Below are 123,327 nucleotides of genomic sequence, written 5' to 3' on the forward strand. Positions count from 1 at the left end.
AATCTGTCCTGACAGTGAGTGGGATAAAGGATCAGTTGACCCAGTTCCCGAAGAATATGTCCTGTCTCTTGCCTCAATTTACCTTGCCTCCTGAGGTAAATTTGAACTGGTTACAGATATACAAGAGTCTGTGCACTGACCTTATGATGGCGGGCAGGTCATTAATGAAGCTGTTGAAGATGGTTCACCCTAAGACACTACCCTGAGGAACTCCTGCAGAGATGTTCTGGAGCTGAGATGACTGACCACCAACAACCACAGTCATCTTCCTTCTTGCCAGCTGTGACTCTAACCAGCAGAGTTTACAATCTGGTTCCCACTAAGTCTAATTTTTCTAGGGTTCCTTGAAGTCACACTTGGTCAAATTCAGCCTTAATATCAAAAATAGTCACTGTCATCTCATCCTCAGGAGTTCACTTCCTTTGTTCATGTTTGAACCAAAGCTGAAGTGACATCTGGAGCAGAGTGACCCCGTTGAAACACAAACTGAATGCTAGAGAGCAGTTCAGTGCTAAGCAAGTGCTGCTGGACAGCATAATTTTTTTACCCTTCTGTTACTTCACTGTTGATTGAGAGTAACCTGGTGGGACACTCGGCAGAATTGGTGTGGTGGCAATATCAATAGATGAGTAATATAGAACCATGGGTTAATATTCTGGAGATGTCGGTCTGAATCCCATCATGACCGATGGTGAAATTTAATAATCAATAATTGAATTCAATACAAGTTTGGAATTAAAAGATAATAAAGAACTTTTTGTAGCTATATAAAAAAAAACCATCTGGTTCTTTAGTCCTTTTGGGAAGGAGATCTGCCACCTGGTCTGGCCTACATGGGACTCCAGAGAAAACAGCAAAGTGGTTGACTCTCAACGATTGACAGCAAAAAAATGCTGATCTAGCCAGAGCTGCCCACATTCCATGACGAATAAAAAGCCCCAGAATAGCAGCTGTATAAAAGTGTAAAACTTCTGAGGAAAGCTTATCATCAATAATCATGATGTTAACCTCATTGGCGAAATAAAGCACTTCCAAGCCTGCATCAAGGGAAATTATTCAGATAAGGGATATTTATAACAAGAATACCTGTATCAAGTCATCATCTAAGACAAGATTCAACTGGTTTTTCCTAATGTAGCAGGAGTACTGTTGCTTCCTTCAGCACTAAGTACTACCTTCCTAGAAAATGATAGTGCATTATTTGAGGACATCATCAAGAATGAAGTAACTTTGCTGTTTTAAATTTTATGCAAGTTGTATTGCTGCTTCCATTTAATGAGTGCTGATTTACCTTATCATTTTTGTGTTGCCATAGATTAAAGGTTTTCATATAATGTCATAACTCAAGAAACCCAACTGGAAAGGAATAACATTTATTGCTGAACACCAAAACAGAGCCATGACTCCCAACATATATAGGTTAGTCCCACCATGGGGCAGGCAGTACTGCATACCCATCCCTGAGTCTGCTTTACTAAGCAGCCAATTCAGCGATGCTTTTGCACCTCTGGAGCAGGTGGGAATTGAGCACAGGCCTCCTCAGCCCAGAGGCACAGACACTGCCACTGTACCACAAGGATCCTCTGGGTCTGCTTTATAAATATTTTCTAATCAACCCGCTCAAAGCTGTCTGTCATCACACCCCTTATGGGACAGGTGAGACTTGAACTTGGACCTCCTGACTCAGGAGTAAGGACACTACCACTGCACCACAAGTGCCCTTTGGGTTTATTCTTTCTTTCTTTTTTCTTTTCTTTTATACCCAGAAATGCTGTCACACACAACGTAGAGACTTTCCCACCACCAAAGTCATCATGACTCTTTTTATTGCCTTTTTACATTGTTACCCACCATCAAAAACACACCCGTGTAGCCGATTAAATTTTACAAGCAAGCTTATTATGGGCAATGCAAACCATTAAAGGTGAGGGGGAGAGAACAAATCAAAATGGAGTACAAAGGGGAAAGAAAGCACCCCATGGGGCTCTCTAAAGGCATCAAGAACATTAATGGACACCGTATACTCCTCTCTAAGGACACCCAGGCATGAACAGAACTGCAGAAGATGGGAGAGTCCATATTATTTGATTTTTATGTTCAGAAGTGCTATTACACACAACATAGAGACTTTCCTATCACCAAAATCACCACACCTTATTTTTGTTTCATTTTAAGCTACTAATCACCACTTGTAGTCATCCGTGTACCCAATTAAAAATTACAAACAAAGTCCATTATAGACAATGTGCTGGATCTGCTTTATAAAGGGCTGAATTGATGAGTTCCAACTGGGCAGGCAATTGCCTGTTACCAAGGGAACTCATACTCAACAAGCGTCACAAGGAAATTAATTAGTGATTCCCCATGGGTCTTGTAGTGGTTTTCACATATTTGCTAATTCAGAAATTATATAGTATTTACATTTTAAAGTATTTCATCATGCAAGTACATTTATTGTATGATGTATATTTTAGTTACATTAGTGAGTTTTGAGAAGATTTGTAGCTCAGGTTGAGGTTCTGGATGTAGGTTTGATTGCTGAGCTGAAAGGTTCCTTTTCAGACATTTCACCACCTTATTAGGTAACATCTTCAGTGAGCCTCCAGTTGAAGCACTGCTGGTATTTCCTGTTTTCTATTTATATGTTTGGGTTTCCTTGGGGATGGTGATGTAATTTTCTGTGGGGATGTCATTTCCTGTGGTGATGCCATTTCCTATTCTGTTTCTCAGAGGGTGGTAAATGGGATCCAATTCAATGTGTTTGTTGAGAGGGTGCTGGTTGGAATGCCATGCTTCTAGGAATTCTCGTGCATGTCTCTGTTTGACTTGTCCTAGGATGGATGTGATGTCCCAGTCGAAGTGGTGTCCTTCCTCATCTGTATGTAAGGATACTAGTGAGGGTGGGTCATGTCGTTTTGATGTTAATGTATCCTGGTGACTAGTTTTCTGCCTGTCTGTCCAACATAGTGTTTGTTATCGCTTTTGCATGGTATTTTGTAAATGACATTAGTTTTGCTTGTTGTTTGCATAGGGTCTTTCAAGTTCTTTAGCTGCTTTTTTAGTGTGTTGGTGGGTTTGTGGGCTATCATGATGCCAAGTGGTCTGAATAATCTGGCAGTCATTTCTGAAATGTCTTTGATGTAGGGGAGAGTGGCTAATGTTTCTGGACGTGTTTTGTCTGCTTGTTTGGGTTTATTGCTGTGTTCATTGGGTATCCATTCTTTTTGAATACCACTCTGCATAGTTCCTATGTGCTGCAGTATGTGTTGGCTCATTGAAATAATGCTCTGATGCAGCTTCGTTTGCAGATGTTGGCGTGATTGCTTCTGTAGTTCAATATTTGGTCCATGTGTGTAGTTTACCTGTAGACGTGGGTTTGAAGCTCCCCATTGGCTGTTCACTCTACTGTGACATCTAGGAATGGCAGTTCATTGTTGTCTTCCTCCTCTTTCATGAATTTTATGCTAGTAAGGGTATCATTGATTATCTTGAAGATTTTCTCTAATTTGTTTCTTTTAGTGACGACAAAGGTGTCATCCACGTAGCAGACCTAAAGCTTGGGTTGGATGGTTGGCAGAGCTGTTTGTTCTAGTCACTGCATTACTGTTCTCTGATAAGAACCCTGATATCGGAGATCCCATGGGTGTTCTGTTGGTTATATTATTGATTTTGCATTGCACCTTCTCCCATGTGTAAAAGCAAATATAAAGCTTCAATGCTTATATTTTCTTTGTCCTTTCTATCAGAATAATTCACTTTTTTTGGTAATGCTATGGGACCCCTTAATCTTGATGTACTTTAGGGCCTCAGCATGTCATAACTTTACTCTGGGTATTGCGGTGTGGAGCATTGTTTTCCAGCCTTCAGCCATAGGGAGGCCACAGCACTGGTCCTCGTGCATTTTGCACATTGCCAACCTGAAAATTCCCCATTTGTCCAAACTCACCTTGTGCATTAACCAATTCTCCATCCATGTCAACTCGATGACCCCTTCCATTGTGTAAGATCTTGGGATAGTGATAATGTCACTTGGTTAGTAATCCAGAGACCCAGGCCAGTACTTGGGGACATGTGTTCAGATCCTATGATGTCAGTTTGTGGAAACTAAATTCAATTAAGCAATCTGAAATGTGGTCTCAGTAATGGTGACCATCACAACTATCATTGATTGTTGTTAAACCCATCTTGTTCAGACGTTTCCTTCGGAAAGCACAGCTGCAGTCCTTCCCTGATTTGACTCCATGCCTTCTTGACTCTGAAATAGACTAGCAAGAGACTCATATCAAGGACAATTTGGATTGGGCAAGAAATGTTGTTCTTGTCAGTGGTGCCCATATCCCATGACAAAATGAAAAAAATCCATGGCACTTTATTACATGTGCTTTAGGAATTCATGTGTAGGCATCTACTGACTCCACTTTATGTACTCCACCAGTTAACTGGTATGATCCTAGCTGATGTTACTACGAGTCTAGTAAGATCCCAGAATGAAGGCTGGCTTGATAGATCATACTTGTTTTTTTACACTAAGTGGTATTCGTAAGCATGTTTAACAATAAAACAGAAATGTATTAACAAAATAAATGACAATAAATAAGAATCCAAGCTATTTAACATATAGCCTTAATTTTTAAGACTTCAATCCCATAGCAAAAATAAAATCCCAACTATTCCAAAACTATTCCCTCTACAGTACTCAAATGCTAGGGAAAGTTCCCTTCTCTATCATATCTATCAGTTTGACTTAACTACTTCTTTTAATTTGTGTTCTTAACAGTTTGATGGTGACATCCTGGATAATTCACATAACTGAGCTTAAACTTTCTTAGCTTCAAATAACACCTTCAAGTTTCTAAGTTAAGATTTCTGGTCTGGGATTGTGAAACTAAAGCCACTAAACTGAGGTAACTCATTTCCTAAGTCTTCTGAACAAACACTTCTCTCCAGGATAATCTGTTCAGACATACATCTTGCTGCAACCAAGTATTCAGCAAACTGCAAAAAAAGGTTTCAAGCTATGGGATTTCTTTAAGCAAGAATCAATTCTTGATTCTTCTAAACCAAAGCAAGCTAATGTCTTTCACTGTTTTCCTCTTCAATTATAAATCTCTTATAACCTAAATAGACTCATATTATCACTGCAAGAGGGCCCCAAACAGCTATGGTCTGGCACATATTGATTTGAAATCATAGTTCTCGAAATAAACATTTAACCATCCATTAATTTTACATGTAGCCACCACAGATATATGAATAATCTTAAAATTGTTGAATAATATAACACAGAGGAAGGCTATGTGGTCCTTGATGCTTGAACTAATCATTTACAAAAAATGACTCAAATAGTCTCTCTCGCTTTTTCCCAAAAGCCATGCGAATTTTGCTTCTTCCAATTTATCCAGTTCCTTTTCAAACATCATGATTAAATCTGATTCCATCACCCCTCCAGCAGTATATTTTAGATCAGAACAAGCCTGAAAGATTTTTTTCTCTTTTTCCTTGCTGCTTATGATGATATGGTTTGTTTTATTTCATGTAATTTATTGAATAGAGATAATGTGGCATTCAAATCTTCCATTATCCCCAAAAGAGGGTAAAAGAAGAAATAACAATGGAGTTCATTATAGTTGCTCATAACTAATTACTAAAGAGACAGAAAATGTAGCAAGAATTGAAAGATTGAACTAAAGGACAAGGCACAACCTTCTGAGAAGCATTTCCTCATAATTGCAAGTGATATATTTGGAACTATTGCACCAGATCTGTTCAGATTCCATGTATGATATCATTATTTAATCATTCTGACAGGCAGTTATCCTATAAAATATAAAAGGGACATAAAGCAATCATCTCATCACATCTGGCTCAGTGGTTAACTATGGCCATGTCATTATCCCTTTACTATTTGTAAAATGCATCCAGGCAATGACATTTAGAAAACCTACTCTTTGCCAGTTAATGCTGGGCTTAGTTATGTCTACATGTTTTCTGGTTGCATCATGCTGCACTCATGCAGTCACACAACCTCTCTCATAATATGGAAAAGCTGTGTGCTCGTAGTGTGTGCCCAGAACTTTCAAATGAAGCAGAAATTACAATCAAAATAGTAACTGCACAGATAGTTTTTGAGACAAATATTGGCCCAAGTCCAATGGAAGAGATACATTATTCACATGACGTTCAAATTTGTTGCTCTAACCTTGTTATCCAAAGGCTAGGAAGAAAGTGAAGCTCAGTATTACATTCACTGAATGAGGCAATAAGAAAGATATAACCTTCAGACAAGGCTAATTAAGACCTTCGAGGAGAAAGAAATGGAAGGAAATATTGATAAGGTGAGATGAAGTTGGTAGGAAGGTGCATCCTAAGAAGCACAAACAACAGACCATTTGAGCAAAAAGGATTACTTCTGTGCTATAACTTGCATATAATTGAAAACTGAAGTGAACATTTTTTACAGACTAAAGTATAAACGTATCATTGATGTTTAGCACTTTCTCTTGTAGTTGCATTGAATTGACCACCGAGATGAATGTTCAGCATTCTTTCCTTCTGCATGCACTCTTTAAGTTGAGGTGTTAATGTGTTTTTAATTGGTTTAAGAGGCTACATGGATGCTCTAAAAGACATCAGTGAAAGATAGCTGTGTGTGAAATATGTAGTTAATAACAATATAAACGGATTTGTTCAGAGTGTAACTTAGCCCAACAGATTCCCAGTAAATCCCAACTCTACGACATATTTCACAACAAGGACTTGTATTTATTTCACAACTACAAGACAGAAATCTTAAAGTGCTTTACAGCCAGTGAAGAGTCAGTCTCCAAATATGAGAGTGCAGTCTGTACACAGCAAACTCCTACAAACAACAAGGTGTTAATGAACAATTAAACTGCATCTATGAAGTTGATTGTAGATGAGCATTCTTCCTGGGTCTAGGGATTAATTGCTGGTATTGCTGAAATAATACTTTGGGATATTTTGCATCCACCTGATAGAACAGACGGAGGCTGGGTTTAACATCCTGTCAAAAGATTGCACGTGTGACAATGCAGGACTCCCTGAGTACTGCAGGAATATCAGCCTATGTGCAGGTCCTGGAATGGAACTTGAGCCCCACAACCTTCTGATTTATTATAAGCTCACAGATGGATAACATTTAATATATAAAAGCACGTTCTGCCATGTTCATCATGATTAGCGGGACAGCGAACTTTATAAAGTGAGATCTGGTCAAAACTACAGGACAGAACGCGAAACGATTCCAGGAAATGGGCAACAATGTTCATATTATGGCATTGGGGACTTGACTATCATTAATTGAGATAATTATAATCAATTGTTTTGCATATATTATACGGTATGAGCACTATAATATTTTGTATATATAGGGAATGTACTCTGTGATATTTTGCATATACTACAGGTGATGTATGCTTTAATATGTTGCATATCCCATAGGGTGTGTGTATATGTATATGTGTGTATGTAGGTCAGTGTAATGAGTGTTTCCCTCTGTCCCACCAATTATAAATTGGATTACTTTCTCATTCCTATTTCAGCTGAATGGAAGTTCCAGATGGATTGGGAGTGTTTGGAAGGATTATGCATTTCGTCTGCACCATTTCAAATGTATTTCCGCTCCTGATGAACTTGCAGCCAAGACGCCTGTGGTTTCGGGGTTCTCTCGGCACTCAGTGGATGTAAGGGGCTTGTACAGGAGAAGGCCGCGCTGGCAGTACTGGTGCAACATTTCATCATCTCACTGATATGTCCGCGTAAAATTACCATTGACTGGGCGGCAGAGATGGACAGCAACGGGGAGCTTTACGGATGGTGGTGAAACAGTCAGTGGTGGTCAGTGCGATGGCTTGTGTTTATGAACCTTTCTTGTACGGATTTGACGGCAAGTCGAGAAGATCAGTACAATGAAAGCCCCTCATCACATCAAGAGCTCTCTGCATGGAGCAGATCCAGGTGTAATCATCATTCAAGAATCAGTGAGAATTCCGGCAATCTCCAGGAATATTTGGTTTTCTCCAGAAGAAGGGAGTAATTTAACCACCCTGAGACCTGCGGAGCTTCTGTAGTGTGGATTCTAGGATTGTGGATTCTGTTTTGAGCCATAACACTGTTCGCCAACCCCAGAGCAGGTAGAGGCTTGGTCAGATGAACACCCGGATTCTTGGTGGATGACACAAGGAGAATCCAACAGGACTTGCTTCTTATTGGGAACTGGTCACTGGTTCGCCAGGAACCCTGAGCCTTGGGCAAGTTTAATTCAGGCGAGAGCACATTTCACTGTCAGTGCATTCCCGACCACTCCTGGTCTGACACGGAACATCCATCTGTTCGGTATGTTTACACTCTGGGAGAAACTCTGTCCATTTGAAAGGCGTTTGAAATGGATGTGAATTGGGAGCGGAACAACACTGGGGTGGTAATCGGAAATTCCCCCACCCCAGTGGGAAAGTGATGCCATTTAAACAGGCAGGGCGCCCGAGTTAACGCCCACTGTCAAAAACAAACCGAGACAAGTAGTTCCAGCAGCGATTAAATGCAATGATTTCAAAGCACTTTCAGCCCTTTCCAAAGATTGCATAACGTTTACAGAGCAGTTTGACAATATCTGCCACACGCAACTGAAACCCTCCCTTGGGCGCTGTGTAATCTGCACACTTCCCCCTAGGCACGTCCCCATTAACTCTGAGTTGAGGTGCGGCCCGAATACACTGCAAATGTCCCTCAAACCTGGCCGCTTCCTAAAACGGTTGAAATCAAAGTCGCTGTGGGGCTTATATTTTCATTTTTTTTAAAAAAAAGCTCTCCCGCGTGCACATGTTAACAATATCATTACTCAGTGTCTGGTTCCACTTAAAATTAACAGTAAGTGAAAGACCAAAAATTAGGCTGGGCTGAATTAATTACTAACAACATATGTCAAACTACAAAGAGCTTCTAACATGCATCTTCCCCCGGCTCCAAGCCTCCGCTCCTCGCTGACAGTCAGCTGGTTATAAACAAAACACGGTTTTGTATGTTTTTAAAATATATATATATATTTCAAGCAGTCACATAAATCGTGGATTAGCCAAGTACACAGGGTGGGTATTTTACTTGTGAAATAATGCCGGTTTTGTTGAGTTTACCATTTTCATTGCCTGCCCTCAAACTCCAGCTAAAAAAAGTTCTCAGTGGTTCTATGTTATCTCCAGAGTCAGCGTTACAAAGGAGCGCTCTGGTTTTATTGGGATTGTAATCGACAGATAACATTTACACCCCGTCACAAACATTTCCACTATCATTCGAGGTTCCCCTCCTATTTCCCATCAACTCTCCTAACGGTGCGTTTCAGGCACACAGGTATTCAGCGAGATGCAAGTCTCGCTCAGACATCTATGTGTTTATGTCGCACTTGAACTTTAAGGGTGATAAACAAAATCCAGGAAGAATTTGATGAGTTTTTTGCAGAGATTTACAGAGACCTAATTGTCACCGGTGGCTTTGTAAATTAAACTGGCGACTGACGACAATGAAAGTGCAAATTTGGAGGCCTGACCAAATGAATACTTCATTGGTCTCTCGGATAATTTTCTCTGACTAACCCTGTTACATATTTTCTTGCCTTATGTATTTATTTGGTGAGCACAATCTTTATTGTTTGAACTGAGTCAATTACTCTTTTTTTTATTTACACTTAAAATTGTCCACCAAATATTGATTCAGTGTAAAATGGGTGAAACTGACGCAGAAATTCGACAGCCCGTGGCTTGTCCTGTGTCCGAGGCCACAGGAACCGATTGAAATCCACCGAAGGACAATGATCGCGTGTGCTTTTGAAGTTTGATGACTTAATTAATTTAATGAGTTGCCAAATGAATTTCAAGACGGTAGCATTTAGAATCCTATTTGTATGTAATATGTTAGCGACTGGATGCGACGCAACTCGGAAAAGGTCTAAAATAAAACAATTGATTTAATCTAGTTTACACTGACGCTGTTAACTAGAAACAAAAACAGAGATTACTCCTGAAGAAGCGTTACTGGACCCAAAACGTTAATTCTGCTTTCTCTCTCCAGAAGCTACCGGACCTGCCGAGTTCCAGTAATAATTTCAGTTTTGCTTTCAGGTTTCTAATGTCTTGAGTTCCCGTGTTAACTTTATAAGTAATTAAAAGTTTATGGACAGACGTTAAAAAAGTGTTATCTATCTATCTATCTATCTATCTATCTATCTATCTGTCTATCTATCTATCTATCTCAAACCCAGACATCAAACCAATTGCACCTTCTTAAGTATACTGTTTAGTCAGATTACTGACAGACACTGGAAAGTTTCGGGTTGATCACTGGTAGAATTTTGTTTTTAAAAGTGGGGCTTTTGAGAAATCGAAGGAGAATTCGGATCCAGTAATTTCAACAAAATCGGTAGAGCGACTTACATATCTTGGCAATGGATGTCGGTTGCTCACTGAGCTGGAAGGGAGCAATCCCTCAACCTGAGCTCCAAATCTTCTCAAAACTCGCTAATACTTTGCAAACTATGAGGAATTCCATTCCGAAAAGTTTAAAATTCCCCGTTAGTAATATTACGAAGGGGCAACGCGTTTATAGTTTGGGCAGTTTTTCAGGACAATTTGCATTACCGTCCACCACCACCTCCCCCCACCCCAAACAAAGACGTGTGGGCTCAATAGCTATTCAGCAAGTTTAGTCCAACTAGAAACGAACGACGTTAGTGCAGAGAACATCAGAAATGTATTAAAAATTAGGAACATGAAATCTCACGAGAGTGTAATCCGGTTGAAGGTCGGCAGTAGCCAGCGGTGAACTACTAACGGAAAGCTCCAACATAATGAATGTAGATTAACGACCAATTACTTAAAATATCAACAGTTTATTATTTACTCCCTTTACAGGATATTCTGACCTTATGTCATTTACTCTTTTTTTGTGCGTATGTACTCCTCAAGGCGTGTGTTCCCCAAAGTTGACACATCTGCCTGCTACAATAAGACACACTTACTTGCGCCTCTGATCTAGCTGAGATCCTCCTACCTAAAGCAATCCGCTCTGTCAGCCACATCACTGAGCCCGGGCGGATAATAAGAATGCAGCAAAAATTAGCCCCCAGCGCTGTGTCCTGTACACACAAACCTTTCGTTTCTCTTCCAGGGAAGCGCGTTTATTTAGTTCGGTTAATGTTAAGTTTGTACGGGGGCGTTTGGCTCAATATTAACAGGGCTAGTGTATATAAATTCAAAACGAAATGAAGAGTTTTGCGTTTCGTTCGTTCATCACTCCAGTTGGGTAGAAATGTTATAATTGGGAATAAATCCTGCATCTGTAATTGTAAGAATAGCAACCTGGCATGAACGTGAAATACAAAATACTTTAAAACCACCAATGAGACACACCAGCAAGGGGGACTTTGCTAACAAACGCACTGTTGTTGAAATTAATACACATTTGGCCGTTTTTTTTTGGATAAGGCAGACCTTTCAGGAGCTGCCGGCTTCTCAATACTTGGGCCAGTGCATCTGTGACACCCTTCTCCCAGGCCCGCAGTTGGCCTTTCTGTTTTGCTCAGTCAAATATCTCTGTTTAACATAAGTCTGGGCAGAGTGTCCTTCCCAAACTTTCGCCGACGAGAGCCCGAAACAGGCAGAGGGAGACCGCGGTTTACCTCCAACATATGAGGCAAGTTGCTGCTGAAGGCCGTCATTTCACTGGAGAATATGAAGAGAAATACTTCTGGAAGTATTTTTTTTAATAACAATTGTTTCTTTAACCAGGTTCGGGCTGGTCGAAGTTGGGAAAATAAATTTCTTTGTGAGGTCGATGGATTTCTAGCGCGGAATGCTTTCTGCGGGAATTTATAATGTCCAACCTCCCCGCTACCAGTCAGAATCTTATCCCCTTCCCAGAAACAATGGTTTAAATTCTTCCTTTAAAAAAAAGAATCAGTTATTCCAGCGAGGCCAAAACGAACATTAAGAACATCTTCTTTAATGATAATTTTTTTTCTTTTACAGAGGTTATTAATGGCAAATCTCCGTTCAAAGCTGACCTCTTGTAATCTTTCCTATTATCAGCTCGTGAGAACTTAGATAAAAATACATTTGATGTATTAGAGAATCGGAATAGATTCTAACATTCCGCCTGTTGACTGCAGGTCGCTTCCCATCGCTGAATTTGTATCTTTCCCACTAGTAAAAACAAGAGGTAAATCCGTGTGAATGAGGGAAGTGAATTCGCTGCTGTTTGCACAGTAAACGGTTTCCAACGAACGGCTGTTGAGAATTCTCCGGTGAACGGGGACCGCAGGATCAGGGCCGCGCTAATTGATGGTGCATCGTCTGGGTTCGACTTTAATTAAGTCCAAACCGACCCCCCACTCCCACCCCCACCCCGCCGCTGTGTGACTTGTCAGTCACAATCACCTTTTAAAAAAATTAAATCTGCAGACTCAGCAGAAAAAAAAACTCGTCAAATTAAACACAGAAAGTTAGCAGAAAACCCGTTTAGCATTCTGAATATATTCAGTATAAATGCGATTGATGTCTACATGCTGATCTGTGTTTGTGTTTGTGTGTGTTACAGGAAGTTTTATAAAAACATTCTTAGTGTTGTGAGAATATTCTTAGCAAACATGAAAGTTTTGAGGACAATTGGTTAAGTTGGGTTAACGGGTTGCCTGTTCTCCCTGAGGTAGCTTCCCTTGTTTGATCTTGCCGATGCTGGCGCCTTCCATAACATAACTTGTCTGCCTATTAAATGCCTTGACTTATCTTGAAGAATTGCTCTTGCTTTTAGATGAAGCATGGTTTTTGCCTCAGAGGGAGGGGGTCGCTGGCGTTGCAGAGACCAGGGCAGATTGTCCTGATTGAAAGTATGCAGAAAATGTATCCTGCACCACTCGTATTCAAGAAACTTGGGAGATAAATACCAGGCGAACTGGTTGCTTTTTTTTTGTTTGTTTGTTCACTTCTCCGAAAGCATGGTTTCAATAAGTAACTCGTAATGAGAATGAGATCTTGCTAAAGGCTGCCCCACTGCTTAATTGCGTTGAAATTGCTCCCTGCGACCGTGTTCCAAGGAGCAAGTCGCCCCTGAGCTATCAATAAACGTGCCCAGCAAGAGATCTCTTGAGTAACTCCTCGTTTCTTTCAGAATGATCGCTGCCTTTTACAACCCAGGAACCAATCGGCTCCGCTTTCTGCTCGTCAGCTCCCTGAGCCCGCCATCCCATTGGAGGGCGGCGGCATGACAGCAAACTCCCTCAGAAGTTTAAAGCGGATCTAACTCGGCTCCAAGGGGTAGGCAAGTCAGACTTGAGGAGCTTGACTTTGGGAGCGTCTCTCTCTCTCTCTCTCTGGCCCTCCATGTCAAACGGAAAAGCTTTACTGAGGGCTTTACTGCACTGACTGACAAGTGGTTTCTCCCCAAGGTGTATGGCCCCTTCCTACCGGATGATGAGCACTGTCCAAGGCATTTACAACCAGGGGACTAAAGAGCACAGGGACACCGAGGCGGCCGCCAAGGGGCGAGACTGCAGCGACGCTTCCCCCATGGACTCCAGTGGATGTAACACTCAGATTTCCAGCCTCCCCTTCAGTGTGGAATCCCTAATCTCAAAGCGAAAACCCTTCAGGAGCCAGGGCTCCACCTCAGAGCCCCCAGTGCCTGCCGTCACCTCCTCCACTTCAAAGGAGGAGAGCTCCACCTCCTCCTCCAGGACTTACTACCCTGGAGAAGACTTGCAGCATTTACCCGAGAATTCCTCTTCGCACGAACCCGAAAATCTTAGCGACAAGGAACAGTCCACTTGGGTTCAAAACAGTTCTTCTTATTCACCGCCTCCAAGTAAGTGCTCATTGCCCTCACTCACCTCATTCCTCTCACTCATATCATTCCTCTCACTCATCTCATTCCCCTCACTCACCTCATTCCCCTCACTCATCTCATTCCCCTCACTCATCTCATTCCCCTCACTCACCTCATTCCCCTCACTCATCTCATTCCTCTCACTCATCTCATTGCCCTCACTCACCTCATTCCTCTCACTCATATCATTCCTCTCACTCATCTCATTCCCCTCACTCACCTCATTCCCCTCACTCATCTCATTCCCCTCACTCATCTCATTCCCCTCACTCACCTCATTCCCCTCACTCATCTCATTCCCCTCACTCACCTCATTCCCCTCACTCACCTCATTCCTCTCACTCACCTCATTTCCCTCACTCACCTCATTCCCCTCACTCACCTCATTCCTCTCACTCACCTCATTCTCCTCACTCACCTCATTCCTCTCACTCACCTCATTCCTCTCACTCACCTCATTCCCCTCACTCACCTCATTCCCCTCACTCACCTCATTCCCCTCACTCACCTCATTCTCCTCACTCATCTCATTCCCCTCACTCAATCGTTTCTCACTCATTCAGTCACTTATTCCTCTCACTCAGTCACTTATTCCTCTCACTCTCACTCATCTCTCATCCCTCATTTACTCCTTCACTCATCTCATTCGCAATCACCCATTCTCTCACTCACACTCCTTCCCTCACACTCCTTCCCTCACACTCCTTCCCTCACACTCCTTCCCTCACACTCATTCACTCCCTCCAACATCTCACTCACTCAGTCATTCCTCTCACTTTCATTCTCTCCTCACCTGTCCATCTCATTCCTTCACTCATTGCTCTAACTTGGCTATTTCTTCATTCATTTCACTGACTAGCTCTTCGCTCGCACTCACTCCCTCTTGCACTCACTCCCTCTTTCACTCTCTCATTCACTCTCCATCATTCCTCTCACCTACAGACTTACTTATTCCCCTCATTCACTCCTATTAGTCATTTATTCCTGTCTCCCATTCACTCCCCCGTGACCCTCCCTCCCGATCTCACTGGAGGGATGACAGAGCCGTCACACTGAACTGACAGAAACGGGATTTTGTGTCAATTTACTCTAGTTTGTATTCTGTGGAATTAATTTCTTTTTAAAGTTGCCACTCTAATCTTTGCCACCAGTTTAGAAAGTAAATGGTGGGGATTGGTGGAATTATAGTTAGGTTCCTCGGAAGTTCTTACACCGCAACTCCAGCAGTTTGATCATAAAAAGTAATAAAATGCACATTTTGGACGCTTCGAAAAAAATAATTCTGGATGAGCGGGAGTCGCGGGCAGGACCAGCAATTAATTTCCAATTCTCAGCTGCCTTCAGACTGAATGGCTTGCTCGACCATTTCAGAAGGCCATTAGGACTCACATGTAGAGCAAGGGTGCAAATCCCTTTCCCTGTAGGACAGTAGTGAATAAGGTGTGTCCAGTGCAAGTTCCACTATTATTACCAGCATTTTATTCCAGATTTGTGAATCGAATTTAAAATCAAAAGCTCCCCTCACAAACACACATTCCAATCTAGGCCTTTAGATTACTCGGCCTGTAACATGACCACTAACTACATCACTCTCCCCATTGTGGGGGTTTGGGATTTAGACCAGATCGTGGGTTATAAGGTGGACTGTGGGTTATATGCTGGACTGTGGCTTATAAACCAGATTGTATTTTATAGACTGGACTGTACACTGTAGATGTGAGTTATAGACTGAACATTGAATTATAAACAAGACTGTATTATGGACCAGATTGTGGGCTATAGCCACTACAGTAAGTTTTAGATTGGACTGTGATTTATAGGCCTGATTTTGGCGATAGACTAGGCTGCGAGTTATAAACTGGGCTATGGGTTATAACCTGGGTTGTAGATTATAGACTGGACGGTGGGTTGTAAACTAAACTGCAGGTTGTAAAATAAACTGTCGGTTGTAAACTGGGTTGTGGGTTATAGAGAGTACAGAGCGACACGTACTGGGCTGTGGTTTATAGAGAGTACAGAGGTTCACGGACTGGGCTGTGGGTTATAGAGAGTACAGAGGGACACGGACTGGGTTATATTTGTTAGACACAAGATTTTGGTACATACATAGACATACAGGTTTGTTCTTTCAGTTAAGATTTGTTTAGTAACAAGAAGTAACTAATAGCAAGATTTGTCAATTTTAAACAGCTGTTGAGGTGTATCCTTCCCACCGACCTCAGTAACCCGGAACCCTCTCTCTTAGATTGCATTTGATGCTAATTGCAATTCTACAAAATGCGCGTTGCACTCTTCTGAATGAAGGCGCTTGCTATTTAATAAATGGAAATCCAAATCAAACTTAGGGTTGAAGGGAGCAAAAAATGTATTCACTGGAAATGAGCTGGCACTCTGCTGACCCGGGAGTGTCAGTCCTGGTATCGGACCCAAAGCCTTCGTATGGCGGTGTGTAACTCAGGCAAAAACTATGCAATCTGCCAAGGCCATTGACAGACACTGAATCCTCATTGATACGTTTGTAAGTTGAGATAAAAGTTGTACTCCAGCTGTTAGGATGCTGCTCAACTTCATTCAAATCAAATCGAATAACTCGCCCATATTCCCAATATTCTGGATCAGTGGTGCTGGAAGAGCACAGCAGTTCAGGCAGCATCCATAGTGCAGCGAAATCGACGTTTCGGGCAAAAGCCCTTCGTCAGGAATAAAGGCAGAGAGCCTGAAGCGTGGAGAGATAAGCTAGAGGAGGGTAGGGGTGGGGAGAAAGGCCCATTCCCTAAGTATTCGGGAATAGCCGCAAACTTTTGAAGGGTTAGAAAGTGGCCCTCATTTACAGGGGACATGTTGGGATGGAAGGGGAATCTGATCTACTGACAGAGCGCTGCATGCCCCTGGAGACTGCAGGGAAACTCATTCCTCGCCCCTTTTCCCATTCAATACTGAGGGAATAGTCTTTTAGACACGGTCCTTTCATATTGCCTGTGAAAGACAGGATATAACGGAAAGTGCCCGGCATACGGGTCGCATTCTTCGTTGAATGCTCACCCCATCAAATATGGCAGGGGTTAAGCTTGATATGCACCCATACTGTACTGTAACAATGTTGCTGTCTGACTGTGCAGCAATATCCCAGTGTGACGGTGTAACAATATTCCAGTGTGACTGTATAGCAATATTCCTGGGTGACTGTGTAGCAATACTCCAGTGTGACTGTGTAACACTATTCCCGTGTGACTGTGCAGCAATATTCCAGTGTGACGGTGTAACAATATTCTAGTGTGACTGTATAGCAATATTCCAGTGTGATGCTGTAACAATATTCCAGTGTGACGGTGTAACATTATTCCAGTGTGACTGTGCAGTAATATTCCAGTGTGACGCTGTAACAATATTCCACTGTGAATGTATAGCAATATTCCAGTGTGACCATGTAACAATATTCCAGTGTGACTGTGTAACAATATTCTTATGTGACTGTGCAGCAATATTCCAGTGTGACTGTGTAACAATATTCCAGTGTGACTGTGTAACAATATTTCAGTGTAACTGTGTAACAATATTCCAGTGTGACAGTGTAACAATATTCCAGTGTGACTGTGTAACAATATTCTTATGTGACGGTGCAGCAATATTCCAGTGTGACCGTGTAACAATATTCCAGTGTGATGGTTTAACAATATTCTTATGTGGCTGTGTAGCAATATTCCAGTGTGACCGTGTAGCAATATTCCAGTGTGACCGTGTAGCAATATTCCAGTGTGACTGTGCAGCAATATTCCAGTGTGACGGTGTAACAATATTCCAGTGTGACTATGCAGCAATATTCCAGTGTGACTGTGTAACAATATTCCAGTGTGACTGTGCAGCAATATTCCAGTGTGACTGTTTAACAATATTCCAGTGTGACTGTGCAGCAATATTCCAGTGTGACTGTTTAACAATATTCCAGTGTGTCTGTGTAGCAATATTCCAGTGTGACTGTGCAGCAATATTCCAGTTCGGCTATTGCAACAATGTTGCTGTTTGACTGTGTAACAATGTTCCCGTTCTGTGAGCGAATGGTAGTTAAGAAATAAATTCCCCCACACAGAGGCGTGTTCTTGTCCTGGGGGCACCTTTGGGAAGTTTGTTTCTTGGAGATACCCTTGCTGTCCTTTTTTCCTTGGGGCTGGTGTAATCTCGAGTTAGTACTCCCAGAGCCGCTGAAATGCATTTCTTTTCTCTCTTTCTCTCTGCCTTTGGTTGCAGGACACCCGAGCCCGCCCCCGTGCACCCTGAGGAAACACAAAAACAACAGGAAGCCTCGAACCCCCTTCACGACGTCGCAACTTCTGTCGCTGGAGCGCAAGTTCCGCCAGAAACAGTATCTGTCGATCGCCGAGCGGGCCGAGTTCTCCAGCTCTCTCAACCTGACCGAGACCCAGGTGAAGATTTGGTTTCAGAACCGGCGGGCGAAGGCGAAGAGGCTGCAGGAGGCCGAACTGGAGAAACTGAAATTGGCCGCCAAGCCATTGTTACCTTCCTTCGGCCTGCCGTTTCCCCTGGCATCCCATCTCACCTCTCCCAACCTGTATGGACCATCTAACGCTTTCCAACGCCCTGCTCTTCCCGTGCCGGGATTGTTCACCGCCCCGGTCACATACGGAATGTATTATTTGTCGTAAATTGTAGGAGAGACTAGCCCCTTTCTGTCTCCTGAGACGTTGAAGTCACAGAGGCGACTGGGCAGAACCAGAGTGGGGGGAGAAAAGGGTCATTCAGAGAACTCTGGAATCACTACAACCCTCCTCACATTGACTTCGTAATACCGAAACTGCGTGGTGAACCCATTTAGTCATTCCTTTACTCTGTTAAAAGTGCAATCAAGGTTCATCAAATTATACAGAATAATTTATACAGAAATCTCAGATTCTGCCGCCTTTTAAAAGAAACAATCTGAATTCCATCAGAAGTCGGTGGTAAACCCGCCACATAATAAAGCTGCCATTTGATCTAAAGTACCATGGCTTTAGTGATTAATGCAGTGGACACTTGAAGCTAGCAGCCTGCATTTAGTACTGATGCTCGCTGTGAATTGGAGAGAAAAAAAAGGCGTCGGATTCCCCTACAGCAATCACATTGGAGGTTCGTCCTAGTCCCTGTAATTTACCCCTGCTGCAAATCTGCCACTGTACCATTTTGTAAGAGACGTGGGTTCAGGCCGCGACAGAGACAGAGACAGAGAGAGACGTTTGCTTCCCAAAAGCGGGAGCGCGATGACTTGGCACTGTTGTTTTCAAGATCAAACAAAACGTCAAACGCTAAAGCAACCCCTTTGGAGAGGGGAGGTTGCACTGTACCGCCAGCTTTCTGTTCGAGTGAGGAGCTGATCGTCTGTTTTCGATCTTCCTAATGCTATGTATAGATTGGTGTAAATACAGAAATGTATGGACGGGTCTGGGATCGGCTTGAGTTTAGTTTTGCAGCCGCGACATTTCTGAATCAGCCCAGACCAGCTTGAAGATTGTTTACCAATATTTAAATATATATTAAGTGCATTTAAAATACGTTTTTCTAAAAAAAACTGTTTACATTTTCTTAAATAGTGTACAGTTTATTCTATGTGCAGATGGGTCACGAGGATTTCACGTGTTTTTGTACATTGATGGTTAAATAAACTCTCTAATTGTTCCGTTTTCTAATTCTAAAGTTTTATTTCACGATTGTTTGATGGATATTCGTTAAACATGTTTTATCAGGGCGGGTTTTTTTAAATTAATAACTAAAGAGAGACAGAATTACAGACGGAGGAGACATTATATGTTGGGGTTACAGGCGGTTGTTGTAAATTCCCAAAGTCGCTACATTCCAACAGACTCCCCGAGGTGTTCGGTTAAAAAAAAATGAACATCAAACGAAAGCACTTTACCTCCAGAGGTGATTCCCACACCCAGTGCCAGCCCCCGCCGCCCCTTCCCGCTAGGTCACACTAGAAGTTTGCTCCGAATTTTTGGAAGAGATTTGGCCCTTAATAAAAGAAAGTTTTTATTTCAAGAAAACGTGGTTCTGTTGTGCAGTTTCCAGTCTCACTGCTCAAATAATTAATTTTCTGCCATTTAAACGAAAAGTAAACCATTCTCTTCGATTAGATGCACCAATTATAGTTGGTTAATTTACAATGTAAGTCTTCATCAGTAATATTGCAATTATGAACATTTTGAATTTGGCAGATTAAATTAATATTCAAAAAAACTTTAGTTTTAAACGTGGCTTGTTTTCCAGCAGGCCACTGATTGATAGTTAACAAGACTGTTGGTACTAGATGGTTGATAATCCTGTGGTTTTATTTTCCAATATGATGTGTTTGTTGGATGCAGCGTGTTTTCTCGTCAAATGTCGTGTCTTTTGTTTGATGCACATCACTCATATGTCAAACTCACTATTTCCATCATTCCCCCAGCCCAGAGATGGGGCGTTGGGGGAGGGAGCGGCCCTCTCTTCAGTGGACAGCAATTTACGACGATTTTTTTTCCAGAAACTAAGTGATCAAGTTATTGTGATTAATTTTAACTTGAAGGAGGAGGTATCTGATTCTCCCTGTCCCGGGCAATACAGAAGACGTGGTCAAATGATCGCCCGGCGCTGTGTCCTTTTATTGAGTGTTCGATGTTTTCATTATTTCAAGTTGAAAAGGACCTGAAAAAAATTGAAACATTAAATACGACTTCACACCAGGCATCATGATAGTTCGTGTGTCCGGGATCCTTTCAGATTTAAAAATTAGACGACTTTCTATCGATGTAATATGTTCAACGTTCTTCCAGTTTGCTATGGGCAGCATTTTAATCTGCTCTAACTCCTCACTGTCTGACCCGGAGCTCCTGTTTTGCAAGCATGATGCAACAGTCCCATCTAGCGGCCGCCCGGTGTTTCCAATTCAATCTGCCCCTTGGCTGTTCCAGTTATCAGCATTTTCAAACTTGACTGTATCCAAGCCTTTGCGCATGTCTCTTTAATCTTTCGAATCCCATATATTTGAAAAACGTTGTCGCTGTTTGCATTCATAGCTGCTACGCTTAGCTTAACCTCAGAAAAGACTTGCAATAATACTCATGTGCACAGATTCTCAGGCACGCATTTCATTTTTTTTGCAAATTTTGTGTTGTTTTGGCTCATACTAACTAGATCCCTCCCTCCCATCCATCACCCCATGAGAAAAACTGGGCAATCCCAAATGCGATTTGCACGAGTTCACACGAATTTGTATATATCTGTCACAGATCGTAACCACATTGGTCAATGCAAAGGGGGTTTGGTATTGCGGCATCATTGTAATTACACTAAGTGGTGTATTGCAAATTTCTACCACCATACCATTAGTCGAAGCTACATACAGAGTGACTTAAAAATAATCAGAGGGCGTTTCATCATGGATCAGTGGTATAAGAAAATGAATGTAAACATTGGGCTAGAGCTAAATAATAAAGAAACACTGATTGATACATGCATTGGGTTAGAATACTGCTTAATTTCTACAATATTCTAGCATTAACGGTAAATTTTAAAGGCGTCATTACTCCCAATTTGTTTTGAATGTTTATAATCCTGCGTTTAAAATATTTTTTTACAAATTCCTTTACAATATACTGTTAAGCAAATTACCCTCTCTCAATCCCATATGAAATGATTCTTTTCAAATATTCCTCTTGATAACACTGACTGATGTAGAGCGATTGGGAAAAGGGCCATTTTTCATGAGGTAAAACCGTCTGTGTCTAAAAGTAATTGGACTTTGTATCCCTGATTCCAAACATGACTACTCTTCCCATCAATGTGTGTGCAATTTCCTGAGAGTCTTTGATTGTCAGACAGGAGTGGGAGCCTTGGCTGACCTTTTTCAGTGTAGCTCAGAATTGCAAAGTCTTTGCCAAGAAATGCTGGCCGAACATTAGCTGGATTGAAAATATTTAAAGCTAAATCTCATAACAGGTATCTTTGGCCTAAGATTTAACAGTTTAAACTGCACAAGCTGGTGGGTAAAAATATCTTTTAAATATTTTCAAGCTATGAAGAAACACTGTGTAGTTATTATGTGCTATGGATTGTGATGGCAAACTCTGTATATTGTGGTGCCATAGATTCTGTGTGAAAATACGTTCTTTATTCATCTTTCTCTCCCAATTAAGAATTCATAATCGCAAATGGAAATCCTGGACCAGTGTTACCTTATCATTTAGATTAGCAGCATGCATCCTGGACACTGTAGTTCCAGAGAAGGATGAAAACTATAATTCCAATGTTGCTTCTCTCACATTCTGTTTGAAGCCTTGGAAAACCACCAAACACAATACTCAGGAAATTTTAAATATGGAGATTACTTAGAAGTATAGTTGGAACCTCAGGCCATAGAAAAGGACAGGTCAATGTGGGTGAAGCTCCTTTCCAGAATGTCTAACTTGGATAAATGTAATTATTTTGAGACAAATTATTTAATTCCATGTTTTAATGTTAGTGCCTCAATATTATTAAATTTATTTCTGACCTTTATACCCAAGGTGTTCATGACTGCATTCATAACAAGATTTATGTTAAAATAAAGGAATAACTTCAGACATATACAGCTCAATGTGCAGCTTTTGAATTTATTGTTGCTCCTGTGACACCTTTCCCCATTCTATATTTCATATGGTTAATTCAATTGTCATAAATAAAAACAAAGTGCTGGAGAAACCCACTAGGTCTGGTAGCATCTATAGCAAAAAAAATGGATTTAACATTTCAGGACCCATGAGACTTCTAAAGAATCATATTTGATTCAAAACGTTAACTCTATTCCTCTATCGATAGATGCAGCCAAACCTACTCAGTCCCCCCAGCACATTCTGTTTTTATTAAAGGTATCCAGAATCTGCAGCAATTTGCTTTAATTTAATATGACCATAGGAAATAGGAACAGAAGGAGGCCATTCAGCCCATCAATTCTGCTCCATTATTCAAAGAAATCATGGCTCATCTGATAAACTTCAACTCCACATTCCCGCCTTTTCATTTGAAATGATTATCTTCTTTATTTCAGTCTATAACTAAAAGTAGGACAAATTCTTTTATTTTTACAAATTTGGGCCAGCTGCATATTTTTGCACATAGTTAAAAATATTTTGCACAATATCCATCTATGTATAACAATATCATTATTGCAGTTAGCCCGTCACTCTGTTACATCTCTTCATCCTTGGATTTTACTGTGACAAGTACACATTGGACTAAAATCTCAAAATTAGAACTTACCTATTAAGTAAAGAATATCCAAATAATAAACAGAAATAAATCAAACGTATTTTGATTCATTTGGTAAAAACAAATGAGCAAAGCAGCAGAAACATGAGTTGTTGGCATATTCAATACTTTTCCGCTGTTAAGAACCACAAACTTATAATCAAATCACAAAAAAAAGTACCTTTTAGCTATCTGAAAATATAACCAGGAAATTAATATTTAGACTGCAAGATACCAATTAAAATAAAACTTGCACTGATACAGCATCGTTCAGGACCAACAGATAGCTCAAAGCACTTGAGAGCCAATGAATTAGAGCAAATCTTTTTAACAGGCACCTTATCAACCAGCACTCTTGATAAACTGGCAAAAATAATTACTTCAAATAACAACATGTCCAAACATTTATGCTGTAAACAAAGTATAACGGATGTGTTTCCCCCTCTCCTTATATTTCTATTACTTACTGTGGATTTTTACATTGATTTTAAGTGTGATGATGCTTTTATGTAGATTTTATTTGAGATGTTGATGTCTCAAAGATTCGCTTCAAGGTTTACTGCAGTTATGTGTACCTCTTGATTATCTGGAACATTTGATCAATTGGCACACTCCTCGTCCCATAGGTATCACTTAATAAAATGCTTGCTGTACTTTTATAGTGTAGTCACTTTTGTAATGTGATTTGCACAAAGTAAGATTCCACAAACAGCGATGTGATAATGACCTGATGGATGTTTTTCAGAACATTGTTGGAGGGATAAATATTGGTTTGGAGACCAGAGATAGCTCCACTTCTTTTCTCACCAAAGTATTGTGGGCTCTTTTTTTAATCCACATGGTGGGGGATACTGGGCCTTGGTTTAACATCTCATTTGAAATCACGTGTGGTATAATCTAATTTCAACTTTTTTATTTGAAATATCCCAATAATAGTGGAAATGGCTTAGAAATGATTAGTTTCTAATAAAAATGGATGGAAATGAAAAGCGCTTATTTAGGCAGTAATTAATAAATACATATGTTTTCTGAGAAGTGCAATTTCTTTAAAAGAAAACACCTGTGTCCCCAACAACTAATAATTGCATCAGATTGCTTCTTAGAGGCTGAGATTCTTCAAATCCACGAGGAGAAATGCGACAAAATGTTCTTCCAAGTTCATATTTAGAAGTGAAATCTTTGATGGTACAATAGTACAACGTTGAACTCTCCAGCGACGAGTTAATTCGAAATACAGATCACTTCTTTTTCCTTACATTCTTAAAGCCGCGCACTGATCCATGGCCAAAACAAATTGTTGTTGGTACCCTAAAAAGAAAAAAAATAGAAAAATGAGCCATTGAGATCAAGAATGATCAGGATTTTTCTCTGAGTCTTTACTAAGTTACCACATCTCAACCAAGGTAGCTGTGGTTGTGTAAACTGGCTTCAGGGCTTACGTTTATGGAGGTGGAATAAAATAAAAGCCCAGCCCATGTTCCCACTTCTATGTGTGACCTCAATCACACTTGCTGGAATGCAAATGTTTTGATGCCAGGCAAGGACATGGGCTCAGTTCTGACACCTCTCAAGGTAAATATCTTCTATTACTCACTAAGTACATATAAGGAACTGCTATTTGAACGAGGTACTGGAGGACTGATAGTACCTGTGCGACTGAATTTTAGCAGCTTTGAAACGGATTGGAGGAAACGTGCAGTAGGGTAGGTGAGAAACTGCACAATGGCTGCAAAAGTTCTATAACTTCTGGCATTTTATCCCCCCAACATGATTACAAACCAGAGGTAATATTTCAGGTTCAACTAACCTGAAATGTTAGTTCTGTTTCTTGCTGCTGATGTTGTCTGGCGTTTGGAGTTTAGCCAGCAATTATTTTGTTTTTATTTCAAATTTCCAATTATTGTTTTTTGTTCCAACCTATATATTTTATATGATGAATAGAAAAAAAAATCACACATTGGCTAACATTGAAATGACAATATAAGTTGACCGCAATTTACTCTATTTGTTTTAAATAGAGATAATATATACTTAATGCTTACAATCCCACTACTTTAGAAAGTAAAAGTTAAGATAATAGAGGAATAGTAACCTGTAAGAGAAGGAAGGCCTTTGCTGCACTTTGGGAATACTGGATTTCTCTTCTGACATTGATGGACTGTCAGCTTCCATTGTTTCTGCAGGTGCATAATCCATTGATTCAGTAGATGTTCTGCAGAAAGTATCATTTGCTTCTTTTTGACAACTGGATGTTTCCATTTCTATGCCATGTGAACTCTGATTCTTTTGATTGCTGTTGGCAGGGAAGAAAATAACATGTTTATTTTACTGAACTGTCATGTTGAAGAGCAGCATAACCAAAGAGGGTCTATGACTTCAAATTCATCTTTAGCACTTATTTTTTAAATTGGAATAGAAATACAGCCTGTCTGAGACTAAGGCATTTAGTGTCACGTGGCTAAGTTGAACTGGGCTGCTTAGAATATATAGGAACAGCAAAACACTACCCTGCTCTTTAAACCCCTCCCCATCATTTAGATCATGGCTAATTGCCTATCACAATACTAATTTCCTAAACTATCTCCATATTCCTATATGTTATTAGGATCTATAATCAGATTACATCTCATTCCTAGAATGCTCTGTGGCTGTTGCAAGGATTCAGTGCTTATCATATTCGCCATCAGACTAGGGGATTTAATTTTGTGCTGTAATTGAGCCAAAAAACTGAAGGTCAAATAAATATACTTGCATGAGGACCCTTCTGGTGTAGTGGCTAGGGTTAGGCTTACAGACTGTAAGATATAGGAGCAGTCACCTCACTCTACCTGTAATCCCTAGTCTCGTCCATATAGCTTGCAGGAACCTCAGCAGCTGGACACGTACAGCGGTTGAAGCTCCTCAATCACCACTCTCTGTGACCCCATACCTACCTCACCTGAAGTTACACCTTCCTGATCCTGATCACAGAACAAATTTGATTTTGAATGAACTGGTCTGAAGGCTCTGACTGCATCCTGGAGCCAAGTGTTCAGCTAATGTTGCCCTTCCCTGATGTGGCTCAATCTCTGCAGCTCCTTCATTTGGATCTAAAATTCCTTTAGCTGTAAACGCTTACCGTAGATGCAATCACTAAGGTGATCCAGGGCAAATACATCAACCACCATAATGAGGGACAACTTAAGGTGATACTCAGCCTCACAACCAACAGCAATGAAGGATTACTCTCACAATTCAATGTATATAATGCATGTTTCTGTCTGTGACTCAATTTCTCAAAATTGAGATGCTAATATATCATGCATGCATATATTCTGAATAATTATTAGAACTGCTTTTGTGAGATAGAAAATTCAGCCTATAATGGAATTTGGCTAAGGAAGGACTTTGGGTTAATCCAAAGCAAAATTAGTTAGTGCATAGCAAAGCATGAGTTTATAAACAGAAGCAAACATGGTGGTGTTTCAGACAAGTTGTGATTGACTAACTTGAATTGAGTTCTTTGATGAAGTTATGGACTGGGTTGATGAAGATAGTTATGCTTATAAACTTTTAAAAGGCATTTGTCAAGTGCAAAAATTAAAGCCCATTAAAGGGACAGTAGCAGCAGTGTTAAGGGGCAGAAAGTAGAGAAGAATGGTGATTGGCAGTCTTTCAGGATGAGGGAATTATTCAATGGTGTTACCAAAGGGCTGGTAATAGGACGACTAACGTTTTGATACAAGCACACTGGACTTGTATATAAAACAATATTTTAAACTTTGTAGCTGTAATTAATGGTAAGACAGATAGTATCAGAGTTCTGGAGAGAATATAGATTGATGAAATGGTAGATATGTGGCAAATTAAATTAAATTAAATTAGACGAGATTTAAAATATTTTAGGAGAAAGCATGCAGAGGAGCAATAGTAACTGGATCGCACAATTTTATTACATTACCAGGGAGATCTGAGGTTTATGCATACAAATCTTAGGCCATGGCAATAAATAGGGAGGGGGTGTTTTTTTTAAAAAAAGAATCCTGACTTTGCTATTTAATTGTTAATTGTACGATTAACCATACAGAGTAAAAAAAAGTGAAGTTATACTTTACTTAGACTGGTTAGGCCACAATTGGTGTATACTATTCAGTTCTGGGCACTGTACAAACTTTGGGATTTAAGCTAGGGCCTAATGCAGGATGCAGGACTGATTCTATTAGAGGGCACCAAAACTGAGAGACTTCAGTTCTGTGGAGAAACTGGCATTGGCCTTCTTAGAACAGGGAAGGTTAAGGAAAGGTTTGAGAGAGAGATGTGAATGGTTTTGATAGATCAAAGGAAGAGAAATTGTTTCCAGTGACAAGAAATTCACCAGCAATGAGAATGCAAAAATAACCAGACGTGACAATTTTTTTTAAACAAAATGGGCATTTGAGATCAGGAATACACATACTGGAAATGAGTGGCTGTAGATTCAATATTAACATTCAAAACGAGAATTGTATAAATATCTGAATAACAAAGTACAAGACTTGGCGGAAAGAGAATGTGATTAATTCAATAATGTTGCCAAAATGCCAGTGCAAGCAAGATGGATCAAATGGTCTCTTTTTGTGCTGTGTTATTTTATGATTTTATTGGATTTGTTTAAGCAGCATTAACTGAAATTTCTTTACTTCAAGTTTATCAAGAAATGTCCAGTAATAAAAAATGGCAAAGAAATATCAACTGATTGTTTAGCAGCTAGAATACATTCTAAGATAATAAACCATTGATGTTCAATTGAAAAGGAATATATTTGAGAACCATAGGTCTATTACTGAGATGCTACACTTATTTAGTTTATTAATTTAACCCCACAAGTGTAGTGCAAACCCCACAAGGAAAAATGTCCTTACCATTTAGGTTTCTTTGGTTTGTCAAATCTAAAGTCAGATGGATAACCATGAACTTTGATCATATGCTTTTTCCGGTCACTGGAAGCCTTGAATTTTTCTGTACAACTCTCTACCAAACACAGATACTGGAAAATCAAAGAAAGCACTTCACTTACAAATGTACTGATCTTTCTAGGGACACACTATGAGGAGGTAAGATGGCATGAATTTGGAGACAAATTTCATATTGCCCTGTGGACTGTGGCATATAAGTCCCAACTTGGGGACAATGAGGGGTCATGACTTTGAATCTTCCCACACTATCATAGGAAATCTGCTCAGCATGCCCTTGAAAATTCTCAAAAGGTTCTCCAGGAAAGGAAATCAATCTAACAGACGTCAGTGACCTTAGTGGACATTTCATTTGCATTCTTAAAGACAGAAGATAACAGCCAACTTGGCAACACTAATATATTAAACATTCTATCATCTAAATACAATCATGGTCATGAAGCACGCTGTCCATTTCTTTCCTGCTGCAACTGGGCACAGGGTCAGTGATTTAATCAATTAACACTTGTGCAGCATCTATCTTTTACCTGTGTCAATCCCTCACTTTAACTGACCAAGTAGTTTTATTTCCTTATTTATTACGTCTGATCACCATGAAAATACTGATTATATTAACTATAGATTTGGCACAAATGATCAGAAGGTCATATGTTTAATAGAGACTTGAGCATACAATCTAGATTGACACTTCAGTGCATCACAGAAGAACTGTTGGACTGTCAGAAATCGGCTGTGATACTATTTCAATAATTTGGGATGTGGGCATTGCAGGTTAAAGTAGTGGTCACTGCTCATCCTCAATTGCCCGGAGGACAGTTACAAGTCAAGCACATTGCTGTGGATCTGGAGTGAAACCTAGGCCAGACCAGGAAAAAATGGCAGAATTTGTTCCCTAAAAAGAACATTAGTGAAGCAAATCAGTTTTTACAATAACCAACAATAGTCTCATAAGTTGCTATAAGGACAGCTTCTTTTATTCTGGAGTTTTATGAATTCAAATCACATCATCCGCCATAGTGGAGTTTGAATTCATGTCCATAGAATATTAGCCTAGGGTTCTGGATTAGTGGTCCAGTGACATTACCACTGTATCATTGCCTCCCCTAAAGGGCAACAAAATCACAATTGAAAATCACCAAAAAGGCAATGCTAAAATACTGCAAAATAAGGGAAAATTCATCAGGCAATAGATGACAGCCACCATGGAAAACATTTGAATCAACTTACAGGACAAAAAAAGAAACAATAACAAGCTCATTAGTTAGAAAAAAAACAAGTGTCATGTGAGAAAAGGTTTTCTGTGCCATAGATTAGACAGTCCTTAAATCATGGTAATTAAGCAAAGTGCTCTCTCTTGTCAGTAAAGACTAGGGTTTGCTGATGTTGCTGACTGACTAAAGTTGTTTTCACAATGTTTTTTCAAGTTAAAAAGTACGTTTGCTTGCATCGCACAAAGTATGGATCAAAGGCTGGTATTCCAAGTTTGAAAAATCAAGAGTTGTGACTTAATTGAGTTCTCTTTCAGTAAATGGAAGGTAGATAGATAACTTGCTGCATGTCTTGTAGACCGAGACTTACAATCCACGTTCAGCAGTTTTTTGTAAGTTGGTCATAATTTGGGTTGTTGGCCTGAATACCAAGGTTTTAATAAATTATATTGAATTAGTTAAAACTACCACCACCACCGTAAGACCATTACTTTGCATAGTCGAGGTATGAAAAGCATTGAGTACTACCAAACCTTATTCCTCCTCCTCTTGAAGAATTTCAGTTTTGCTAAGTATCATATGGGTTTGTGACTCCAGCTGACTGTTGAATATCCAGAGATTTCACAAATATAAATCTCCCCAAATCCTCCTCAGTGGATCAAGGTAGTAGTTAGGGCTAGGGTTTCTTTGATAGAATGTGAACCAATAAGGATGTGAATAACACCGTGGGAACATTAATGTCCAACTTTCCTTCATTTAACCTCACATGAAACCTCACCTCTCATATTATTAACAACCTAGTTTCCTTATGGAAATGCTACAACCTTCGATTCTAGTAGCAATTACAAATGCAATCTCTGGTGTTAGGAAAGAATAGAAAGACTCCTAAATAGCCCTCACTTTGAATGCACGATTCTTACACAGTTCTTTTCCCATAATCTTATCTTGACTAATCTGTATTACGATATATCTTTTCAAAGTATTTGCTCTTGTTTTTTCTCTCAATGGTCACAATATACCCTGAGCTGGCAGTATCTAAATTGTACATCACCACTGTATCAATAGAAATTATTGAGATTCCCCCTGCCTGGATCATCCTGTGTCTGTTCACAGATAAGTGCACATGGAGCTGCATGGCATTCAGCCAATTCAATACATTGTACACAAATACTGACAGATCTAACAGACACCAGTGAACAACTCAGGATTTAGAGTTTCACGATCACTTACCATGTTCTGCTTTGCTGCCAGAATTTGGAAAAACGAGTCATGCCATTCCAGGATATGAATATCTAGCAGATGACTGGAAGGGAAAGAGCGCTTGCAGGAGGAACAGACATTGCGATGGAAAGTATTATAATGATGTTCGTAGTTTTCTAAGGCATCAAACAGTTGACTGCAACCAGCTATTTGGCAACAGAATTCAGAAACCCTAGATTTTTTAAAAACACATACACAAATATACATAAATTAATTATTTATGAAAGGAATAAGGGAAAATTAACATAGCTTTGGTACAATACAGTTAATAAAGCAGGAATCCTCAAAAGCAAACAGCTTTCCTTACTTGGGTCTTTCCACTTCTCCCACACTGGTTATAGAATTTTGCAGATATAAATGTCTATGGACATCGCCATCCTAAAACAAAATTAAAGGTTAAATTATTTTATGTAGATCATTGGTTTGAGGAGAGCTAATTTTAGCAGTTAAAAGTTAGTCAGTTACATACAAACTTCAATTCTTATTAGTATAAAGGTTGCTTACCTTCCACTACCTTCTTGTAGCAGAAGGTAAGCAACAATACATCTATTGGCTAATTTTATCAACACAGATCAAACACAGTAATGTGCTGGTATGCCAAGTCAGTGCAACTGTTGGATGAGACAGTGAACCCCAACTGGAGATAATGCAATAAGACGACACAAAGCTATCAACTGTGCTACCTTAATAGCATCCATTGAAACTTATCACAACATCTGACTAGCCAAGGACACACTCTCCATGTTTTGACTGCCAGCAAATCATCCAATAAGGCATCCCATAGTAACGTTTTGCCTTTTACTTTATGCTCATATTGTCAGAATATAATTTTTCTTTACAACTAAAAACAATAACAATGTAACTGAATGCAAAATTGGTAAAGCTGTCCATGAGATTTAATTTATCTTCAGCAAGGCAAATTTCAACTCCATTTATTCTGAAGGTAATTTAATTCCAAGGATAAGGAAACATATTTGTTGCAGTGTGATAATCCGTTCAGCCACTATCTAAGTGCCAGCTAGGCATCGATGCAAATTGGCTGCATTATATTGCTCATCATCCCAGGTTATACAGTTCACATTACTTTCTAGTAAATTTAATAAAAGTCCAAAATTTGACCTTTAACAGGATGGCTAACTTGGTTTATGCTGTTATGGACCAGGCCAGACCCTTCAAAACATTTCATGATAGCCCAGACCCTAACTTTGCTAGTTGTTTTAAGCAGGTGTAAAGTAGATATTCCAGGGGAAATGCTGCTGATCAAACCACTTTGTTTTAAACAAAAGATAATTTATTTACAAGATTACTGAATAAAACACAAACAACAGAAAACAGAATACTGTAACCTGTCCAACAACCCAACAGATCATCCCAGCTTAATGATGCTGTTCCAAATACTTGCAACAATCCCCATAAACATCCCTTGGCATAAAAGATAAAATCAAACATAGGGTCTTACAGGACAGAAGTCAGGGAGCGAGAGTACCAGCCTGGACCTGTTCCTTTGGGTCCAGCTGCATTTTTCCCTACACTATTGCTAAAAACCAAACCAAACCAAACCAGAGGAAAGCTAGGCTGGGAGAATTGACCACCCCATCTTACATTGTACAAGTGTTCTTTTTTAAAACCTGAAAGCCTTCTGCCAGAGACTGTATGTGTTAGCTATTATCAAATTGGCCCTAAACTCTTTAACCCAGACTTTTTGGAATCTGTGTCGTTTATGACACTCTGGAGAAAAAAGCCAAGGACAGCATAACCTTGTTAAAGAAGCAGCTTCATTACACCTTCCCCCCTTAAAAAAAATGTACCATCAATATCCAAAGGTAGCTTTATTTTAAAACCCCTTTAACCTAAATTGTTAGCACTCAAAAACACACATATACATTACATTGACTATAAATGTGCAAACATCCACAACTATGTTACTGACACCGATTGCTTCCGTTTCTCATTCAAATCTCGGCAATGCATCAGCAATTATGTTTTCTCAGCCTGCCACGTGCAAAAGTTTCAAATTGAGTGGTTGTAACAATAGCTCTGTCTAACCAGTCTGGTATTTTTGTCCTTAAATTTATCTATAAATTTCAACGGGTTATGATCAGTGCATATGATTGTTTCAGAAACTGGTAACATAAACACTGAAATGTAATAATGCCAAAACCAAGTCTCCTTCTCAAACATTGAATATTTCTGCTGATGAATGTTCGACTTCTTGGAGAAATATCTTTTCGTTGTCATCTTGCAAGAGCACAGCACTGACACCCACATCATTTGCACCTTGAATGGCTTTTGCGTAATTAGGTGTGCCCAATACTGGGGCAGTGGTTAATACAGCTTTCAGGCTGTCAAATGCTTTCTGACAGTTCGCTGTCCACTGAATTGCCGTTCCTTAGCAATTCAGTGAGTTGGAGCAGCCGCACTGCTAAAATTTGGTACGAATTTTCCAGAAAATCCACTCAATCCCAGAAATGTAGTACTGCTCTTTTTGTCAATGGTATGGGAAACGTTCCAATTACCTTTGTTTTTGCATCCTGTGGGACCATTTTTCCATGTCCGATAACCTGGCCCAGGAAGGTCTTGGGATTTGGCAAATTCACTTTTAGTCAGGTTTATCACTAAGTCTGCCTTCTGAAGTCAATCGAATAAGTCTGATAAATGTTGTAAATGTTCCTTCCATGAATGAAAAAAAAAGTCACCTGGTCATCGATATATGAGACACAGTTGAGTGATGCAGTAGTGACCTTATTGGTTAGTCTCTAAAATGTGGCTGATGCCTTTTTCATGCCAAATACAGTCCATTCAACATTGTGAAAACTAAAATTATGTTCGCTCTTTCTGACAAAGGTAACTCCCAGTATCATCTGAGCAAGTCCAACTTAGAAATACAAGTTGTTTGCCCCACCTTCTCAACACAGTCTTCCAAACATGGAATTGGATATGCATCAGTCTTTGTAACTGCACTGACTTTGCGATAGTCCACACATAACCATTGGGTACCGTCTGGTTTCAGCTTCAATACTATGGGTGAGCTCCAGTCACTGTAACTCACTCGGTTATGTTGTCTTAGAGCATGCTTTTAATCTCCTTTGAACCTGTGTCAACTTTAAAGGGTTATGCCGAAAAGGATGTTGCTTAATTGTAACAGTATCTCCTATATCTACATCATGTATATTTAGGTTAGTACTTCACGGCTTATTTCCACTTATCGGCCCACGTGATAGCGATAACTCTTTCAGGTCATTTTGATTTTCCTCTGGAAGGTAACTCAATAACTTATCCCAATTTTTGACAACTTCCTCATTATCCAATTCTGAATATTCTTGGTTCTTCCCCCTGTGTTGTAATCAACAACACATTCTCCTCTTGCTCTCCTTCCCTGTCAAAATACCTTTTGATCATATTCACATGACACACTTTGTGGGATTTCTTTGTCTGGAGTCCCTATCTAGTTCACCTCACTCAATTTCCTTTCGACCTGATAAGGTCCACTAAACCTTGCTTTTAAAGGTTCACGTATCACTGGAAGTAACACTAATACCTTATCCCCAAAAGCAAAATTATGAATTTTTTGATTTCTTGTCTGCTTCTTGTTTCATTGTATGCTGCGATTTTTAAATGCTGTCTATAACTCCCTTGTATAATTTTGATGTAAAGTTGACCCGTGATCTAATGGTATCTCTCTTGGTAGTCTATAACTAGTGAAAAATTTGAGTAATTCCTCTACAATCCTTTTAGCTGTAATATTGCATAATGGAACAGCTTCTGGAAATTTAGTCCTCACATCCATTTTTGTTAACAAACACTGATTCCCACTTTATTTGAAGTAGGGGAGCTACACATTCAATTTACAACAACCTCTTGTAAAAGGTTCCTAAAATTAAGGTTTTATTACTGCTTGTGGTTTTCCAATTACCTGTGATGACGTGTCTGGCAAAGTTCAACTACATCCTTGTGCAGCCCAGGCCAGTAAAAATGTTTTTATATTTTAGCTTGAGTTTTTCTCACTCCTAAATGACCTTTTTGAGGTAGCTTGTGCACCACTCGCAACACCTCCTTTCTATAACCACTGGCTATACAATTTGATGAAATTCTGCTACTTTTCAGCAAGGATACATTCAGATTCTTTTTCTATGCATGCCTTTTGATACAATCACTTTAACTTTTCATCTTTCTGCTGTAATTCATTCAATTTATCTGAGCTGAAGATGCCTTCTTTGTCATCTATCTGCTCCTGGCTTGTCTCAATCATCTGATCAAACAGGGTCACTGGATGTAGGTTTGCTCACTGAGCTGGAAGGTTCATTTTCAGAAGTTTCATCACCATACTAGGTAACATCATCAATGAGCTTCCGGATGAAGACCTGGTGGTTTGGCCAGTTTTCTATTTATGTGTCTAGGTTTCTTTGGGTTGGTGATGCCATGTCCTGTGGTGACATCATTTCCTGTTCTTTTCCTCAAGAGGTGATAAATGAGGTCCAACTCAATGTGTTTGTTGATAGAGTTCCAGTTGGAATGCCATGTTTCTGGAAATTTCCATGCATGTCTCTGTTTGACCTGTCCTGGAATGGATGTGTTTTCCCAGTTGAAGTGGTGTCCTTCCTCATCTGTATGTAAGAATACTAGTGAGAGTGGATCATGTTGTTTTGTGGTCAGTTGATGTTCCGTATCCTGGTGGCTAGTTTTCTGCCTGTTTGTCCAATGTAGTGTTTGTTACAGCTCTTGCAAGGTATTTTGTAAATAAAATTAGTTTTGCTTGTTGTCTGTATAGGGTACTTCAAGTTCATTAGCTGCTGTTTTGTTGTGTTGATGGGTTTGTGGGCTACCATGATGCCAAGAGGTCGGAGTAGTCTGGCAGTCATTTCCAAGATTTCTTTGATGTAGGGAAGAGTGGCTAGGGTTTCTGGACGTGTTTTGTCTACTTGTTGGGGCTTGTTGCTGAGAAATCGGCAGACTGTGCTCATTGGGTACACTTTTTTTTAAATACACTGTATAGGTGATTTTCCTCTGCTCTTCATAGTTCCTCTGTACTCCAGTGTGTGGTGGCTCATTGAAATAATGTTTTAATGCAGTTTTGTTTATGTGTGTTGGGATGATTGCTTCTATAGTTCAGTATTTGGTCAGTATGTGTTGTTTACTTGTAAACGCTGGTTTGAAGTTCCCCATTGGGTGTTCACTCTATTGCGACATCTAGGAATGGCAGTTTGTTGTTGTTTTCCTCCTCTTTAGTGAATTTTATGCCAGCAAGTGTATTAGTGATGGTCTTGAAGGTTTCCTCTAATTTGTTTCTTTTAGTGATGACAAAGGTGTCATCCACGTAGCGGACCCAAAGTTTGGACTGAATGGTTGTCAGAGCTGTTTATTCGAGTCTCTGCATTACCGCTTCTGCTATAAACCCTGATATCGGAGATCTCATGGGTATTCCATTAGTTTGTCTGTAGTTTTGTTATTGAAGGTGAAGCGAGTGGTATGGCATAGGTCCACGAGTTTGATGACATTGTCCTTGCTGATTAAGCTGGTGGTGTTTGGTATATGTGTCTTTGGTTCTTCTAATAAGGTAGACAGTTTTTCCTTGGCCAGGTTGATGTTGATGTTGATGGATGTTACATCAAAGGAGACCATTATTTCGTCCTCTTCTATCTTGGTGTCTTTGATGGTCTTCAGGAATTCTTGGGTGGCGTGGATGAAGTGGAGCGTGTCTTCCAATAAGTTTTTTGGTCTTTGGTGTAGCTCCTTGGCCAATCTGTAAGTTAGTGTTCCAGGTAGTGAGACTATGAGTCTGAGTGGGGTTCCTGGTTTGTGAATTTTGGGTAATCTGTAGAAGTGTGGTGTGTTGGATCAGTCTAGTTTCATATTTTGGAAGTCAGTCTTATTTAATTCTCCAGATCTCTGAAGTTTTTGAGTAAGGCTGTGATTCAGTTCTCTCGTTGTGGGGTCGGGTCTATTGCCACTTGTTGGTAAGTGTTGGTGTCTGCAAGTAGTGAGTTTGCTTTCTCAATGTAGTCTCTTTGATTTAAAATGACAATCAAGCATCCTTTGGCTGCAGGTAGGATAATGTTTTTATCTTTCTTTAGTCTTTCTAGAGCTTCCCTTTCTTGTGTATAGAGTGTGTTGCCTTCCTTTTTCCTGCTTAATGTTGGTGCAACTGTCTGTCTGATGGTTGCAGGGTTTCCTCTGAGAGTTGGTTGTCTTTCAGTGTTGTTTCTAAAGCTAAGATATCTTTCTTGTCCGCATCCTGGAAGTTGTAACTTAATCCTCTTACTAAGGCAGCTTTCTCAGTGTCTGTTAAGGGTCGGTCAGATAAATGTTTAAAATCCACGCTTCTGTACTGTCTGTATTGTTATTTCATGTGAGCTTGTCTAGTTTTTTCATTTTCTGTGTTTGTCGCTGTCTAATGTCTATAGCTTGTTGTACTGTGTCTGGCCATTCATAGTCCATTGCATTAACCTAAACATAAATAGAAAGCGGGCCATACCACCAGGGCTTAATCCAGAGGCTCACTGATGATGTTGCCTAGTATGGTGACAAAGTGTCTGAAAATGAACCTTTTGGCTCAGCTAGTAAACCTACATCCAGAACCTCAACGTAAGCTACAAATCTTCTCAAGACTCGCAAACAGGGTCTCTGCTAATTCCCCTTTAACCTTCTTATCTGTATTCTTTAGTCTCTCATGTTTCAACTGATGACTTTGATCTTGTTACCACACAGTCAAGAAAAATCCCAGGATATGTACCCTGCAATAGTTCAGTTGCCTGAATTTCCACTGGCTTTTCAACCACAGTGGACACACTCCTACTGGTGAATCAGCTATATCATTAGCAAGGACAAACTGTATTCCTGGAGCTGAAAGTTTATCCTGTACTCCTACCACGAATTCCCCACTCTTCACTGGACACTCTAACCTCCATTTACATAGTTGAGCACTTCTTGTCTCACTGTGAATTCCCATTACTAGTATCTTTTCTGGCAATAGTCTTCCAGAAGTACATATCTCATCTTTCAGCATCACAGATGAGAGGATCCTGTTTCTCTTAATATTGTAACCACTTTACCTGCTGCTCCTGGACTATGCGATTAAACTTTACCTTCTCAGGTATATAGTTTAAGAAGATCTGGTCCTTCCTCCTTAACCAACCTCCAACCAGCTGATGTGTTTCCAGTAAATTTAAATGCTGAGCTAATGCTGTAATTATCTCTCCTTTCTTCATGTAAGGAGGCAGCTCCAGCTTGTCTGTTAATTCCAGCAGCTTGGCCTTAATCACCTTTTGCAAAACCCCCAAGGTCACTTTCACATCCTAGAAAACTCTTGGTGACAGAAAGAGCCATTGCTTTCCCAAGCACTGTTTAAACCAACCAAATTCAACACCCAGAACAAAAAATACTAATATCAACCACAATCTGCCTTCGAGTCCAACAACCTGAATCCCAATTTGGAACTACAGTACAAATCGCGCAAACAGCCCCAAATTTGTTATGGACCAGGCCAGACTCCTCAAAATATTTCAAGAAGGTAGCCCAGATCCTAGGTTTGCTAGTTTTAAGCAGGTGTAAAGTGGATATTCCAGGAGAAATGCCACTGGTCAAACCACTTAGTTTTAAGCACAACAGAATTTATTTACAGGATTGCTAAATAAAACACAAACAACAGAAAACAAAAAACGAATAACTTAGCCTCTCTGAAAACCCAACAAATCATCCCAACTTAATGATGCTGTTTCAAATATTTGCAACAATCCCAATAAACATCCCTTGACACAATGGTAAAATCAAACGAAGGTTCTTACAGGAGAGAAGTCAGAGAGAACCAGTCTGGACCTGCTTACTTGGGTTACCCACACTACTGGTAAAAACCAAATCAAACCAAATGAGAGAAAAGTTGAGCTGGGAGAACTGGCCAGTCCCCTTTCATTGTACAAGTGTTCCTTTTTAAAACCTGAAAACCTTCTGCCTGAGACAGTATCTGTTAGCTATTATCAAATTGACCCTAAAATCCTTCAACCCCAGACTTTTCAGAGTCTGCGTCATTTACGACCACTTTGGAAAAAAAAAGCCAAGGACAGCACAACCCTGCTAAAGGAGCAGCTTCATCACAATGCTGACTTGGATATACAAATGTATTAGAAGGCATTGGCTCAGTATAAACTGAACATTATATATCTATAGTTATTTTAAGAACTACAAATCTCTTCATGTCCATAAATAGTTTTAGCACTGCTGCCTCATAGTACCAGGGACCTGGGGTTGATTCCACCCTGGAGCAGATACATTCTATTTTGCTGAAGAAAACTCAGAACCTGCAGGCCCCCAATGCAGGCAATCAATCCATGCAATATTTTGTAAATTACACTTTGGACACAGAACCAGTCTGACTCAAGACTGGGATGCAGACAGATCTAACCTCACAGTTTCCAGACTGTAGGAATTCTGTGATTCTTCTATTCTATGTAACTGGAGGGTTTGCCTGCATTCTAACTACTGAACCTCTCCACAACTGCAAACATTCAACTTTTTGTATCCTTCATCAAACCTGATCTCCAAGAAAAAGCTATCAGAAAGGAAATCCTCAAACGTTTTGGTTCTACTCACACTGCTGCTTGTGGGATCTTGCTTGCGTTATTCAGCCATTTCAGTGGCTGCATAGCACTTGGGGATGCCCTGAAATTGTGAAAAGCGCTAGAGAGATGCAACGTCTCACTTTATAAAGGAAACACCACACCAGTTTCCGCACAGCAAGTTCACACAAACAGCAGTGAGGGGGAATGACCAACATTTCCCCCCCCCCCGGGACACAGGGGTTTCGGTTTAATTCATGTGCCGCCACCTACTTCGAAGAATTCGTCCTCCTTCTGCAGGAAAATCCTCCTGGATCTGAAAGTAAAAGGTGACGGCCCCAGCTCCGACTCGCGAGCCGCCCCATCCCCTCCGCCCTCAGCGCACGCCACTGCTGGTTCCAGTACCACCGGGCCGGGCCTGGCCTACACATGGACCCCGGTTTCCTCCCACCAGCGGCGGCGGCAGCCCAGTGCGCCTGCTCAGCCGACCGGCAGCCTCACCGGTACGCATGCTCATCAACCGCCATTGAGACTGCAGCCTCAAGTGAGTGCGCAGCGACCGGCAGCCTCACCGGTACGCATGCTCATCAACCGCCATTGAGACTGCAGCCTCAAGTGAGTGCGCAGCGACCGGCAGCCTCACCGGTACGCATGCTCATCAACCGCCATGGAGACTGCAGCCTCAAGCGGGTGCGCAGCGACCGGCAGCCCAGTGCGCCTGCTCAGCCGGCCCACCGGTACACATGCTCATCAACCGCCATCGGGCCGGCAGCCTCATCACTGCGCATGCTCAGCAACGGCCAACGGGACTGCGGGTTCAGTGCGCGTGCCCACTCGCCGTCTCCGTCTGGGTCCAAGCGCCCGACGAAGGCAGCTGCCTCTCCAAGCGTTCCCCCCCTCCCTATCCCCATCCCCTTACTCGCTTCCCTCCTCTTTCTTTATGTGCAAAGGCCGGGTGGAACGGAGCGGCGGCGCCTCGGGTTTTCCAAGGGGGAAGCGGCGGAGCGGTTGCACTTGTTTGGACGAGGTGGCGGGGCGGGGGCGTCTCATTGCTTCGAGTGGAGCGGCTGAAAGGTGAGGTCTCCCGGCCCGGGGCAGCGAGCGGGATGAACTGTTGTCGGGGAGCGGCCTGGGCCTCTGTACCCGTGGGCGGAGGAGGAGGAGGAGTATATTTGAAACAGAGCGCGATCTCTCCCAGGGCCGGCTGTTTGTTTTGGTAAACAGGCCCTGATCCGGGGAGGCCAGCTCCCAGCTCTAACATCAAGCTGACCTGACTGAGAGAGCTCAGGGGGCATTGCCAGGCTCTGCCTTGGGCTACAGTTGGAGCAGACAGCTCACCCCTCCACACAGTCAGTGTATTTATATCTGAAGAGATAATCTTCAGGGCCTCGTGTTTATATCGTGCAGCAATTGCTTCCCAGTGCAGGTTATTGTGTTCTTACAGCAGGTGCGCACTCACCTCTTTCGGGTTTCCCCGTTTTTCTTTTTAAAAAAATTGTAACCTAGTTTTTAAATCGCTTTCAAGTCTTCAGTAATAAACACGAAATCTTTGTAAGTAAAAGCAAAACGGTAGCTGGAAATAAAATAAAGTCTTTGAGATTCACGTGCTGAGTTTCTCCATCATTTGCTGTCATTTAGATTTTTCAGCATCCGTAAAAATTTGCTTTTATTTACCTCAAGCTTTCAAGATCTCTGCACTCTGACAATTCGACCATCTTGCACTTTGTCTGATTTTGACTGCTTTACTGTTCTTGCAGCTACTTTGCCATAGTCTCTGGAATTCTATCCCTAAATTCTGCACCTCTTAAGACACAGCTTAAGACCTGTTGTTTGGATCAAGATTTTCTTTTCCCAATCTGTTAATCATTACGTTCTTCAATCCTGCCCTGTTTTTGACAAGGTTATGTCCAAGCAAATTTGGCTTCAACTCCACTTTCACGCCAATACCTGATATACTTTAACACCCTTGTCAGTCAAGAATCTCTCTAATGTAGCCTTAAAAATATTCAATGGTCCTGGCTTCTCTGCAGTCTGGGAAAGAGAATTCCACATAGTCACAACCCCTTGAGAGAAAACATTTCTCCTCATGTTCATCTTAAATTGGAGACCCCTTATTTTTAAACTGTGCCCTGATCTAACCTGAATCATCCACTTTTTTTGTCATCATGTCAAAGAAATTTGTAAAATGTTTTTGTAAAATGTTTAGCAGTGTTTTACAGATTGCAGATGACACCAAAGTTGGAGGTGTAGTGGACAGCGAAGGAGGTTACCTTTAGAGTACAACGGGATTTTGATCAGATAGACCAATAGGCTGAGGATGGGCAGATAATTTAGTTTAGTTGAAAGTTAAGTGCTGCATTTTGGAAAGGCAAATCAGGTCAGGATTTATGCACTTATTAGTAAGCTCCTGGGGAGTGTTTCTGAACAACGAGACCTTGGAGTGCAGGTTCATAGTTCCTTGAAAGTGGAGTCCCAGGTAGATAGGATAGTGAAGAAGGCATTAGGTACGCTTTCATTTATTATTCTGAGTGTTTGAGTATAGGAATTGGGAGGTCATATGGTGCCTGTACAGGACATTGGTTAGGGCACTTTTGGAATATTGTGTGCAGTTCTGGTCTCTCTCACCAGAAGGACATTGTGAAACTTGAAAGGGTTCACAAAAGATTTACAAGGATGTTGCCAGGGTTGGAGGATTTGAGCTACAGGATGAGGCTGAATAGCTGGGGCTGTTTTTCCTGGAATATTGGAGGCTGAGGAGTGACCTTACAGAATCATAGGGAAACTACCTTGTCTATTTACCCTGAGGTGAGGAGTACAGATTTAGAGGGTCCAGGTTTAAGGTGAGAGGGGCAAGATTTAAAAGGGACCTAAGAGGCAACCTTTTCATGCAGAGGGTGGTGCGTATATGGAATCAGTTGCCAGAGGAAGTGGTGGAGGCTGGTACAGGTCATTCTACTACAACACATGTTTCCTTAATGCGGATTCACTACAACACGAATGACGAATTGAGGACACTTTCTAAAATGCAAGCTTTCAAACCGTTGTATTGGTTATAATGCAATTCCAGTCCTATTATTTTAAATTGTGCTGCCACTACACCATTTTCTAATAACATGGATTGCATGAGAGTGGAACTGCCATGTTGTAGTACTAGAATCGACTGTACAATTACAACATTTAAAAGGCATATGGATGGGTATATGATTAGGAATGGTTTAGATGGATGTGGGCCAAGTGTTGGCAAATGACACTAGATTAATTTAGGATATCTGGTCAGCATGGATAAGTTGGATCGAAAGGTTTGTTTCTGTGCTGTACATCTTTATGACTCTGACTTGAATAAAAGCTATATGTAAGTTTGCTCGCTAAGCTGGTAGATTTGTTCTCAGACGTTTTGTCACCATACTAATTAACATCATCAGTGAGCGTTGGTGTTCTGTCCCGTTTGTTGTTAGTGTGTCTTGGTCGGTTATGGTGGGTCATACCACTTCCGGTTCTATTTTTGAGAGGTTGGTAAATGGGGATTGTGTCTGTATGTTTGTTAAAGGAGTTCTGATTTGAATGCCAGGCCACTAGGAATTCCCGTGCCTGTCTTTGTTTAGACTGGCCCGGGATGGATGTGCTGTCCCAGTTGAACTGGTGTCCCTCTTGGTCTGTGTGTCTGGATACCAATGATGCCCTTTAGTGGCTAGTTTCCTGCCAGTTTGTCCAATGTAATTTTTTTTTGGATTGAATGTCTCTATGGAGTACCAAAGCTATATAAACAAGGCTCTCTTCCCCCCCCCCCCCCCCCCCCCCCCCCAATACCCGTAGTCTCATTTCCCGGTACACTGATGTATAGACCAGCAAAGGAACTGCAACACAAACTGAAACACCTTGTACCAGACTCAATCCACTCCACCCAGGAATTCCTTAACATCATCAAAGAAACCAAGGGAGAGACTGGCAAGGTCATGGTTTCCATTGACATGACGGCCCTATTCATATCAAGGAACATCACCCGAGCGAAGAAACACTGGCCTTACTGCTAGATGAACCAAGGACACAAACATCTGACAGCACCAACTCCATCAGCAAGGATAGCGTCCTCAGACTAGTAGACCTGTGCCTCACCACTCATTTTGCCTTCAACGGTAAGATCTACAAACAAATCAATGGGGTGCCTATGGGGTTTCCCCATATCAGGATTCTTAGCAGAAGCGGTTATGCAGATGTTAGATCAAACAGTCCTTCCCATGGTCCAGCCCAAGCTTTGGTCCACTATGTGATTGACAACTTTGTCATCATGAAACGCAACAAATTAGAAGAAACCCACAAACACAAACAACATCCTTCCTGATATAAAGTTCACCAAAGAGGAAGAGAACAGCAGGCTCTCCCTAGATGTCACAGTAGAATAAAAAGCCAATGGAGAGCTGCAGACCAGTGTCTACAGGAAAGCCACACACGCTGACCAGACTAGATTAGATTCCCTACAGTGTGGAAACAGGCCCTTCGGGCCAACAAGTCCATACCAACCCTCCGAAGAGTACCCACCCAGTCCCATTTCCCTCTGACTAATGCACCTAGCACTACGGGCAATTTAGCATAGCCAATTGACCTGGCCTGCATATGTTTGGACTGTGGGAGGAAACCGGAGTACCCAAAGGAAACTCATGCAGACCCAGGGAGAACGTGCAAACTCCACACAGACAGTCGTCCAAGGCTGGAATCGAACCTGGGACCCTGGTGCAGTGAGGCAGCAGTGCTAACCACTGACCCACCATGCCAATACCCAACTACAGGAGCAATCATCCCAACACTGACAAACTGAGCTGCATCAGGACATTATTTAAATAAGCCACAACACACTACAGTGCTCAGGAACGACAAGAAGCCGAGGAAAAACACCTATACAACGTATTCAGGAACAACGGGTACCCGATAAGCGCAGTCCGCTGATTCCTGCACAACTGATTCAGATATTCTAGCCACTGTGCCACGCGTCAAAGACATCGCGGAGTTGGCGACCAGACTGCTACGGCCCCTAGGCATCATGGTAACCCACAAACCTACCACCACACCAAAACAGCTCCTGATGAATTTAAAGGACTCCATTCCAGCAACCAGCAGAACGAATGTCATATACAAAATACCCTGCAATGACTGTGACAAACGTTACATCTGACAAACCTGGGGGAAACTAACCACCAAAAGACAAGACCAACTATCAATGGTCGAAGAGGCACACCAGTTCAATCCTGGGAAAGTCTAAACAAAGACACGCTGGCATTCAAACGTGCACCATTAACAAACATAGATTTGAACCCCATTTACCAAGCTCTCAAACAGAACCGGAAGTGATACCACCGACCACAACCGACAAAGGTATAAATAGCAATCAGGACAGAGCACCATCGATTCGTTGGAGGCTCACCAATGTTACCTAGTCTGAGACCAGGTCTACCAGCTCAGTGAGCAAACTTACAACCTGATCCACAACCTGTGCTACAAATCTTCTCACAAATCGCAGCTGTACATCAGGTCAGGGGTCTTCCCTTATTGTAGGCAGTGCAAGTTTAGCAGGGTTCTGCGACTCAAGTAAAATTGGTCTTTTCAGCAACTTGGTGTCTGGCTTTGAACTTGTGTAAATGTTGAAACTTTTATCAGAAAAAGATGCAGTAGAGTCATAGAGATGTACAGCATGGAAAAAGACCCTTCGGTCCAACTTGTCCATGTCGACCAGATATCCTAACCAAATCTCGTCCTACCTGCCAGCACCCGGCCCATATCTCTCCAACCCTCTGAGTGAAAACGTTGCCCCTTCGGTCTCTCTTATATCTTTCCCATCTCACACTAAACCTATGCCCTCTAGTAGTGGACTTCCCCCCACCCCAGAGAAAAGACTTTGTCTATTTATCCTATTTGTGAATTCATAAATGGATTGTTGTTGCATTGGCTGTCACACGTACTTAGGTATAGTGAAAAGCTTTCTTTACGAGCAGTACAGGCAGATCATAGTAAGCGAGAACATATCAATCATAGAGTTAAAGAAAACCTAGACAGAGGCATACAAGTTACATCGCACAGTGTGTGTGCTAGGCAAGATCAGCATTATTTGTACAGATTCAGAATTTAAGTTTAAAAGTGTAGAGCACTTATAAGAAATATTAGAGTTAAATCTGCTTAAGGGAGCTTGCAAGGTGTCACACAGTGTTGGTGCCATTTTAAGATCAAGGTACCAAAATTGAGACTTTATACCATGAAGGGCTCTGTTAATACAGCATAAATGATCATTGAAGTTGGGACATTACACAATCCCAGTAACAGAGAGATCAAGAAGGAAAGATGAAACTCGGTACAAGAATTGAGTGACAAAGAGCTTAGCATGATGGAGAGAGAGAAATTAAGAATATAAAGAGAGGGATGGAAATAGAGAATATCAAGACTGGAAGTTTTTAGACTAGATATTGAAAGGGAGGGAGATCCCAAATGATTTTGCCAGTGTTTGAGGAAACATCACTCCACTCATCTTTCCCAGTTCTCACCAGTACAAGGTGAGATAAATTTTATTACAGATTCTGAATTAGAATGATATATACTCTGGCTCACTGAGCATAGCACTAAAGGATCCAGACAGTAGGAATTAATTCTACTCAACTTGAGCAGATTGTGTGTATTTTATTTTCAAGCCTGTTTCATTTGTATATGCTGCACTGCAGTTATTGGATTTTTAAATATGAATTTCTAGGTTGGAAGATTTGAAAGTTTTCTTCAGTTGTCCCTCAGTTAATGCTGTAGCCTATTTTGGTTAACTGATTATAGCATGATAAAGAAGACATTTGTGGACAGAATGTACATTTTAAAATTTAACCATTAGTGATAATTTATGCACAAGTTGATGCTCCCCTATCTACTAAAATATGGACTATAGAAGCTGGTGTTCAAATAAGTGATTTGTACTGAAGAACTTTGTGGTTCCAGAATAAACAGTATCTTGCTGAGAGTTGGGAAAAGCTCACTTCTTACAATTTGCTAATGACTCTAGGCTGTTATTTGCATGTGGAGAGTTGCCAGCTATAATTCCTAAGTTTGTAATCAATTATATACTTACTGAATATTATAGTCAGAATTGTTGATTCTTAATTTCAACTCAGCCTATTTTTTAAAAATCACAGCAGCAAAGTGCTTCCTGTCATACCTGCAAGTAGTTTTATTTCATAATCTTGTGGAAGGTTAGCCATAGAATACATAAACAATTTGTTGCTCTTTCTATTTCATGCTTGTGTACAGTTTTATCTTGGGTAAATGACTGGAGAGAATTTTAAAACTGTTCAGTCAAAGTCGATTTAGATGTAAGTGAATAACATGTCATAGATGTAAATCTATGGAATGGCTGTCCTAAGCTTTTACTTTATACTTGTTATTCCTATCCGAAATATTTTGTCTTTTTAGGATCTTTTGTTTCAATACTAGTGTTGTTTAATGTATCTCAGCTGCCAGAAATCCAGAGCATTTTTGTTTTTTGAGTTAATAAATAACTCTTAAATAAAGGTTAGAGTTAGAGTTAAATTAAAAATCGCACTGCACTAGGTTATAATCCAACAGGTTTATTTTGAAATACAAGTTTTTGAAGCACTGGTCCTTTGTCAGGTTGCTAGTAGAGTAGCATTATAGGACGTAGAATTTAAAACAGCAGATCATAGTGTCATACACTGATGCAATATATTGAACAAAGCTAGATTATTGTGAAGTCTTTCATCTTTTAGAATGGGCTGCAGGTTTTGATTCATTGATATGTAAATCCCAGAACTTCTTTTAAGTCGCGTTCCTGAGATAACTTGAGGTTTTATAAAAGACGGTGACACCTCAGCTCAGACAATGCATAAAAGGTGTGAAGTTAGAGTCTATACATATTTCAATCTTGAGACAGACTGGTTCTCTTCCCAAAACAGGAATTTATATAATGTCACATGGATTATAAAAAATATTGACTGCCTACAGATTGTGTGCTTTTTGAACAAAATGTATCTGCAAGTACAATTCTGCAAATTTCAAATGTAATTTTTAAGTATGCTGCACCCATTCTGAGATTCTCAACGTGAGGATTTGGAACATAGTCATTTGTTTCCATATTTTGTCAGATTTGCCACTTACCTAGTTTGGTTTCTTTGTTTTAAATATGTTCCTTGAAGGAATTAAAATTAACCTTCCAAATATTGGGCTGAAAAATATTGTATTGAAATAAATTGTTGTTAGGGTGCAATATTATATAATGAAATTACTTAACATTTTCAGTGGACATTTTCAGCAGTTTCTTACAGTTTCTTGTTTTCATAGGAAAGAATCATGAGTGAATTTCGAATCCATCATGATGTAAATGAACTGATCAGTTTGCTTCGAGTTCGTGGTGGTGATGGAGCTGAAGTGTACATTGACCTTCTTCAAAAAAATAGAACTCCATACGTCACAACTACTGTGTCCTCCCATAGTGCAAAGGTAATATGTCCAATGTGTGTCCACAGAGTATTTGCTTCATTTTTCTAGGAACTTGAATTGCTGTATTTAGAATACTTTGATAGTTATGACCTGGAATGCTTTCCATGAACTGCCAATTTTAGTGAAAGCAGTTTCAATGATCATTTTCAAATGAAAGTTGGATATGTACTTGAAAAAAGATTGCAGGTCTGTGGGAATGGAGCAAAGTAGTGGGACTAATTGGATAACTTTATCAAAATGCTAGCACAGGGTTGATGGGCTGAATAGTTTCCACCTGTTTTGAGTGAGGTGTCAAAGTTGAATTTTGGGTTTGAATGCTTATGTGCTACTAGTACTGTGCTGCAGTAAAGGATTGCTAAACAAAGGATGCATTGGTGCATAGAAAGAGAAATTGGACATTGGACTTCTGTAGCCAAGGACAAGTCTACAGAGCAGATTGAATGAAAGATTGTGTGCACTGCTTAAAAAAAAATGCATTTTTAATATTTTTATTTGACAGGTAAAAATAGCTGAGTTTTCAAGAACCCCTGAGGAATTTCTTAGGAAGTATGATGAGCTAAAATCAATAAATATACGGAACGTGGATCCATTGGTTTACCTGTTATCAAAGCTTACTGAAGATAAAGAGGTAATGAGGTTTTGAGTATACTTTTAGTGTTTCTGGGTCATTTTTATGTGATTTGCAATAAAATTCATGTATTTTATTACTTAGACCTACCTGCTTCCTAGTGTTATATTGATTGATGTTGTTACTGGAAAAATTTGATAAGTATGTCTGATGTGACTCTCAGCTTTGGAATCCAGACATAATATGTACCCTCTTGCATTCATAACTACAATTGAGGACAGTGTGAATGGAGTGAGCTTTCCATCAGATACCTGCTACTTTCAAAACACATTGACACTGCACCAGGCCATTCATTGTCTCTATTCTGCACAATCTGTTCATTCAAATAATGTTCCAAAAGATCCAAAATTAATTTAAGAACTGGATTTCCTCTGTTAGCTTTCTCATGATACAAGGTTGCTGAAATTTTCTTTTGTCTTAGGATGTGGGCATTACTGAGAAGGCCAGCATTTGTTGCTCTCCCTCTCCTTTCTGAGTAACATTCCTGATCGCTTGACAAAACATACACCAATCTATTTTGAGGGTGGACAGTACGATGAATTGTGGTAACACGTGATTGGATGTTTCCTTTCCTTCAAACTGACTTTTGATCTGAAGTTATGTTGAGATGAAGAAGCATAACGTTTGGAATAAATCGCATAGTGGTAATGTTACGATTCCATAGGCTCAACGTAATGCTCTGGTTCAAATCCTGCCATGAGGGCTAGTATAATTTAAATTCAGTTAATCATTCTAGAATATAAAGCTAGCCTCGTAATGGTGGCCATGAAAACTTTGATCAATCATAATAAAACTCACTTTATCTACTAATGTCCTTTGAGGGAAGAAAATTTGCTGTCCTTACTTTAGTTTAGTCTACATGTAACTTCAGACAGATGACAATGTGGTTGATTCTTAACTTGTCCCTGAATTGACCCAGCTCGGTTTGCGAGAATTAGGCCTGGGCAAAAAATGTTAACCATGTCAGTGGTGCCCACATCCCAAGAAAAAGTAAATTTTAGTACCCTGTCGGAGAAAATTCAGTTCTTCTTGAATTCATTTAATTGTACGTGGATTTGCTAAAAAATATCTATGGATTCGCATCTATTTTCTGCACTTGTGGTATTTAGATGGCTTCCTTTGAGGCACCCTGCTTACTTGTATGTCTCAAAGAAAGATATGATGATTTACCTTGGTTTGTCTTAATTGTGCTTCTTATCTGCCAACAGTCATGGGTGATTTTATGCCACTTTACGATGTTTCCACTCTTTTCAGTAAAACAAACTTATAGCTATCCCAGAATTAAAGTAGGTCAGGACATCTATAAATCAAAATTACTTTGAATTTTGATGCAAAAAATTCAATATTTTAATTTTCGACTTTTTATCACACTTGTCTCAACTTCATGTTCAAATAACACTATTACTTTTATTATTCTTTGCAAACTCATTCATTGCCATCACAGAATACTGGATTGTCTGCTCCTTGTTGTCTACGCTTCAAAATGTTTGTCTTGTCTGATTTCCCAAATATGAATCCTTTAGACATTGTGTGATATAGTGATGCAGACGACTAACCCAATACTCTATTAGATTATTGTTACATTGTTAATTTGCTGAAGGTAAAATTTTATTTTGGGTGTCTGTCTATAGATATTAATTTGCGCAGAAGAGATTGCAATCAGAAATTTATAAAACCAAAATATTGGAAAAAGGCTAAATGCATTGAATCTACTTTTATTTCTGGTTTTCAGAAAAAGCAGGAAAGAATCTGCAGGTCATTCAGCATTTCCCCAGAAGGGCTATCTGTGCCTTTGCCATTTTTTAAATTTTGATTCTGTAAACTATTGGTAATTTTTACACATATATTATATTTTATTATTTCCAACATAATTTTCTATATGCTGAACCCTTTCAAGTTTCGCAACCTCTTTCCGATAGGAAGGAGACCAGAATTGCACTCAATATTCCAAAAGTGGCCTAACCAATGTCCTGTACTGCCGCAACATGACCTCCCAGCTCCTGTACTCAATATTCTGACCAATAAAGGAAAGCATACCAAATGCCTTCTTCACTACCTTATCTATCTGTGACTCCACTTTTAAGGAGCTATCAACCTGCACTCCAAGGTCGCTTTGTTCAGCAACACTCCCTAGGACCTTAGCATTAAGTGTATAAGTCCTGCTAAGATTTCCTTTCCCAAAACACAGCACCTCACATTTATCTAAGTTAAATTTCATCTGCCACTCCTCAGCCCATTGGCCCATCTGATCAAGATCCTCTTGTAATCCAAGGTAACCTTCTTTGCTATCCACTACACCTCTGATTTTAATGTCATCTGCAATTTACTAACTATTCCTCTTCTGCTTACATCCAAATCATTTATATAAATGATGAAAAATAGTGGACCCAGCATTGATCCTTTTGGCACTCCACTGGTCACAGGCCTTTAGTCTGAAAAACAACCCTCTATCGTGGCACAGTGGCTCAGTGGTTAGCACTGCTGCTTCACAGCAGCAGGGACCTGGGTTCAATTCCAGCTGTGTAGAGTTTACACATTCTCCCCGTGTCTGCGTGGGTTTCCTCCCACCGTCCAAAGATGTGCAGGTTAGGTGAATTGGCCATGCTAAATTGCCCATAGAGTTAGGTCCATTAATCAAGGGTAAATATGAGGAATAGGTCTGGGTGGGTTAGTCTTCGGAGGATTGGCGTGGACTAGTTGGCCCGAAGGGTCTGTTTCCACATTGTAGGGAATATAATATCTAATATCTCTGTCTTCTACCTTTGAGTCAGTTCTGTATCCCAAGTGCTTGTTCTCTTTGTATTCAGTGAAATCTAACCTTGCTAACCAGTCTCCCATGGGGAATCTTGTTGAACGCCTTACTGAAGTCTACATAGATCACATCTACCGCTCTGCCCTCATCAATTCTTTGTTACTTCAAAAAACTCAATCAAGTTTGTGAGACATGATTTCCCGTGCACAAAACCATGTCAACTTGCTAATCAGTCCTTGCCTTTCCAAATACATGTACATCCTGTCCCTCAGGATTCCTTCCTTCAACTTGGCCACCACCGAGGTCAGACTCACCGGTCTCTAATTCCCTGGCTTGTCCTTACCATCTTTCTTAAATATGACACAATGTTAGCCAACCTCCAGTCTTCTGGAACCTCACCTGTGACTATATCAATAATACAAATATCTCCTGGGGATTTAGCAGTTTAATTTATCAGTCCTACCTTATTCTTTGCTTTGTCCCTGCCTGTTCTGATTGTTTGACTCACTTCTTTTCTCAACTGTACCAGTCTCAGATTGGTCTTATTTCCTCACTATTTCCTATGACTTTATGCTGGGCCCTCTTTCCCCCTTGAGAACACTCTGCACCCTCTCTCAGACATCCTTGATCCTGGCAGCAGGGAGGCAACACACTATTCTGATTTTTTTTTTTTGCTGCTGGCCACAGGTATGTCTGTCTGTATCTTGGACTAGAGAGTCCCTAACACAATTGATCTTTTGGAACCCGATGTACCCTTCATTGCATTAGAGCCATTCTCAGAAGCTTGGCTGTCCGTGGTACATTCCCCTGAGAATCCATCACTTGCTACGTTTTCCGAAACAGCATACTTGTTTGAAATGGAGATAGCCACTGAAGACTCCTGTACTACCTGCCTACCTCTCTTACCTTTCCTGGAGGTAACCCATCTATGTGACTATCTGCAACTTTTTTCTTTTCCTACAACTGCCTTCCATCACACCCCTTGCTCTTGTAAATTCTTTATTTCCTCCAACTGTCGCTCCAACCAATCCATTCAATCTGATAGGATTCTCAACCAATGGCATTTAGTGAAGATATAATCCTCAGTAACATGTAAAATCTCCCTGAACTCCCACATTTAACAAGAAGAACATATCACTCTACTAAGAGCCATTTTTGCTTTTTCCAATCTGTAGACTCAGATTTATTTTCTGTTTTATTACAGACTCTGCAGTACATGCAACAGAATGCTAAGGACAGAGCAGAACATTCAACCAATGTTTTAGCTAGCAATAGTGCAACATTCAACATCCCAACGACAACTGCTAAGCTCTCGATTCAGGAGCTTGAAGAACTTCGAAAACAGCTCGGTAGTGTCACTACCACCTCAAGTTCACAGCAGGTAACGAAATTGAACAGCAGTTTTTTTTAATTTAAGCAATCTTATATATTCTTGTATGTACTGGAGATATGAAGCCTTCAAAGTTTAAAAAAAATTGAACATTTGGATGTGGTGAGTCTGTCTTTATCACGTTTGTAAGTTTTTCCAGTACCAATTTGTAATATTTATTAAAAAGATTCAAACTCACCTTTACTGTGGATTAAAGCGTAATGTAGAACATTATCATGTCGTAATATTCCAGATCATCGTTTTAAAAATTCATTTAGGGGTTGTGGGTGAATGTACTGCAGTTACATCAAAATGCTATGAGGCAGGATATTGAGCCAGTGACCCTGAAGGAACAGCGATATATTTCCTAATTTGGATCACGAGTGCCTTGACTGAGAACTTGCAGATGATGGTGCTCCCATCTTTCTGCATGCCTTGTCCTTCTAGAAAGTAGTGGTTGTGGGTTGTGAGGTGCAGTCTGTGGAATTGTGGCAAATTTCTGTAACATATCTTTGTAAATGATACACACTGCGTCAGTGGTGGAGAGAGTGGATGTGGCACTAATCAAGCAGGTAAAAACAATGACTGCAGATGCTGGAAACTAGATTCTGGACTCGTGGTGCTGGAAAAGCACAGCAGTTCAGACAGCATCCGAGGAGCAGTAAAATCGATGTTTCAGGCAAAAGCCCTTCATCAGGAATACAGGCAGAGTGCCTGAAGGCTGGAGAGATAAATGAGAGGAGGGTGGGGGTGGGGAGAAAGTAGCATAGAGTACAATAGGTCAGTGGGGGAGGGGATGAAAGTGATAGGTCAGGGAGGAGGGTGGACTGGATAGGTGGAAAAGAAGATAGGCAGGTAGGACAAGTCATGGGGACAGTGCTGAGCTGGAAGTTTGGAACTGGGGTGAGATGGGGGAAGGGGAAATGAGGAAACTGTTGAAGTCCACATTGATGTCCTGGGGTTGAAGTGTTCCGAGGCGGAAGGTGAGGCATTCTTCCTCCAGGCGTCGGGTGGTGAAGGAGGCCCAGGACCTCCATGTCCTCGGCAGAGTGGGAGAGGGAGTTGAAATGTTGGGCCACAGGGTGGTGTGGTTGATTGGTGTGGATGTCCCAGAGATGTTCCCTAAAGCACTCTGCTAGGAGGTGTCCAGTCTCCCCAATGTAGAGACCGCATTGGGAGCAACAGATACAATAAATGGAGAGGTCCAGGAAGGGGAGGGAGGTGTCAGAGATGGTCCAGGTAAATTTAAAGTCAGGGTGGAATGTGTTGGGTCCTGGGAAGGTGGGCAGGAGTCCTGATTGTGAAAGTAAGCTCGGAGGTGGCGGAAGAAGTGTTCGATGTCACGGCGTGTATTAAATTCATTGATGCGTGGGCGGAAGGGGATGAAGGTGATTCCTTTGCTGAGGACTGATCATCCCCACCTCTTCCTCTGCTACATTGATGACTGCATTGGCGCCACCTCATGCTCCCGCGAGGAGGTTGAGCAATTCATCAACTTCACCAATGCATTCCACCTTGACCTTAAATTTACCTGGACCATCTCTGACACCTCCCTCCCCTTCCTGGACCCCTCCATCTCCATTAATGACAACTGACTTGACACCGACATTTTCTACAAACCCACCGACTCCCACAGCTATCTGGATTACACCTCTTCCTACCCTACCTCCTACAAAAATGCCATCTAGTATTCCCAATTCCTCCGCCTCTGTCGTACCTGCTCCCAGGAGGACCAGTTCCACCACAGAACATACCAGATGGCCGCCTCCTTTAGAGACCGCAATTTTCCTTCCTACATGGTTAAAGATGCCCTCCAACACATCTCGTCCACGTCCTGCATCTTCACCCTCAGACCCCATCCCTCCAACTGTAACAAGGACAGAATGCCCCTGGTGCTCACCTTCCAGCCTACCAACCTTCGCATAAACCAAATCATCTGCCGACATTTCCGCCACCTCCAAATGGACCCCACCAGAGATATATTTCCCTCCCCACGCCTTTCTGCCTTTTGCAAAGACCGTTCCCTCCGTGATTACCTGGTCAGGTCCACACACCCCTACAACCCATCCTCCTGTCCTGACACCTTCCCCTGCCACCGCAGGAATTGCAAAAGCTGCGCCCACACCACCTCCCTCACCTCCAACCAAGGTCCTAAAGGAGCCTTCCACATCCATCAAAGTTTTACCTGCACATCCACATTTATTATATCCGTTGCTCCCAATGCGGTCTCTACATTGGGGAGACTTGACACCTGCTACCAGAGCGCTTCAGGGAACATCTCTGGGACACCCGCACCAATCAACCCCACCACCCTGGGGCCCAACATTTCAACTCCCCCTCCCACTCTGCCGAGGACATGGAGGTCCTGGGCCTCCTTCACCACCGCTCCCTCACTACCCAACGCCTGGAGGGAGAACGCCTCATCTTCCGCCTCGGAACACTTCAACTCCAGGGTATCAATGCGGACTTCAATAGTTTCCTCATTTCCCCTTCCTCCACCTTACCCCAGTTCCAAACTTCCAGCTCAGCACTGTCCCTATGACTTGTCCTACCTGCCTATCATCTTTTCCACCTATCCAGTCCACCCTCCTCCCTGACCTATCACCTTCATCCCCTCCCCCCTCACCTATTGTACTCTATGCTACTTTCTCCCCATCCCCACCCTCCTCTCATTTATCTCTCTACCCTTCAGGCACTCTGCCTGTATTCCTGATGAAGGGCTTTTGCCCGAAACATCGATTTTACTGCTCCTCGGATGCTGTACTAATCAAGCAGGCTGCTTTATCCTGGATGCTTTTAAGTTTCTTGAATATTTTTAGGACTGCACTCATTCAGGCAAGTGGGAAATATTGCATCTCAGCCCTGACCTACACCTTGTAGTTGATAGACAGACTTTGGAAATTCAGCAGAGGAGTTAGTCACTGCAGGATTCCTAGCCTCTGACCTACTCTTGCGCTCACAGTATTTATATTGCTTGTTTGGTTCAGTTTGTGATCCATGGTCATCCCCAAGGTGATGATTGTGGAGTATTCGGCATTGGGGGAGGGGGTAGAGGGTCAAGACGTTTTGTACGGAATACACACTACACCTAAGTACAAACCTGGATATTGTCCAGAATTTGCTATACTTGGATGAAAACTATTTCAATATCAAAGAGATGGTGAATGGTGCTGATCATTGTGCAATCATCTGATGCCAGTCTTGGTATCAAAGGGAATCACCCTCACCTCACCTGGAATTCAACTCTTTCATCCTTGTTTAAATCAAGACTGTGATGGGATCAGGAGCTGTGTAGCCTGGGCGAGCCCCAAACTGACTGTCAGGAGTTACAATATCAAATTTGCAGACTCCCACAATTATCTTAAGTATCATTGATGACACTTACTTTATCTGATTAAACTATACTGTACTTTTGAACCTTGGAATCATTTTCATATTTTGAAATTTAAATTTTTAGCCACTTGAAGTAGTCCGAAAGCTACTTCGTGACAAGCATAACAAGAGAAATCCAGGGCTGATTATTCCACATTTTCCCCCATGGGTGTATGAAAGGCCAGCTCTTCTGGGAGACTTTATAAACAGCTCTAGTCCAATCACTGAGACAGTAGTCTCTATAGGTATGTACTGTATACATTGACTGCTCTGAATCTCATTGGTTCTGTATTAAAACTTTGAAAGTAGAGGTGCTATTCTGTCACAAACTGTCTGTTTTGCTGTAAAAGTCGCATTTTGTCAAAGCTGAACTGAAACTACTTTGTATTCTTAATTAATTTCTGCAAGTTTCACCAATTGTTAACATTTTACTCTAACAACACTCTAAGTGCTATCTTTAAACATGACTCAAATGTGGAAGGGCTTGTACCATTAGATTCAAGATGCGTTAGTACAAAATTTCCACATCTCGTAGAATCACTACAGTATGTAAAGAGGCCATTTGGCCCCATTGAGTCTGCACCAAGTCTCTGATCAGAATCCCACCTTGCTGCAACCCTCTACCCCATCCCCATAAGTCCAGATTTAACATGGATAAAGCACCTATCTCACACATCCCTTGACACTATGAGCAATCCACTTAACCTGCACACCTTTGGATTATGGGAGGGATGTGAAGACTTCACACAGACAGTCACTAGAGGTTGGAATCGAACCTGGGTCCCTGGCGCAGTGAGGGAACGATGCTAGCAACTGAGCCACCATGCCACCTGTGCAACATTGTGTTTCACTGAAGACCTGGACCATATCAGTTCATCAAAATACAAATCATTTTGTTAGTTTACTGGAACAATATTAATGATGCAGCTGCCTGTTCTTTGGATTAGGTGTTATTATCCATGAACAGTTCAGTGTTTTGGAAGTCAGTGTTTCCCTATTGTATTTGCTTTGTAGAAATGTCAGAGCTACCTGAGTGACTTGAGGATAATAACCCCAGTTTTTGAATCATGTTATGAAGCATTGTATATTTTGCATTTTGATTTATATCATCTGAAGTCTTGAGGCACTGCTTTATCAGTCTTACCTATGATTTGGGTGCTGGAGACTTTTTGTTTTTCTACATAGGGACTTTATTTCCTAGCGTTGTTTGTACAGATGTTAAACTATTTGTCATGGTATTAAAGTGACTGTGGGTTATGTTACATTTGAGCTTTGTTCATTGATACAGCCCTGCCTAATTTCCCAGGAGTGCCAGCTTCAAATCAAAATATGCTGTACCCAAGCAAAGTTCTAATGTACTGGAACTAATTTCCTATTTATTCTTTCTCTTTGAAATCTCTGATAAAGCATGACATACTGCAAAAAGACAATTTAGGAATGTTATGCTCCATGCATATTGTAAGTGCATTGCTAAGTTTCATGAAATGTTATTTTAGACTTACATTTCCCTTGTATACAAAATATATTTGGCTGTTTACTTTTGAGATCAAAAGATTTTCAGTGGTTTTAAGTATACAGATTAACAGTGATATGATTCAACTTCTAGAAAATTCTGATTCAGAAACTCTTAAGAATAAGCAATTTGTGACCAAGAAAAGTGAGCCGCAATGCATTTGATTAAATATAGAGCCTCTCCCTTTATTAGGAACATTAGCTCTTCCTGCGCAAGAACAAATGATAGTTGAAGATTTGCTGTACGTTTTAATTGGAGTAGATGGAAAATACATCACAGCACAACCGTTGGTGGGAAGACAGAGTCGATCCTTTGCTGTTGATCCAACGTTGGACATGTCTGTTAAAGAACTTGTAAATAGGATTCTTCCAATAGCAGCCAGCTACTCCTCTGTCACCAGGTAAGCAAATGTAACAGCTATTTAGTTTTCTGATGCTTACATTGCTTCTCTATCCACAAAACAAAATACACAATCTTTACTGGATACTACAAACTGTGGTGCTCTCTCAACTGATCGAGAACTGTGACAGGTTCTACCTTAACAAAAATGAGTATGTGAGAATATTTGGGTTTTGTCATAACTCTCTGCTTTGTGTCTGTACTCAGGTTCATTGAAGATAAGTCCTCCTTTGAGCATGGACAAGTAAACCATGCTTTGGCCGCGGCAATGCGGACACTTGTGAAGGAGTACATGATCCTTGTGACGCAACTGGAACACTTACAGCGACAAGGGTTGCTCTCATTACAAAAACTTTGGTTTTATGTCCAGCCAACTATTAGAACAATGGAGATTTTGGCTTCAATAGGTATGCCACTTTTTAAGATTAATTTTGTTTTTTAAACATAAGTTTCAAAAATCTTGGAAGAAAGATAAAGGCAAAGGGTCAGTCATGCAAATCATTCTCAATTAAAAGAAATCACAAGCAAAATAGCAACTATAAATAGAAGATTAATTCTATGTACTAAAATAGTTATAATTGGAAGAAATCCGCAAGTACTGTGAACAACCAGGTTAGAAAGATGGAAGTCAAAGTAGCCAACACGATTTTTTTATTTCCTACCAACAAGCAGCAATAAATAGTTTATACAATGAAAAGATATACAAATAAGTAATTAATAACAAGAATCAACAGGACATTATTTCTCTTGTCTGTTTTTCTATCAGCTACTTCTGTGGAGAAAGGAGAATGCATGGGAGGTTCAACACTAAGTGTCCTCCATGACCGAACATTTAACTACACAGGAGACAGTCAGGCACAAGAGCTATGTCTTTACCTGACTAAAGCAGCCAGTGTGCCATACTTCGAAATTTTAGAGAAGTGGATCTACAGGGGAATCATACAAGATCCTTACAGGTACAAGGTTAGCCACTGGAAATCATCATTCCCTTGAGTTTACTTTAAACTTTGGTCTTACTGAATAAATTAAATCCTTTCAATTTTCTTCGCTATCATTCTGCTCAGGCAAAATTCTCCTCCTCTTGCCCCCTCCTGAGCTCTGCATTTCATGGAGTAATTCTACCGCAACTTTGTTACTCCAGCCTGTTGATGTTGTTACTGCTTGATGTGACTGGAATTAATGGATCTTAATGGGAAATAATCTTATGGTCCAGAAATATTAAGCCCTTAACTTGTTACCATGCTGCAAAATAGTTATGTTGTTGATATATTGCAGGGAATGTGGCTTATTAAAGAGGCAATAATGCTATGTGTGGAAAATTATACCCATCTGTTCAGGTTAAAATATTTTAGTTACTTTGTAAATAGTAACTTGCATCTTAAGATTGGCAAAGTAATATTCATGTATAAATAACCAAGTGACTCTGTGTTGTACAGTGAATTCATGGTGGAAGAACATGAATTGCAAAAGGAGAAAATTCAGGAGGACTACAATGACAAGTACTGGGATCAGAGATACACCATCATCCAGCACAGAATCCCTTCGTTCCTGCAGAAGTTAGCTGACAAAATACTGAGTACAGGTTTTTACAATACTTCGTGCACTCTTTCCATGTTATATTTGTCCTGTCGTATTTTGTGGTCAACCTATCTGTTTAAATTAGAATTAAATTTTTGTTTTTCTCTAATGTCGATGCAAACTGATGTGTTTTCATTAAAATACATTACAGCTATGACTATTTAACTATTGTAAACATTATTTTAATGCTGTATCCACATTTAGGCTTTAAATGTCTTGTTAAAGTACTGTGCAGTCAGGCTTTGTTTGTCTATTGCAAATTGTTTGAGTACTGTTTATACATAACACTATTTCACACAACCTGCACAGGTGAGTTCTATCAAAAGAGACTTCCATAAAAGGATTAATCGGGAACTGAACGTTCAAACATTATGCGACAAGGGCGTCCATGTATCTCACAGCTGAGAAAGGTTTCCTCAAAGGCAGTTGTAGCTCTAGTAGAATTACTCTTCAATAATGTTACTTCTTTCCTGCTAAGGATTATGGACAGGTCTAGCATGATGACTAGGAAGACAAAATAGCTGCATGTTTTGGCTCCAGGGTCACCGAAAAAGGAAATCCTTTTGAAAAAAGAAACCTAAGAAGCTAACTATATCTTTGGGCTTAGTTCCACTTAAATAAATTTCTATTCAAGAAAGAAAACACAATTTGCTTTATGTCCCTGTATTGTAAAAAAAAACTGATAGAATCTCCAAGGAAATTAGATTTTCAAATGTTCTTCTGATGTACATACGCACTCTTTATGAATTTCCACTATAGTTGGGAAAAGAAAGTTTCCTCCTTCCCTTGTGATAAGAAGATCCACAAATTGTTTATTGTATCCATTATTCATTCAACCCATGTAACTTGCAGGTAATTGTCAGAATTTTCCACAAAGCTTTTCAATTTTTTGGCACAGTTTCTCAAAATAGTCAAGCTAACCAAAGTGATTGCAGAATTTTGAGTGCATATTATGCTCCCCATAAATTGACTTATGCAGTATTTAGAACTAGATTAAGAAGCATTGGCCTAGAGTTACACAATATTAGCCATGCATCAAGCTGGAATCAATAACCATTGAGAAAGCTATTCAAATGAAATTGATTTGGAGATGCTGGTGTTGGACTGGGGTGTACAAAGTTAAAGATCACACAACACCAGGTTATAGTCCAGCAGGTTTAATTGGAAGCACACTAGCTTTTGGAGCGACGCTCCTTCATCAGACAATCACCTGATGAAGGAGCGTCGCTCCGAAAGCTAGTGTGCTTCCAATTAAACCTGTTGGACTATAACCTGGTGTTGTGTGATCTTTAACAAACGAAATTGGGCTATTTCTGTTTAGAAGAGCAAAAGTGCTCATGGACACTTTTTTAAAACGCTTTCAGAAATAATTTATTTCTAATTTGCTGTCTTTATAAAACAAACTGACTACTACACACCAATGTGACCAGTAAATTCCTGCTTTTTTAAAAAGTAATTTTCAGTTATTTAATATCAGATTGCTCACAGCTGGTGGTCTTGATGTTCTTATCAAAATGCTTTTGTTGTGATAGACATTTTCAGTTTTGGCAATCAAACAACTCCAGAATTTACATATATTGAGGATTTTTTAAAAAAGTATTTTTCAAAAATTGTGCTTAAAAAGCCACCCATTTGCACTAATTAATGGCAGGTTTGAGCAGAAACCCAAGAAGAAGGGACACTTCTCAAAATGAGCACAGCCTGCACCAGACTACCAATTGCACTACAAGTGAAAACTTTATTTAAACAATTTTTCTTCTAAAGGTTCTGTTACTCAAGTTATTTTCTTTTAAATTATCTGCCACACTTAATATTGAACACCCTTAATGTTTGCCATATTTGTGAAATTTCAGGTTGGGTACAAGAAGAAACAGTTCACCATTTTTTAAAAACAACTTGCATTTAAATTTTAAAATATGCACAAAGAAAGTCTTTTCGCAGAAAGAGAAGTCAGTGGGAATCAGATATTTTCCCTAAGGCACATTGAGAGACACTGTTTACACCCTAGCCTGTAACTTGCATTAGAATTAGCAGACAGAAAATCACTGGGTAGGGCTGTGCAATTTCCTAGTAGTCTGCAGAAGTTTGAAAATGGAAAATCTTCCTTTTTCTCTGTTTTTCCCCCCCCCTTCCTATTTGAAAGAAAGTATAAACCAGAAATTTTATTTGTTTTTTTTACTTTTTTGTTTGATCATATTTTATTTAATTATATTTTTCTCAAATAGTCCATTCCAAAATGTATTCTTTCTCTATCTTTGATTTGATGGCCTAAGGACAAAAGAATGCCCTATGCAGAAGTGAGGGTTTATCTTGGCTAGTCAGTCTTTGGTAAAAATTGTTTCTTCCTCCTTAGGAAAATATCTTAATGTCGTTCGAGAATGCGGTCGTGATGTGACCTGTCCTGATGCCAAGGAAGTGATCTATACTCTGAAGGAAAGAGCATTTGTGGAACAAATTGAAAAATCTTATAACTATGCCAGCAAGGTTCTTTTAGACTTTTTAATGAAGGAAAAAGAACTCCTGGCACGCCTCAGGTACAAGGCCTCAAATCATTTATTAAAAAGGGAAATTTTTTTTAAGTTGGTTGCCTACAGTATACGAGTCATTGTAAAATGGCTGTTAATCTCCCAGTTTAGTTTAACTGCACTACTTTGTACAAGGCATGTGCAATCTAGTGGATTATACAGCCTGTAGTCCCATGGGGAAGCTCTGAAATACTAAACTATTTAGTGTGTTATGTTATTCCCATGGATGGAATTAATTGTGCATTTCATAGTTTCCTGGTGAGGATCTACTTGTATCATTAATATCTATTAATTATATATGTAGAAGGGATGTTTATTTGGAAGTGATGTGTCGTCACTGTCTAATGGGAAATAAAATATTTTACTTGGCCGGTTACTTCACATAACAAGTTGTGGTTCATTAGGATCAAATATGCAGGGTTGAAGGTCAGAATGACTGTTGTACAGGATTAAAGTTACTGTCACATTTTTTATTACTCATAATAGCTAACCAAATTGGATTTTTAAATAAATGAATATTTGCTAAAATAAATAAAGTTATGAATGAAACTCCACCCAAACAGTATAACTTGGGAATCTATTCTCTTTTTCGTCGAGGCAAAGGGATGAATGTATTTGATGGGATGACTTAGGTTTTCCTTTTCACTGAGAAAGATTTACCAAATCCTTGTGACTTCTATGCAATGTATAGGGTTGGCTCTTGGTAGTATGACATTTATTGAGGTTTCTTTATCAGCATCATGCAGATTTGTATTAAAAATACAGTAAATACCAATGAACTTTGAAACTCTGACTATTAATATGGGTTTTTACAGGAAAACTCCATAAATTACTGTTTTTATGTTTGTGATGCAGGTCAATTTTGTAAACTAGCTATATCAGGAGAATCCCTTCATGACTGACTAATTGATGCAACATTCCCTATATTCTTTTGTTCTCTATAGCTGGTAGTTTTATTTGTGTTTCACCAATTTGCAAATGCTCAACTGCATGCAGCAAATGCAAGTTGAAATATTACATTTCTCGATTCTAAAATACATGAATAATGCACAGGTGTTATTCTTTAAGTTTTAGCATTGGAAAGCTTCCTCCTTTCTGTAAAAATCTCATTGTTCTGCTCGGTCAAGTGCAAAGATACCCTTATTGTCAAAAGGTGGTTTGAGTATTGAGTGGATGCTTTTTGTTCATGCATCTGCCAATATGATGACTGATTAAAGGCACTGTTTATCAGCACTAACCATCCATTTAAAGCAACACGGCAGGACAGAATCAATGTCTGAGTGGCCTATTCCTACTCCTAATTTTCATTGATACCCTCTAAGAAGATAAATGTGGTTTGAGAATTTTATACTTATCCGAAGAAAAGTCTCCATAAGTGAGGCTGTTGCAAGCAGAACAGATTACTTACTGCAAGATTCGTTTTGAGCCCTGTAAAGGGCTGTTATCCCTATGCTCAATATTATAGTTGATTTGCTTTAAAAGGAAAAACCCTTAGGAGGTCAGGCATAATTCATTTACTGATGGGTAATGAAACAAGTAGATACTGTTAAACTGTGCTACTTAGAAGTATTGCAAGTTATAGATTTGTTTCTTGTTGTATTCATTTGAATTTGGGAGAAGAAAATTAATTGAGTCTTTATTTTTTCTGTTCCTCTGTAGCTCTTAGTTAACTGAATTTAGCAGTATGATGATTGATTGATATTGGTATCCATTCTGTCTCTGTCCTAATCATGTGTAATCTGTTTGGAAGCCCCTTTAATTGGGGTTTGTTGTTTAGTAGGGAATGAATGATATTACTCAAGAAGTTTTGAGGCAAATTAATTCTAACACACGTCAGAAGCTGTATTTCATTACTTGTTCTGTGCTAACATAATAGGACTGAGTAAATTGCTTCCAAATGTATTTTGTCGTCCTTAGTCAGGTTTTATGCTTGTTAATTATCATTATGCTGTACTGCTCTATAAAAACAGCATGCATTCATCAATATGTTTCTTCAATAAAATGCTTGCTGTGTTGTTTATTATTTCTCCAGGTCAATAAAACATTATTTCCTGATGGACCAAGGGGATTTCTTTGTCCACTTCATGGATCTTACAGAAGAAGAGCTAAAAAAGTCTGTAGACGACATTATTCCTACCAGACTAGAAGCCCTGCTGGAGCTAGCACTGAGAATGAGCACTGCCAACACTGACCCATTTAAAGATGATTTGAAGGTGTGTTGAAGCATAATTAATGGAATCTTAAAAATAACTCCTGTTAATGAAATGGCTACGGAAAAAATGTTCAATTGTAACAAATTCAGATTCAGCCTCTTAACAGTGTACTTGGGAATTAATAGGCTAATCTTATAACAATTTTAGCCTCACGAGCAGTGCAGAATAATTTCTGTCAAAATCATTATTGTTATTCACTGTAGACGTTCAGGAATATTGAAACAATTTTGGGTATCTGAGTAAATTCTATATTAGGACAATAACAGAATTCTATTCAATATTAGAAAGCTGAGCGTACTTAGTAATATTAACCCACTTCAACACCATCTGCCCTCAAAAAAAAAGCAATGCTTGTCTCTATCTCCTGAGACACCAAGAGAAACTAAAGTGATGAAACCTTCACAATTGTCTTAAGTTATTCTTTCACAGGTTGTGGCCATTGCTGGCTCAGCCAATGTTTATTTATTGCTCATTCCTAATTACTCTCGGAAGGTCATAATGAGCTGCAGGATGTTTTGGGCATAAGCCCTTCATCAGGAAAGGCATAATGCAGAAAGGCATAGTCTAACATGATAGGCTGATAAGTGACAGATGCAATTGTTTTTTTAAATTACCACTTCAGAGAAAGGAACGTTATCTGAGTTTGTTAAATTTTAAATGACAATAGAATTCTTGCTTTTGCATTTAGACACAAAATAAAGAGGATATGATTTTGTGCAAGATACACCATAATAGTACTGTTATGTACAGCTTTGATACTTGATTTTAGGCAGGGCATTTAAAAAGAGCAGTGTAAATTATTTGTAATTTTGTGAAGGATGAGAACTTAGAGTTCTGAATTGAAACTTGAGAAGCTGGATATTTTGCACTAGAGCTGAGAAGGTTTAAGGATGACTTAATAGAGCTTTTTGATATGATGAAGGGTTGTGATGCAGTAAGTAGCAAAATAGATTGTTGTCTTCAAATGTTGAAACCATATTTACAGACAAGTTGATTATGAAATTCTTTACCACATATCATTGCAGAAACAGTCAATAAATTATTTTAAGAAAATGAGGTAATCCTGAAAATTCACCCTTATCCAAACTCTGTCGTCTTTTAGTTAGTCAAATCTTTATCCATGTTCAAATACCATCCCTAGTACTGTGGGCTATTAAGTTGCCTTTTGTGTAATAGCTTTATTGAACACATTTCAGAAATCCAATTATACGATATCTACTACTTCCCCTTTATCCATCCTGCTTGTTACCTCTTCAAAATTAAGTCCAATAAATCTGTCAGATATGAGGCCATGCTGATTCTGTTTGCATGTATTATCCATTTTAAAATGCTTTGCAATTACATGTTTAATTCATACTTTCCTTTCATAGGTATATGAATAGGAAGGGTTTGGAGGGATATGGGCCGGCTGCTGGCAGGTGGGACTAGATTGGTTTGGGATGTCTGGTCGGCGTGGACGGGTTGGACCAAAGGGTCTGTTTCCATGCTGTACATCTCTATGACTCTATCTATATGGACTACACTAAGGCATTTAACAAAGTTCCTCATGGTAGACTGATTAGAAAGGTTAGACCTCATGGAATAAAGGAAGAATTAGCCATTTGGATACAGAACTGGTTCAAAGGCAGAAATCAGAGGGTGGTGGTGGAGGGTTGCTTTTCGGACTGGAGGCCTTTGACCAGTGGTGTGCCACAAGGATCGGTGCTGGGCTCACTGCTTTTTGTCATTTATATAAATAATTTGGATGTGAACATAGAAGGTATAGTTAGTAAGTTTGCAGATGATATCAAAATTGAGGTGTAGTAGACAGGGAAGAAAGTTATCTAAAAGTACAATAGAATCTTGATCAGATGTGTCAATGGGCGAAGGACTGGCAGATAGAGTTTAATTTAGATAAATGTGAGATGCTGCATTTTGGATAAGTAAATCAGAGCAGGACTTATACACTTAAGGTCCTACAGAGTGTTGCTGAGCACAGAGACCTTGGAGTGCAGGTTCACAGTTCCTTGAAAGTGGAGTCGCAGGTAGATAGGATAGTGTAGAAGGTGTTTGGTATACTTTCCTTTATTGGACAGAGCATTGAGTATAGGAGTTGGGAGATCATGTTGCGAATGTACAGGACATTGTTTCGGCCACTTTTGGAATATTGCACGCAATTATGGTCGTCTTCCTATCGGAAGGACGTTGTGAAACTTAAAAGTGGTCAGAAAAGATTTACAAGGATGTAGCCAGGGTTGGAGGATTTGAGCTCCAGGGAGGGGCTGAATAGGTCTGGAGGTGTTTTCCCTGCAACGTCAGAGGCTGAGAGGTGACCTTAGAAGTTTATGAAATCATGTCCTAGAGGTTTGGAAAACTGCTCATATAACACCTCTTTTTAAAAAGTGAAGGAAATGAAAAGCGGGTAACAATAGCCCAGTTATCTTAACGTGTTTTGGGGAAATGTTGGTCTGTTATCAAGAATGTAATAACTGTGTTTAAAAATACATAATATGATCAAGCAGAGTCAGCATGGCTTCATGAAGAGGAAATTGTGCCTCACAAATTTACTAGAATTCTTTTGAGGAGATAACAAAGAGGTGGCAGTGGATGTAATATACTTGGATTTGTAGAAAGCTTTTGATAAGGTATCACACGTTAAACTACTCAGTAAAGTAAAAGCCGGTAGTGTTGCAGTGAATATATTAGCAAGGATAGAAATTTGGCTCATAGATGAGAGTTTGAAATGGGGGGCATTTCCAGGATGGCAACCTGTTACTAGTGGAATGCCACAGGCATCAGTGCTGGGGCAAGTTTATGGATGACACAAGATTAGGTGGAAGGTGTGTGACGTGGATAACACAAAGAGTCTTAGGAATATAGACAGAATAGCCAAGTAAGCAAAAACTTGTCAGTGAGATGTAATGTGAGAAAAGGTGAGGGTATGAACTTCGACAGGAAGAACAGAAGAGCTCAATATTATTTAAATGGAGAAAATCTGCAGAAAGCAACAGCTCAGAAGGATTTGGGAGTCCTTTTACATGAATCACAAATGTTAGCAGCCAAGTTCAGTAGGTAGTAGGAAAGCCAAATAGAATGTTGGTATTTATTTCAAAGGAAATGGATGACAAAAGTAGGGAGGGAGGGTTTTAGCGAGTTTTGAGAAGATTTATAACTCGGGTTGAAGTTCTCGATATAGGTTTGCTTGCTGAGCTGGAAGGTTCATTTTCAGACGTTTTGTCACCATACTAGACAACATCATCATTGAGCCTCCGATGAAGCACTGTGGCATGGCCCACTTTCTATTTGTGTTTGTGTTTCCTTGGGTTGGTGACATCATTTTCTGTGGTGATGCCATTTCCTGTTCTTTTTCTCGGTGGGGGGGGGGAATGGTAAATGGGATCTGAGTCAATGTTTTTGTTGATAGAGTTCCGATTGGAATGCCAAGCTTCTCGGAATTCTCATGCATGTCTCTATTTGGCTTGGCCTAGGATGGATGTGTTGTCCCAGTTGAAGTGGTGTCCTTCCTCATTTGTATGTAAGGATACGCACAAGAATTCCTCAAAGCATGGCATTCCAACCAGAACTCTAACAACAAACACATTGACTTCAATCCCATTTACCACCCCCTGAGAAAAAGAACAGGAAATGATGTCACCATAGGAAATTACGTGACCAATTGAAAGAAACTAGGCACATAAATAGAAAGCAGGCTATGCCACCAGTGCTTCATCCAGAGGCTCACTAATGATGTTACCTAGTATGGTGTTAAACGTCTGAAAATGAACTTCTCAGCTCAGCAAGCAAACAATCCAGTAGGGAGGTTTTGCTAAAACTGTACAAGGCACTAGTCAAATTACAGCTGGAATACTGTGACCAGTTTTGGGTACATCTTATAACGAAAGAAATATTGGCATTGGAGGCAGTGTGAAGGTTCACTATGCTGATACTCTATGGAGGGACTGACTTGTGGGGAGACGTTGAATAGGATGGGCCTGTACTCATTAGAATTTAGAAGATGAGAGTTGATCTTATTGAAGTATACAACGAACTTGACAGTGTAAATGTAGAGAAGTTGTTTCCCCTTGTTTGAGAGTCTGGGACCAGAGACCATCATCTCAGAATGAGGGGTTATTCATTTAAGACAGACATGAGGAATTTCTTCTCTGAGGATAGTGAATCTGTGGGTTTTTTATATATTGCTGTGTTGTTAAGTGAGAGAATCAGTGGTTAAGGGGAGAAAGCAGGAAAGTGGAATTGATGGTTATCAGATCTGTCATAATCTCATTGAATGGCAAAACAAACTCAATGGGCTGAATGGCCTACTTCTGCACCTAAACTTTATGGTAGTATGTTCTATGGTCTTAACTATCAAAACTATTACTTCAACTAAATTCCTGTACAGCTACATTAATGAACATTTTAAATTACTGTCACTGTCAGTTGTCTGAGTTTTTGATCCAGTAAATGAAACTGAGTAATATTTCATTCCTCTGCAGATTAATCTAATGCCACATGACCTCATCACTCAACTGCTGCGCGTTCTGGCTATTGAAACCAAACAGGAAAAAGCTATCATCAATGCAGATCCAACAGAGATTGCCCTTAGTGGCCTGGAAGCTTTCTCCTTTGATTATGTTGTGAAATGGCCACTTTCATTGATTATAAATAGGTAATTGATCTTGTTTAGCTGCACTGCAGCATGCAAATCTACCAAGTGTTCCTCAGTTAATTTGTTTGTTCGGTTGGGACTTGAACAATACCTGATCAAGGTAATGCAGCTTTCTGATGATGTTGGAAACTTATGTGCTTCTTTAGACTGTAATTTAGTTTCTGGAAATTCACTGCAGCTTTACAAAGGACATGCTGCTCACCAGTTGAATAGTTCGCGTTAATATTAGTTTGACTTGGGTGTAACTTCAAGACAGGTTACAGATTTATGTACAAAAGTTAGACTGACAACATAGCGAGAAGGTTGTTGGAGATACCATCTTTTTACAGATGCAGTCTATTTCTACTCCAATGAAAATAGAATATCCCTTTCATTTATATAACCATGCCAAGTGGGATAGACGTCAAGTACATTGACAATCTGCAACTTTGTAGCCTGGCATATGCCCCCTGTACCATCAGCAGCAAGCCAGGATATTAACTCTAGTTCAAGAGGCCAAGCCAGAAATGGCATCAAGCATATCTAAAAATGAGGTATCAACCCGCAGCTAATTTGATTTATTTCCTGTGATATCAAGAAACACTTGGAGATACTGGATACTTCAAAGACTATGGGCCCTGACACCATTCAGCAGCAGTACTAGAGACTAGTGCTCCAGAACATGCTGTGTTTGTAGTACAGCTATTCCAGTACAAATTCAATAGTGGGATCTATGAAGCCATGTAGTGAACTTGCCAGGTATGTCGTGTACAGGGAAAGCAGAACCAATCCAACCCGGGCACTTAGCATATCACCAGAATACTTTCAGTCATCAATAAAGTGATGAAAACTGTTCTCTCAATCAGCACTAGCTCAGCAACAACCTGCTCACTGACTCCTAGTTTATGTTCCGGCAGGGCCATTCAGCCGCTGAGCTCATTGCAGTTTCAGTCCAAAAATACAAAAGAGCTGTTTTCCAGAGGTGAGGTGAGAATTACTGCCCAGGACACCAAGGCTTATTTGACTGAATATGGCATTTCAAGGAATCCTGGCAAAACTAGAATCAATGAGAATTGAGGGGAAACTCTGTACTGGTTGGAATCAACTGACACAAAGAAATCTGGTTGTGTTGGTTGGGGTTCCATAGTCTCAGCTCCAGGACACATCTACAAGGTTCCTCAGTGTAGTGTCTTCGGCCCAACCTCCTTCAGCAGCTTTGTTAATGACATATCCTCCATTGTAAGGTCAGAAATGGGAATGTTCAGCATCATTCGCGACTCTTCAGATACTGAGGTGGTCCATGCCAAAATGCAACAAGACCTAGACATTATCTAGGAGTAATAGAAATGAACGTCTCCACTAAGAGAGAGTGTAGCCATGGTTCCTTGATATTCAATGATACCACCACTGTATGCCCCATTATAAACATCTTGTGGGTTACCATTCACCAGAAACTGAAGTGGACTGGTCATATAAGTACTGTGGCTCCTAGAACAGGTCGGAGGCAAGGAATCACACACAAAGTAACTCCCTACCTGACCCCCAAAAGCCTATCCACTGTCGAAATGTACAAGTCAGAAGTGTGAAGGAATATCCCCATTTGCCTGGATGGCTGCAGTTCCCACAACTTTCAAGAAGCATGAAAGTATCCAGGTCAAAGCAGCCCACTGGATTGGCACCACATCAATAAATATTCACTCCCTCCACCACCTACTGTCAGTAGCAGCAGTGTGTGCTATGTACAAGTTTCAGTCCAGAAATTCAATGTCTTTTTAGCACTTACTGGCTAGAAGGATAGATGCAGTGAAATATGATAGTAGCACCAGCTGCAGTTTCCAGTCCACATCACTCATCATCCAGATTTCGAAATATACCACCTTTCCTCCAGTGTCGTTGGGTCAAACTCCAGGAACTCCCTCCCTAATGATATTGTGAGTGTACCTATACCAAACTTACTGCAGCAGTTCAGCACCATCTTCTCAAGGGCATCCAAGAATGGGCCGTAAATACTGGCCAGCCAATGACGCCCAGATCCATAAATGAATTTTTTTTTAAATTCAAAAGTGATACTGTCTAATGTTCTCCCTTAGCTGACACTACTCAAAAATTAAATTAATTGGTTAACTCTTCATTTATTGTTTGAAGGATGTAGCTGTGCATATAATGGCTGTGCATTTTCCTACATTACAACTAATTACACGTCATAGGTTATCCCCTAGTTGTAAAGTGCTTTGACATCTCATGATGATCTATTGAGCCACTTTGGCAGATATATTTTTAGATTTCTTCAGTGTTTTGGGAAAAAAAAATGAACGACAAAAATGCAAAAGGCAATCTGATTTTTCTGACTCTAAAAATATTAATCTGAAGTTGATCAAAATAGTTAAGGCAGTTATCGAATATTACTGGAATTAGTTTAAACTTAATATTTAATATAATATTACATGAATAGCTTAAAAAGTTAATCAACAGAGTTTTAAGTCAAAGATCTAAACCCTGGGGCTACTTGAAGTAGTAGTGTTCGATTCAGTCCTGTCAATTCTTAAATAAATTATTAAATATTAAGATACAACAGTGAAGAATTATAATATTTAAGAATGGTATGGGGTTAAGGACTGTACTATCTGTCATCCTCCAGGATGTTTTGTGTTGCCTGATTATGCAGAATTTTTACATTTGTGGAATTTGATTTTAGATTTCATAATCAATCCACATATTTACATTCCAAAACATGTATTGTTTGCCCTCTTCCATGTAGAGACAATGTATTCCATCCAACAATTAGTCTTGATTACAGTAAATCTCACACTGGAAGTTTTAAATTGGATTTCTAATATAATCGTAGTCAAATAATTGAACATATATTTCCAATCTGATTTGAGCAGGCTAAAATGACCAAGCAAATTTTATAATTAAGTAATTCTCCATAGCAGGATATTAAACATTTATTATACAGGATATAAAAAAGTCAATAATGTATGCAATTAATATGTTCACTTCAGGAATTGGTTGTTTCTGTGGCATCTTGGAACAAGAAATCCTTGATTTAAATAGCACGCAGGATTAAAAGTCAAGCCTAAATTGTTGGCAGCTCTTTAGTTGAACAATGTTTGGAAGTCTGAATGTACTAAAGAATATAGCAGGATCTACTTGTTCTAATTTTCTGAAATTTCATAGAATCCCTAGAGTGTGGAAACAGGCCATTCAGCCCATTGAATCCACACCGATCCTCTGAACAGCATCCCCTCCAGACCCATCCCATCCCTGTAACTCCCATGTCTAATCCATTTAGCTTGCACATCCCTGAATGCTGTGGGCAATTTAGCATAGCCAATCCACCCAACCTGTGCATCTTTGGACTGTAGGAGGAAACTGGAAAACCTGGGGAAAACCCACGCAGAAATGAGGAGAAGGTGCAGACTCCACGCAAACATTCCACACTTAGGTTACTCAGGCCTGGGTCCCTGGCGCTGAGAGGCGGCAGTGCTAACCTCTGGGCCACCATGCCACCCATACTAAGCCACCATGCAGCCACTCATTGTACTACCAATCAATTGTGATAGAAGTTACATTATTTTAATAATGAAATTGTAGATTCTTTCTCAAACATTAGATTAGATAATATTATAAGTTTCAGCACTAATGGGAGGTAAACAAACTGGAAAATAGCTAACAACACTGAAGTGTCTGCAATTAAAATATTGTCAAACCTGCACCCTCAAAACCATGGCCACTATAATAAATTGAGATGCACAACTTGCTCCACATCTGGATGCATCAATTATGTGATTTGAAAAGTAGGTGAAACATATCTGAGCTACCATTTTCCATTTTTAATATATTTTTAATCTATTTCGATGTAAGTCAATTCAGATCGAAAAAAGATACTTCAAAATTTGCTGAATTTTTCATATTGATCATGAAATCTCATTGAAGCTAATCTGTAACTTCTCATTCCAGTGGTTTTTAGTTTCATTTTATCAGCATATTAATCCTTTTTAGTATAAAACCATGATATCAGTGGAAAAGATTTGCTAACTGTTAACAGGATTTTTTTTTGTTTGACCACAACCCATTATGCCGTGACATTTCAGCTTTCTAACTGATTTCCAGGCAGGATCTGCCACCCTGCTGACTGAGAATCATATGCCAGCAATCATCTGTCTGGCAGGAAATTCGGTTAGCAGATACTCAATGGAATTCAGGGTCATTACAGATACCTGGGAAGTTTGGCAGTAAATGCCATTCTGAAATTTGAATCCCTTATTAAATGTGCTTATGTTCAATGCATTTCACAGATTTTATTTTGTAGGATTTTTTATTTTAATTTTATTAAAAATGGCTTTAATTTAAAATTAAATAAGAGGAAGATCTGCACTATGCGCAAGGCTCACTAATCTTTTTTACTGGAACAACCAAGGGAGATTTTTTGTTTTCTTGGAGCAAAAACGTCAAATTTAATCGCAAAGCTGCAATAAGGAAATTAGTTTTTTTTAAAAAAGTATGACTCTACATCTAGGGGGCAGCATGATGGCTCGGTGGTTAGCACTGCTGCCTTACAGTGCCAGGGATCCCGGTTCGATTCTTGCCTCGGGTAACTGTGTGGAGTTTGCACATTCTCCCTGTGTCTGCATGGGTTTCCTCTGGGTGCTCTGGTTTCCTCCCACAGTCCAACGATGTGCAGGTTAGGTGAATTGGCCATGCTAAATTGCCCAAAGTGTTAGGTGCGTTAGTCTGACGGAAATGGGTCTGGGTGGGTTACTCTTCGGAGGGTCGGTGTGGACTTGCTGGGCCAAAGGGCCTGTTTCCACACTGGGGAATCTTGACTACCTTTGATCACAAAGTTTGACTTAAACTGGAGTCACTGGGAATTGTGGACTCTGAAATCCTACATAACACAAAGGGAGCTATTATGATTGTAATTCACCTCCGTCCAAAGATGATATCACAGTTCTTTAAGGTGTTCTTTAAGGTGGTGGTCTAGGCTCAACCACCTTGAGCTGCTTCAAAAATGACCTTTAATCCATCATTAGATCCAAACTAGGGATGTTTGCTGATGTTTGCACAATATTCAAGACTTTACTATCTCCTCAAGAACTGTGTCCTGGTGCAGCAAGATATGGACGTCATTGCACACTTGGTCTAATAAGTGACAAGTGCCAGACAATGATCATTACAGACAATGACAACTGCTGGTCAAATATAGAAAGCTTAATACTATGTGCAAAATAAATACTTTGAATGAATCTGAAATCACTAAGCACAATTGTCTTGATCTGATCACTCAAGCTACCAAGTGCTGTGCTCCAAACTGGGCTCAGTGTTGTTTCCCTGCCTCCATGGCTTTGTTTTACATGTTGCACATAATTGACTTTGTTGGGTAGAGAACATAGGAATTAAATGTGTTACATTGCATGCAATAAGTAAGTGACTGTCTGTCTCTCATTGTTTGATTCCAATTCAGTTAATGTCTAAGTATTGCCCTTCTTACCTTCAGTTATTTTCTCAGACACATGCAGCTTGTAGTTACATTTTGTGTTTTCTACTTTTGATTTCTTGTCATTCTTGCCCCCCCCCTATCGCTGATCACAGTGTACTTCAGCACAAGGCCTCGATATTCAATGGAGTTGAAGCTAAAATGCCCTGGAACGGCATGAATGAGTTTTCCTGATGTGTATTAGAGCACTTATTTGATATAAGGAAGGAAAACTATATTTAAAGTACGAGAAGGCATACTTCATCTTGAAATATCAAGTACAGACAACTGTAAACATTAACTTTATGATAGCGAATAGTAACTTAATCTTGTCTTCAACAGCAAGTCTGATGCTTTCACAACAAATGCTCAAGAGAGCTTTTGTCTTTATACCATGGATGATTTTTCTAATCTTGCATAACATTACTTTGCATATTCAAAGGTAAGGTTGCCATAGTTCCAGAGAACAATAGGGTTGCTATCTCATTAGAGAGAGACAGCTGGTGATGATTTTAACCTATGGGTCACCGTGTCTCCGGCAAGGGGAGTAGTTGAGAAGGTGACACCTTCATGGTAATCTCAGCCAGTACAGGAATTCAACCCATCACTCTGCATCACAAACCAGCTAATCAGCCAACTGAACTATCCAATTCCTAGTATGTTAACACTTCTAGAAAGCATTAGAAATAATAACTTTCTTTTAGCAGAGTACCAAAGTTTAAAATTATATGCATATGTTTCGAAAACACAATGCCATAGATGCATTCTAAACATCTGTATAAAGGAGGCTTTATGTAGTTGTTCCAATGAACATTGCCAACAAAGATCTTATTTCTATTTTTAGAGTTGCATTTTTGTAAGCTCACTATTCATTTCTTTATCCTCATTAGGAAAGCTTTGACTAGATATCAAATGCTCTTCAGACACATGTTTTACTGCAAACATGTGGAACGGCAGCTGTGCAATGTGTGGATCAGTAATAAAGTTGCAAAACAGTATTCATTACACTCTGCTAAATGGTAAGTATGATGTTTTGGAACAAGGTGTACCATGATTCTCAAGATTTACCGCATTGCCGTGTTACTACTGGTATAGTTTATTTCCAACAATTCTGAGCCTCCATCTCTGGACATGCTGGATCATAATCCAATTTTGAAATGTTCAGATTCTTCGCATTTTGCTGCAGAACCATTATTTTTTCGAGTGGAACTTATCTTTGGACAGCATACATTGCTTGAAGGAAAACAGCATCATTTCATTGTAATTCACAGGCCAAATGGACTTGCAATTTGTGTAAAATGTACAAAATTACATGGGCTCACATTATCAATGATCTAAGTATTAATGCTTGCATTGTGACAAAATTCCTTTAAAATACATCCTTTTTCTTATATGGGAGCTATAAAACATGTGGTTTAGCCAGTCAAAAGAGCATGGGGTAAGAACGTGGAGAATAACATACGGATCCACTTATTAAAATGCTACTTGTTCATTTTTGGCATTTTGTTTAAATATATGAATTAATAGTTATTTATATTGAATCAAGTAAATATACTTTAGCTGATTGAAACCAAGCCTAAGGATTGCACTTTTACATGAGAATTCCATTGAGCAGATTTTTTTCTTGTAAATTGAGAAACCTTGTGGCATTTATCCACCCAAAATGTTTAATGAGCTCCATCATAGCCATCTGTGCAGAATACAAGGTGTGGCTCAAACTTTATATACATAAGACACACTAACTGGAAATTTCTGTGGGTTCACATAATCCGTTCCCATAATTTCAGCAGTGGATTGGGTGAAACCACAAGAAAATATCTGATAGAATTCTTTGGAGACATATAATTGGATGAATGTTCAATTTGATCTGTCATGGTGTCGTATTTTTGTTTTGAGATGTTGCCTACTTGTTTTTAATACTAACCATATTTATTCAATTTTTCTTAAATTGAAGTTAGTCAGAATTTAGAAATGTGTATACATTATGTGAATTACTCCCAGTTAGTCAAACACTGTTGCAAATATTTCAAACCTAATATACAAAATATCAATTCCTCAAAAAACATTTTAACCCTTTAAAGATTCTGGTCTAACACATTGTTTTTGTGAAGGCATGGATTCTGAATTGGTATCAACAGAAACTTGCCTAGTCATATTCTTGTTCTCTCTCGTCAAATAGCATATGAGACGACCATTCCCATAATCAAGTTCCTTTTTAAATGGGTAGATCATTAGTCAGAGTCAACTCTCTTGACAGGAGAAGTGCCTAGTCACACATTGTGGATAGTGGGGAGGTTATCACCTCATGTTCCATTAGACATGAGTCATCAATTTAGTATTCGGGTGCTGGAGCTTTGGCCTCTTGATGGTGCAATGCAGCTACTTCATCCTCCTCAGACATAAGTTTCCTGCTCGATGTCAACCTGGTATACAGAGACCAGAGCTTCTCATCTTTTCTCACTGGTACTCTCTGCATAGCCTTCTGACTTGAGTGAAAATGGTACCACTGAGCCAAGGTTCCATGTCTCTGATATGTTTTAAATTCGGGTAATTTTTCTTTTACAAGCAAGATTGAATCTGAACTTTTACGAGGAAGAGAATAGGAAAATGTAGCAATTTTAACTTGAGGGAAAACTCGCATGTAAATTGATTAAAGCGTTATATTGTGACAAAGTGATGGAAAAAAAATCAATTTTATTCTCACCTTTTTGTTCTGAATATGGAGATTTTATTTATTGTTTCGATCGTTCAGGTTTTAGATGTTCACCATAAGTTTTTTGCTTTATCCATTAGGTTTGCTGCAGCTTTCACTTTGAGACAACGAATGCTGAATTTTGTGCAGAATATTCAGTATTACATGATGTTTGAGGTTATGGAGCCGAATTGGCACATTATGGAAAGTAATCTAAAATCCGTAAGTAATTAAATCTTCAAAATAGCTGGAGAGAAATTTACAGAAGTCTAGTGGTACCTCACTTTCACCTAGTACTTTGTTCAAACCATTTTAGTGTATAAAATATTGCCAAACTCCCAGACGTTTGGTGTGTAGCCTTTACTGTGTGCTGTGTAGCCTTTAACTTGGTCAATGTGGAAAAGATTAGCTCAGCATTTCTTTTCAGTTATAATCATGAGGTAAATTACATTAAGCAAATGTAAATTACCTGCTGTTAAAAGCATTTAGTTTTAATGAATACTCTGAATATGTTTTGTTTTTCCCTACTTACTAACCTCACGTAAACCTTTTGGCAATAATGGAAAAATTACTGAGGAATCGTAACCTAAATGTGGAAGACATTACTGTAGAGACAGCTAATTAAATCAAAATGTACGCTAACCATACTCTTGTCATGCAGTCTCACAGTACTTATTAAAATGTTCAAGAACAATATTTCATAGTTATTTATGCCCCAGTTAATATTGGCTATAGTGTATATTCTATTAACATTTATAAGTGGAAGTATTTGAAATAGAAATGCACCTTGAATGTTTTCACTTTGAAATTACTGCTTTTGATTGTTGTTCATTAGAACTCAGTCATTGGCTTATTATGGATACTAGTAAGAATGAAAAGGTTTGTTATAGATACTTCACATGTACAGTTGGGGGTCATTCAATCTCTGTCAATCTATGTTTCCAGTTTTAAAATATTAGTGTTGCTCACACTTCAGATAAAATCACATCTGCCCAGATTGTGGTTTAGAACCATAGATGTCTAAATTTATATAACAGAATATTGCATTTGGTGACTTGAGTGCAGTTTTTCCTTTGCTCACACAGAGTATGACTTTAATTGGCAGCTGTGTTTGTTTGTTTCCTGTTCTGTTGTTAACAACACTGAAAAAGGATTTTAAAATTTAATTTGTCATAGTCATAGAGATGTACAGGATGGAAACAGACCTTTTGGTCCAACTCATCCATGCCGACATGGTATCCTAACCTAATCTAGTCCCATTTGCCAGCACTTGACCCATATCCCCCTCAATTCTTCCTATTCAAGTCCAGTGTTGGATTGGGGTGTACAAACTTAAAAAAATTATACAACACAAGGCTATAGTCCAACAGATTTATTTGGAAGCACTAACTTTCAGAGCACTGCCCCTTCATCAGGTGGTTGTGGAGAATAAGATCAGTGGATACAGATAAATTCTGTGTCTTAGGATATTATTAATCACAACCACCTGATGAAGGAGCAGCGCTTCGAATGCTATTGCTTCCAAATAAACCTGTTGGACTATGACCTGGTGTTGTGATTTTTAATTTCCTATTCATATACCCATCCAGATGTCTTTTATATCCACCACTTCCTCTGGCAGCTCATTCCATACGCACACCACCCTCCTGTGTGAAAAAAATTGTCCCTAAGGTCCCTTTTATATATTTCCCCTTGTCCTAGAAGTATAGAACAAAATCATTGGTTAAAGCACAGCAGGAGGCCATGCAATCCTTTTGAGTTCATGCTATCTCTTTGCAAGAACAAAATGGCTACTCTTACTGTACCACCCCCTCCTCACAGCGTTATCATTTTTTTTCCTCCTAAGTAAAGAGGTGAATTGGCCATGCTAAATTGCCCATAGTGTTATGTCCATTAGTAAGAGGGAAATGAGTCTGTGTGGGTTACTTTTCAGAGGGTCGGTGTAGAATTATTGGGCAAAGGGCCTATTTCCACACTGTAGGGTAACCTAATCTAATCGAAACGAAAAGCTATCATTGAATCTGAATCCCACCACAGTCATAGACTGTGATTCTAGAACCTAACTGCATTAAAGTTCATAAGACGTAGGAGCAGAATTAGGCCATTTGATCATGGCTGATATACTCCTATCCCCCATTTTCCTGCGTTCTCCCAATAACCCTTCAACCATTAATAATTAAAAATCTGTCTAAATCCTCCTTAAATTTCCTCACTGTCCATCATCCAATGCACTTTGGGGTAGTGAAAAGTTTCTCCTCAATGTTATTTTAAATTTGCAACCCCTTATCCTAAGAGTATGACCTCTCATCTGAGAATGCCCCACAAGAGGAAGCATCCGCTCCATGTCTGTTTTATCCATACTGGGAAGTTGATTTGCAGACATTTCATACCCTGTCTAGGTGAACCTAGACAGGGAGCGAAACATCTGCAAATTGACTTCCCAGTTCAGCGAATATACCTACATCCATGACAGCTGGTACCAGAGCTACAAATGTTTTCACAAACCTTATCCATACCCTTTATCATCTCTATTTGATCTCCCTCGTTCTTCTAAATTCCAGACAGTATAGGCCTACACTCTTCAATCTCTCTTCTGAGAAACAAACCCCTCATATCTGGGATCAATCTAGTGAAACTTCTCTGAAGTGCCTCCAATGTCACTACATCTTTCTCCTCAAAAGGGAACCAAAACTGCACACAATTTTCCAGGTGCAATCTCACCAATGCCTTGTATAGTTATACCAATGCTTCCTTACCTTTAAATTCTAAAGATGGTCTTCCACTTGTTTTGTTTGGTTCTTTTACCAATCACCTTAAATTGCTTTCCACTGGTCTCACCCTTCTGCTATCTCAATCTGCTTTGTCAAGACCCCTCATTATTTTGAACACTCCTATCGCATCTCTTCTGTAGGGAAGACAAACCCAACCTTTCCAATCTGTCCACAAAATCACAGTTCCTCATCCCTGAAACCATTTTCATAAATCTTTTCTGCATAATCTCTAAAATCTTTACATTTTTCTGAAAGTGTAGTGCCTTTTCATTCTATTTATAAATCCCAGTATCCTGAAATCCTTTTAAATTATTGTCTCAACCTCACCCTGCCATTTTCAACATTGTATGTACATATGCCCCCAAGGTCTGTTGGTTCCATTGAACATAAAACAAGCTGTGAAGCATATGCATCGGGAGAGTCATGAGCAACTAAAAAGGTGCTCAAATTATAGTATAAATGCCTTTTTTGTGTGCAAGTTCCTGGAACTCCAGTCAGCTTCCCGTTGTATCTCAGATGTCTGACTAGCTTAGATCGGTTCAGGATCCAGTGTATCCAGTGACGTTATGCTTTTCCGAAAATGGATTTTGAAACTGTTTAGGTCACTAAAATCAGTGCAGTTGGTCTGAGAATGTTGCTTTCTGCTAGTTAAACGTACTCTACATAGATGCAGCTGCTCATAGATGTACCAGGAAAGAAGAAAATATTGCATTGTCTTTGGATTGAACATATGATTGCTAAGTAACAAACTAGCTCCCATACAGTAGTCCAGTAACAAAAATGGATTTAATTCTCTTTCAAGCATTTTAGCTTTTTTTTTATGAGAGATGAGTTCTGGTTGGGCAAATGGCCTGATGTTGGAAGTTTTGCTCAAAATCTTGGTACATTTGTGGGTGAAATTGAAAAGTTGCCATCCTTGAAGCCCAGAGTGGAATTACTACTCCCAGGCTTCCTCAATTATGTTTCAGTTCTTTGCATTCTGTGGTGCTGTCAGTTCATTAGAATATGTAGATGCCTGATTTTTTTTTTAATATTGTCTATTTCTCTCTCAAACTTGATTTCTAATAGTAATCCTGATTTTCTTTTCAAATATGCTGCTCCCTCTTTCCTGATTCCATCCAGAAGGTGAATGATATAAAGATCAGGGTATTCTAAAGCAAAATCATACTTGTCATGATAACCTGAAAATGATATCCTGTCATCTGAATTATGACCCATGAATGTATATCTTTTTGATTAGGACCAGGATGTTTACTTAATTGCTAACTAATTGGTTCTAGATATGAAGATAATTTATCATTAAATTAATTTCAATAATGTCAAGAAATGGTTGAAGGCACTGAATATTGCAAAGGCTATGTGCCCTGAAAACATTCCAGTAAGAGTACTGAAGACTTGTGTTCCAGATCTAGCTGTACCACTGGCCAACTGTTCCAGTGAAGTCAGCAACACTGCCGTCTATTTATCAATATGGATAATTGCCCAGGGGTGTCCTGTCCATGAAAAGCAGGAAAATCTAATCTGGCCAGTATTAGATTGCTCTTAATCGTCAGCAAAGTGGACATTTCGTAGACAGCACTATCAAGTGGCATTTATTTGACAATAACCTGTTTAGTTTTTTTTCCACAAAACATGGACAAAAATCCTCAGCTTGAGGGGAAGTGCGAGTAATCGCCCTCGAAAACAAGGCAGCATTTGACTCAAAATGATATCAAGGAACTTTATCAAAACAAGAGACAATGGAACTCAATGGGCAGCCTCAATAATGGTTGGAGTCATACCTAGCACAAAGGATGTGGTTGTAGTTTGTTGAAATCCAGTTGTCTCAGCCATATCTAAAGTGAACCTCTCCACAGAAGCATCTCAGAATGATGTACTCAATCCAACTATTGTCAACTTGCTTCTTTGATTACCTTTTTCTGCCCTGTTCTCCCCAACACTGGTCAGTATGTTCACTCAGTTGCTGAAGCAGTCCATGTCCATGTAGGCATAACATGGACCACATCAAGTCTGACAAGTGACGAGTCACATCCATGCTACATAAATTTCGAAGAGTCTGGTGCTAGAAAAGCACAGCCAATCAGGCAGCATCCAAGGAGCAGGCGAGTGGACGTTTCGATCGTGTTTTCCGGGTCCTTAAGGGGAAAGGGGAGCAGCCCGAAGTCGTGGTCCACATTGGCACCAATGACATAGGTAGGAAGAGGGATGAGGATGTTAGGCAGACTTTCAGGGAGCTAGGTTGGAAGCTCAGAGTTAGAACAAACAGAGTTGTTGTCTCTGGTTTGTTACCCGTGCCATGTGATAGAGAGTCGAGGAATAGGGAGAGAGAGCAGTTAAATGCGTGGCTACAGGGATGGTGCAGGAAGGGAGGGATTCCAGTTTCTGGATAACTGGGGTTCTTTCTGAGGAAGGTGGGACCTCTATAAACAGGATGGTCTACAACCTGAGGGGCACCAGTATCCTTGGGGGGAGGTTTGCTAGTGCTCTTTCGAGGGGGATTAAACTAACTCTGCAGAGGCATGGGAACCTAGACTGTAGCTTTAGGGTGCAAGACCTGGAGTGTAGGGAGGTTAGGAACATGGCATCAATCTCGAAGGAGGGTGCCTGTAAACCGGAAGGTGGCTTGAAGTGTGTATACTTCAATGCGAGAAGTATACGAAATAAGGTAGGTGAACTTGCAGCAGGGGTTGATACTTGGGAGTTTGATGTTGTGGCTATTACGGAGACATGGGTAGAACAGGGACAAGATTGGTTGTTGCAGGTTCCAGGGTTTAAATGTTTTAGTAGAGTCAGAGGTGGGGGTAAAAGAGGGGGAGGTGTGGCATTGCTTGTCAAAGATAGTATTACAGCAGTGGAAAGGACAATGGATGAAGACTCGCCATCTGAGGTAGTTTGGACTGAGCTTAGAAATAGGAAAGGTGAGGTCACCCTGTTAGGAGTTTTCTACAGGCCTCCTAATAGTCCTAGAGACGTAGAAGAAAGGATTGTGAGGATGATTCAGGAGAAGAGTGAAAGTAATAGGGTGATTGTTATGGGGGACTTTAACTTTCCAGATATTGACTGGGAAAGCTATGGCTCGAGTATGTTAAATGGGTCGGTGTTTGTCCAATGTGTGCAAGAGGGTTTCCTGATACAATATGTAGACAGGCCAACAAGAGGTGAGGCCATACTGGATTTGGTTCTGGATAACGAACCAGGCCAGGTGTTAGAATTGGAGGTAGGTGAGCACTTCAGGGACAGTGACCACAATTCGGTGACTTATCCCTCTCCATCACTAGAGTAAAAGTGTGCACTACAGGGCAAGAGTTATAGCTGGGGGCAGGGAAATTATGATGCGGTGTGGCATGACTTAGGATGCGTGGCTTGGAAAAGTCAGCTTCATGGGAAAGGTGCAATCGATATGTGGAGCTTGTTAAAGGAGCAACTACTGAGTGTCCTTGATAAGTATGTACCAGTCAGGCAGGGAGGAAAGGGTCGTGTGAGGGAGACGTGGTTTAATAAGGAATTGGAATCCCTTGTTAATGGGAAGAGGGCGGCCTATGTAAAGATGAGGCGTGAAGGTTCAATTGGGGCGATTGAGTGTTATAAGGTAGCCAGGAAGGATCTAAAGAGAGAGCTAAGAGCAGCAAGGAGGGGACATGAAAAGTCCTTGGTTGGTAGGATTAGGGAAAACCCAAAGGCTTTCTAAAGGTATGTCAGGAATAAAAGAATGACTAGGGTAGGAATAGGTCCAGTCAAGGATAGTAGGGGGAAGTTGCGTGTGGAGGCTAAAGAAATTGGGGAGACACTGAATGAATACTTTTCGTCAGTATTCACTCAGGAACAGGACATTATTGCCGATGTGAATATTGAGTCACAATTAATTAGAATGGATGGCTTTGAGATATGTAGGGAAGAGGTGTTGGAAATTCTGGAAAGGGTGAATATAGATAAGTCCCCTGGGCCTGATGGCATTTATCCTAGGATTCTCTGGGAAGCAACGGAGGAGATTGCAGAGCCATTGACCTTGATTTTTATGTCCTCGTTGTCTACAGGAATAGTGCCAGAAGACTAGAGGATAGCAAATGTGGTTCCCTTGTTCAAGAAGGGGAGTAGGGATAACCCTAGTAACTATAGGCCGGTGAGTCTTACCTCTGTATGGACAAAGTCTTAGAGAGAATTGTAAGGGATAGGATTTATGAACGTCTGGATAGGAATAATGTGATCAAGGATAGTCAGCATGGTTTTGTGAAGGGCAGGTCGTGTCTCACAAACCTTATTGAATTCTTTGAGAAGGTGACTAAGGAGGTGGACGAGGGTAAAGCGGTTGATGTGGTGTATATGGATTTTAGTAAGGCATTTGATAAGGTTCCCCATGGTAGGCTACTGCAAAAAATACGGAGGTATGGCATTGAGGGGGAGTTGGAGGTTTGGATGAGGAATTGGCTGGCTGGAAGAAGACAGAGGGTAGTAGTTGATGGTAAAGGTTCATCTTGGAGTGCAGTTACTAGCGGTGTTCCACAAGGATCTGTTTTGGGACCATTGCTGTTTGTCATTTTTATAAATGACATGGAGGAGGGGCTAGAAGGTTGGGTGAGCAAGTTTTGCGGATGATACGAAAGTCGGTGGAGTTGCTGACAGTGAGGAAGAATGTGGCAGGTTACAGCAGGATATAGATAAGCTGCAGAGCTGGGCAGAAAGGTGGCAAATGGAGTTCAATGTAGCTAAGTGTGAAGTGATTCACTTTGGTAAGTGTAACAAGAAGATGGAGTACTGGGCTAATGGTCGGATACTTGGTAGTGTGGATGAGCGGAGGGATCTTGGTGTCCATGTACACAGATCTCTGAAAGTTGCCACCCAGGTAAATAGTGCTGTGAAGAAGGCATATGGCGTACTGGCTTTTATTGGTAGAGGAATTGAGTTCCGGAGTCCTGAGGTCATGTTGCAGTTGTATAAGACTCTGGTGCGGCAGCATCTGGAGTATTGTGTGCAGTTTTGGTCGCCATACTATAGGAAGGATGTGGAGGCACTGGAACGGGTGCAAAAGAGGTTTACCAGGATGTTGCCTGGTATGGTAGGAAGATCGTATGAGAAAAGGCTGAAGCACTTGGGGCTGTTTTCATTGAAGAAAAGAAGGTTTAAGGGTGACTTGATAGAGGTGTACAAGATGATTCGGGGTTTAGATAGGCTTGACCATAAAAACCTTTTCCCACGTATGGAGTCAGCTATTACGAGGGGGCATAGCTTTAAATTAAGGGGTGGTAGGTATAGGACAAACGTTAGGGGTAGATTCTTTACTCAGCGAGTCATGAGTTCATGGAATGCCCTGCCAGTAACAGTGGTGGACTCTCCCTCTTTGTGGGCATTTAAACGGGCATTGGATAGGTATATGGAGGAAAGTGGGCTAGTGTAGGTTAGGTGGGCTTGGATCGGCGCAACATCGAGGGCCGAAGAGCCTGTACTGCGCTGTATTTTTCTATGTTCTGTAATGTGTTCATCAGGAATGAGGGGGTGGCCCTTTGTAGAGGGAGGAGGAGAACTTCTTCAAGGTAGGCATCCTTGAAAGAGGCTTCGTAGTAAGGTTATAATCTCTTGTAGAGGGATTATACATGGATACATAAATGCCAGGCAATGACCATCTCCAACAAGAGAGAATTTAACGCTCAATCCTTGAGACTCAATGGCATTGCCATCATTGAATTCCTCACTATCAACATAGTGAGGGCTACCATGGATGAGAGTGTGATTGGGCCAGCCGTATAAATACTGTGGCTACAAGACCACGTCAAAGGCCAGGAATCCTGCAGTAAGTCACCTACTGACTTCTCAAAGTCTGTGCCATCTAGAAGGCATAAGTCATGACAGTGATGGAATATTATCTACTTGTCTGGATGAGAGCAGTTGCAACAACAGTCAAGAAGCTTGACACCACCTAGGACAAAGCAGCCTGTTTAATTGACGCCCTATGTAACAGCTTAAACATCATTCCCTCCACCAGTGAAGTACAGTGACAGGAGTATGTACCATCTCTAAGATGCACTGCAACACTTTACCAAGACTCTTTAAACAGCACTTTCCAAATTTGCAGCATCACCCACCTGGAAGGACATGACTAGTAAATGCATGGGAACAACCCAACCTGCACACTCCCCTCCGAGCTCTTGACCATGATGACTTGGACCTTCTTTCACTGTCTCTGGGTCAAAATCCTGGAACTTCCTTCCCAATAGCACTATGGCTGTCTCTGCACGTCATAGACAGCAATGGTTCAAAAAGGAAGCACACTGTCGTCTTCTCAAAGGCAATAAAGAATGGGTAATTATTGGCCCAGCCAGTGATGCCTGAATCTCATGAATGAATTTTTAAATTGACCAGTTACTGGACAACATCAATTTGGGATATTGATGTTTTGCATTATAGTTTTGCATGCTAAATAGTAATTTGCACTACTTTGAGACAGCTTTATATTAGGAGGTGGAAAGGGGTGCCATTCTGGCTGATCATGACAACCTCTGCGTGGCAGCACAGTGGTTCAGTGGTTAGCACTGTTGCCTCACAGTGCCAGGGACCTGGGTTCGATTCCAGCCTCTGGCAACTATCAGTGTGGAGTTTGCACATTATCCCAGTGTCTGCGTGGGTTTGCTCTGGTTTCCTCCCATAGTCCAAAGATAAGCAGGTGAGGTCGATTGGTCATGCTATAAAATGCCCATAGTGTTCATGGATGTTAGGTTAGGTGCTTTAGTCAGGGTTAAACATAGGGTAGGGGAATGGGTCTGGTGGGTTACTCTTCAGAGACTCGTTGTGGACTTGTGGGGCCAAAGGGCCTGTTTCCACACTATCGGGATTCTATGACAATAACCCAAAGAAAGTTTATGCATTTACCTATTAGATACTTTCTAGGAACCTATGAAGTTACCTATTTAGCATTTTAACTCTTAAGTGAAGCAACATTTTTTTGCAAATTTACATTATGGATAACATTCATCAGTCCCCTGCCATTTTAATCATAAAGCAGTATTTAACTAAGGTTAATGTGTGAATTATCCTGTGGTGAATCAGTACTTTCCTTAATTTGTGTTATTGTTTACTACTTCATCAGGCATCCAATATTGATGAGGTTTTGAGCTATCATACCAGTTTTCTGGACAATTGTATGAAGGATTGTATGTTAACTAATACAGTGCTGCTGAAGATTTTTTCAAAACTTATGTCCGTGTGTGTCATGTTTACCAACTGTATGCAGGTAAGCCCATTCAATTCCATTGTACATATTAAGATTTTGGTGTTCTTCTGTTTTGTAGTCACATCTTCATTCTTCCTAGTGAAATCAGCTAACTGCCTACCAGTGATGCTTTGCTCTAACTGAAACCAAGAATCATTTTGTGGGGGGGGTTTGATTTCCAGTAAGAAACTTAGAAACTTGAGTTTCCCTGTTTTGCTGTGGGGTTTTTACAGCACAGTGAGCATAGTTTGGCTTGATAGGTTCCCTATTACAGTGATGCTGATAAATCTTGCCATACCGTAATAGCTTAAAATTCTTAGGCAGCTGAATAGAGTCTAGTTTTATTTTCTTTTACATTTTGGAGAGAAAAAAATTAAGCTACTGGGTAATGCTGTACAATTGGTGATACCATCTTTTGAATGAAGCATTAAACTGAGGATCTAGTCATTGCACTACTTCCAAAAAGGATGAGGGAGTTCTGGCCAGCTTCCTGCTGGAAGGTTTAACTAGCAAAACAGACTATCTGGTGGTTATCTCTGTGCTATTTGCTGTGCATCAATTGGTTGCCACATTCCTTCATTGTAATAGTGGCTTGCCATTCAAAATTACTTTAGTTAGGATGCCTTGACACAAAGAGGCTACTTATATTCAGGATTTTCTATTTATTTTACTGTCTTGTCAAGATAGATATTAGCAGTCCTGATTGACTGAATTCTAGTTTCTCTTCTGCGAGTTCCCTTGAAGTCCATGACTTAATAAGTATTTCTTTAAAAATCGTGTCAAGTTATCCAATGAATGATTATCATGATGAATTTCAACAATTGTCTGCTAAATTTGGAAATAAGTATTGATAACACAAAACTGTGGAAATTAAAACAAGAGTATCTATCACTTCCACGGAAATATAATGGATTGGGTGAATGGAAGGAGTCATTTCCTGAGTGTGGGGGATTTCAAGACTGGGGGCATATTATTAAGGTGAGAGGAGAAGGATTTAAAAAAGACAGGGGAGTTTTTTTTATACAGAGTGTGTCCCGTGTGTAATCAACTTTCGGAGGAAGTGTTGGATGTGGGTACAGTTACATTAAAAAGACATTTAGATAAGTACACCAATAAGAAATGTTTGGATGGATGTGAGCCAAGTGAAGGCAGATGGGGCTAGTTTAGTATGGGATTGTGGTCGGCATGAACTGGTTGGACCAAAGTGTCCGTTTCCATGCTGTATGACCCTATGACTCCATAACTGATCCTTTCCATATCCATGGATCCAGTTCAGGGCATCAACAAGTCAGTCAATTAAATGTTTGGTATCTCCATTCTAACAACAATATATTAGATCAGAGATAAAAATATGCATGTCATATGTCTCAATCATTGGTTAAAAGTGCAGAACAAGAGATCAAAATCAAACTTCAGTTGTCTTTCATAAATGAGAACATGTTGCAGAGGTCCATTTTAGTCCAGTTCCTAGCTAAATTACAAATTATGGCAAGCCCAGAGCCTGTAACCCAGGATTTGTTAATTGTATTTAACTTCCATTCTAAACAAGGCCATACCGTGTATGGTGCTGAGAGTGTGTAATTATATATTTGGCAGGCTGATTTGTTTTTGGTTTACTGCAGACAGTTTTGTTATTTTAAGAATTAATCACTAAGTCCCATTTAAGTAACTTGAGAAATTCAAGAATTGTCCATTGAAGCTTCAAAAGGTGTGAAGATTCAAAGGCTTCTGCAGTATTGAACAAGAGACCGGATGGAAACCACAGGGAATTACAGCAGAATTGACTTTGCTTTATGGAACAATTATACATCAGTATTGACACTGCAGTAATTTTGTTTGTTTAATTGTGATTTTTAAACTGGCTGAAAGAACCATTGTACTTGTAAATATGTCAGGAAATGGTGTGAAAACAGCTCTATCACGAGCTGAACTCACTGTGAATGGCATGAGAGATTTGGGTTTTCTGTCTTGACATTGGGAGCTACAAACAAAGGTTGCTCAGAAAGCTTCTCTGTTTTATTGAAAATGTTTGAAGGCAATTTTTAAATACCAGCAGAACCAGTAAAGAGAAAGGATCTTTACTTTCTCCCCAGAGCTGTTGACATACTGAGTTTATTCACCAAGCAGCCTCCAACTATTCAATAACCAAAGCCGTCACTGCAAGGAATGTCATTTAGGCTATTCAGCTCACAGAGCTTGCTGCACCATTCTGTATCATAGCTCATCATCTACCTCATTCCCATTTTCCTGCACCATTATCCCCTCACTCTATGATGTCACTAATATCTAGAATTATATCAACCTCCATGTTAAACTGACTGAATGACAGAGCTTCCATGGCTGTCAGAAATAGACAATTCTAATGATTCACTAACCTCTGAAAGAAATTTTTCTGAATCTGTGTTAAATGTCTTGGCCCTTTATCCTAAGACTCTGTCCCCAGATTTGAGACACCCAGTTGAGTGAACACAATCTTTGTGTCTGCTCTGTCTAGCCCTTTAATTTGTAAAAGTCAATAAGGTCGCCTCTCATTCTTCCTCAATTCTAAGGAAAGTGGACCTACATTCTCTAGTCATAGGACTTTAAAGGAATAATTGTTACTATCAAGTCATCTAATTAATTATTCTCTATGGGAATTTGAACAAATGGCTGCTATATCTTTGGAAATAACTGTTGAATCAAACAAAAAAAATCAACAAAGCTATTAAAATTAAATTCTTAAAACATGCTTCAAACTGATCTTTTCTGAATCCATGCATTCAGTTTAGGGTACCTCATAAATTGGTTTGATGAAGCTCCACTGCATTCTGTCGACGCAAGGATATTCTTCCTTGGTAAGGAGACAAAGACTATTCCATTGTGAGACTATCCACAATAGTCTCACTAATCTATATAATTGACACTGACGCCTTAACTCGTGTACTCAAACCCCCTTTCATAAATGTCACATACAGTTTGCCTTTCTAATTGCTTGTTGCACCTGCATGTTGTTTTTCAGTGATATATGACCAAGAACATTCTGATCCTTTTGGACATTAACTCTTCAGTCTCTCACTACTTATGAAATACCCTCCTACCTGTCAACTTATCCAGATAATATGTTCTTGCACACATCTCCAAAACCCCTTGAAACTTCCTTATATACTACTCACAACACATTCCAATCAGTTGCGACATCCACAAATTTGGAAATATTATTTATGATCCTGTTACCCAAATCATTGATGTACACAATGAAAAACTAGGGTCTAAGTACTGATCCTTGCAGTACCCACTAGGCTCTGGCCTGAGAGTGACTACATCCTGGCTTCAGATTTTCAATTGAACAAATATTCAAGCAAGTAACAAACGTGCAACAATCTTAAGAGATTGATCTTGCCTTTGCAAGTAAAAATTGTACTTACTTTCAATCTTCGCAACTCTATTTTGTTTGTTCAATATATTGTGTGAGTTACATGACACTATGATCTTGTGCTTTAAATTCTGTGACTTATGATCTTATCCCACTAGCTATCTGATGAAGGAGCAATGCTCCAAAAACTAGTACTTCCAAATAAACTTGTTGGACTATAACCTGATATTATGAGTTTTAACTTTGTCCACCCCAGTTCAACTCATCTGTATTTTATAGAATCATAGTATTCCTACAGTGTGTAAACAGACCATTTTGCCCAACAAATCCACACCGACCCTCCGAAGAGCAATCCACCTAGACCCATTCCCCTACCCTATTATTCTGCATTTACTCTTGACTAATGCACTTAACCTACGCACCCCTAAACATTATGGGCAATTTAACATCGCCAGTTCATCTAACCTGCACATCTTTGGATTGTGGGCGGAAACCGGAGCACCCAGAGGAAACCCACAGAGATATGGGGAGAATGTGCAAACCCCACACAGACAGTCACCGAGGGTGGAGTCAAATCCAGGTCTCTGGTGCTGTGAGGCAGCAGTACTAACCACTGAGCCACCGTTCTGCCCTATTTTAGCTTATAACTTTATTATTTTTTACTTGCAGCAATTGTGGGTAATAAGATAACCTTTTATCTTGTTTAAAGCATAAAGCTGTACTGCTGGTTATTTCTAAATTGGAACATTCAAACTGCAAAGGAATAGAAATGAGGTATTAAAAACTCATAGTTCATGCACCACTTTACTAATCTGCATATTGTGATCGTGACAGTGGGAATAGAATTATTGTGTTCTCCTACTTCATTATCTATGTTTAATTTAGGATTATCCGAACTACTGGAGTTTTACATTTCCTCACTTTATTCTCAGAGGTTTACTCAAAGCATAAGGATTGATAGTGAGATGTCACGCTTGACATTGGAACATGGAACAATGAAGGGTCCACCAACACCATTTGAACGAACTGAAGAGATGGAAAAGAAGAGGCTCACCAAAAAGGCAAATATTTGGTCTAATACCGTTTTTTAATCTTGACAGTCCGCTGACCATAGCATGTTGACAACACCTATTTTGAATTAAAAATACGGTAATCTTGTAAAATTCAGCTTTTTGTAGATTATTGCAGTGGTTTGAAAACAACACAGCTCCTTTGTCCTTGGAAACTGCTATTTAAATCCATCCCATCTTGACTGAAACGGTTCTTCGTCAAATTAATTTGGCAACCACAACCCTGTTTGTTTGTAACAATGAACCACCAGCAGTTTTGTAGGAATTGGCAAAATCAGGGGCTGAATGTTGGGGAAAATAGAAATATTCACACTGATGCACTAGATATGTTGATGTAAGTCTGGGATTGGGGTACATGCTGAAAAGGCATGAGGGAGTGCTTGCTGCAATGGGAACAAAAATTAGATACGCTTTTATTAACTAAAATGGAATTTTAATACATGACATGATGTAATTTCTAATTTCTCTGACTTGTTTGTCGTCAGTTGCTTCATAACTCACTTATAAACCAAACAATGCTTTATTGTACATTAAGTGCTTGTTGTCCAGCCACATTATTGAAGTTTGGCTATTTTCACAGTTTGTAGCAGAGCATGTAGATGCACTGCATTCGACCTCTGGATTTGAGGGTGCAATCAACACATTTGACAACAATTTCTCTTCCAATCTGCTTGACCTGCTGGACAGATTAAGCATTTCAAGTACAAATGACTGCGAGCATAGTATGATCAACATAATATACAGGTAGGTCTGTAGATTGGTTTAGTTTCCAAATACAGTATTTGAAAATTATATATTACTGTTGATGCTGAATTAATTTATTGTTTGATTATTTTGCATAAAAAAAGCCAGTCTTAATAAGTGTCTCTTTAGCTATCTTTAGTTTTTAATTTCTGAAAAGTCATCTAAGTTTTTATTTTGTAAACTTAATAGTTTCTTCCTAATAGCTTAAAATTGATACAATCCTGGAAAGTGATAGCACAGAAACTGGTCATTTTCCCTGATTATTTTTCCATATCAAGTATATGTGTAATCCCAATCCTCTGTTCAATCCATTATTTTCTTATGAGTTTTAAAGAGAAAGTGTAATTCTATTTAAGACAAACAATGATTTTATCAGTGAATTTATATTCTAATACCTCTTTGGGAAGTAATATTTTCCGAATAGCTCCTTTAATTACTCAAACCTTTGTCTTCCGCTTGTGTGTCTCAGACCTATGTCAGAACCTCATGAGTGTGTAGGCTGCAAGAAACATTTCTAATATTCTTTGTCTGCCAATCTGTCTTTTTCTGTTGATCTTCAGTTCTAATGATGTCCACTGAATTTAGCTGAAAATGTGTTGCTGGAAAAGCGCAGGTCAGGCAGCATCCAAGGAGCAGGAGAGTTGACATTTCGGGCATGAGCCCTTCCTGCTCCTTGGATGCTGCCTAACCTACTGCACTTTTCCAGCAACACATTTTCAGCTCTGATCTCCAACATCTGCAGTCCTCACTTTCTCCACTGAATATACCCAAGATTAGTCTGCAAAAAGCTTCCTATTGGAGAGGACTAATGTTAATGTTCCAGGGAAGAGCAGTTAGATATAACTCAACCTCTTCTATTGTCAGAATCATATTAGTCAATTGTAACTATAATTCATCTGCAACATGAACAAGAGAGATTTTGAAAGTGCAAGGCTTTTTAGCATCTAAAGAGAGACACACCTGATATTTCCTTGGAGCATTCTTAATTGGCTTCATAACAGTGTGAGAAGATCAGTAATATACCTGGTCACACCGGAGTTACTTCAGCCAATCTGGAGAGCCCTGAAGAAAATTCCAATAACTTATTCTGCTCGTAGGTACTGGCTTAATATCTGCAAGTGAAACCAATGATTGAGAAGCCAGGGTTAGTAAATTGGGAAAATCATGTTGACTCTTCAAAGTAAATAGGAGTGTATTCTGGAGACCTGAAGGATAAATTAGTAACACACATCTTCGATTTTATACTTTTGAGATATGCCATTTAAATTACCAGGCTTTGCTTCCTATTTACCTCAAGGGTGTGATTGCTTTTTAATCGAGTAGAAGGAAGGCATGAGAGGTACTGTAGGCATCTCCTTATTTATAATTTAGGCGGTGCATCAAAGTGCTGACATAAAAGAGGCTGTTGTAACAAGGCCAGCAGTTTACTTTCCACACTTGTAATGTCCTGCCATCTAGTGGCAGAATTAAAAATGAATAAGCTTAACATTTAGTGATGAGCAATTTGGGACTATGAACCTGTGAAATTCAGGCACTAGCATGTCATTGCAGAGTTAGTGCCACTTTGAGCTAATTCCTTCATAATTATATTTCAATACTGATCATAACGACCTGAGTGGATTTTGTGCAGGATTGAGAAGAATTTCTCGTAATCGGGCTTGCAATTCAGAGCTTTCTTTTTATTCCCCTTATTATCTAAATAGTAAAATTATCTGAAATCACTCTTGTGTTTGTCCATTGCAGGTTAGATTTTAATGGATTCTACACCGAACGCCTTGAACACATGGCTGCAGAAAGGAGCAAACCGCAGGGTCCACAAGGATTTGTTGCAAGAGCAGCTTTAGCTGCTCAGTAAATTACTGGAAATGGCTTATAGATTCACCTTCATAATGATCAATAGCTGCAAGACACAATCAATATTTTGGTGTGTAATAACTGAGGCTGCTAGAAATTCATACTTGGCCATATAAGTTATCATATATGGAATTAGATTATTTTGAAGCTTTTGTGAATAAAATTCCATTTGTTAATACTACGTTAGTTTGCAACTAGCTGTCAGAAAGAAAAGTAAAATAGAGTTATTTCTATATTCAGTATTTCTGAACTTGAAAGGACTGGTATGAATTCCAATTCCTGAGGAAATTTGTAACAAATAAAGCCTTTTCTTTCTCTTCAGCCCCTCCACGTGACTATGTTGGCATTCTCAGTGAGTGCTGTGTAGTGGGGAAATAGGAAGCAAAAGAGGGACAAAAATCAGCCAAGCAGAAGTCAAACTGTCCCTGCAGTGCAATAGAGGCTGAGCCTGGCTGTGCTGTGATCCCATCTGTTGGCATTGGCTGTACCGTTGGCTGGTATTTGCTGAAGAGATTAATGAGAGAGGATTGAAACGGAAAGAGGGGAATCAGAGTAATGTTTTGAAATTTTTAAGTGTTCCATTGAGTGCAGGAATGTGTAAATGGGGTGGTATGTTTTCTTTTCAAAAGCTGAGAATTTCAGATTTTTTTTAAAGTCATAGTGCCTTCAATCATTTCACTTTACACCCTGCACTTCAATTTGTTTATTTTTAGTATATCTAAGTCTGTAATAAATTTTTCAATATGAAACACATCTAAATTGTAGAATTGTGCTTTATCTTAAATTCTTTGAGTGAAATGTGTAGACTCTAAGGAACTTAATTGAAATATTTGGACAGTCAGATAAAGGAAGCTTTTTCTCATTTATATAGACTGGATTCAAGCCCAGGTATAAACTTTGATTGGAGGTTTGTGTTCCCCAGTTCAATTTATGCAAATCCTGTGAAATTCTACCTATTTTCATGCTGTTACTGTTGTTAACATGCATTTTGTTCATTTGTTCAAAATCTGCGTTTAACAAGAGGTCTACAGTGGAATCCAAAGGAAAGGCAGCAGCTGCTAGCCACCTCGTTGTTTGCCATTACATTGACTTTTTCTCTCCCATCTAATGAAAGGGAGCAATCATATTCCAAGAACTTGCCTCCTATGAAGTCTTGACCTGTTTTTGAGAATATTTGTTTTATTTCTTTATTTATGGGATGGTAGCATCACTGGCTCGGCCAGTATTTATTGTCCATCCCGAATTGGCCAAAGGGTAGTTAGGAGTCAACCACATTGCTGTGGATCTGAAGTCACATGTAGACCAGACCAGGTAAGAATGGCTGATTTCCTTCCCTAAAGGGCATTAATGAACCAGATAGAGGTCTTTTTTGGGCATTTGATAATGGTTTCAGGGTCATCATTAATGAGTTTTGAGAAGATTTGTAGCTCCGTTTGGATGTATGTCTGCTTGCTGAGGTGGAAGGTTCATTTCCAGACGTTTCATCACCCTAATGGTAACATCTTCATTGGGCCTCAGGCTAGTTGGTGTTCATGTATCCTGATGACTAGTTTTCTGCCTGTTTGTCCAATGTAGTGTTTGTTACAGTCTGTGCATGGTATTTTGTAAATGACATTAGTTTTGCTTGCTGTCTGTAACAATGTCATTTACAAAATACCATGCACAGACTGTGACAAACAGGCAGAAAACTAGCCACCAGGATACATGAACACCAACTAGCCGCAAAATGACATGACCCACTCTCACTAGTATCCTTACATACAGATAAGGAAGGACACCACTTTGACTGGGACAACACATCTATCCTAGGACAAGCCAAAGACACACACAAGAATTCCTAGAAGCATGGCATTTCCAACCAGAACTCTTTCAACAAATACATCGAGTTAGACCCCATCTACCACCCCTTGAGAAAAAGCACAGGAAGTGACTTCATCACAAACCCAAAGAAACCCAAATATATAAATAGAAGCAGGAATTATCAGCAGTGCTGAGGCCCACTGAAGATGTTACCTAATAGGGTGACGAAACATCTGGAAATGAACCTTCCAGCTCAGCGAGCAAACCTACATCCAGATTTTTTTATTGAATTAAAATTCTGCCATCTGTTATTTGATCCCAGAACATTTCCTGGGTTTCTGGATTAATAATCTTGTGATAATACCATTAGGCCATAACCTACCCTAGGTTTTAGCACCATTGAATGTAACCTGTCCTGATTCCTCACTAAATTTTTTGTGATTTGCTTTCAATTTCTTTTTAAGACATTAGACTTATAACAACAATCATGAATGAAAAGTCATTTGAATGACAGCAGAAATGCCTTGTTTAAAAGTCATATCCATAAGCCTCCTCAGCATTGCCCTAAAAAGCAAACTGACATTTATTTCACTAGCATTAAAATTTGAATAGTGCTTTCTTCACTGAGTGAAATTTTATTCTATTGATTTATGTAGCCTTACATTGGTCACCCTTCTGTAGCTCTTTGATTTTTAAGGTTTCTAATCCTTGTTTTCACAATCCTCCATGGTCTCACCCTTGTATCTCTAAGTTCCTACAGCCCTGCAGCTATTCAAGATCTTTGTCTAGCTTGTCTACTCTAGTGTACATCTCATTGACATCACTGCACCATTGACAGCTATGCCTTCAGCTGCTAGATGCTATGAGTGAAGTTCCCTCCTTAAACCTCTCCACCTGCCTTCATTTTGTATATTCCTTAAAACCTACTATTTTTAGCCAAGCTTTTGATCATCTTTGATATCTCCTAATCTGACTAAGTGCCAAACTTTGTTTGAAAGTGTCGCCATGACGTAGCGTGCAGTGATCGTGTGCCTACCCCAACCTAGGAGGCCCAGTTTCAAGTTCCACCTGCTCCAGAAGTGTGTAATAACATCTCCTAGAAAATTAATCACATTAACTTGTTTTACTACATTATACAATCTAATTAGGATGATGAATTCTCATATGCTGACAAGCCTCCATATTGTTATCAAAGTGCACAACCTCTTACTCTAGAAGAGAAAAGTGAAGCTGTTTTTGGGCATATTCCCTTCACTTATGAGCATTTATCAGCACAGAGAGTTGAATAATAATCAGGAAAGGTGCCTGATCTGTGATTCATTTCTCGTTTCACCCTGCAACCCCTTTCCAGTTTGGTCATTCTTGACTAATTGAAGACTCTACCTGGTTCCCAAGAACTGAAACTGGGGTGGTGCTTGGTCTGCCTGGCTTTATACCACCCCATAACAACATATTGGTGGACTCTACTTAAAAACACATTTAGAGCTGCAATTCCAATTGTCTGTTCTGTCCACTTGATGGCACTATCTTCCCATTGAGTTGGTCCAAAAGATTTCCTTTTATGGTAATCAGTCAAACAAAGACAAACTCCAATTTAAAGCAGATTCACCCTCAAAGAATGTAGCAATGACTGAGCGTACAAATGTATACAATTACAATGTAAGCTATCGATTACTTATCTGAATGACAGTAACGCTTAAGCAAATAAAAGTATGTTACTAATGTAATTGAATGTCCAGTCTGGATCAAGCATAAAATTGAATTAATGAGGAATGACCTAATTTTTCCAAAGTAAATCTTTTGGTTGTTTTCTGTCTTGAATCTCTGAACCCTCTTTGAACCCAAGTCAGAAATACTCATTTCTGCTCAAATTGAAGGTCCCGATTATGGATATCAGCATCTTTTTGCAATGCTGCTACTGCTGCTTATAGCTACTTCTGCCTGGAGATCTGTCATTTATTTATTGCGCTCATCTGTAACAGCATCCATCATTCAGTTAAGCTGGTCTTTCTACTGCCCTCCACTTTTTCCAAGAGACTAATATTTAATATTATCCTTGTCCCCTCCTGAGGGCATTGACGCTGTGCTGGATCCAATTCTCTGAACAATGCCCACCATAACTCTCACGTTGTGATTTTTCTATGCCATTATCTTTGATTGTCAGCAGCTTGTTGACTATAGAAGTAAGAATGGAGAAGATGGAACATGCAGGCATTTCTGTATATGGTCAAAATCCATATTCACTCACCCTGGCTGACATCAACTAATTTCCACAGACTGTGGAGCAGATTTTCACTACAGGGATTCCAGTTCTTGAACCTGCGCACATGCATCATCATACTTCCAACATGGCCTGGAAGCTATTCTTGCCCTGCCAATTTGGGGAGACAGCTCCTGAGATGACCAGGAGGTCAGGAGAGACGGCAACATTGTACAACAAGGTAATGACTACTGCTCGCTCAGGTTGGTGCTGTTTGGCTACGCAGATTCTTAAAATAAATTTATTCAGGCCCCACAGTGACTCTGACAGCCATGCAGTGGCATGTGCACAACAATTAAAGTTTGAAAGTTTCCTTCTGTTCCAAGCAGGCCCCTTTGAAAGCAGCTTAAGGCACTTAATTGGATGTGAATGCCTTCCCTACTCCCTCTGCACAACTGGCCTGTTGAAAATTTGCAACTGTCCCACAGGCATCATGAGGTAAAAACTGCAATTTTTCTTTCCAAAATCCAACTGTTAAAGACCCTTTGAAAATTCCAGCCTGTAAGCCAAATTCAGATTTTTCATGCTCAATGTGATTCAGCTACTCACACTTAGCCTATTGACCTATGAGTAAAGTATGCCCTACTGTCTTTTTAAAAAGAGAACAAGAAAATCAATCAGTTAAACTTATTGTGTTTTGAAATACATTTTCTGTTCTTCAAAGCCAGAACTATCAGCAAGGGGAAACTGAATCTCTCCTATACAAGTGTTCCTAACTTTTAAGTAACGTAAGGTTACACACAACAGTTTTCAAAGCCAGCTACCCCTCCAATGTCCCTTACTGGAAATTTTTAAAGATCCCGAAAGACAGGAATTGTATCCATCTTCTGCACCAGTTGTTTGAACTGGACTTGGCCATTGCTGAACTGATGGTAGTTGCACATCTATGTTAGAAATTATCAATATACCGTGACTCAAAACTTCTAGTTGTGAGAAGTGTGAAGTGGGCTTCAGTTTCCCAGAGCCATAAATGTATGTTTTGTGTGGTATTTATCACTTCAAGTAATATGGACCTGCTGACTCTATTTTTTGAGTGAAACTCTCAATTTATGTAACCCTATGCATTTTCAACTATGATTAATCTTTGAAATTATTAATGACTTCTCCCATGGATCTGAAAAGGAGCATTGCTCAGACTCCTGCGTGTATCACTACCTCTTTCCCGCCCTCACTGTAGCTACACTGCCTACTCTACTCATGATGCTGGCCTTCTGTTAAATGTATGTAAATGGGGAAGATGTCCGAGTAGGTCTTCTCTGTTTGTAAAGCTGACCTGTTTGCACCTTGTGTTATGAATTTAACGGTGGACAGCATTGCAGTGTACTCAGTGGAGGGAAAAGAAAGTTGGTGTCCCACCATTGGACTGCTTGCTGAATTCTACATATAGGATCCCCCCCCTTTTGATCTGGTGCTTTAATGCTCCAGATGAGACTGTAGCTAGTGGCCGTTTCCTGATCATTACAGCTACAATCCACGTCGTTGTCCTCTTCCAAAAAAATACAGGGAAATCTGCTGTCCAAAAGTTGTGCATCTATTTAAATAATGGCTTCAGCAAACCACTTGCCAGAAAGGTGTTTTTGGGGATATCACCTGCAGAGGCTGCACATGTGTGTGCTTTGTTTGAGCTATCAAAGCCAGTGACCGAAAAACTGATTATTGAAATCAAAAACAGCATGTCAAACTGACTGCAGATATCTGGAAATCTCTCTGGAGTGCCATGTTCACCCTAGTAGAAACAACCCAAATGCCTGTCAGTAAATTCTGTTTACAAGGTACAATTTGCATGTTATTTCTCACTCTACACCTATCATCACATACGTTACATTTGGCTTCCTGAAAAACCTGCTCGTTGCCCTTGCCAGATACATAGTGATGCATAATGGTCAGAGGGCTGGTGGACGAAGTGGGTCAGTGGTGGACAGGATGCACTGGAGACAGTGGCTGAGTAAGCAGTCTCACCACTTGTGTAGGCACAAACTAACCAACAGGCACGTGCTAATGACGCCAGCAGTGGAAACAAAACATACGTTCTATCTGTTGGTATATGAGTTTATGCACAGCTGTTCCTGATGCCTAGCCAACCAGCATCAGGGCTTAGTGTAAATGGAAACAGGAAAGAAACATGCAGAAATAAAGTTCTGTAAAGTGTTAATGTGGGCTTCCTTAAACTATATAGGGAACAAACCAGTCTCAGCACATGACTGGTTATTCTGTTATAAGAATGGAGAATTAACAGTAAAATGCTGCCAATTATTGTCTTCATTCATGAATTCACATATCAGCACAAAACATTACTTACATCATTTTTCCCATTGTGTGTCCTGAGTTTGGTCATTCATGGTTTTCAGAGGAAAACATATTTCTCAAAAATGTCAGAAAATGAAAAAGTGCCTCAATGGATGTAAAACACTTAAGAAATAGAAGGTGTACATGGTGTGCCTTGTCTGCCATGTTGTTTGCTTTAGAGGTTTGAATGTGAGTATTCATTGTTGTTACAATCATCACATTCTGCTGGTGAGCCTTCTAATGAGGATGGATGATTATTTTTAATTTAATTAAACAATTTTTTTCAGGATGATATTTATGAATTTTAAAAAATCATGTTTATTGTCATTCATATTCTACTGTCTTTTGTTAGTATCACATTTTTGGATGGTTGAAACCTATCCAAATGGCTCCCCTTACAAAATATATTCACCATTTGCAAATTCCTTTGTGAGGTTTCCAAGAAAGTGACCCCACAAATGGCAGGACTTTCCATTCATATCTATACATCACTGAGGCCTGACTTGAAACTGAACAATGGGTGCTTTCATTGCTCGTGCAAAATCCAACACCACAATTATGGTAACATTAACTGACCCAATCCGATTTAATAGATTGCTTGCAATTTCACTAATCAGGTTATGCCAACTTTCAGTCTTACCAAGCATAACCAATTGGACAACATATTCCAGTTTATTCTAGAGGGGGAGGGAGTAAGAAAACCTTTGTATTTTGTTTGTATTGTGTTATAATCAGATCCTTTTGTAAAACAATTTAAGCAGCTTCCATTTATGACACAAATATTGAGAATGAGACTGAACATGGTAGGCTCTGACATTACTTTGAGTCAAAAGTTTCTCCAAGATATTTGGTTATTCCTACGAAAAATATCATTTCACCTTTGCACACTGCATTTTTTGTTCATTACGTGGTTTAATCCTTTCCAGGACAAGAATTGCCTTTTGCTTAAAGGCATCTTGATGTTATGTATCACCCTCCTTGCTTTCGAGAAGCAAATGTTTACTCATTTTTTGACACTGGCTTTTTATCCTGGACTATGCTAGTGATAACCTAAAGAATTGACACTTTCATTCCAGACCCATATCACCATTCCACTACCAGCTCTCTAAGACTAAATTAAAATTTCTTATCTTGTCATTTTGACTGCTAACATGTTGGAAACCAAGAGGATGAGCTGCCCTGGCCTGTCTCAACTTGATCAACAGAATATCTTTTATCAAGATCATTGAAGCTGTTATTTGAATTTACTGTCTCCCTGGACAGTTGTTTTAATATAGTCTGGCTGCTTCACGTGAGTAGATTGTGTCCAGTAATGTGTAGTACATAATTGCTAGTGCCTTAACATCATTTAAATCTACATTTAGAGGAGAAAACGTATGTCCAGTACAATGATAACTATTACAATGATAGTCAAAACAGTGGCTTTTAATATGGATCGATATTAGTTGGCATGGTCAAGTACATGTATCAACTTCTTTATCTCTTTAATTACTCTCATTTAAAAAATACTTTACACATGATCCCTTGAACCTAAAGTAATTTTTTTTTTGTTTTTTTTGCAAGTGTCCAATTATTTTTGATGATTGAGTTCTACAAGGCATTAGATTATTTACATTCCCTACAGTGTGGAAACAGGCCCTTCGGTCCAACCAGTCCACACCGACCCTCCGAAGAGTGACCCATTTCCCTCAACTAATGCACCTAACACTATGGGAAATTTAGTATGGCCAATTCACCTGACCTGCAAATCTTTTGGACTGTGGGAGGAGACCGGAGCACCCAAAGGAGACCCACACAGACACTGGGAGAATGTCACCCGAGACCCTGGTGCTGTGAGGTAACAGTGCTAACCAATGAGCCACCAAGCTGCCCACGTGATAATGACTTGACAGTTGTCTCGGTTTGATCTATTTGGAACTGTAATAGACCAGACCAAATCCCTTCAAAACGTATTAAGAAGATAACGTCAACTCCAACTCTTTTTATTTTAGAGCTGTAAGGTGTTGCATTCCAGATGCATTCGGTCAAACTATTCAACTTGAAGCAAACATTTTTACTCTACAGATAAAATAAAATAATTGGTTTAAGTGTAACTCTATTGAAATAGTTTTGTGGGAGTTTGACCCCAGCCATTCTGGCTGCATCTATTGTCCCAACCTTTTTTAAAAAAAACCCAAGACCTCACAAGCGGTTTACTGGCTTTGAGTAGACAGTTCTATACCTGTCTCAACCTTTCCTCATAAGATAAATCCCAGACAAAATACACCTCTTTAAACCATAGTATTGTCACACCCCTCCCCTTTAAAAAAAATCAATATACAAATACGGCTTCTTTTTAAAAAGCCTTTACCCTTGTGCTATAATTACGCTACAGCTTACACTTACATTGCCTGTAAGCATACAAACATTCGCTACAGAGCATTTTAGTCCTTTCTTTCCTTCAACACTTAAAAAATATACTACTTAAAGCCATAATATCGTCACATAACACAGTAAAGTTTGTATCCAATCATATCATCGCTGATTACCCAAAACTCAAGCACTCTGTAATATAAAGCACATACAAAGTGCTCTGCTTAAGTGCAGGTCCTTGACCCATTTCTCTACATTTCTGTTCTATTCTCGAATGAATCCTGCCAATTTAATGTTTTACGTTCCTTCACTTTAAAGTAATTTCTTTGTTAGAAAATAGTCTATTCATCTTTTTTTCTTAAAAGGCATGGGGCTACATTTCCATCAACTGTCTCAAAACCCTTGCTCCTCCCATCATTTGTGAATAAAAGCCTAGTTGCCAATCTCAATCCTCCCTCTATTCTGATGCATGTATTAACACTTTCCAGCAGGAATCAGTGAATTGCAAACAGTATGATCCCGTGACTGATTTTCTTCCCTTTCCTTTTCCAAGACAATTGAGTCCTGTTATAAGGTATCTATTGTTAATCAAATTAACATCAAATGGCTTGATATAATCTATGAGTCAAACATAAGGACCATGTGATCTGAAAGTCTCAGTTCTGGACTTAACACTTGGGCTTTTGGGAAACCTTAAACACTTCTCCCAATTGTGGTATGAATTAAATTGTGAAAGACTAGAAACTGTGACAGAGAGGAACTTGGGAGTCCTACAGCATGTATCACAAAAAAACTATCAAGTTCAATGGGTAATAGAGAAGGCGAAATGAATGTCAGCCTTTATTTCAAAGGGAATGGAGTATAAAGTTCGAGAAATCTTTTTGTAATTGCACAACACAATTAAACCCCAACTAGAATACTGTGAACAGTTTTGATCCCTTCAATAAGGAAAGATATTCAGGCAAATCAGAGAACGTTCACTAGTTTGATCCTGGGCAAGGAGTGATTTTCTCATTAGAAGAGGTTGAATAGTACTTATTGAAGCTTAGAAGAATAAGGGGAGACTGTAGTGATTGTAATGAGGTCAGCCAGATGGACCTCATAGAATGAGTTCCCTGATTGGACAGATTAATAGCTCCAATCAGAGACCCCCGGCTGTCAGATAATAGACACAAATGTTTATCTCTCACCCGCACACCCACAACGTGGGTGTTGGGAAAATATAAGCACTACTGCTGTTAGACGGTAATGTAGGGGTAAAAGGAGGAGAAAAGAGTTTAAAAATTAAACACAAGTGTTAAAGGTTCTGTTCACTCTGACAGCTGACTCTGAGGGAACTGAATCAGTGTCATGGAGGCTGTCTTGGTGATCGGATACCTGCCTCTGTGGAATTATTTCGGTGATGATGAGAGTGAGATTAATGATATAACTATGCAAAAGTGTCATGAGTTGAAGCTCAACCAGACTTCATATAGGCACTACAACTATATTATTGGAAAATTTGGCAAATGGAGCATATGAGTTACAGGGTATTCTGATGGAATTAGACACTCTCGCTAGTCTGACTGTACTTAAGGAACATCACTTGAGTAAAGTCAATTGAATAGCCTCAGTCAGGGCTTATCCTGAACAGAGACACTCTAGGTCATCCACCAGCAAAACCCAAAAACAAAGCCAAACAATTAAAACTTTCTTCAGCATCCAGGACAGCAAGCTGTTATAGTTGCTGCAGGTATGCAGATTCGAGCAAACGAATCCCTCTAGATCTAAATTGAGTAACTGAACTCATAGGCTGGTTTCCAGGAGCGTGCACACCAGGGGAAATCCACCTACGTCTGGTTTGGAACAGTCAAATTGCTTTGCAACATCCAAATCAGAACCAATCAAAATAAGCATCTGGTTAAATGGTCACCCGGTTCTAAGTGGAGGTTGATACCAGCATGGCCATTTCAGTGATCGCAGAACCAGTCTAACAAAAATCGCTTTGGATTCCAAATCTTACATTGGCACAAGATCTCAGCTAGACTGAGAACCTATAGCAGGAAATCTTTACAGATTAAGGGTACAACTTTGGTTCTGATTTCTTAAAGACAAGCAGTTGGTTCAGTTACCACCGATTGTAATAAAAGGCTCAGGCTGAAGCTTGCTGGAGCAAAATTGTTTAAGAAGATTCACCTCAATTGGCTCAAAATTTTCTGATTAGAAAATGGCTGCCTGAGTGAAGTCTTAATTAAATACCCAAAAGTTTCTCAGGAACGTCTAGGGACTATCAAAGGAAAGACAAGGCCACCTTGCATGTTGACCACGAATCAAAGCCTGTCCTTGTGGCAGAAATCAGGAGATTGGAAAGCAAAGGAATCATCAAACCATTCTAGTTTGCAGAATGGACAACACCAATCGTGATAATTGTGAAGCCCGATGGGTCGGTTCACCTTTGTAGGGATTTTAAACAAACAGTCAACCACTTCTCACTGCTGAATAAATATCCACTCCCTCGCATAGAGGATTTATATGCAGAGCTAATAGGAGGGCTGTCTTACACAAAACTGAACATGAGCCATGCATATTCGCAATTGCGGTTGGATGAGAATTCCAAGAGGTATAGTACAATTAATACCCATAAGCGTTTGTACCAACTCACGCTACTTATTTTTATCATTGGCCTGTGCGAATTTTCAGCAGATGATGCATAACATTTCACAAGGTCTACTCCCAAGTTGTCATTTGTCTAGCTGATGTGTTCACAACAGGGAAGACCAAGCACTGAGAGAATCTGGACATAAGAAGTTAGATGTTTCTCCTAGGTGGGCATACACCTTAGAAAGGAAAAACGTGTGTTCCAGGCACCCCAAGTGACGTATTTGGGCGAGTCAACAAGATTGGAAGATAAAGTGAAGGCAATCAAAAGTGCCCTGGATCCCACGTTAGTACCAGAGCTTAAATCTTTCTTTGGGCTGGTCCAAGTATTACAGAAAGTTCATACATAACCTAGCCTTTCTCTCAGCATTTTTGCATCAACTCTTAGAAAAGGATCAGCCTTGGAAATGATTATGTAGCCAAGCCATAGCTTTCTGGGAAGTGGAGCAATCAAAGTGAGATCTGGTATTGACATACAATGCCTCCCCATATAACATTGGGGTAATATTAGCTCAATGGAGAGGAACACCTAATAGCATATGCATCCAGGACTTTGACTAATGCAGAGCGTGAATACACCCAGATAGAGAAGGAAGGTTTGGCAGTCATATTTGGAGTCAGGAAGTTCCACCATATCTCTATGGACGTACATTTGTATAATAATAGACCACAAATCCCTGCTAGATCTATTTTAACAGGACAAGGCAATGCCGCCCATAACTTCAGGCCAAATTCAGCAGTGGGCTCTAATACTAAGTATGGATTATGACAAGGAGAAAGTGAGGACCGCAGATGTTGGAGAGTCAGAGTTGAAAAGTGTTGTCCTGGAAAAGCAAAGCAGGACATACAGCATCCGCGGAGCAGGAGAGTCAACATTTTGGGCATAAGCCTTTCATCAGGAATATATGGTTACAAGTTGGAACACTATCCGGGAGGCTAAGTAGCAAATTGAGCAGTTTCCCCTGGCAGATACACCACTGGTGGTGTCATCACAGGAAGAGTCCATAATGGTTTTAAACTTTCTGGACATATTTCCAGTCACAGCTGACTATATCAGAATTTGGATACAGAAAGATCTGGTCCTGTAATAACTAAAAGAGCTGGCGGTGAATGGGGAAACCATAGGGCATTCACAGCCAGAATTGAAACTTTTCTGGACCCGAAGAGACCATGTTATTATAGAGAACAAGACTGATTGGCCCCTAGCAAAGATCACTGGCAGATACTGGCTGAACTCTAATAAGGTCATCCAGAGGTTTCCAAAATGAACATGTTGGTGAGAAGTTATGTCTGGTGCTAGGATTGGATGCAGACATAGCTGAATTGGTGGGCTGTGCCCAGAGCGCAACAATGACAAAAAGCTTCCCCACATTTGGGGCAATGAGTTGGTAAATCCTGGACTCTGGACACATCGACTATGGGCTCAAAGTTCTTAGTAATTGTGAATGCCCACTCAAAGTGGTTGGATGTGCACAGAGTCCATTGTTCAAACACAGGAATGACAATAGAAAAACTGGATGCATCTTTTGCAATGCATGAACTCAAGTAGTGTTAGTCACAGATACCAGGCCATCATTTACCAGCAGGGATTTTGAGTATTTCCTGAAATCAAGTGGTGTTAGTCAAAAAAGGACAGCTCCATACCATCCATCATCCAATAGTCAGACAGAGAGCAGTCCAAACTTTGAAGGCAAGCTTAAAGAAATAGCCAGATCTTCACGAGATACCAACTATATTGTTCCTATTAGATTATAGGACCAGTCCTCTTGTGACTACAGGGATAACTCCAACAGAGTTGCTAATGGGGAGAAGACTCCACAAATGGTTAAATCTGATCTTCCTAAAATGGGGGTGGGGGCGGTCGGGATGGCAACAGGAACGCAAATGCCAGACACAAGACTCTGCTAAGTGAGAGAGAGTGTTCACTTCAGAGAATGAAGTTTGGTGTAGGAACCAGGGGAAAGGCCTTGCATGGATAAGAGGCATGATCGACGCAAGGTCAGGTCCAGTGACATATAAAGTTCAAGTAGGTATGGTGGTCCTAAACAACCATGTGGACTACATGAAAGTTACAAACTCACAAACAATGCAGGAGCAAAGTGTGCCCAGCTCCTCAACATGCTTTCCAACTCCTTCTGAAACCCTTGGGTTCGCCCTTTCCAAAACGCATTGAAGACATGCTGCAAACGTTTCGTTCCCTGGCTAGGGAACATCATCAGTGCTATTGGAGCCTCCTGTGAAGCGCTGCTTTGATGTTTCTTCCGGTATTTATAGTGGTTTTTTGCCCACTAGTGCCCAGGTCAAGTCAGTGTTGCAGCTGACCTGGGGCCCACTCCCATTGCTGGTCTCTGGGACCCCGCCCAGGCCTGCCCCCACCACCACTGCCTGGGACTCGCCTGAGGCCCCTTCCCACGGCCTCCACCGCTGCTGCCTGGGACTCAGTTTTGGGGCCGCCTGAGACTTGCCTTGGGGACCCTCCCCAAAAGGCCTGCCCCCACCGCTGCAATCTAGGGCCTGCCTAGGACTTGCCTGAGGCCTGCCTACTACGCCGAGGCCTGCCTCCACCACCGCTGCCTGGGACTTGCCTCGTCCCCACCCAGGACCTCCATCACTGCCACTGCTGGAGGCCCACCTCCACTGCTGCTGCCTGGGACTCAATTTTGGGGCTGCCCGCGACTTGCCTTGGGGATCCTCCCCCAACAGGTCTGCCCCCCACCGCCACGACCAAGGGCCTATCTGGGACTCGCCCGAGGACTGCCTCTGCCGCTGCCGTTGACTGAGGCCGGTTTCCACCATCACTGTCCGGGACTCTCCTCTGCTGACTGGCCTTGGACACAAGCCCAAGACTTCCACCACTGCTCCTGCCAAAGGCTCACCTCCAGCAGCAGAGTATGGCAAACCCGAAGGTCGCGGGGCCCAGCCGCACCTACGCCGGGGTAGCCGCTGCCTTAGGCTCAGCTGTCCCAACCCCGGCCGCAACCACAACCCCCTTCAGGCACTTGACTAAACGCCTGGGGGTCAAAGCCTATCCCCACCCCAATATGACCATCGAGGCCTGCAGCAAGGCCATGGCTGGTGTGGTCGGCCCACTGGCCATTGTCGCTGCGGCCCGGATGTATAGGAAGGCCGTTTTCTTTCTTCAGACTGAGCAGGCGGTCCACCTGGCCGTGGAGAGGGGGCTCACTGTGGGCGGGACATATTTGCCAGTCGACCCTTTGGAGGTCACGGCCCAGAGGGTCGTGATCTCCAACATCCCGCCCTTCATTGCCAGTGAGTTCCTTCTTCCCCACCTCACCACCTTGGGGGAGATCCGGTCGGATGTCCAACCGCTCCTGCTCGGTCTTAAGGACCCCGCCCTCCGTCACATATACTCCTTCCGACGCCAGGTGTTCATCTGCCTGGCCCGGGAGGAGGTCACGGAGGGCACATTTACTGTCCTCCACGAGGGCGCGGCCTACCGCGCCTTCTGGATGGCGTGCGGTTCCACCTGTGCCGCGAGGTGGGACATATTAGAAAAAACTGCCCCACCCAGAAGGCTGCCCAGCCCACACCAACGGCTGCAGGTGGTGCTGCCGCACCCACTCCCCCTCCCCCTCCCCCAAAGTCAACACCAAAAGCCCCAGCACCAGGGGCTAAGCCGGAGGCTCCCAATGCCTCAGCCTCCGGCAGGGAGGGGGATGAGCGTCCGACCGGACGGAAGGCGGTCAGGAAGACGCAACGCGTCAAGCCCGCCCACGGGGAGACCACCCTATCCCCATCCCCATCCCCTTCACGTAGCCCACGACCTGCCCCGCCACAGCACGACAATGCCCCTACGGCCGTGCCAGCGTCGCCCCGGCGCGGGAACCCTGAGCCCCGAACCCCCAAACCCGTACCTGATCCCGGTCCCCCTGACCCTGACGCCGACCCCGACCCCGACCCCGACCCCCACCTTGTTACAGGAACACCTGGGGCTTCAACCCCTCCTCTGGAAAGTGAGCTCCGCCCCACCCAGCCACCCCCGGCACTAACCTGGGGGGAACCACCGCTGCTCTACTTCCTACAGCGACCGTGTCTCTGGGTCCCAGAGAGGGAACTGGGCCCCTGCCCCGCCTGCCATCACCTGATAAACCAGGGGCGGGGCAGGAAGTGACACGGCTGACCGTCCCCACCCTGGCCACGCCCCCTGCCTTCCCCCAGCCAATCGTATTCCGGGAAAGGCTGGGGGGGGCGGGACCTCGGGCCCCATGACCACCAAGGCAGGCGGGGAGGGGAAGACCCATAAATCCTCCCCCCCCCCCGTCTCTCTAGGGAAGAGGTGCTGGCCCTTGGAGGGGGGAGAAATACCATCAGCGCGCCGGCGGTGCTTCCCCTCTCCAGGGGATGAGCCGATGGTGTCTCCCCACTGTCCTGCACCATGGCCCGACCTGCCCCAACCCCCAGGGGTGATAGCCGGGCTTTCCACCGCCATAACTCCTCTAACCCCTGGGGAGGATTTTAATAACAACACGGGCCATGGTGCAGATGACAGTCTTGTATTCTCTGCTGGGTCGTCCGGTGGAGGCGAGGAAGGTGTCATCCTCGCTCCTCGCTCCTCCCTCCTCCCTCCCAGACTGTTTTTCTGGGGGCCTTGGCCCTGGGGGAGGACCTTTTCCCCGAGGAGCCGGGCGTCCCGGTGTCGGGAGAGGAGCGGGGCCCCGAGCCTCTGCCGCCCGGCGACCTGAACTCGGGGTGTTCTGGGAAGGGGTGCGCCGAGGAAGGCACTGAAGGTGATCCTGGGGATGGGGTCACTGGAGGTTTGAGGCCAGTTGGCAGAGCCGGACCAGCCCCCATCCTCTTGGTGGGGGAGGGGTCGGTGACCGAAGGCGACCTCCCGGAGGAGGGTTTGGATCGGTGGCGGACACCGGGGACGACGCGGAGTCTGTCTCCAGCGAGATTTTTGAGTCCCAGGTGCCCCCCACCGATCTCCCCCTCATCCCCCTTGAGGAACTCCAGGAATTTGCCGAGGAAACTCGGAGTCGCCGGGATAGAGCCCAACTGGCGCTTGACCGCTGGAGCTCCTTTGAAAGAGTGTACTGGTCGGCCCACGCTGCGCGCCAGGTGCCTGGGCTTGATGTGAATGAGCGAAAGCGAGTCAGGAACTTCCTGGGAGCACTCCTGGTGAGGGCGAGGGACTTCTGTGCCCCTCTCTCGTCCTCCCAGTAAAAATGTACATAGTTTTTGTTAACTGTTTACTGGTGGTGGTTGCACTATACTTCCGACATGGAGACAACTATAGCCAGCCTCAATATCAACGGCAGCATGGAGTCACAGCGCAGATTCCAGACCCTCTCGGTCCTTCGGGACGGGAGGTATGCGGTGTGCTTCCTGCAAGAAACCCACACTACCCCGGGAGACGAAGCTACCTGGCTCCTGGAGTGGCGAGGGGGGGTCTACATGAGTCACCTCACCCGCAGATCTGGCGAGGTGGCTATCCTGTTAGCCCCGCATTTTCAGCCGGAGATCTTGGGGGTCGGAGCCAGTGCCAGGCCGTTTGCTTAACCTGACGGTTCGGCTGGGGGGCGCGGTGCTTCACTTGGTGAACGTCTACGCTACCCTGGCCGGGCTGAGGCAAGCGAGCTTCTTCGAAGAAGTGTCCGCTCACCTTGCTTCCATCGACGAGAACCAGTGCGTCGTCCTCGGGGGAGATTTTAACTGCGTCCTCGAGGACAGGGACCACGGCGGTGCCCGCACGAGTTCGACGTCGGGGAGGAGGTTGGGGGACTTGGTCAAGTCCTTGGACCTGGTGGACGTCTGGCGGAATCTCCATCCTGACTCCATCGCCTTCACCTTCGTGAGGCCTGGGGTCGGAGCGTCCAGAATCGACCGCCTGTACGTTTCGTGGGCGTACGCCTCCTGTTTTCCGAAGGCCTCCACGCGGCAGGTGTCGTGCACAGACCATCACCTGGTGTGGGCGGAACTCCTTCCGTTCGGCGCCAGGTTGGGCTCTGCGTACTGGCACTTTAACAACCTGCTGCTGGAGGACGAGCGGTTCCGGGACTCGTTTCGTCGTTTCTGGGCCGGCTGGAGAAGGAAGCGGGGAAGCTTCCCCTCCCTGAGGCTATGGTGGGACGTGGGCAAGGCTCACGTCCGCGTCTTCTGTCAGGAGTACGCAAGGGGGTTGACAAAGAGGCGGAAATCCAGGATCGGGGAGTTGGAGAGGGAAATGCTCGACCTGGAGTCACGCCTCGGTCAGCCCGACGTGGACCCGGCCCTGCGCGGGGTGTACGAAGAGAAGAAGGCCGCGCTCCGGGACCTGCAGCTCGTCGGGGCTTGGGGCGCGTACGTGAGGTCGCGGCTCCAGGACCTGGACCGCGGCTCCCCCTTCTACTCGCTGGAAAAAAGGCGTGGCACCCGTCAGCAGCTCCTTGTGCTGCTGGCCGACGACGGGTCCCTCGTCTCGGATCCAGAGGGTATCAGGGCCCACGTCCGATCTTATTACACGGCCCTGTTCTCTCCAGATCCGTCCAGCGAGGATGCTCGCAGAGTTCTGTGGGAGGACCTGCCGCAGCTCAGCCCGGAGGACGCTGGAAGGCTCGACGCTCTCGTCACCTTAGAGGAGCTGACCAGCGCCCTCGACCGGCTCTCGAGGGGCAAATCCCCGGGGCTGGACGGGCTGACTGTGGAGTTCTTCAGGGCGTTCTGGGATGTTCTGGGGAGCAACTACGCACAGGTCCTGGGGGAGTACTTAAATCAGTACTTTTCATCAGTATTCACTCAGGAACAGGACACTGTTGCTGATGTGAATATGGAATCACAAATAATTAGAATGGATGCCCTGGAAATATGCAGGGAAGAGGTTTTGGGAATATTGGAAAGGATGAATATAGATAAGTCTCCTGGGCCTGATGGCATTTACCCCAGGATCCTATGGGAAGCTAGGGAGGAGATAGCAGAGCCATTGGCCTGGATTTTTATGTCGTCATTGTCAACGGGAATAGTACCAGAGGACTGGAGGATAGCGAATGTGGTCCCATTGTTCAAGAAAGGGAGTAGGGATAGCCCTAGTAACTATAGGCCAGTGAGTCTGACTTCAGTGGTGGGCAAAGTCTTAGAGAGAATGGTAAGGGATAAGATTTATGAACATCTGGGTAGGAATAACATGATCAGGGATAGCCAGCATGGTTTTGTGAAGGGCAGGTCGTGCCTCACAAACCTTGTTGAGTTCTTTGAGAAGGTGACTAAGGAAGTGGATGAGGGTAAAGCAGTAGATGTTGTGTATATGGATTTTAGTAAGGCGTTCGATAAGGTTCCCCATGGTAGGCTAATGCTAAAACTTCGGAGGTATGGCATTGAGGATACATTAGAGGTTTGGATTAGGAATTGGCTGGCTGGAAGGAGACAGAGGGTAGTAGTTGATGGATTATGTTCATCTTGGAGCGCAGTTACTAGCGGTGTACCACAAGGATCTGTTTTGGGACCATTGCTTTTTGTTATCTTTATAAATGATCTAGAGGAAGGACTTGAAAGCTGGGTAAGCAAGTTTGCGGATGACACAAAAGTCGGTGGAGTTGTGGATAGTGAGGAAGGAAGTGGTAGGTTACAGCGGGATATAGATAAGTTGCAGAGCTGGGCGGAAATGTGGCAAATGGAATTCAATGTAGCTAAGTGCGAAGTCGTTCACTTTGGTAGGAATAACAAGATGATGGATTACTGGGCTAATGGTAGGCTACTTGGTAGTGTGGATGAGCAGAGGGATCTTGGTGTCTATGTACACAGATCTCTGAAAGTTGCCACCCAGGTAAATAGTGCTGTGAGGAAGGCATATGGTGTACTGGGCTTTATTGGCAGAGGAATTGAGTTCCGGAGTCCTGAGGTCATGTTGCAGTTGTATAAGACTCTGGTGAGGCCTCATCTGGAGTATTGTGTGCAGTTTTGGTCGCCATACTATAGGAAGGATGTGGAAGCTTTAGAACGAGTGCAGAGGAGGTTTACCAGGATGTTGCCTGGAATGGTAGGAAAATCTTATGAGGAAAGGCTGAGGCACTTGGGGCTGTTCTCATTGGAGAAGAGAAGGTTTAGGGGAGATCTGATAGAAGTGTATAAGATGATTAGGGGTTTAGATAGGGTAGATACTAAGAACCTTTTACCGATGATGGAGTCAGGTGTTACTAGGGGACATAGCTTTAAATTAAGGGGTGGTAGGTATAGGACAGATGTTAGGGGTAGATTCTTCACACAGCGGGTTGTGAGTTCATGGAATGCCCTGCCCGTATCAGTGGTGAACTCTCCTTCTTTATGTTCATTTAAGCGGGCATTGGATAGGCATTTGGAAGTTATTGGGCTAGTATAGGTTAGGTAGGACTCGGTCGGCGCAACATCGAGGGCCGAAGGGCCTGTACTGCGCTGTATCCTTCTATGTTCTATGTTCTATGAGTGTCTAAATGCCAGAGAGCTGCCCCTTTCTTGGCGCAGGGTGGTCATCGTCCTGCTGCCAAAGAAGGGGGAGCTTCGTTCGTTAAAGAACTGGCGTCCGGTCTCCCTCCTCAGCACGGACTACAAAATCTTCACCAGGGTGTTGTCTTCTCGCCTGGCTTCCGTGCTGGCCCACGTGATTCACCCGGACCAGTCCTACACGGTCCCGGGCCGGAGGATACAAGACAACGTCCATCTGGTCTGGGACCTGATCCATTTCTGTCGATGGGCTGGTCTGCCGAGCGCCTTCCTGTCTCTCGATCAGGAGAAGACGTTCGACAGGGTCGATCACGAGTACCTGCTCGGGACTCTGCGGGCATTCGGGTTCGGGACGCAGTTCGTTGCCCGGATCCGACTTTTGTATGCCGCCACAGAGTGTCTGGTTAAAGTTAACGGGTCCCTGACGGCGCCCCTTCGCTTCGGGAGAGGAGTGTGTCAAGGCTGCCCCCTGTCCGGCCAGCTGTATTCCCTGTGCGTGGAGCCCTTCCTGCGCCTCTTGCGGAGGAAATTGTCGGGGCTGGTTCTGCGCGGCGTGGGCACGGGGGTGGTCCTTTCGGCCTACGCCGACGACGTGCTCCACGCTTTCACCGACCCGGCTGACCTGGGGAGGATGCGCGAGTGCCAGGCCGTGTACTCGGCGGCGTCTTCCGCCAGGATCAACTGGGCCAAATGTTCTGGGCTACTGGTGGGTCCGTGGCGGGTGGACTCCCTGCCGGAGGAGTTTCGGGGGTTCAGCTGGAGTACCACCCATCTCCTCTACCTGGGGGTCTACCTCAGCCCGACCGAGGAATCCTGGCCGGCCAACTCACAGGAGCTGGAGGCCAAAGTCTCGGCTCGCCTAGGCCGCTGGACAGGACTGCTCCGAGTGCTATCTTACAGGAGCCGAGTGCTGGTCATAAACCAGCTGGTGGCCGCCATGCTGTGGTACCGGCTGGTCACTTTGGTCCCTCCTCCTGGCTTTGTCGCTGACATCCAGAGAACGTTGGTCGACTTCTTCTGGGACAAAAAGATGCACTGGGTCGCTGCGCAGGTTCTGAGTCTCCCTATTGAGGAGGGCGGTCAGTCACTGGTGTGCGTCCGCACCCAGGTCGCGACCTTCCGCCTTCAGACCTTGCAGCGATACCTTTACGTCGAGCCTCCTCCTAGGTGGTGCATCCTGGCGATGTATTTTTTTTTTCCCGCCAGGTGCGTAACCTCAACTACGACACGCAGCTCCTGTTCGTCGATCGTGATGGTTTGGAGGTCGCCCTCAAGGTGCTGCCTGTCTTTTACCAGGACCTGATCACTGTCTGGAACATGGTCGAATCGCGCCACGCCTACCCTCCTGCAGGAGTAGCGGCTGTCGTCAGGGAGCCGTTGCTCAGGAATCAGCACCTCTGTGCTCGTGGGTTTGAGTGGCTGTCAGAGGGGAGGGCCATGGCAGCGAGGGTGACCAGGGTCAGGGACGTGCCGGGGGCCTGGGCTGGACGTTGCCGCAGGACATAGCGAGCAGGGCAGCGGTAGACATCCGGTACGTGACCACTGGCATCCGATGCCTTAAAACGGCAGTGCTCGGACCCGACGTAGTGCACCAGTTGGAGGACGCTCAGGTGTGCGGTGGGATCCCGTCCGCGCTCACCCCTGCCCTGACGGAATTTCACATTGGCCCCAAGGTCCCGTACTTCCCGCGGGAGCCTGTGCCCCACAACCTGAGCCGCCTCCGAAATTTTAATTTTGTCCCGTTCAAGGACGTTAAAAGGTGTGCCCTATATCGACTGCTGCTGCGCACCGTCCACCTCTTCTCCCTCGTCCACCGCCCGGACACGCCCTGGCGTGCCCATTTGCCACCGGGCGGTGGGGATTCCCAGTGGAGGGCCCTCTATGCTGGAGTCCTCCCCCTTTCTCTCGGGGATCTGGGGTGGAGGGTGCTGCACGCAGCAGTCCCATGCAACCGCAGATTGCAGTGGTTCACGGACTCCCAGCCCAACTGCTTGTTCTGTGGTGCTGTGGAGTCCGTGGACAATGTGTATATTGGGTGTGGGCATTTGCACTCCCTTTTTGATTTTCTAAAAAACCTTCTCCTCTGTTTTTGGTTGCACTTCAGTCCCACGCTCCTGATCTTCGGGCACCCGGTGCGGAGGAGGGAGGGCAGGTCTGAAGACCTCCTCGTGGGTCTTCTCCTGGCTCTGACCAAACTGGCCATAAACAGGTCCAGGCAGCGGGCCGTGGAGGGGGTCGTCAGGGCTGACTGCCTGCCCCTCTTGTGCGGTTACGTTAGGGCCCGGGTGTCCTTGGAGAAGGAGCCCGCGGTGTCCACCAACACCCTGGAGTTGTTCAGGGAGAGGTGGGCACCGCAGAGAGTAGAATGCATCATTTCCCACTCCAACTCTATTTTGATTTAGTCCCTGCCTTCCCCTTCACTGTTTTGATCACACAGCATTGCCCTTTGATGTGAAGGGCACTGCTTGTCACTGGCCACCCGGGTGTTTTCCTATCTTCCTGGTGGTGGAAATTGAATAAAGGTTCATGCACTTTGTGTCTCTCACTGTGTCTCACAACTGCACACACACACACTCACACACACCCACCATGGGTGCTGGGGAAATAAGCATTACTGCAGTTAGGCGGTTGTGTGGGGGTTAATTTTATTTTAAAAAAAGAAATAAAAAAACTGGGGAATCACCAAAAAATTTTAAAAAAAAATAAACCGGAGATTGATCACACAGCATTTCCCAAAAAAAAAAGAACAGGAGTGTCTTTCCCCCTCCAACTCTATTTTGATTTAGTCCCTGCCCTCCCTTTCACTGTTTGATCACACAGCATTGCCCTTATGGGTGCTGGGGAAAACATAAGCACTACCGCAGTTAGGCGGTAGTATGGGGGTTAATTAAAAAAAACAAAATAAAAAAAAGGCATAAAAAATAAACAGAAGATTCCCCCTTCACTGTTTGATCACACAGCATTTGCCCTTTGACGTGAAGGACACTGCTTGCCACTGGGCCACTTGGGTGTTTCCCCTTACTTGAGCTGGATCAGTGCGAGTGTGAGAGAAAAAAAAATAGAAAGGCCTACATATCGTAAAGGGCTGCTCGGCAAAGTTGAACCAAATCATGGGTAACAGTTCATCCCAGCCCGATGAGCTCAATGCATTCTAAACTCCCTTCGATCTGAAGGTCAGTAAAAAGATGTCACCTATCCCACATGGATATACCTGAACCAGTGGTCACCGCCACAGATATTAGATCAACCTTCTTGAGAGTGAACCCATGGAAAATGATAGGCCTGGATGGATCCCGTGGCTGTGTATTGAGATCGTATGCGAACCAGTTGGCGAGAGTATTCGCAGCCACCTACAATTGGAAGTTCCCACCTGCTTCAAGAAGACCAGCATCATTCAGGTACCAAAGGGAAACCATGCACCATGCCTTAATGATTATTGCCCAGTAGCTCTGACCTCTGTAGTTCTGAAATGCTTTGAGAGGTTAGTCATGACTCACATCAACCCCAGTCACCGGATTGCCTTGATCCTTTGCAATTCGCCTACCAGTGGAACAGATTCACAGCAACTCAATTTTTCTGGCCCTATACTCATCCCTGGAACATCTGGATAACAAAGATACCTACAACAGGCTCCTACTTACTGACTATGGTTCCACCTTCAACACCATAATTCCAAACAAACTCATCTCAAATTTCTGAGACCTAAATCTCTGCTCTCTCCTTTATAACTGGATTCTTATTTCCTAATCCATAGATTGCAATCAATAACATTAGGCAACAACAGCTCCTCCACCCTAATCCTCAACACTGGTGTTCCACAAAGCGGTGTACTCAGCCCCCTACATACTCCTTATACACTCACGAATGTGTGGCCAAATTCCACCCCAACTCCATTTACTAATTTGCTGATGACACTACTGTTGTAAGTCGGATCTCAAACAACGATGAGGCACAATACAGGAAAGAGATTGAGTGCTTAGCATCATGGTGTAAAGACAGCAATCTATCCATCAATGTGAGCAAAACAATGGAGCTGGTCATTGACTTCAGGAAGTGGAGTGGAGGTCATGCCCCTGTCTGCATCAACGGTGCTGAAGTGGAGATGGTGGAGAGCGTCAAGTTCCTGGAAGTGATGATCACTAACAATCTGTCCTGGTTCACCCATATCAAAGCAACAGTCAAGAAAGCACAGCAACATCTCTATTTTTTCAGGAGGCTAAGGAAATTTGGCATGTCCACAAAGACTGTTACCAATTATTTATTATAATGCTCCATAGGAAACATTCTAACTAGATGCATCACAGTGTGGTTTGGCGAGTGCTATTCCCAAGACTGCAAAGAAACTACAGAGAGTTGTGAACACAACCCAGTCCATCACACAAACCAGTCTTCCATCCATTGATTCCATCTATACTTCCCATTGCCTTGGGAGGGCAACCAACATAACCAAAGATCTTTCTCACCCCGGTTATACTTACTTCCACCCTCTTCTGTCCAGCAGACGATATTAAAGTTTGAATACACGTATGAATATATTCAGAACAGCTTCTTCCCTGCTGTTATCAGATTTCTGATTGAATCTCTCAAATGTTGATCTTGATCCCTCTCTCTGCACTTTCTCTGTGGCTGTAATACTGTATTCTGCACTCTGTTTTGCTTCCCTGATTCACGTTGTTTGGTATGATATGCCCAGAAAGCACACAAAACAACACTTTTCACTGTATTCAGTACACATGACAACAGTAAATCAATCAATCAATCACAGCAGGTACCTGGTGACTGCAATTTGTCAAATTTGCTTTTTAACAAGGTCCCTGTAAACTTCATGACTGCAACCCTCCACAATCTTTCATTGATGCATGTCCGCAGGAGCAAACCATGAGCCTCGCCACACATCAAGCTGCTCTTGGACCAACTCATGAACCACTTCAGCCCTTTAAAGCTTGACATTGGAGTTTAAGGACATGTATGACTACAATAATTCTGCTGGTTGCTTTGTGTGCAGCGACACATGCATTTGATTCATCCACACAGGATGGAGCTTATGGCTCTTAGTTTGACTTGTTAGCACTCACATACTTTGTACTTATTTAGAAGTCAGCAACCTTTGTCTGGTTAATAGCAACAACTTAGCACACATTCACTGACTTAAGCGCTGACCTATGGGCTTCCAGAATCTGTGTCTTGCATTGCATTTTTGGAAAAGCCAGGCAATTTGTCACATTGGGGACCACTGAACTGTCATGGGGGTGGAATGTCGCTGTGTGGATCCATGTGACATTAACATCACATCTGCAGTTCAATAGAAAACACAGTGTCTGTGCTTCCAGCAAATAGCAATGTGTGAAAGTCAAAGCCAAAGGGGAGCAATCCTTAGTGGAGATAGGAAGCATTGCTGTCAGTTGGGAAATAATACCACAGTCAGCCTCTGATTCCAGTCCAGAGGGCTGGTCTTACCAGTTCAGAAATCTTTGTCCTTGTTGTCTGGGGATTAGAATTTGGTCAGTTTAATAAATCACGTTAAGCCAATCCAAGGATTACGCACAGGTTAGACAGAGTGCTGCTCGGGCCGGGGGTGGGTGGGTGAGTTGCAACGATGGATTAAATATGATGGAAGAGCATCTGATGGTGATGCACGAATGGATGCAGTGTCCCCGGTGAGTGAGTAGGAAGTGCAGAGAGAAGGAAGCGTTAATAACTGGGAAGGGTGATGTGGGTGGAGCCCTTACATTGACACAATGCATGCGATGCTAAGGATTGTAGTCCATGAGCCTCGATGAGGTGTGTCTGCAATGGCACACTTACTAAGTGAAAGGTGGCCTTGTGAGAATGAGGTCGTGGAGAGAAGATGGCAGCACTTACCCTTGCAAACTATTGAAGATTGTTGACCTTTTCTTTGCACAGCTGGGTTTTTCCTATCCACCTAGAACACAACACTGACCCGAGCTGCAAACCAGGTTGTTGATGTCTTGCTCGGATCGTGTGGCCTTCTTTAACAGTCAGCTCGGAAAAGGACTGTCCTTCCTCTCCACCAAGACACCCAGGTCATATCCTTGAGTACCACAATGGGAGGGGTGGTTCATGGCTTACAGTGACTGAAGTGTGTTTAACTGAGCATTAAGTATAGTGTCAGCAATGAATAAATTTTAGATTTGGATTTTAGATTTTATTGTCACATACTCAAGAACAGAGTACAGTGAAAAGTGTATAATGTCCCCACGCATTATGCCATATGAGGTACTAAGGTACCTGGGTATCGAAAAAACTAGAGTACAAAGTAGTCAGAGAAAAGAGAGTTGAAATGTTAACATTAGATTAGATTACTCCAGAATTAGATTAGATTACTTACAGTGTGGAAACAGGCCCTTCGGCCCAACAAGTCCACACTGACCCGGCGAAGCGCAACCCACCCATACCCCTACATTTACCCCTTACCTAACACTACAGGCAATTTAGCATGGCCAATTCATCTGACCCGCACATCTTTGGACTGTGGGAGGAAACCGGAGCACCTGGAGGAAACCCACGCAGACACGGGGAGAACGTGCAAACTCCACACAGTCAGTCGCCTGAGTCAGGAATTGAACCCGGGTCTCAGGCGCTGTGAGGCAGCAGTGCTAACTACTGTGCCACCGCGCCGCCCACGAATAGGTAATAGTTTACATTAAAGTCTTTCATAGTTCAAACTAGGAAAATAAGGGAATATGTTAAAAGGTTAGCATTCCACACTGAAAGAAATCTCATCTAATCTAATCAAAGTACAAAAGCTCCGACTGTTTGAGACCCCGATAAAGTCCCCAAGAACCCAGGTATACAATCAATGAGGCAAGAGGTGAAAGATTGTGTGACAAATGTTGCTGTGAGCCATGGCATGAATCTCACTCGGCAAAACACTTTAACTGAAATTGGGAAAATTGTATCCATAGTCGTTTCATCATTCCTTTCAATAGGTTCCTGAACTGAAATTACAAAGCACTTGAATAAAGTAATTAAGCCTACAAGTCTTAGGATGAGTATTTCTCTGTCAATGCTATGATTCACAGTTATGATTTGACTTCTCATGATTACTGTTGAATTAAAAGCCTTCCTTTCAGGGTGGGGCTACAATTACAGATGATGGCATTGCCAGCTTCCTCAGTCAGCTCAAAATGCATTTCCAAAGCATGGGACATGTGGCCAAGCCCAATGCAATTACTGCGTTGATAATTCTTTTCCGGGAAGTTGTTGGAACACAATTACCTAAGTGGCCATGTCCTATAGATAATGTATTTCCTGATACCTAAGCTTAAAGACAAAGGAAATCCTTTCAGATGTAGCCATTAAAGGGGCCAAGATTCGGTTTTGTACAAATAAAATACAACTTTTTTTTTAACTAAATAGTGTACAATCTTCCTTCCTGAAAGTATTGACTCACTTAGAGTACTGTTCCACAGGTGGTGCCTTTGAATGGTAATTTTACCGTTGAGTGAAGATCAGCTTATTTCCATACATTAGCACCCCATTAAAACACCAAATTGTCTCATTTATATCCTACTTCCAATTCTGTGTACAAGATAATGAGTGGAATAGAAAGAGCCAATAGCCAGAGACTTTTCCCCAGGGCAGGATTGACTGGTACGAGGAGTCATTGTTTGAAGATATTAGGAGGAAGGTATAAAGGAGACATCAGAGGTAGGTTCTTTATGCAGAGAGTTGTGAATGCGTGGAATGCATTGTCAGCTGTGGTGGTGGAAGCAGAATCCTTGGGGACATTTAAGTGATTGCTGGGCATGCACATGGATAGCAGTGAGTTGAGGGGTGCATCGGTTAAGTTACTATATTTTACATTAGGATTAACCTCGGCACAACATTGTGGTCCAAAGGGCCTGTTCTGTGCTGCACTTTTCTATATTCTATGTTCTCCTCTCCTCCTGAGCAACGACTGTAAATGGCACAAAACATGCAAAATTGAATGGGCGCCTGACAGCTACAGCTCACCAAATGTGTGTCTCTGACCATGCTGCCATTGCTTCTTCTGCACAGCATCCCTGCAGGCTCCACGGCCATGACCCCGCGTGGCCCTACATCCATGCAATTCCACATCAGCAAACTGCCGGCCTCCGAGCAATTCAGGCCTTCAACACTTCACTTTGGAGTTGAGGCACACCTATGATTTGCATGCTTCTGCCAGATTGCTTCATGAACAGAACATAGCCACAGATCGCATGCAAGGGACTCTTTTGCACTGATATGCACATGTGCTTCTTATTAGCTATGATTGTAATGAACAGCAGAGAAGGCTCAGGGGGCTGAATTGCCTACTCCTGCTCCTAGTTCTTTTTATGGTAGAAAGTTTGCTTCCATTCTGCTCACTGACGTTTGCACTTACTTGGAGGCTGCTAGCCTCTACAGTTTAGTTCGCTTTTGAGTGCAGAGGAACAGGTATGCAACTTGTCAGACAGCAGATGGACATGTCACTGTATGGAACTGTGCTACATCAACTTCAGTGCTGAAGAATGTGCCAGCAGCTTACACGACAATGTCCTGAATGTACTTCAAACAAATGGCAAAGTATCAAAATCAAAGTGGGATTGCAGGGACTACAATCAGTCAAGGGTCATCACCATAGGGGATTGACCGTCATCAGTTCTGTAGATCTAGTGCAAGCCATCCAGCAGTTACAGGTAGGTCAGTCAGGATGCTGCTGAGACATTGGTTGGGGGGAGTTTCAGTAGTTTTTCCTACAACATGAGACAAAAGGAAGCATTGAGTCATAAACCTGCACTGTTTATTGCCCTACACAGATGATTTATAAGTTTTTTAAAAATATCTTCATTAAGAATTCAGACAAAATCAGTTGTCCTAGTCAGGATACTTTTAATGGGCTTATATTTCTATAATGGGAGGATGCCCTTCCATGATATATAATTGAAAAATCTAAAAGATTGGATTAGATTCCCTACAGTGTGGAAACAGGTCATTTGGCCCAACAAGTCCACACCAACCCTCCAAAGAATAACCCACACAGACCCACTTCCCTCTGACTAACACACCTACAACATTGGCAATTTAGAATGGCCAATCCACCTGATCTGCACATCTTTTGGATTGTGGGAGGAAACCCATTGCAGACACAGGGAGAATGTGCAATCTCCACACAGACAGTTGCCCGGGACTGGAAACAAATCCAGGTCCCTGGCATTGTGAGGCTGCAGGGCTAACCACTGAGCCACCGTACCGCTGGACTTGACAGCTTTACAGATCAAAGAACAATGGACAAGCTGCCCAGTTAAAATCATTATCTTATAAGTTTGTATTTGTAGCTTTTCTCTACTAAAGCTGAATTCATAATTAAGTAGAAATTAATGGTAGAATTTTAACTGTGCAGAAAAAGACCATTCAGCCCACTGTCAATGCCAGCTCTCTATGGAGCAATCCCACTTATTTCCTCCACCCACCCATAGCCGTACAAGTGTACTTCCTTCTAGCATTATCCAATTTCATCTGTAAACACATGATTGTCCACACTTCCAAAACTATGTGGGCAGCATTTTGGAGTGGAATGGAAAGTCGATATGTACAACTGCCACCAACCTGCAAAAGTCAGAATACTGCACATACTGGAAAGCATCCAGTAGGTCATTCAACAACTGTGGTGGGACTAAGAAGAGAGTTAGCATTCTCTAGACATTTGTTTCTATCACCACAGCTGCTGTGTGACCTGCAGAGTGTTTTCAGTTCTGATGTCATCATCCTTTCTTGTGTCAAGACTCGATTCTCCTGAGTTTGCCACTTTCTACTCTTTTTTTAGTGATTTGACGTTTTCTCCTTATGCTATGTCAGCAAAACACACAGCTCTCCTCCAGGCCTCTACCTATTATCCACTAGGAGGTGTGAGAG

At 41.5% G+C, this 123,327-nt stretch overlaps 3 protein-coding genes across 4 annotated transcripts; 2 read left to right on the forward strand and 1 right to left on the reverse strand.

Annotated features, from left to right (window-relative positions):
- The first annotated feature begins 13,393 nt into the window (after nucleotides 1-13,393).
- On the forward strand, nucleotides 13,394-19,471 carry LOC132834990 (homeobox protein MSH-C-like). Its single transcript, XM_060854171.1, has 2 exons — nucleotides 13,394-13,866; nucleotides 18,133-19,471. The coding sequence occupies exons 1-2, from the start codon at nucleotides 13,455-13,457 to the stop codon at nucleotides 18,546-18,548; spliced, it is 828 nt and encodes a 275-aa protein (XP_060710154.1). The 5' UTR covers nucleotides 13,394-13,454; the 3' UTR covers nucleotides 18,549-19,471.
- A 3,044-nt stretch (nucleotides 19,472-22,515) lies between these two features.
- On the reverse strand, nucleotides 22,516-39,510 carry znf511 (zinc finger protein 511; the record flags this gene model as incomplete). Its single annotated transcript, XM_060854124.1, has 6 exons — nucleotides 22,516-24,447; nucleotides 25,232-25,432; nucleotides 28,020-28,144; nucleotides 30,509-30,710; nucleotides 30,846-30,916; nucleotides 39,361-39,510. Coding segments are annotated over 6 exons (819 nt in total), but the record flags the coding sequence as incomplete, so codon positions are not given.
- A 374-nt stretch (nucleotides 39,511-39,884) lies between these two features.
- Nucleotides 39,885-94,454, forward strand: tubgcp2 (tubulin gamma complex component 2). Of its 2 annotated transcripts, none has more exons than XM_060853995.1 (18): nucleotides 39,885-40,161; nucleotides 47,407-47,565; nucleotides 48,065-48,193; nucleotides 52,150-52,326; nucleotides 55,772-55,931; nucleotides 57,392-57,599; nucleotides 57,806-58,005; nucleotides 58,365-58,554; nucleotides 59,035-59,180; nucleotides 61,530-61,710; nucleotides 63,734-63,914; nucleotides 68,390-68,562; nucleotides 74,908-75,036; nucleotides 76,811-76,931; nucleotides 86,559-86,702; nucleotides 90,966-91,094; nucleotides 91,684-91,847; nucleotides 93,591-94,454. In XM_060853995.1, exons 2-18 carry the CDS (start codon nucleotides 47,416-47,418, stop codon nucleotides 93,700-93,702), a joined length of 2,694 nt encoding a protein of 897 aa, XP_060709978.1. In that variant the 5' UTR covers nucleotides 39,885-40,161; nucleotides 47,407-47,415; the 3' UTR covers nucleotides 93,703-94,454. The 2 variants fall into 2 exon arrangements, with proteins under 2 accessions (XP_060709978.1, XP_060709979.1); XM_060853996.1 differs by having other exon boundaries at nucleotides 59,035-59,174.
- The last annotated feature ends 28,873 nt before the right edge of the window (nucleotides 94,455-123,327 follow it).

This window comes from Hemiscyllium ocellatum, chromosome 43, assembly GCF_020745735.1.
Source record: "Hemiscyllium ocellatum isolate sHemOce1 chromosome 43, sHemOce1.pat.X.cur, whole genome shotgun sequence".
Taxonomy (NCBI): Eukaryota; Metazoa; Chordata; class Chondrichthyes; order Orectolobiformes; family Hemiscylliidae; genus Hemiscyllium; species Hemiscyllium ocellatum.

What these genes read in the sequence shown, in the direction of transcription:
- tubgcp2 (XM_060853995.1), top strand. Translation starts at nt 47,416, where the DNA reads ATGAGTGAATTTCGAATCCATCATGATGTAAATGAACTGATCAGTTTG. An exon ending in CCACCTCAAGTTCACAGCAG is followed by an intron (nt 52,327 to 55,771) that starts GTAACGAAATTG and finishes TTAAATTTTTAG; the next exon opens with CCACTTGAAGTAGTCCGAAA. An exon ending in GAACTCCTGGCACGCCTCAG is followed by an intron (nt 61,711 to 63,733) that starts GTACAAGGCCTC and finishes TTATTTCTCCAG; the next exon opens with GTCAATAAAACATTATTTCC.
- LOC132834990 (XM_060854171.1), top strand. Translation starts at nt 13,455, where the DNA reads ATGGCCCCTTCCTACCGGATGATGAGCACTGTCCAAGGCATTTACAAC. An exon ending in TTCTTATTCACCGCCTCCAA is followed by an intron (nt 13,867 to 18,132) that starts GTAAGTGCTCAT and finishes CTTTGGTTGCAG; the next exon opens with GACACCCGAGCCCGCCCCCG.